We start from the raw sequence: 144,179 nt of genomic DNA, 5'->3' as shown, positions 1-144,179 counted from the left end.
AGCTGTATTCTCAGCAGGTGATAGTCAAGGTACCCCTCCTACAACAGGGAAAGGGGTATTATTCCACACTATTTGTGGTACCGAAGCCGGACGGCTCGGTAAGACCTATTCTAAATCTGAAATCTTTGAACCTGTACATACAAAAATTCAAGTTCAAGATGGAGTCACTCAGAGCAGTGATAGCGAATCTGGAAGAAGGGGACTTTATGGTGTCCCTGGACATCAAGGATGCTTACCTGCATGTCCCAATTTGCCCTTCACATCAAGGGTACCTCAGGTTCGTGGTGCAAAACTGTCATTATCAGTTTCAGACGCTGCCGTTTGGATTGTCCACGGCACCTCGGGTCTTTACCAAGGTAATGGCCGAAATGATGTTTCTTCTGCGAAGAAAAGGCGTATTAATTATCCCTTACTTGGACGATCTCCTGATAAGGGCAAGGTCCAGAGAACAGCTGGGGGACGTAGTAGCACTAACCCAAGTAGTGCTGCAACAGCACGGGTGGATTCTGAATTTTCCAAAATCTCAATTGACCCCGACGACACGTCTGCTGTTCCTGGGAATGATTCTGGACACGGTTCAGAAAAAGGTGTTTCTTCCGGAGGAGAAAGCCAGGGAGTTATCCGAACTTGTCAGGAACCTCCTAAAACCAGGAAAAGTGTCTGTGCATCAATGCACAAGAGTCCTGGGAAAAATGGTGGCTTCTTACGAAGCGATTCCATTCGGCAGATTCCACGCACAAACTTTTCAGTGGGATCTGCTGGACAAATGGTCCGGATCGCATCTGCAGATGCATCAGCGGATAACTTTGTCTTCACGGACAAGGGTGTCTCTTCTGTGGTGGTTGCAGAGTGCTCATCTGTTAGAGGGCCGCAGATTCGGCATACAGGACTGGGTCCTGGTGACCACGGATGCCAGTCTGAGAGGCTGGGGAGCGGTCACACAGGGAAGAAACTTCCAGGGAGTGTGGTCAAGCCTGGAGATGTCTCTTCACATAAATATACTGGAGCTAAGAGCGATTTACAATGCTCTAAGCCTAGCAAAACCCCTGCTTCAGGGTCAGCCGGTGTTGATCCAGTCGGACAACATCACGGCAGTCGCCCACGTAAACAGACAGGGCGGCACAAGAAGCAGGAGGGCAATGGCAGAAGCTGCAAGGATTCTTCGCTGGGCGGAAGATCATGTGATAGCACTGTCAGCAGTGTTCATTCCGGGAGTGGACAACTGGGAAGCGGACTTCCTCAGCAGACACGATCTACACCCGGGAGAGTGGGGACTTCATCCAGAAGTCTTCCACATGATTGTGAACCGTTGGGAAAGACCAAAGGTGGATATGATGGCGTCCCGCCTCAACAAAAAACTGGACAGGTATTGCGCCAGGTCAAGAGACCCTCAGGCAATAGCTGTGGACGCTCTGGTAACACCGTGGGTGTTCCAGTCAGTGTATGTGTTTCCTCCTCTGCCTCTCATACCAAAAGTACTGAGAATTATACGGCAAAGGGGAGTAAGAACGATACTCGTGGCTCCGGATTGGCCAAGAAGAACTTGGTACCCGGAACTTCAGGAGATGCTCACGGAAGATCCGTGGCCTCTACCTCTAAGACGGGACCTGCTTCAGCAGGGACCGTGTCTATTCCAAGACTTACCGCGGCTGCGTTTGACGGCATGGCGGTTGAACGCCGAATTCTAAGGGAAAAAGGCATTCCGGAAGAGGTCATCCCTACCCTGGTAAAAGCCAGGAAGGAGGTGACTGCACAACATTATCACCGCATTTGGAGAAAATATGTTGCGTGGTGTGAGGCCAGGAAGGCCCCGACGGAGGAATTTCAACTGGGTCGATTCCTACATTTCCTGCAAACAGGATTGTCTATGGGCCTCAAATTAGGGTCCATTAAGGTTCAAATTTCGGCCCTGTCGATTTTCTTCCAGAAAGAATTGGCTTCAGTTCCTGAAGTCCAGACTTTTGTAAAAGGAGTACTACATATACAGCCCCCGGTTGTGCCCCCAGTGGCTCCGTGGGATCTTAATGTAGTTTTGGATTTTCTCAAATCCCATTGGTTTGAGCCACTCAAATCGGCGGATTTGAAATATCTTACATGGAAAGTAACCATGCTACTGGCCCTGGCTTCAGCCAGGAGAGTGTCAGAATTGGCGGCTTTATCGTATAAAAGCCCAATTCTGATTTTCCATTCGGACAGGGCAGAACTGCGGACGCGTCCTCAGTTTCTGCCTAAGGTGGTTTCAGCGTTTCACCTGAACCAGCCTATTGTGGTGCCTGCGGCTACTAGCGATTTGGAGGATTCCAAGTTGCTGGACGTTGTCAGGGCATTGAAAATATATATTTCAAGGACGGCTGGAGTCAGAAAATCTGACTCGCTGTTTATACTGTATGCACCCAACAAGCTGGGTGCTCCTGCTTCTAAGCAGACGATTGCTCGTTGGATTTGTAGCACAATTCAACTTGCACATTCTGTGGCAGGCCTGCCACAGCCTAAATCTATCAAGGCCCATTCCACAAGGAAGGTGGGCTCATCTTGGGCGGCTGCCCGAGGGGTCTTGGCATTACAACTCTGCCGAGCAGCTACGTGGTCGGGGGAGAACACGTTTGTAAAATTCTACAAATTTGATACCCTGGCTAAAGAGGACCTGGAGTTCTCTCATTCGGTGCTGCAGAGTCATCCGCACTCTCCCGCCCGTTTGGGAGCTTTGGTATAATCCCCATGGTCCTGACGGAGTCCCAGCATCCACTAGGACGTCAGAGAAAATAAGATTTTACTTACCGATAAATCTATTTCTCGTAGTCCGTAGTGGATGCTGGGCGCCCATCCCAAGTGCGGATTGTCTGCAATACTTGTACATAGTTATTGTTACAAAAAAATCGGGTTGTTATTGTTGTGAGCCGTCTGTTCAGAGGCTCCTACGTTTGTCATACTGTTAACTGGGTTCAGATCACAAGTTGTACGGTGTGATTGGTGTGGCTGGTATGAGTCTTACCCGGGATTCAAAATCCTTCCTTATTGTGTACGCTCGTCCGGGCACAGTATCCTAACTGAGGCTTGGAGGAGGGTCATAGGGGGAGGAGCCAGTGCACACCACCTAGTCCTAAAGCTTTTATTTTTGTGCCCTGTCTCCTGCGGAGCCGCTAATCCCCATGGTCCTGACGGAGTCCCAGCATCCACTACGGACTACGAGAAATAGATTTATCGGTAAGTAAAATCTTATTATCACCTTCAATAAAGGTGCGGATTTGCTAGCATATATACAGTCACTGAGTATGTCCAAAAATGACAATGAGTGATAATAATTCATCCACTTGGATGTGATTACCAGTTCTGTGTACCAATTAAGAAGGCTCCAATGATGTATGGTTCATATGGCAACGGCAACCTGTAATGGAGTCATGGTCCACAGTAGAGAAACAGTTCCGTGTTCCTATTTAAAGATCTTCAGTAGTGTATGATTCATATGGCAACAGCAACCGGCAATGGAGTCCTAGTCTACAACAAGGGAACTGATAAGTTGAAGAATCCTGACTGTTATAAGTAGGCAATGATGGTGCTGGTCAATTGTATCCACTTGGGGTCTTAGAACCTGATGCATTTTGCTGCACCAGGCAGCTTTGATAAAGCTGCCTGGTGCAGTGAAATGCGTCAGGTTCTAAGACCCCAAGTGGATACCATTGACCAGCGCCATCATTGCGTACTTATAACAGTCAAGATTCTTCAACTTAACAGTTCCCTTGCTGTGGACCAGGACTCCATTGCCGGTTGCCGTTGTCGTATGAATCATTACAGACATGTCTTCTGTCACTGCATATGATGCTGTCACCATTGAAAGAATAGTGGAGGATTATATCGGTGACAGCATCCAAGTAGGCATGTCAGGCAGTCCGTATTTATACTGGCAGGAAAAAGAGGCAGTTTGGAGGCCCTTGCAGAAACTGGCTTTATTTTAGCTAAGTTGCCCGCCCTCCAGTGTGCACTCTGAAAGAGTGTTTATTGTAGCCGTTAACCTTGTCAGCGATTGGCGTTAGAGGTTACTTCCGCAAAATGTGGAGATGATGATGTTCATCAAAATGAATTATAAATTCCTCCAGGAAGACCTTTACCAGCAATTGCCTCCTGAAAGTACACAGCGACCTGTGATAGTGGATTCCGGTGGGGATGATTTAATACTCTGTGAGGATGTACACACTGAAAGGGGTGTGGAATCGGAGGACATATTGCCTCTGTAGAGCCAGTTTGTGCAAGGAGAGATTAATTGCTTCTTTTTTGGTGGAGTCCCAAACAAACTAATCATTTCAGCCACAGATGTGTTGCAGACCCTGTCGCTGAAATGATTGTACAACATAAGGGTAGGTGGGGGGGCCCAAGGACAATTCCATCATGCACCTCTTTTTTTCTTTGCATTATGTGCTCTTTGGGGCCTAGGTTTTAAAACTGCCATCCTGTTGCCAGTGCAGTGCCACTCCTAGATGGGCAAGGTGTTTGTGTCGCCCACTTGTGTTGCTTAGCTTAGTCATCCAGCTACCTCCTTGGTGTAACCTTTTGGCCTAAAAACAATATTGTGAGGTGTGAGGTCTTCAGAATAGACTGGAAATGGGTGGAAATGAATGTAATTGAGGTTAATAATACAGTCAGATCAAAAATACCCCCAAATTCTGTGATTTTAGCTGTTTTTATGGGTTTTTTAATAAAAAATCCAGATTCAAAACCAAAACCCGAAAGGGTGGTTTTGGCAAAACCAATCCAGATCCAAAACACAAACGGAGATATAGATCCAAAACACAAAACCCGAAAAGTGTCCACCGCACACCTCTATATCATTTTAACAGTCAAAACTCTGGAGTAAAAAGCCTATGCCTATCTTTTCCGCACATGTCTATTAAAATCTTACCAAGTTTCAAGCAGCATATACTGCTGCACCTGTGTTTAATGCCCACATGAACCCTTTGGCTCATAAATTGTGTGTAAATCTGGCTCTGGTACTAGTAGGCGCCTCCTCAGCCATTTACCCCACCGGACGTCCCTTCAGTGAAGATGGCGCCGATCACCGTGGACCTGTATTGAATCTAAAACCTGTGAGAATCTGAAAGTGGGATGATGACGTTCGGCTTCGATTTGGGATTCGTGTAAGGTGGGAAACCTAAAGCCAGACTTGGATCCCGCCACAGATTTCAAAGTTCGGATGGGTCGGTTCTCCAAGAACCAGACCTGCTCATCTCTAGATTTTACAAACACAAGAGTACACAGATAGTACCCTGGTTACAATAGAAGTCATGGCCTAAGTGCTGTGAGACACAACTAAATAGAATAAGAACTGGATACGTTTTATCCAGAGTCCACCCAACCTTCTCATTAATTTGAGTAGATGAAAGTACCTAAAAATACACTCAGATATACATTATAAGAAATGGGGGAACCTATCTTTTGTAATGATTCTCCTAGTTTTCTCTAGCTAATGATGGGGTGTGTGTGGTATTTTATTATTTACTGGCTTAACACTACAACACTATGCCATTTATTTTATACCTCCTTCCAAACTCACTAAGTGATCTATTTGTTAAAAATGTGAATGAATTATTAATCCATATGAATACTAATTGCAGCAATAAAGATTTTAGCTGCTCCTCAATTCAACAGTATTGCTATGTGGAGGTTTAACTTCCACATTGGGAGTTTAATGGTGCCAGAGGAAGAGTTCCTGAAGTACAGTAACGTTCCTGAAGTACATTAAAATTATATAGGCTAGTTAACAGTAAAAGTATGTATTATTACTTGAAATTTAATATTCTGATTCTCTCTTGTAATAGATATTGCCATACTGAAATAGTGTTGCCCTATACCGGTCACTGGAGAACTTGCTGGACAAACTAGATGATAATGTTTACATAGATCAATGCAGTTGTGCAAGCACATACAGTACCTCCAATCTGTGCTCTTTTCTACCACTCCAGAGAGTCTACACCCTAATGTGAAGTGAAGAGAAATATGAGTGAAATAAAGTGATAAGCACTGTGGGATCCGGTCTGAAGATCGACAGTGTCTAGGTCGACAATGTTTAGGTCGACCACTATAGGTCGACAGTCACTAGGTCGACCTGGATGGAAGGTCGACAGGGTTTCTAGGTCGACATGTGCTAGGTCGACAGGTCTAAAGGTCGACATGAGTTTTTCACATTTTTTTTTTTGGGGGGGGGGGTTTCATACTTAACGATCCACGTGGACTACGATTGCGGTAGCGGAGCGAAGGCACCATGCCCGAAGCATGGCAAGTGAAGCGAGCCATGCGAGGGGACGCGGTGCACTAATTTGGGATCCCGGTCACTCTACGAAGAAAACGACACACAAAAAAAAAATCCTCATGTCGACCTTTAGACCTGTCGACCTAGCACATGTCGACCTAGAAACCCTGTCGACCTTCCATCCATGTCGACCTAGTGACTGTCGACCTATAGTGGTCGACCTAAACATTGTCGACCTAGACACTGTCGATTTGATGAACCACACCCAGCACTGTAATAACATAGATTACAATTTTCACCACAAACCTATTAATTGTCCAAATAATTAGAAACACGATGGTAAGTACTGAGTGTCCTCCAGTATCTGGTAAGACAAGAGATTTAAGTTAGAACTCCTCAAAACATACAATTTGTGGAAATAAAGAGTCTGTGTACTTATACAGACAGGGATCTGCTTTCTCCCGTCATACTGCTGCATTGGATGGTTGATAAGAGTCTTTAGGTAGTGGCACAGGAAAAATATTTATTGCTGATCATCCGTTAATCCCCTGATGCTGAGCAGTGCAAAGTAGTAACACCGTGAAGCAGATAAATAAAGAACAGCTGAATGACAGACAAGTACCTGAAACGTGTCTATCCCGCTGAACTAAGGTTTGTGGTGTGGGGGCAAACCCTCTTTATTATTTATTATTTTGTTTTGATTTTCCCTATTATTGCATTGAGCTTGTTATTATGGTTTGAAAATATTTCACACATATATGCAGCTAGCTTGTATGCTTTACATATCGTGATATTGCTAGTTCTATTTTAATCTAACAATTAAAAGTTATATTTTAATTAATATTGAAAGTGTGCCTCATTTTGGAGTAAATTTATGGGATCTGGTTAGAATCCCAGCAGTTGGGATCCCGGTTGTCAAAATACCAATGCCAGATTCCTGAAACTGAGTAGAATATTGGCGGCGGCATCCTGACAGCCGGTATCCCGATCGGGTGACTGCTGGGCCACCAGAGAGGATGGGGGGTTTGGTTTAGGCTGTGGGGTCGGGGGTTAGGGTCAGGCACCATTGGGGAGGGTTAGCTACTTTTTGTTTAGGCTACAGTAGGGGTGGATTAGGGTTAGGGGGTGAGGGGTAGCATGTGTACCTAACCGGGAGATCTAGCATGCGAAGGAAAATCCCCGAAAACAGCCCTGCTTTCACCCAAAATTATGAATGAATCATATATATCGTTTGGTCATTTGCAAAATTGCTTAATGTGTATGCACAATATCATTTGTCCGGGAATTCCAGGGAGTTAAAGGAAAATCATGATCAACATTTTATCATTTTCATGTCATCTAGCGTGTACCCGGCATAACTATACCTGATCTGCTGTGATTAGGACCCTATTTTCATTTCCCTTTACCTACAATTAATAGCACTGTAATTTTCAGTCAGTCTTTCAAATGCAAAAAGTGACAAGATTTTTGTGTTGCATACTTAATTATATTATTTCAAAAAGATATTTATCTGAACTGGAGTTGATACTGGTCTATACAGTTTATATTGCATATAAACTAAGAAAGCAGCTAAAGGATGTTGAACTAATGTGTTATATACAGGGAATATTTTGTTTCAACTCCTAAGGGGGTGAAAAGGGGCAAAATGTTTTTTCCCTTTGTGCAATGTCCTGACTTACTGACTAGTCAAGCCGAGGCCAATAGAAACATTAAAATTCGGGAAGTATATTCCTTCCATGACGTAAGAACCCACTATGCAGGAATTTTTTGAAATACGACTTCTAAGGGGGTGAAAAGGGGTAAAATGTTTTCTTTGAGTAGGTGACAAAGCACCATGGGCATAATTCAGAATTGATCGTAGCAGCAAATTTGTTAGTAGTTGGGCAAAACCATGTGCACTGCAGGGTGGGCAGATATAACATGTGCAGAGAGAGTTAAATTTGGGTGGTGTGTGTTCAAACTGAAATCTAAATTGCAGTGTAAAAATAAAGCAGCCAGTATTTACCTTGCACAGAAACAAAATAACCCACCCAAATCTAACTCTCTCTGCAAATGATATATCTGCCCCACCTGCAGTGCACATGGTTTTGCCCAACTGCTAACAAATTTGCTGCTGCGATCAACTCTGAATTACCCCCCATGTCCCAAGTGCTGCAGGACTGCAGTGCAGTCCAATATTCAAATAGGGTAGCCACACCAACTGCCAGTGATGTTTGGCTGCATTTGGGTTGGCAGTTGGTGTGGTTCCCCTATTTGAATATTGGACTGCACTGCAGCACCATCTACCTCTCGAGCAGCCACTGCTAAGCACTTAACACTTTGACTAGGTGTTTTCTTTTTGGATACTTCACTTGAATTGTATTTGGATTTTTAATTTTCTCAAACATGGCAATTGAGTATTTGAATGATAAAGGAGAGAAGGTGCCTCACACTATTGTTCCCGTGACAGGGAATGAAGCCTGCTTGTTCTGGATACTGTCTTGTCTCATGTATGACACTAAGCTGATGGCCAGGGAGATGTGTGAGCTATCGTGAGGCATGTGGTGAACAACAGGGAGAAATTTTCCATCATGTACCTTGACAGTGATGGGCATAACCACACCAACTCTGCTAAGTACCTCCTTAACATGCCCAACCCTTTTCTTATGGTGGTTTATGCGAACTGGTGGTCGCTGGGCAACTGTTTAAGTTCATTTTCAAGGATTTCTGCAATGGTGAGCTCTATGAGAGTTTCTGTGCTAAACATTTATTTATTTATCCTGTACCCCAGAAGCATAAAATGATCTAAGCATGTAAGTTAAGATTGGATGAAGGAAATGGAAACAGTAAATATAGAATTTATTTCACCTGGGTGAAACTGGGCCAATTGATGTACCAATAGAAATATATTTTTTGCTCTGGATCACACACAGAGGATATAAAGCAGCAGTGTAAGACAGTACTGGTATTCATCACTGAGTGACGCACCAATAGAAATATATTTTTTGCTCTGGATCACACACAGAGGATATAAAGCAGCAGTGTAAGACAGTACTGGTAGTCATCACTGAGTGACGCACCAATAGAAATATATTTTTTGCTCTGGATCACACACAGAGGATATATAGCAGTAGTGTATGGCAGCCACTGTACTAATAGAGTGACGCACCAATAGAAATATATTTTTTGCTTTGGATCATACACAGAGGATATATAGCAGTAGTGTATGGCAGTAATGGTAGTCGTCACTGAGTGAGAAACCAATAGAAATATATTTTTTGCTTTGGATCACACACAGAGGATATATAACAGTAGTGTACGGCAGCCGCTGTACTAGTAGTCACAGTGACGCACCAATAGAAATAATTTTTTTGCTTTGGATGACACAGAGGATATGGGTGTGGTTCGTTTTATCGACAGTGTCTAGGTCGACAATGTTTAAGTCGGCCACTATAGGTCGACAGTCACTAGGTCGACATGGATGGAAGGTCGACAGGGTTTCTAGGTCGACTTGTGCTAGGTCGACAGGTCTAAAGGTCGACATGAGGATTTTTTTTTTTGGTGTCGTTTTCTTCGTAAAGTGACCGGGATCCCAAATTAGTGCACCGCGTCCCCTCGCATGGCTCACTTCGCTCGCCATGCTTCGGGCATGGTGCCTTTGCTCCGCTACCGCTTCACTCGGCACACTTTACCGTTCCAATCGTAGTCCACATGGATCGTTAAGTATGAAAAAATCCCCCCCAAAAAAATGTGAAAAACTCATGTCGACCTTTAGACCTGTCGACCTAGCACATGTCGACCTATAAACCCTGTCGACCTTCCATCCATGTCGACCTAGTGACTGTCGACCTATAGTGGTCGACCTAAACATTGTCGACCTAGACACTGTCGATCTTCAGACCGGATCCCAGAGGATATATAGCAGTAGTGTATGGCAGTACTGGTAGTCGCCACTGAGTAATGCACCAATAGAAATATATGTTTTGCTCTGGATCACACAGAGAGGATATATAGAAGTAGTGTATGGCAGCCACTGCACTAGTAGTCAGAGTGACGCACCAATAGAAATATATTTTTTGCTTTGGATCACACATGGAGGATATATAGCAGTAGTGTATGGCAGCCGCAGAACCAGTAGTCAAAGTGACTGACTAATAAAAATATATTTTTTTGTTTTGGATCACATACAGAGGATATATAGCAGTAGTGTACAGCAGTACACAGCCCATTAGACAGAGAACAACACCTGGTCCTATACACAGCCACTGCAAGCTATATGCAGTGCACTGTCTACTATGCAGAGCCCTAACACAGTAACAATCACAGCACACCTACACAAGCAGCACCCTAAGTTAAGTCAACTCTCCTGCTGCAACCCCTCTGCTCTCTTCTGCCCCACTTCCTTAACCTGCCTATCTGATTACAGCACAGAATACAGCACAGAACACAGCACAGAAGGAACATGTCCTTAATGTGCACTCTCCAAGTCCATAGTGAAGATCACCGGGACTATATATAGAAACCAAAACCTGCGAGAACCGACAGCAGGATGATGACATTTTGCATCGTTTTCAGATCACAGTTAGGTGCGAAAAACTGATCCGGACTTGGATCCGGACTCAGATTCCCAAGTTCCGGTGGGTTCTGTTCTTTGGGAACCAAACCCGCTCATCCCTACTGATCATACAGTATGACGGCAACAAAGTAACATGTAATAAGTACCACAGTGGTGGGTGTTCAATTAAAAAGAACTAGACTTACAATTATTTTAGTAGAAGAGTATTACAAGTGATTTGTAAAAATTTCAATCCAAAACAACCTATATTTGGTTGAAGACATATACTGGATAATAAGAGTCCCATGCGTTAAAAAGTTGACATGAAATACAAGTAGAAAATGAAGAAATTATATTTATTTTACAAATGGCAGACCAGAATTGCTTGGCAATGTGTGACTAATGCTGGGTACACATGGACAGATAAATCTGCTTATCAATTGGCAGATCGGGCAGTGTGTTGTGCATACACACTGCCTGATCTGTCATGACTGATGTCACAAACTGGGCAGGCCCAGTTACATGCGCCCGCCCAGTTCAGCCGTCAATCACCGCTGGCTGCTGCAGCATGTGTACGGGTGGACGGCTGACCGCCCGTACACACACAACGGTGCACCAATATATCTGTAGATATATTGGTAATCGTGCATGCTGCGGGGCCGATGCAATATGTCTGTGAATGACGGCATCCACAGACATATTGTTGGTACACACAGGCCAGCAATATATTGCTCGTTTGATAGAACGGCAAACATAAGGAAAATTCAAATTGACTGTCAATTTATTTAAAAAAATGCAGTGTCACCTTCCTCAGTATCAAATAGTAATGTCACTGTTAATAGTTTATGTCAATAGTTACCTGATTTGAAAAGAGAATATGAATATACAATCTGTGCCATATGCTATTTGACAAATGCTTGAGGAATAACTGAGGAAACAAGAAGATTAAGGAAGTTTTTCAGCTGCATAATAAATTAAAAACTTCCTGCATTGAAGAAAGGTAAAGTGGGAAACATATGTATGGTGACTTTAAAACACAGGGGGTAATTCCAAGTTGATAGCAGCAGGATTTTTTTTAGCAATTGGGCAAAACCATGTGCACTGCAGGGAAGGCAGATCTAACATGTGCAGTAAGAGTTAGATTTGGGTGGGTTATTTTGTTTCTGTGCAGGGTAAATACTGGCTGCTTTATTTTTACACTGCAATTTAGATTGCAGATTGAACACACCCCACCCAAATCTAACTCTCTCTCTGCACATGTTATATCTGCTTCCCCTGCAGTGCACATGGTTTTGCCCAATTGCTATCAAAAATCCTGCTGCGATCAACTTGGAATTACCCCCACAGTTACTTCAGTGCTTCATTACCCACCAACCACCAAGATTGAGGATATCTTTGCAGCTTGTTGGGAGGGGTCCGCTTTGGAAAAAAAAAAAAAAAAAAAGAAGAGAGAGATTTAGCACAACTTTATTTAGAGATGGAAATTTGTACAAATTCTTAAAAATTCACACAAACATTTATTTCAGTACAGCTATCTTGTCTTCGAAATAGCTTCAGCTACAGGAATACAATAATTACCTGGAACTAAAGATTACCTGGCATTATTGGTATGGGAAAAGATTGTAAAATTAATTTAATACGTTTGAAAAGACTACACAAAAGATTACATATTACAATATTAAAATGAATTGCACCATTGGGTATCAATTCATTATTGCTGAAAAATTATTAAGTCTAAGTCCCCCCCCCCCCCCCCCCAACTGTGTTTCTTGCACCCCAGAGGTGTATGGGGTCTCTAGTCTGGAGCAGTACATTTCCAAGACAAAATAAAGTGTTACAATAGCTCGTGACTGTGGGGTGTCACATTTTTTCATAATCATTTTCCATATTATTGCATTAAGCTTGCTATTGTGGCTTGAACCCGGGCAACGAAGAGGTTCTCCCGGCCAGCCGCAGGAGCTGTGCTGACCGGGAGGTATTCCTGAAATGCAAAAGCATCACCGCTGTGCGATGGTTTTGCACTTCTGTGGGGAGGGGCCGGCACTGACATGCGGGGCGGACTAGCCCTGTGCTGGGCGTCCCCCTGATAGTAGCTGTGCTAAATTTAGCACAGCCTGATCTCAGTGCCTGATCGTAGCTGTGCTCAGCTGTGTCTGAGTGCCTGATCGTAGCTGTGCTAAATTTAGCACAGCTACGATCAACTCGGAATGACCTCATAGTTTTAGCCATCTGATAACAAAGTTGCTGCAATGATCAGGTCTGAATTAGGCCCATAGTTTTGCCCATTAGAGGAAGATTTTGCTTTTGCGATTAATCTTGAATTAGGCCTAATGTCTCAACCCTGCTACATATGCAAAAATACATAGAATGTTAAATTTACTTTTATTTATTAAATAATGAAATATTTCCACAATTACTAGCAATTTTTATGCTCTTTAGAAAATCAACAATTTCCTGAAATGCTTTTCTGGGGCATTCTAGTGGTTTTAATTTTAATTTAACACTATGGGTCTAATTCAGCATGGAACACTGCTGCTGTGGCAGAAGCCGCGCTGCACTTGCGCACACAGTGAGATGCAACGGCATCTCACATCTGCAAATGCCTCTGCCTGATTGACAGGCAGAGGCACTTGCGGGGTGAGAGGGGGCGTCACGGTCCTGACAACGCAGGCTTGTCCGGACTGTTTGCGGGGCAGGCCGCGGTGGCTTCGTTAAGTCCTACGCAGACATTGTGACCCAAAACATGGCGGGTAGCCATATGCCTGAGCAGCTAGGCTGCATAGGCAGAGGGTTAACCTAAACATGCAAAAGCATTGAGCCATACGATGCTTTCGCATGTGTTTGGATCCGGCATGCTAGGCGGACTTGCCCTGTGCTGGGCATCCCCCCGCATGTCAGTGTAATGGTTCGTAGATGTGCGACCTTTCACACATCTACAATCCATGCTGAATTAGCCCCTATATGTCTTCACCCCCATCATTGAGATTTCCTATCAACACTAAAATGATTTCCGTCACAGAAAGTTCAACACTATTTACTTATGTGGCCCAATTTTGTATAGCGCCATAGAGGATTGACAGTATGCCAATTTATCCTGACAGCTTGACATTTTAATTATTATGGGGACATACTGTACTGTAATAGTAATAATTTTTATTTTGGGGATTATAAACTGTCCACTTCAGTGATGACTGATTTCACTCATCTGCCCTGGCTGTGCTATGGGCCTGTATGTCTCATTGCGGAGCCCCATTTCTTATACTTGCTGCCATTTTGCTCCATTTACAACTAGCTTTCTGGTGGTTTCTGTGCATTGATGAATGTCTTATTTTCAAAGCCAGTTGTTATGTATGTAGTTTTGAGTAAAACAGGCTGAACATTTGGAAATTTTAAGTACAGCAGATCATTAGCTCTGCCCACAGCCATGTTTTATACACTTTGCCACATTACAAAATCAATATTACTTATTATTTTATGCAGTATCCACACAAATTAACTGTAGCTAAAATTAGGTAACACTATTTTTTTTATTTGTTTTTAGTTAAGAAATGTATAAGTCATAGTACAGTACATTGAACATAACTAGATATGTGCGGCGGGCACTTTTTGTGTTTTGGTTTTGGATCTGGATCCCTGCTCGTGTTTTGGATCTGGATTGGTTTTGCCAAAACCACCCTTTCGGGTTTTGGTTTGCTTTTGGTTTTGGATCTGGATGATTTTTTTTTTTAAAAACACAAAAACAGCTAAAATCACAGAATGTGGGGGTAATTTTGATCCTATGGTATTATTAACCTCAATAACATTCATTTCCACTCATTTCCAGTCTACTCTGAACACCTCACACCTCACAATATTGTTTTTAGGCCAAAAGGTTGCACCAAGGTCGCTGGATGACTAAGCTAAGCGACACAAGTGGGCGGCACAAACACCAGGCCCATCTAGAAGTGGCACTGCAGTGTCAGACAGGATGGCACTTTTAAAAACTAGGCCCCAAAGAGCACATAATGCAAAGAAGAAAAAGATGTGCAATGAGGTAGCTGGATGACTAAGCTAAGTGACCCAAGTGGGCGGCACAAATAACTGGCACATCTAGGAGTGGCACTGAAGTGTCAGACAGGATGGCAGTTTTAAAAACTAGGCCCCAAAGAGCACATAATGCAAAGAAGAAAAAGAGGTGCAAGATGGAATTGTCCTTAAGCTCTCTCACCCACCCTTATGTTGTATAAACAGGACATGCACACTTTAACAAACCAATCATTTCAGTGACAGGTTCTGCCACACGACTGTGGCTGAAATGATTGGTTGTTTGGGCCCCAACCAAAACAAAAGCAATTATTCTCTCCTTGCACAAACTGGCTGCACAGTGGCAAGATGTCATCCCCATCCTCAGATTCCCCCCCACCCCTTCATTGTTTACATCCTCATCCTCACAGAGAAATAATATTCAAACAAACAAAACCACATCATTTAGGTGTGAATGGACTGCTTATGCTATTACCCAAAGTTTCTGAACTTGACAATGACTTATGATGAATGCGCTACAGGTGACGTATACGGGAGGATTTTCCTAGGTGGTTAACGTCCTTACCCTACTTATTATGGATTAACAAAGGCAACAGATGGCTTGACACCTGTTGACACATGTTGTACGGATTTGTGGAGAAATAATTCCACACCGAAGAGGTGGCTTTTTTGGTAATTTGCCCAGGCATGACAATGGGCTTTTTCATCCCATGGACAACAACTGTCTCCACTGGTGCCTTATTTAAACAAACCACATCACCATCAGAATCCTCATCATCGGGGGCGTGGCCTGGCTGCTGAAGGAGGCAGCTGCGTTCTAGTGGGGCTCCTGAGACCCAGAGCTCCTTTAACCATTTATACCCCCCTTGCAGACTCATCTGGGCACCTCGACATCCCCCCTATCCCTCCTGATCCCCCTGCTGTGCCCCCGCAGGTACCGCGGAATCGGGGAGCAGTTTTAACTGCTCCTGCGGGTTGCGGCATGCGGGGCTCAAAAAGCCGGGGCCTCGATTACCTCCCCGCGCCGACGGCGGCTCCGGGACCCTCCAGTTCAGGCCGCGGGTCTCCTCCGGATCTCTGTATTGCACGCTGCCGCCGGCCGCAGCTAGGAGAAGCTCCCTGCCGCTGATCACACTCCCCTGCGTCCTGAGGATTCACAGACTCGCCGCACGAGACGGGGCCGGCGGGCGCCCGGCTGCCATCTTAACCAGCGGACTGCTCCTGGCTGTCTCTCTCCCGCTGGGCATCTGAAAGTAAGTGTGGTCTCCGGGCTGGTGACCTGCGGTGCCCCAGCGGGGGGGAGGGGGGGTGGTGATTGTAGGGCCATCCGTTAAATTGGAGGTGGTGACCTCGCTGCCACCCGCAAAAGTGCCCCTCACTAGCTCCAGCTGGCTCCCTGCTTTCAGTGCCTACCACAGCCTATCACCCGCTGCCGCTATTTATATATATATATAAAACACCCCTTCTGGCAAGGAAGGTCCACAAAGCACGTGGAGAGGTGTTACGGCCGCACACTTTGCGACGCATAGCGTCCCGTATTTGCACCTCGATTTGATCAAGCCAGATGTCCTGTGGCTTTGAGGCTCCCTAGCTATGTGCCTGCCTGCCTGATGTTGCCCTAAGGCCGCGCGGGGGCTTTGGCGCGGCGACGGTCCACATGCTGTAATAGTGCCGAGGATATGTGAAAGTGTAATACTGCACTGCTTTGTTTGAAGACCGATCTCATGGTGAGAGGGATAAAGAAAAAAAAGGCCAAGACCAAGCCGGACGCGATCTCATCCCCTGCGAACCGACATTCGTCGGACCTACGCCAGTTCTTAAATACTCCAACCTCAATCCCCGCTACTTCCTCCACGGTCCCGGCTTCCCCGAAACTACACGGTATGTTGGACGACATGGCGTCCCCAGGGACTCCACAGCCTCCACAGGCCCCCTCTCTGTCTGCGGAGATAGGCGAGATCTTATCTCATGTAAAATCGCTTCCCACGAAGCAAGATTTTCTGGCCTTGGAGACTCGTTTGCTTTCCACCATCACTCATGAAGTGACAGCGCTCCGGCAAGACATGTCTCAAATTGCGACCCGTGTTGATGTTCTGGAACGCCATGAGACATCTAGCTTGGATTCTCTGACTAAATTCCGGGAGGTGCTGTCACATCAAAGGGATGATATCTCTTTCCTAAAATCACGTATCGAAGATATGGATAATCGCGGCGAAATAATATTAGAGTCCGGGGCCTACCTGAGAGCGTTCAACAGGCTGACCTGGCAAATGCTCTAAATACAATATTTGGAGAACTTATTGACCTGGATCCGAACAAAGTCATCATATTTGATAGAGCCCACCGAGCCCTCCGTCCTCGCGGCTTGCCGTCTGACAGGCCACGCGATGTGATTTGCAGGCTCCACTACTATGCCCAAAAAGAGGAAATAATGAGGTCGGCCCGTCAGCTGGACAGTATTACCTTCCAAGGAGACAAGATCCAGATATTTCCTGATCTCGCATGGTCGACCTTGCAGCAGTGGCGAGTCTTGAAGCCTCTTACAGACTCTCTAAGGAAACTTGAACTGAAATATAGATGGGGCTTCCCTTTTTCCCTTCAGGTTTCTCATGGCGGCAAGGTCGCGAGTCTCTCCAGACCCTCGGAATTACAGGCCTTCTTCACGACCTTGGGTATACCTCCAGTCCCGTTGCCAGACTGGGAAGTTTTTCACCACATACCGGACTTACCTGTTGTGCTCCCCCCAGACGACGCATGGCAACAAGTGCGTTCCCCATGGATGCGGGGAACTATTCCTAGTTCTCGCTCCTCTGAGCATCCCTGAGGGGGAGGTGTCGTCTCATGCCGACAGGAAGTCTCCTGTTACTTATGTCACACATTTGGTTCTTTTCCTTAAATAGGGATACGTGTTGCTTAGATGTGAGATCGAGTTTTTGTAATTTTGTAATGTAATGGTTTCATGGATGAGTAATGGAGTATCGTCGGTATGATATTTTGTTTTTGGTTAAGCCACATTCATCACTTCTGCGATGATACTCATACACATTATTGCTCAGCCTTTATGAAACCTCGATAGATAGTTTTAAGTTTAAATATATATGTATATATAAGTTTGCATATTTCCTGATTTTTGTTTTTCTTTTTTATCTTTCATTTTTTCTATATATGTTTCGCCTGTGCCTATGTGCATTCCTCGGTAATACTTTATATTTGTTTAGCTTATAGTTTGTGGATGGTCACTGTCCTGGGCCCCCCGTAGGACCCCATTATGCTGCATCCCCTGTTTCTTTGGACTGGGAGTCGGCAGGATTCCGCTCCTGTCCTTTTTGCAGCTGTCCTTTTTTTAGGATTGTCATCTCTGTTTAATATCATGATTCCTCACAGTGTGGTTTTCCACGCTGCATCTTCTTTTCTTCCTTTCTCTGCTTTCCTTCTCTTTTTATTTCCTTCCCCTGCTGCTCTTCCTTTCCCCTCATTAGTGTCTGTCGTAGGGATGATTATTCCAATGCCCTTAGGTCTGCCGTACCGATGGGGGTGAATGATCTGCATGTCACTACCCTTAATGTTAAAGGGTTGAATGTTCCTGAGAAAAGGTCTAAACTCCTCAAATGGCTTAGAGATGAGAGAGTTGACGTTGCTTTTATTCAGGAAACGCATTTTAAGATGGGGAATGTGCCGTCCCTAAAATGTCACTACTATCCTCATGTTTTCCTGTCTAATAATTCTGCCGGTAAGACATTAGGAGTGGCTGTATTATTGGCTCGCCACCTGCCTATTCTTAATGTTACCTCTCATAGACTAGCTGAAGGTAGAGGGTTGCTGGTGAAATGCAATATATACGGCCAACGTTTTTCTTTTTTGAACATATATGCCCCAAATGCTAAACAACCCTCCTTTCTGTCCTCAGTTTTGGAAAACGCGGAGCCTCTTTTGGAGGGGGTGGCGGTGATGGGAGGCGACTTAAATTGGACCCTAGATCCCACCCAGGACAATTCTAAAAAGATTTCTTGCAGGTCGGAGAGGGAACATAGGGGGGTGAGGCGCACCCTGCTCGACCACCAGCTGATTGACACATGGAGACTGACACATCCTGCCGAAACAGATTATTCCTTTTTCTCACACCCACACCAGACATATTCTAGAATTGATTACTTGTTTCTGAGTCACCGACACCTACACCTTCTTTCCAATGCATCTATAGGACAAATTGTATGGTCAGATCATGCCCCAGTTAATCTCACATTACGCCTGCCTCCCAGCACACATCGTCAATGGTCCTGGCATTTTAACGACACCTTCTTGCAGGACGCGGACTGCCAGTCTCGAATCGACAACGCCTTAGATTCCTATATTTGTACCAATGACCTAGATTACATTTCTAAAGTCTCAGTCTGGGAAGCACATAAATGTGTTATTAGAGGGGTTTGTGTCCAGATAGGATCTAACCGTAAAAGGCAGATGGAGAAACTCCGGAGAGAATTATTATCTAAGATACAATCTCTCGAGCTTTTACACAAGAAATCCCAAACCCCACAACATTATGCTGATCTTGAAGCTGCTAGGGCTGATCTGAATAAGCTACTCTCTGACAGAGTCAAATTTTCTTATCGGAAGTGCCATAGCAGATACTACCAATGGGGTAACAAACCCGGGAAATTACTGGCCAAAGCCCTTAGAGCAGCCGTGGCCAACCTGTGGCTCTTGAGCCGCATGCGGCTCTTTCTTTTTTCAAATGTGGCTCCCGACACTCAGTCACCTGACCACAACAGATCCTGGAAACTGGTACACTCCAACCAGACACACAGCAGCACTACAGCGACTGAAAACTGAGGGAGCCAGATACTGGGCTGTAGTGACATATGAGGGTGCGCTGGAGTGACACAAGGGGGAGCTGGCTGGAGTGACACAGAAGGATCCTTGAGACATAATGGGGGAGCTGACTGGAGTGATACAGGAGGGTGCTGGCTGGAGTGACACAGTAGGGTGCTGGCAAGAGTGACACAATGGAGAGCTGGCTGGAGTGACAAAGGAGAATCCTGGCAGGAGAGACACAATGGGGAGCTGACTGAAGTGACACATGGGGGAGCTGGCTGGAGTGACACATGGAGGAGCTGAAGTGTATTATGTGAATATGGCTTTTTCAATATATTTTATGTGGATCTGGATTTTAAAATTATTTTATGTGGAAGTGTCTTTTTCAATGTATTTTATGTGGATCTGGCATTTTCATTGTCTTTTAAACCAGGGGTGTGGCCTAGCAGGCACAAGGTCACACCTCATTTTTGCACACGCGCCTTCGGCTTCATGTCGGCTCTTTGACGTACCTAACAAGATTTTTTGGCTCTTTGTCTCTGACTGGTTGGCCACCCCTGCCTTAGAGAGCAACGTGCTCTTACTTTTATCCATACAATTAAAAATAGTCACGGTCAGCCCCAACATGAGACACCTCATATCGCTAAGGCCTTTAGGGCATATTATTCCACTCTATATAACATTGCCGGCCCGACGGGAAGAGCGGACAAGTCGTCCCATCAAACAGCCATAGCTGACTACTTACGGGCCTTAGACTTCTCCAAGCTATCCACGATAGAAGCAGGGGACCTAGATGCCCCTTTCTCTAATGAAGAGGTTATGAAAGTCATTGAATCTTCTCCCAATGGCAAGAGTCCAGGCCCTGATGGGTATACCATTGCTTATTATAAAGCTTACAAGGAGAAACTGGTCCCTCTACTCACGAGAGCCTTCAATACTATATCAGAACACTCGCCCTTCTCCCCGCAATCACTAGAAGCCCATATTGCAGTTTTACCTAAAGAGGGTAAAGACCCCAGTCTTTGCTCCAGTTATCGGCCAATTTCACTATTGAATATAGATATAAAACTTTTTGCCAAACTGATTGCAAATCGCCTTAAACTATTATTGCCTGGTTTGATACATGGAGATCAGACGGGATTTGTTTTAGGCCAAGAAGCAAGAGATATCACCTCTAAAGTGCTCAACATGATTCACTATGCTGGCCAGCTTTCGTCCCCCTCAATCATACTGTCGACCGATGCGGAAAAAGCGTTTGACAGGGTGAACTGGGACTTTTTGTCTGGCATACTGAAGCATCTCGGGCTCGGTAATACCTGTCTTCATAGAATCCTATCTCTTTATACTTCCCCGTCCGCCAAAATTAGGATTAATGGCTCCCTTTCCGATTTCTTTCCTATTTTCAGTGGCACACGACAGGGCTGCCCACTATCCCCTTTACTTTTTGTCCTTTGTATGGAAACATTAGCTCGAAGTATTAGGGCCAATCCGAATATCTCGGGCTTGCTGGTGAAAGGGACTGAATATAAATTGGCTTTATATGCCGACGATTTACTCGCTATAATCTCAAAACCAGTCACCTCTTTGCCAAACCTGATGGTAGAGTTTGAGAAGTTCGGAGCCCTCTCTAACTTCAAAATAAATTATTCCAAATCCATTGCTATGAATTTAACTACCCCTCCTGCTGTAGTCGAGGGTCTGAAACATGCCTTCCCTTTTATGTGGCACGATCACAAATTAAAACATTTGGGGGTGCTATTGTCCAACGATTTATCCAAATTATTCTCCCTGAATTTTAGCCCCTTGCTGGCGAGGCTTCGCCTGGACTTCCAGAAATGGAAGAAATTAAGATTATCATGGTTCGGCAGGATTAATGTTGTCAAAATGAATGCCCTCCCTAGGATATTTTTCTTTCTCCAGACCTTTCCAATACACATCCCACGGCTTTGGTTTTGGGACGTCCAGAGTCTTATTCGTGCATTGTTTGGGGATGCAAAACACCCAGGTTTAGACATGATATTTTATTCAGGAGAAAACATCAAGGGGGGCAACAACTCCCGCATATTTCTAGCTACTATCATGCTGTACACTTAAATAGGATTCTGGAATGGTCACGGGCTAAAGATCGCAAACAATGGGTTCTTCTGGAGGAGGCATGTCTTCCACATTATATTGAAATTGCACCTTGGCTTCCTATCCTCCCGAGGGTTATTCATCCCACGGTCTCCCCCACACTTAAATTATGGGCCACGTTGAGATCTCAGAGCCATATATCCTCCATATGGTCCCCTTTAACCTCGTTTCTCCATAACTCCGAGTTTGTTCCGGGTCTTCATGGGACAGCATTTGCTCCATGGGCAGAAGCCGGAATTTTCAGGGTCGGTCAGCTGGTGAGTTCGGGTAGGGTGCGCTCATTTTCAGATATCCAGTCTCATTGGAACATACCTAGTTCCGAGTTTTGGAGGCTTCTGCAGGTCCATCATTTCATAACATCCTCCAAGAACCTTCCTGACATAACCAGAGACCTCACAGGGTTCGAAAAACTATGCATTTCTCACAGCTCCCCCACGCATACGATCTCACAAATTTATGTGCTTATTATGGAAAACTTTTTTCCACAACCTCCTACCTTCATGGCTTCGTGGGAGACGGATCTGCTAGGGCTACCTATACAGATCAATTGGGATTCCGTATTTAGTAACACCAAGGCGAGCTCTCTATGCTTATCGACATTAGAGACCCTCTATAAACTCATATACAGGTGGTATAGGACTCCTCTTGTTCTTAATAAAATGTTTCCCTCCCTCTCGAATCTGTGCTTGAGATGTAGAAATGCCCCAGGGAGCTTTGTGCATATTTGGTGGGATTGCCCTCTTATAATCCCTTTTTGGGAAGAGGTATTCAGGTGTTGCGAACTTATAGTAGGGAATGTAATCCCGAAAGACCCGGGTTTTTGGCTCCTCAATCACACCTCTGCGGGGGCGCACTCCTATAAACACTCCCTATAAACACCTTAGCAACGCTGCAAAAGCGGTTATTCCAACTCTTTGGAGATCCACCTCACCACCCTCGATTAAATTATGGTTTACAAAGATCGATTACTTTTTAGACATGGAAGACCTGATCTCTTTCTCATCTGGGAAAACCGTTAACTTTATAGCTATCTGGTTTCCCAGGTACGACTTTAAAGAATGTCCTGTGTACCGGTCCTACATGGCTACATAATCCTCCCTATATTCCGTGTAAGGTATCTTTCCAATGGGTCTCAGTTCCCTAACTGTTAAAGTGCCCCCCCTTATTTTTAAAAGTGATCGTCCTTTCTGCGCAGACACTCTCACCTGACTTTACCTTTACTATCTTTCCCCTTCTTTTTCTTCCTTATCTTCCCTCTCTCTTTCTCTCCTTTCCTATTTTTCTGTGCTGTTTTGTTAAAAATGTTCCTTTTTATAAGTTCTGATGTTATAAGTTATGCAGACAACTTATGTCCATACTTTGGGTGCTTTAAACGTATGGTATTGACATATATGCTTTGAGATGTTTTTGTCCCCTTCTTTGGAAATGTATTGCTGTAACGACTTGTCTGCTGCTTCAATTAATAAATAAAAACAGTTTACACAAAAAAGAAACCTCATCATCAACTTCCAGTTACACCCATATCCTTCTCATCCTGGTGTACTTCTACAGTGACATCCTCAATCTCCATATCAGCAACAGGACTGGTGGTGCTCCTCCCAGAACTTGCAGGGGGCGTGAAAATGGTGGTAGGATCCTCCTCTTCCCATACAGTGTTGTGAAGGTCAGGCCTAGACATCGCAACTGCAGACAGTGCCAGCACCCCTGTATTTTCACAACACCCCTGTAATTTTACAGCATACAAGACAGGGCCAGTGTACGCTGATTTTCACTGCACCCTAGAATAATTACAGCATACAAGACAGGGCCAGTGTACATTGATTTTCACTGCACCCTAGAATAATTACAGCATACAAGACATTGCCAGTGTACATTGATTTTCACTGTTCCATGGAATAATTACAGTATACAGTATTACAGTATACAAGACAGTGCCAGTGTACATTGATTTTCACTCCACCCCTGAATTTTATAGCATACAGGGCCAGTGTTATGTTATTTGAACAGCAACACCCCTATATTTTACAGCATACAGAAGTTTGCTTTTCATTTTTAACAACTGCACCCCTGATTTTTTACAACATACAGGGCCAGTGTAATGTTATTTGAACAGCAACACCAAAATATTTTACAGCATACAGCAATGTGCTTTTAATTTTTAACAACTGAACCCCAGAAATTTTATAGCATACAGGGCCAGCAGCAGCCCAATATTTTACAGTATACAGGAGCAGTGTGCGTTTAATTTTTAACAACTGCACCCATTAATTTTTACAACATACAGAGCAAGTGTAATGTTATTTGAACAGCAACACCTCAATATTTTACAGTATACAGCAGTGTGCTTTTAATTTTTAACAACTGCACCCCTGAATTTTTATTGCATACAGGGCCAGCAGCACCCATATATTTTACAGAATACAGGAGCAGTGTGCTTTTACACCCTGTACATTACAGTGACAGCAACACCCATGTACAACTGCAGCATATGAAACACCAGTAACAGCCAAGACAGCACCCCTAACACAGCACAGGTACTCCACAGTGACTGCAGTAGCACCCCTACAGAGCACACACTAACCCCACCCGACACCACCGCCCACAGAGAGAGGCAGAGGTCTGTCTCCCTCACTCTCCAAGTCCGGAGTGAAATGGCGGCGATGCGCAGCTCTTTATATGGGATCCAAAACCCGAGAGATTACGACAGCAGGATGATGTTTTGCCTCGTTCTGGTTTCCAAGTCTAGCGGGATGTCCCGACCCGGACTTGGATCCGGGCTCAGAGTGTGATGTTCGGGGAGGGGGGGGGGGGGGGGTCGGTTCTCAGGGAACTGAACCCACTCATCTCTAAACATAACGCATCATAAATTCACAATTAGGAGGCCCAACATTGTGGAGTACAACAGAACAATTAGTAGGGATGTGCACCGGCCCAAATGGGTTTTGGGTTCTTGTTTTGGATCTGTATCTCTTTCATGTTTTGGATCTGTATTTGTTTGCCAAAATCCCCCTTGCGAGTTTTGGATCTGTATTTTTTTTTCTTCAAATCATAAAAACAGCTAAAATCACAGAATTTGGGGGTGCTTTTATTCCTACAGTATTATTACCCTAAATAACATTAATTTCCACTCATTTCCAGTCCATTTTGACCACCTCAGAGCTCACAATATCGTTTTATTCCAGTGTAGGCCAAAAGGTTGCATTGAGGTGGCTGGATAACTAAGCTAAGCGATACCAGTGAGCGGCACAAATGTGTGGATCTTAAACTTCCAACATGGCACATCTAGGAAACAGAATGGCATTGCAGTGGTAGACATGGTGGCAGTTTAATGAACTATACAAAAGGTGCAAGATGGTCTGGAATTGTCCTTAGGCCCTCCCACCCACTAAGAATAGTAATTAAACACTGACGTTTAATTTCACCAACAGTGTCGCACAATTTATGTATGAGTACAAAATAAAATATATTACTTTGATACAACCTTCACCCACAGCATCACACAATACATGTATGAGTACAAAATAATAATATACTGCGGTCTGGCCGGCAGTGTCACAGTACTTATGAAAATAAAATAAAAATGATATAGTACACTGGGGTACAGCACAAAAAAATATAAAATATATATATTTTTATAATTATATTTTGAAGGTTTTTGTTTTTAGCTTTTAGTATTTTCATTTTACACTAGGACGGAGCCCCTTTATGGATGTACAGATCACCCCTTTCAGATACAGTAGATAGGGCACCCCTGGACTGATATCGCAGACAGAGCATTCCGCCTGGACTGATACAGTTGACAGAGCACCCCTTTCAGATACAGCAGACAGAGCACCCCTTTCAGATACAGCACACAGAGCACCCCACCTGGAATGATACAGCAGAGCACTCCTTTCAGATACAGCAGACAGAGCACTCCTTTCAGAGACAGCAGACAGAGCATCCTTTTCAGATAAAACAGACAGAGCACCTTCCCCACACCAGACAACACAGTACTGAAATGGACACGTCCGTCCAGTACACTATCCACAGCCAGTGTGAAGATGGCACCAATCACCGGGGATCTTTATAGAATCCAAAACCTGGGAGAATCAGACAGCGGGATGATGATATGTTGCCTCGTTTTGAGATCCAAGTAAGGCGTAAAGTCCTGAGCTGGACTCGGATCCGGACTTGGATTGCAGAGTTCAGGTGGGTCCGGGTCTGGGAGAACCGGACTTGCTCATCTCTACCAATTATGCATGTGTGTTATATTAATTGATGGACATTCAGTCATTCAGTCACAAAAAAGAAAAAAAGCAACATGAATTAGCCCAGTTGATGACAAATAAAGTACACAGATTACAATTAAATCAGATTGGAATTTAATAAAATAAGGGGTCTATTTACTAAGCCTTGGATGGAGATAAATTACCAGCCAATCAGCTCCTAATTGCCATGTCACAGGCTGTGTTTGAAAAATGACAGTTAGGAGCTGGTTGGTTGGGACTTTATCTCCGTGTACTTTATCTCCATCCAAGGCTCAGTAAATAGACCCCTAAGAACTTGACAAAATAAGTTTTGGTCACCCCCTCATGACTACACTGAAATTGGAGGGTCATCCTCAACCATCCGCAGAAGATACCAGGATGTGTTACATAAGCATTTTCAAATTTGGGTTTGAACATCTGTAGAAAGAGTTACAATGAAGCTCTCCCAGATTTCAATTTTTTTTTTGTTTTGGCTTCCTTTTCTTGCATTACCTCCACCCAAGCCATCCTCTTTTTTTATACAGTATGTGGTTTCTAAGGTTTGGGCAAGGGTGCCACTGTATTTACAGATGCCAGAGGGACTTATAGTCCTCTCACCAAACTTATTTATTTATTTTACTTTTTTTTCTTTCATAAAATGTCACTTCCCCATCTTCATCACTCACTACCTGCATTCCCCTCTAAGCATTAGACCAGTCGTATCCCAATTGGCTTGGTTTAAACCAAAGTATTTTCCTTTCCCTGAGGAAAACAGTTACCTGCAGACAATGCTAGTGAAGGATGTCTAAATCTGTTTAAAAATGTAAAGATGAACGTATGCAAAACATATAACATGGACTTGAAACTAGCAGCAATTTTTCACCAATTCCAAAGGCATCACCAGATGGAGTGTTCCCATTGTAGGGGTTATTTCCAAGGATTCCTAAGAAAGTTGAGGTTCAACAAAATATTTTAAATGATCTTCACTAACACATCCTTGTAAGTTCCTTCAATTAAAGGGGTTGAGAATGAGTCCCAGTATTCAGCATGCTGATGTTCATTATCCCAACAACAGAATCCCGTGTTCAAAATTCAGACAGATTTGGTTAAGTATTGCAAACCAAACTCACCCTCCTGCATCCTAATCCTAATCATCCCCTTTGGCAGCCTAACCCTAACCAACCCCTTTGGCAACCTAACCCTAACCAACCCCTTTGGCAGCATAACCCTAACTGTCCCCTTCTACAGTCTAAAACTAACCCTCTACTCCCACAGCCTAACCCTAACCCTCCTTCTAGTGTCTAAACCTAACGTTAACGACTATGCTTACCATCAGGATCGGTCAAATTTTTGAGAATTGGGATTCCGCTGCCAGGATTCTGACCATTGGTTTGCTGAGCACCGGGATTTTGACTGCACCCCAATTGATATACTATACCTGGAGATATTTTTAAGATTGCTGAAAATGGGCTTTTTCATATCTCTGCTGTGATATGCTTTCTGCTATACTTTGAATATACACGCCACTTTTTAATGGGTCAACTCAGAAAAGAAAATGGTAAGCGATGAAAGACTGCGGCTCTCCGAGACTTACTTTTTCAATAACGTGTATTAAATCTCATAGCATGTTAAATTTACCAATGTTTAAATGCCACCATGAATTTTCCTCAAGGTGTACATGCATCAACAATACAGAAAATGTCACACACACACACGCACACACTCACTAGAAATGACCCAAGGCCTGTCATAGTGTACAACGTAGGGTTTTGCTTTTCATGGCAAGTGTACTGTTTAACTGAACTGACCGATCTGCTTATTTGCTTTAGAAATACATTCACAGAGAACTGCCGTGATTATTCATACAGTGCAATCTAGGCTGCCTTTAATACTGATGATGTCTACTTCTAATTCATAGTAGTAAGAACACAGTATTATTTATGAATAACTTAGTTTAAATATTCCTCCATATGATTTAGGAGAACACATGTTCTGGGCATTACACAGTGAGGGTCATTCTGAGTTGATCGCACGCTAGCTATTTTTAGCAGCCGTGCAAATGCATAGTCGCCGCCCACGGGGGAGTGTATTTTCACATTGCAAGTGTGCAAACGCCTGTGCAGCCAAGCTCTGCAAAAACATTTTGTGCAGTTTCAGAGTAGGTCTGAACTTACTCAGCCTTTGCGATCACTTCAGTCTTTTTGGTGCCGGAATTGACGTCACACACCCGCCCTCCAAACGCCCGGACATGCCTGCGTTTTCCTTACCACTCCCAGAAAACGGTCAGTTGCCACCCATAAACGCCCTTTTTCTGTCAATCTTCTTGCGATCGGCTGTGCATATGGATTCTTTGTTAAATCCATAGCTCGGCAACGATCCGCATTGTACTCGAATGACGCACGTGCGCATTGCGGTGCATACGCATGCACAGTAGAGACCTGATCGCAGTGCAGCGAAAATTGGCAGCATGCGATCAACTCAGAATGACCCCCAGTATACCAAATTCAGAGGTCACACAACATATTTCAGCGTAGGATGACACATGATTGAGTAAGCAACTAGAAAATCACTGCTGTTACTGGATCCAATAAATATACAGTATATTATATACTGGATTCAAATTCATAAGTACATGTGTTCTTAATTATACTTCAAGACTTGACCATTTCAAATGCTATCAAAATAGAATCAGATAAAAAAATAGTGGTGCACTCAATTTGATTTTTTCTAATGACATAGTTTCTGTCATGTTATGAATGACATTTGATTCTTTACTCCTGTTTCTTGTATAGTGAGTGCAAGAGAATGGCCATCACAATGGAAATATTTATAAAAATATATAATTTACTATTTTAATTCCAAATGGTTGTTATTTCATAGAGCATGCAGCAATGTAATTCACGTTACAGTAAAAAATGGGCTTAGCAGTCTATTAAATTGTTTGGTAAGAAATATCAAAACAGATGGGAACAAAAGTGAACCCCCACAGTGTGCCAGATGTTGTAATTATTGTCAGACAGTTTGGCACATCACTACAAATAATTTCACTCCGACATGTGACTATCCAGTTTTCGTGATCAGAACAGCTAAAGAAAAGCTTTTTCTTGTCGATGTGACTATTGTAGTGCATATGTTTCTGGTTTGATATCAAAATTAATTATAACTTGGGATATTAAAAATAAGCAAGGCAAAATAAACCTTTTACATTAACATACCTGGAAGGCAAATTAAAAGGAAGTTACCATAGTTTGCATAGTTAGAGTCCTACAATACTACTTTGGTTACTGTAAATAACGTGAAAAAAAATACTTTCTTTAGTATTTCAATAGGGGAAGATGTTGAATGGCTCACTGCTCATTACTTATTTCTCAGATCATGTATACCTATGATATTCTACTTGTGTAGAATTATAACACGTCGATATAGGGGAGAAATGGTATCAGTGCACATTATGTGCACTGATACTGCTCCTTCCCCACGTATTACAGCGTTGGTGCATACAAGGTGACATGGGCGACCATATTGGTGCTGCTATCTACAAGATAGCACGTGGATGTGGCAGGCAATGTATGAATGGTCAGCAGTGCTGACCGTTCCGACACCTATAGCTGTCGCTGTCTATACACTACAGCAGGGACAGTCCTGTCCTTGGCTTTGGTGGATGTCGGCTCTGGGATACATGCGAGATCTCACACATGCAAGATCTTGCAAGATCTCCCACATGCTTAGTGAGACGGCTGTGGGGGAGACACACTGGGCCTAATTCAGACATGGTCACACGCAGGCTATTTTTTGCACTGCTGTGACCAGGTAATCGCCGCCCACAGGGGAGGGGGGATTCGCTGTGCAGTGCTGGAAACACTTGTGCAGAGAGCTTCACAAACAAAAATTTGTGCAGTCTCTGCAGAGCTCAGGACTTACTCACCCGCTGCGATGAACCAGGATGGAGTTGACGTCAGGATCCCTCCCTGGAAATGGCCGGGCATGCCTGCGTTTGGATGGACACTCCCTGAAAATGGTCAGTTGACGCCCAGTGCGCCAGTGCGATCGATTTCTTCATTAGATCCGTCGCTCCCTGGTGATGGCTGTAGCCAGGGAGCGGTGCGCCTGCGCATTGCGACCCATGCGCAGGCGCACTTCAGACCTGATCACACCGCTGTGAAAAATGGCAGCGTGCGATCAGGTCTGAATGACCCCCACATCACATCAGCACTAGGCTGATGCACTGCGTGCACTGATGGGCGTTGCTGGAAGGGGAAGTTGTCACGCCCCTCTCTGGCAGCCAAGATGTTATTACATGTCAGCACTTGTTATTTCCGCTTTGCATCCTTAATGTTATGTGCCGGTATCATACATCTACCCCACTGGTCCAATAAAGGAGACTAATGAAAAAAAATTATATACTACCGTTTCAGTATTAATATAAATTTATATTACATTGTAAGTATCTTTACAGAAAACCTATTTTGGGACATTCAAAGGGCTAGCTCTAAAACGTTTTGTGACCTAGGCATCTATACAACTTCAGTGGCACGGCCTAATTCTGCTCCATGGGCCTATTACCTAAACCTAATAATGCTCATGGACCTAGCTACTTGATCTAATCAGTCATGGCCTAGTGCCCAACTAATCACAGTTCAAGGCCTACCTCCTACTTACCATGCTTACAAACCTACCACCCAACTGTGTGCCATGGCCTTAACACTCAACACCTAGGTAGTCTCGGGTGGTAATGAGGACATGGGTGCAAAAGCCCACTTTCTGCCATGGCTAGGGCATCCAGTAGCTTTTTGGCTTGATCCAAAATCTTTTGTCTTTCTTCTACCGCCTCTTCTGGTCTTCTTTCCAACAAGTTCCATCTTCTGTGTGGCATCTACTGTGCATATTTAGGAGCTTATTTTATGCTCCCCTTCTGGCATTGTATTGGCTGTGCACCACTCACACCTGCTAATAAAAGCTGGAGTGAGCAGCAACTCCTGGTTAGTGATTGCTGGTCCGTCTAGTACCAAATTTGAAAAGCTGCAGTAACTCCTTCATCAGCCCAGTCCAAGTGCCGACCACAGATGTGTCCCCAGTTGGTCACATTTCTACATCCATCCAGACTTCAGACAGTCTGTCAGATTTCCAGAATGTCTAGTGTATTGGAGGATGGGTGGTAACCCAAGGTTCTCCCTCTGGAGATACATTGCCCCAGGCAAGTGCCTAGTTTGCCTATGCCCAGGGACAGCCCTAGACATTCAGGGAAGTAAGCAAATGCAGCTGCAAGTGTGGTTTTCTCCGTAATGCAACTGCTGATATTAGCAAGTGAAGCTGCTGCCAAGAAATGAAAATAAAAGCCCACCAGAGTGACTGCAAATCATTCGCAATTGCGTACACATACACAGCTTATATGCGAGATCGCAGCACCACCTTGACACATGTGCAATGCAAATGTTGCACATGCGCAGTCTGCCAATAATCGCTTGGTTGTGTGGAACATTACCTTTGCATACTTCTCTGAATCAGGCCCTCAGTCATTTATTATTGGCCAGTGCTGAAATGAATGGTTATTACAGTCAAACAATCAGGATAAATGCTTCCCATGAATCTGACTGTTTGGCCAGAGATAGCTAGTCTAGCTTTGCTCATTTAGTATTGGTCACTGCTAGTTTGCATGTTGGGGAGTAGCTTTAACATATTTTGTTTTGCTTACAACTCTTTTTTTGGGGTTCTGATTGGCTCAAGAGAGAAGATTGAGGATTAGGGCTTTTATGAGTGGCAAATTCACGACAATGCTTGGATCATGCTGCATGAGGAAATTATTTTTGCCTTTATCATCTTTTTTAATTAAGACAGTAGAGTAAGGAGTGTGTGTTTTGTTGAAATTAAGTTTACATTTAAAAACATGTCAAAAGCGGAAATGTAATACCAACAACTGGTATAAGGGTCATAGTGCCATGTTTATAAACTATTACTGAAGATATCTTCATATACAGCGCACTCACAAAACAGTACAAAATAAACATATCAATTATACCAGGGATGAAACTAGGATTGACACCCGGGGCAAGTCAGTCATTTGGCGCCCCCCATGCCCACACACACACAGTTTGGAACCATGTCAAAAACACAGTAATAAACAGTTTGCAAAGTGACAACCAGCACCGTCAGGGTGCATCCAGCACACATTCCCTAGGAAAATGCATAGGAACACAAGAAAACTAACATGCACCTCAGATAGAGTATTGTCGGGGACTCAGACTGCCCAACTGCTTTAGAACAACAAAGCCCAGTGTGCCAGTCAGGACCTAGAAACAATTATAGAGTAAGAGTACCAACTTTCTGGGGAGGGAGGACACACAATGTGGGTTATCCTGGCTGCAGAGAGGAGACCCTAGGACTGGCTGGTGTTATATACCTGACATAAGCCATGCAATCAATGTATCTCACACACTGTGGGGGGGGGGAGGACTCCAACTGGCCAACTGCTGTAGGACTATGAAGCCCTGCATGTAAGTTGGGACCTAGGACCACACTTTGGGAGGCAGCAGCTGTCCTGTTGTATAGAGACCTCACCTCAGTGTCCAGACTAATTATTGGCTACTGCTGCTTTCTCTTGCCCTGTCCTCCTCTGGTGGGGCTGCCATGCAGGAAGGTGGAGGACCTGAGGAACAGGGCTGGGAGCAAACATCATTTACACAGGCACAGGAGTGTGTGAACGGCCACCCCCGCCCCATTCATAACTAGTTACCAGAGGGGTTGGATTCCCAGGAGTCCACATTGGTGGAAAGGTTCTGGGACCTGGCAGTAGAGTAGGTTGTCCCTTAGAGCCCTGTCCTCCTCTGGTGGAGCTGCATGCGGGAAGGGGGAAGTGATGGGGAGCAGGCCTGGGTTCAGACATCACTTACACAGGCACAGGTGTGTGTAAGCCGCTATGGACCAGCGCTTGGGAAATGAAAGTTCAAAACCAAAGAGTCCATGGTCATCGTTCCTGCCCGCATTCATTAGGATTCTAGTTGCTGTGGAGGGGTAAGTTCCATTGGTAGTGCTGGGGTGCAGGTACCTGCAGCAGGGGTTCTTGTACCCAGCAAAAGGTAGCCCCTTAAGGCTGAGAGGAAGGATGGGAGGCAGAGTACCCATCTCTGCGTCCTCTCAGATTCTGCTCCCGGGGTACATGCCCCCTTAGCCCCCCCCCCCCCCCAGTTGCGGCCATGATTATACAGTGATGTGTGTTGATTACAAGTGACAGCAGCATCATATAAAAGAAATTGCATACATTAGAAAAAAACACCATTACAAATACCTAGTGTCAAAGGAGTATAGTTTAACAATGTTCAAAATCACAATTTTGTGAACAACAAACAAATTTAATCAAATAAAAAATGTAAACGCATGTATGTTAGACTCTGTAATAATATACAATATATTATCTTAAGTCAAGAAAAGATTCTAAGAGCATTTTTCTTATTCTAACTGTTCATCTACTGTAACAAAGTAACTTCACTCAGATATTTGCTAGCTTGTACAGTTACTGCTATAAAATGTACAAATTACAATCATCTAGCTTCCAAGGCCTACTGGAACCTGTAGAACCACATGGAAAAAGTCTGTAGAAAGCCCCACCAACACTGTTATTCATTAAGATTTGTAACAAATAAGGAAGAATAAAATAAATAAAGTTACATGTGATGATGAGCATCTGCTTATGGAGCCATGATCCGAAAGAGAGGTCACGAGCTTTATTATTAACTAATCAGTACCATAACTCTGAACCCACACACCATCTGGTTACATTAGTTTGAAAAAGTCTTAGGGACGTACACCAATCAACCACAACATTAAAACTACTGAGTGATGAAGTGAATAACATTGATTATCTTGTTACAATGGCACCTGTCAAGTGGTGGGATATATTAAGTAAGCAAGTGAGCAGTCAGTTCTTGAAGTTGGAACAACTTAAAATGTAAAAACATAAGTATCTGAGAGACTTGGAGAAGGGCCAAATTGTGATGGCTAGAAGACTGGGTCAGAGCATCCCCAAAATGGCAGGTCTTAAGAAGTGTTCCAAGCATGCAGTGATTAGTACCTACCAGAAGTGGTCCAAGGAAAGACAACCAGTGAAATGGTGACAGGTTCATTGATGCACATGTGGAGCATAGGCTAAAAAGCATGTATATTTGGCACATTAGTGTTATAGCTGGACCATGAAGCAAAGGAAGAAGGTGACCTAGTCTAATTAAACACATTTTCTTTTACATCATGTGGATGTATAGTATGTGCATGATTTACTTGGGAAAGAGCACCAACAGGCAGTTTGATGCTATAGACAATGTGTTCCTTGGAAAGCTTGGGTTCATATATTCATGTGGATGTTACTTTGACATATGCCACCTATCTAAATATTGTTTCAGACCAAGCACACCCCTTCAGGGCAACAATATTCCTTGATGGAAGAGGCCTCTTTCAGCAGGATAATGTACCCTGTCGTACTATGAAAATTGTTCAGGAATGGTTTGAGGAACTTGACAAAGAATCAAATTCCACAGATCTCAATATGATTGATCATCTGTGGACCAGTATGTGTTGGAAATACAATTCTAAATCAAGTAGGCTCCACCTTTCAACTAACAGGATTTGCTGCTAATGTCTTTGTGCCAGATACTACAGGAAACATCCAAAGGTCTTGTGGAGTCCATACCTTGATGATACAGAGCTTTTTTTTGGCAGCACAAGGGTTCCTATAGAATATTATGCTGGTGTTTTTAATGTTATGTCTGATTTGTGTATTTTTTATACTTCTTTTCATGATAAATATGCTCAATTGGAACATTAATATTTTGAATTTAATCAAGTTCTAAAAAACGAGAGTTAGCCTTAGCTGTCAGTTTTGCGTAAAAACTGTGTAGAGGTCTCCTGTACCTCTGCTGTTCTCTCTCAATATCCCTCTGTTCCAGGCAGCAGATCATCAAGAAATTTCTAACTGCTTGCCCTTCCAATCATTCTTTCTTTCAATGTGTAAGAGTATTAGGAGCAAGTTGCGGCTGAGTTTCCATATGGATCTACACATATGCATTTATATGTACTTGCACAGTACATAAGTAAAAAGAAAAAAGAAACCTATGTACATTAGTCCTCAAGAAATTACTAGCCCCTGCGTCGCTTGCTTTTACTACAGTATTTGAAAAAGTTTAAAAATTTTACTTAAGTTTGAAAAATAATTTTTTCAAATAATGGAAACTATCTTTATCCTACTACCGATGGACTAATGGCCTTATGGAGAAGACTGACCAGACTCTAGAACAGTTTCTTACGACATCTGAAATAAGTGGGCATCTCTGCTTCTATTTGTTGAATTTACTCTCTTTAACCACAGACTAAAATCTTTGAGACACCTCTCTCCAGATATTAAAGTAATCCAGATCCTAACCTAAATATAACACAAGGACAGCATTTCTAAAAAAATAAAAATAAAAATGACATTCTGTGAGGATTCTACAAAAGGAGCATGCTGAAAATAGCTGCAAACTGTACCCATATTTTTTCCAGGAAAACAGGTGTTCTCTACAAGGATCCCCAATAAAAATATATATTTGTCAAGATAGGGCGTAAACACATAGGCCCTACAAAGTTTTTCTGCGTTTCCACCTCTTTCTGTAGGTTTGGAGCTTCTTTCGTCTTTTAAAATTCATCCAATATTCAACATGGCCCTCCTCAAGCCATGCATTAATTATATATTTTTCCTATACTACCAATTCCTCGTCTTCTCCTGTTGTAGTAGAAGATTGTCTGATGAAACAAGTCAAGCATCCCTTGGGTTCTACAATCTATAGTTGGAACTTCAAACTTCCATGTTTTGGGCTACTGCCCAAAATAAAGAACTTGGGTTGATTTATGATATCTACAATCCTGATGCAGAGTTGAACAAAAATTGTCTGTAAATGCTTTCAAATTGCATGCATGGAAATTAAGGGATATATTGACCAGTATGCAAAATGGTATGCATCTGTGCTTTTTGCCTGCCTATTGGTATACTTGATTTGCTACCAGTCATCATCATCAATGTAAATGTGCACCAGCCCATACTTGGTGCAAATGTCATGCCTCATTAGTGTTTATTTAAGGTACATGTTTACTATGCAAGGTATTTGTTTTGTGCATTTGCTCTGAGAACTCCACTGCTTTTTGTTACTCTGGTGCTGAACGTTTACCCACCTGACCACTCTGTTTTTTAAAACTCAGCTATTGACAGATTATTCTAGATTCTCCTTCCACTGATCTAGGCTAGGATGTTTGGTCTATTCTTATCTCTCTTACTTCCAGTATCTTTGGTTCGGACACCATTTCCAGGTTCATGTAGGCTTAGGAGTAATGCATCAATGCACACAGAGGAGACAGCATTACTCTCCTACGAATATACTGTGAGGCTGAGACATATGCAGTCCCATCACTATCTGCATCTTTGTTGCTGTAGCATCTGCAACTTTATGCAAATGCTGCTACAAAGCCCTTACTTGGTGTACAGCTGTGCGTCTGAATGTGCCAGGGCAGAAATGCCCATCTTTAGACCAAAAACCACTTGGTGCGTCTTTAGTTGCCAACATTGGTCGCACCATCGAATTTTGCACCAGCCCAATGCTGAGTATAAATACTGAAGATAGCGCTCAATGATTTAAGTTATGACATGCAATTATATATTAACTCTCCCTGCACATGTTATATCTGCCCCCCTGCAGTGCACATGGTTTTGCGCATTAGCTAACAAATTTGCTGCTGCAATCAGATCTGAATTAGGACCTTACACTTCCCATGGAGGCAGCGACTATCCGAACCCAGGACAGCAAAGTTTGCAGCCCAGTGATCAGGTTTGAATCACCCCCAATGTGTCAAGGATTGCAACAGATGCAATGTTAAACAAGATTGGAATAGTGGGTCTGCGCAGTCCTTAGCAAGTGAAACTTACAGATGATATAGGTCTATTCACAGACAGCAAACAGATTGCATATTTCTGGGCCGAGAGGATGAAAGGAAGAAGTCCTGGAAGGTAGCTACCATGCCTTAACCATGGCTTAATGCATTTTGCGGAGCAAGTAAAACTCAGCTTCTGGCTTCCAATGTGAGCATAGAAGCATATTTGCAAACAATCTCTTTCATCTGCACACCTGCAACATACCGTTAAAATAGAGCATCTGATTAGCTAGCTCCTTATCACTTCCAAATCACCCCCCAGTATTGCCCAACACAGTTTGAAACATTTCAGACACTGTGCATCTGAATCAATGCTGCGATCCTGCGCACTAAATATCAGAGTGCATGCGTGGTGCGACACAGAGAAATATTTCTCCACTGCATATGACATCAGGAGTGTGTGCAATTCGGAAACAGGCCCAATGTCACAATTATAAATCTATACATTAGCAGTTGAAACCTTGAAATGGTATAAAACAATATACAGTATTTATATGGGCAAAATGCACTAAAAGAAAAATGCAGTAAAAACCCTGTTTTCAAAGTTCTTACCATATTTACATATGCACTAAGCCCTGCATCCCAGGGCTTTGATGCAGAGAGTAATGCCAGCTTTTGCTGGCGTTACCCTATAGAAGCCTATGTGCTTCTTTCCACACTGTGCTGTGAGAGGGCTCCAATCCAATCGGATCCCTCCCAGCATGCCCCATGGCTGCCACATCACTCATGCACAGAGAGACTCCCCGGGCCAATACCTTGAGGTCCAGTGTCTGGCACGTGTCGCAAAGGACAGCTCTTATCGCAAGAGCTGTCCTTTGCAAAACTAATCACACAATACTAATCGCACAAGTTTGCAATTAGAGATGAGCGGGTTCGGTTCCCTGAGAACCAAACCCCCCGAATTTCAAGCTCCGAGCCTGGTACTGAGCCCGGCTCGGGACTTCCTGACAGATTTGGAAACCAGAACGAGGCAAAACATCATCATCCCGCTGTAGTATTCTCACGGGATTTGGATCCCATAAAAACAGCTGCGCGCCACCGCCATTTTCACTCCGGACTTGGAGAGTGAGGGAGACAGACCTCTGCCTCTCTCTGTGGGTGATGGTGTCAGGTGGGGTTAGTGTGTGCTCTGTAGGGGTGCTGCTGCAGTCACTGTGGTGTACCTGTGCTGTGTTAGGGGTGCTGTCCTGGCTGTCACTGGTCTTTCATGTGCTGCAGCTGTACATGGGTGTTGCTGTCCTGGCTGTCACTGTGTTGTACAGGGTGAATGGGTACTGTCCTCCTGTATGCTGGAAAATATAGGGGTGCTGCTGGCCCTATATGTTATAAAAATTCAGAGGTGCAGTTGTTAAAAATTAAAAGCACACTGCTCCTGTATGCTGTAAAATATTGGGGTGCTGGTGGCCCTGTATGTTGTAAAAATTCAGGGGTGCAGTTAAAATGAAAAGTACTCTGTTGTTTGCTGTCAAATATAGGGATGTTGCTGTTCAAATAACATTACACTGGTCATTTATGCTATAAAAATTCAGGGGTGCATTTGTTAAAAATTAAAAGCACACTGCTCCTGTATGCTGTAAAATATAGTTGTGCTGCTGGCCCTTTATGTTCTAAAAATTCAGAGGTGCAGTTGTTAAAAATTAAAAGCACACTGCTCCTGTATGCTGTAAAATATTGGGGTGCTGCTGGCCCTGTATGTTGTAAAAATTCAGGGGTGCAGTTAAAAATTAAAAGCACACTGCTCTTGTATGCTGTAAAATATTGGGGTGCTGCTGGCCCTGTATGTTGTAAAAATTCAGGGGTGCAGTTGTTAAAAATTAAAAGCACACTGCTGTATGCTGTAAAATATAGGGGTGTTACTGTTCAAATAACATTACACTGGCCCTGTATGCTATAAAAATTCAGGGGTGCAGTGGTTAAAAATTAAAAGCACACTGTTGTATGTTGTAAAATATATGGGTGTTGCTGTTCAAATAACATTACACTGGCCCTGTATGCTATAAAAGTTCAGGGGTGCAGCTGTTAAAAATTAAAAGCACACAGCTGTATGCTGTAAAATATAGGGATGTTGTTCAAATAACATAACACTGACCCTGTATGTTGTAAAAATTCTGGGGTGCAGTTGTTAAAAATTAAAATCACATTGCTGTATGCTGTAAAATATAGGGGTGCTGCCGGCCCTGTATGTTGTAAAAATTCAGAGGTGCAGTTGTTAAAGGTTAAAAGCACACTGCTGTATGCTGTAAAATATAAGGTTGTTGCTGTTCAAATAACATTACACTGGCCCTGTATGTTTTAAAAATTCAGGGGTGCAGTAAAAATCAATGTACACTGGCCCTGTCTTGTATGCTGTAATTATTCTAGTGTGCAGTTAAAATCAATGTACACTGGCCCTGTCTTGTATGCTGTAATTATTCTAGGGAGCAGTGAAAATCTATGTACATATTGGCCATGTCTTGTATGCTGTAAAATTACAGGGGTGGTGTTAAATCAATGTAAACTGGCCCTGTCTTGTGTGCTGTAATAATTCTAGGGTGCAGTGAAAATCAATGTACACTGGCCCTGTCTTGTCTGCTGTAAAATTACAGGGGTGTTGTGAAAATACAGGGGTGCTGGCACTGTCTGTAGTTGCAATGTCTAGGCCTCACCTTCACAACACTGTATGGGAAGAGGAGGCTCCTACCGCTATTTGCATGTCCCCTGCAAGTGCTGGGAAGAGCAATGCCAGTCCAGTTGCTGATATTGAGATTGAGGATGTCACTGTAGAAGCACACCAGGATGAGGAAGATATGGGTGTAGCTGGCGCTGTGGTGGAAGTTGATGATGAGGATTCTGATGGTGATGTGGTTTGTTTGAATAAGGCACCAGTGGAGACAGTTGTTGTCCATGGGATGAAAAAGCCCATTGTCATGCCTGGGCAAAATACCAAAAAAGCCACCTCTTTGGTGTGGATTGTCAATCCATAATAAGTAGGGTTAAGGACGTTAACCACCTTGGAACAACCTCCCTTATACGTCACCTGCAATGAATTCAGCATAAGTCATTGTCAAGTTCAGAAACTTTGGGTAATAGTGTAAGCAGTCCACTGACACCTAAATTATGTGGTTTTGTTTGAATATTATTTCTCTGTGAAGATGAGGATGTAAACACTGAAGGGGTGAGGAATCTGAGGATGAGGACGGCATCTTGCCACTGTAGAGCCAGTTTGTGCAAAGAGAGATTAATTGCTTCTTTATGGTGGGGGTCCAAACAAACCAATCATTTCAGCCACAGATATGTGGCAGACCCTGTCACTGAAATGATGGGTTTGTTAAAGTGTGCATGTCCTGTTTATACAACATAAGGGTGGGAGTATCCAAGGACAAATCCATCTTGCATCTCTTTTTCTTCTTTGCATTATGTACTCTTGGGGCCTAGTTTTTAAAACTGCCATCCTGTCTGCCACTGCAGTGCCACTCCTAGATGGGGCAGGTGTTTGTGCCGCCAACTTGTGTTGCTTAGCTTAGTCATCCAGCTACCTCATTGCCTCTTTTTTTTCCTTTGCATTATGTGCTCTTTGGGGCCTAGTTTTTAAAAGTGCCATCCTGTCTGAGACTGCAGTGCCACTAGATGTGTCAGGTGTTTGTGCCACCCACTTGGGTCGCTTAGCTGAGTTATCCAGTGACCTTGGTGTAACCTTTTGGCTTAAAAACAATATTGTGAGGTGAGAGGTGTTCAGAATAGGCTGAAAATGAGTGGAAATGAATGTTATTGAGGTTAATAATACTGTAGGCTCAAAATTACCCCCACATTCTGTGATTTTAGCTGTTTTAATGTTTTTTTTTAAATCATCCATATCCAAAACCAAAACCCAAAAGGGTGGTTTTGGCAAAACCAATCCAGATCCAAAACAATAACACAAAACCCAAAAAGTGCCCGCCGCACATCTCTAGTGCATATATGACTAGTTTAATTGCAATGTGGATGCAATGTGTGGCGGAATGAGTTCCGCCTTCTTAGTGCAACCCGCCCTATGTAAGAAAATTGCTATTAACAACTAGCTTCCAGTTATTTGAGGTAACATGTATACAATAATTCATTATGTCCGCTTTTAATAAGGTGGCACTAATGTTATTAATACATTATATAACAAAAAATTCATATACAAGAATAAAGTCATTTAGTTGGAGCTCATGTGGAACTTTATCACTAAATGGAGCAAACTGCAGAGGCAATGTAATCCAAGTGTTCAGGCAATCACATATGAAGGAACAATATAACTTTTCTGCAATGTCTCTGTAGATATGACCTCTTTTTGGAGACAGAAACCATGATATTTCCTTCACTGTATGTATTGTGTTCATGTGGTTGTTCTTGGGATTGCTGTTTGCAACTGCAATTATATGCTAATATGGCAGAATCTAATCTAAACATAGGGATGCCCACTGCTGTTGCATTATTTCTCTCCAAAGGCATATAATAGCTGACACATCAGTACCATCATCGCAAATCGGGTCATGGCGCAGATTCTGAGTGCCCCTGAAGACGTGCAGACTGAGATGTTATCCTGGGATGCAGAGCGCTCTCCAGTAGCCAGTAAGATTCCAACTGATAATTATGCATGCCCAGAAAATGCTGTCTGAATGGCCATGACATGCCTGCATTTTTCTGACCACTCCCAGTTAACACCACCAAACGCTATGTACTTGTCACTCACTTTGTGACTACTTCCTCGGTGAACCGCCATCGCATTTCAATCATTGCATATTCACACTGTGGCTCAGATGTATGCGCTTTAAGAATACATTGACCGATTTGCGTACAATAGCCGTTTTGTGACCACATCTGAAATAGGACCATAGTGCATGTGTTTCAACAACTCTGTTATTCTAAACACCTCCTCAAACTCAGGAGGCTATAACATGACACCCATAGAGTGAGAATTGATCCTGTGGCAAGGGCAGCGAGCCCGCAAGGGGATTCTTAGCTCTTGCCCTGCTGCCGGCATTACATGGACAGCCAACATCTCGCCCGCCGGTAATCCATAGCTATCTCCTTATTTTAATAGTCTAAACCCACACAGCACTGACAGCAGCAGCAGTAAAGTCAGCAGAGATTACTTTACTGTAGTTCTCACAGTCCTGCTGTAGGGATCTGGTAGAGATGCAGATGCTGGAATCCTGACACTGATCAGAAAGGTCAGGACACCAAAGCCGGAATCCCGACAGCCAGTATCTCGAACGTGAGAGTACTGCGGGAAAGCAAGGTTTAGGGCCGGGGGGCTTAGATTTAGGCACCACTCTGGGAGGTTAGGGTTAGACTGCGGGAGAGGACAGGTTAGGTTTAGGCTGCAAGGGGGGGGAGAGGGTTAGGCTTAGGCACCATCGAGGAGGTTAGGGTTAGGCACCAAAGGCGGAAATTAGGGTTAGGTTGCAGGATGCGAAGGTTTAGTGTTAGGGGGTAGGGGAGAACTTAGCTAGATAACCCTTGTTTGGGATTTCAATTGTCAGGATGCCCGCATTGCTATACTGAATGCTCACATCCCAACTGCCGGTAAATCATACCCAACCCCTGATGTAGAATTAGCTTGCCTACTCCAATACTATACCCATAATTTCTCTCTTGGATGTGAGCTCCTGCTTCCTCTCAGGCTTTCCTAGACTTTTTTACTGACTGGAGTTCCAATATTAAATCTTTTTATACCTACACACCTTTGGTGAGGCTGCTAAACATCACCCTCTTTCCCCTGCAGACATCTAGAAATTAAGGTTTTCCACTGTAGGCTGGTAAAGAGCTATGTCTCTCTTTTCCTACAGTGCGGACCTGATTTTTAGCAGCCCCTTTATGCCTGTGTACAGGCAATGTAGCACTGTTGGTTACAGTTGATGTAATAATACTGTTGAAGTTAGTTTCCACCCATTAATGTAGTTTAAGTACAGTATGCACTTTACATATGATGGAAAGCAACTGCTTTTGCATACGACTTTCCTTGTGTCATGTGAGGACCATGCAAGGTACAATAGAATGTATGTCAGAGGATCTGTCTCCCCTCATGGACAGTGTGCTTGTAGTGTGCATAATAGGAAGATAGTATATTGCATATACCAAGGCACTTGGTAATCTGGTTTTGAAGATATAACTCTCTAAGGGGGAAATGTAATTGCCTACGAAATGAAGGCATCATCAAGATTCCAGTGGGTCTGTCCAGTGTTTTAAAGTACTAAAAATGTAAAAGGCAAAACCAATCTGGTTTTACCTTTTTAATTATCCATGCTATAGTATTTCTCCTGTAGCAATGATTTGCCATATGCAATTGCAATTATATGCTAATGTGGGCAGAAGCTAACCCATGCAAAAGGACGCCCACTGTGATCACATGTTTACAGATGGCACCGCATGATTACAGACACATCGGTAATATTGTCGAACATCGGGTTGCCATGCACAGTCTGAGTACCTCTGAAGATGAGCAGGGTGAGCTGCTCCTCTGGGAAGCACAACCCTCTTCAGTAGTACCCCTTATTCACATTACACCATGCCGTATCTTTACTTGTTCACTTTACACCATATTGCTCCTCATTCACATTACACTATGCTATATTGCTCTTTTTTCATATTACACCACCCCGTATAGCTAATTATTCATATTACACCACCCTGTATTGCTCCTTATTCACATTACACCACACCGCACAGCAGTGCCCTTTATACACATAATGCACTACCAGATTGCTCCTTATTCCCATTACATCACACCACACTGTATTGCTCCTTATTCACATTACACCACACAGTAGTGGCCATTATACACATTACACCACACAATAATGGCCCTTACACATTATGCCACACAGTAGAAATGCCCTTACACACATAATGCCACACAGTAATGCCCCTTACACATATGCTACACATTACTACACCACAACTTTCCCCCCTGCACCACCTGTTAAGGGTAACACACATATCATGGGAAGCAAGTCAAGCGCCGGGGAGCATGGGAAGCCCTGGTCACTGCTTCCCATGCTCGAGTTCAAGACTATGCCCATGCTGCACCCCTTCAGTGCAGGAACGCACTCCCCCGCTCTATTAGACTCTCCCCTACCTTACAAAGCAGCAAACGGGCACTAAAAACCCACCTATTCATCAAAGCATACCCTTACGATGCATAACCTAGTCCTGAGGATGCTCCTCCATCCCCCTACCTCATGTCTTGAACATCTCAGCTTTGCTTGTATACTGCCATCAGGCTACCTCCCGCTTGCTTCATGTTTTCATGTCATCTGTCGACCCTTCCCACTAGATCGTTAGCTCTTCAGAGCAGGGCCCTCTTTCCTCTTGTTATTTAAGCCCTCTTCTCTACAAATTTCACTCGCAGCTCTCCCCTACTCAGCGACCATCTTTACAGCTTTTTTTCCTGCTGGTAAAGGCTCATCTCCATCTATGGCCACCAGCCCCTAGTAGTACGATGATCACTCCCTCACTAATTACATTGTAGCTGTATTATGTCTTGAGAATGTGTGGTACTCTTTGTTACCTGTACTCTATTTCTGTTATTTATTTACTGTAATGCTAAGTTTGTCTCCCTGTACTGTCCTTTGTACGGTGCTGTGAAACACTTGTGGCGCCTTATAAATAAAATGTAATAATAATAATAATAGAGGATGTCAGTTAGGGTCACATAAAGAGGGGGTGTCAGTAAGATTAACAGAGACAGGGTGTCAGAAAGGGTAACACAGACAGGATGTCAGTTAGAGTAACATAGAGAGAGGATGTCAGTAAGGGTAACTCACACAGAGGATGTCAGTGAATTGCCCTTTCACAGAGTTTCGCCATTATGATGACACCTGTACATATAGAGTTACCTTGCTGGCCGGCCCCTTGCTCTCCCTCCACCAGTGGTCTAGTGTGCTGTGGGTGTCAGTTACCACAGATAGCATCATCTTTCAAGCCTCAGACAGTGTGCAGTGACTGGCGGAGCCTAGCAGTGGCCACAGGCTATGCTGGGAGATATAGTTGTCTATGGTTGTTGACACCTCCATGCAGGGAGGGCTGACATGTGACTGTAATGTCACCAACAAGGCACCTCAACCGGGATCAGTACTAAATGCCGCCGGTCGGAATCCCGGCGGTCGAAATACCGACGCCGGAATCCCGACCACACAATCCCGACAGGGATGGTGAGCGGAACGCAGCCCCTTGCGGGTACGCTTCGCTCGCCACGCTGCGGGCACGGTGCCTCGCTACGCTCGGCACACTATTATATTCTCCCTCTATGGGTGTCGTGGACACCCACGGAGGGAGAATATGTCGGGATTGTGGCGGTCGGGATTCCGGCGTCGGTATTTCGACCGCCGGGATTCCGGCCGGCGGCATCTTGACCGCATCCCCCTCAACCGAGGCCCAAGACATACAGCCGCAGCCCATGGGCACTTTGTAAAATAAAAAAAAGTCAGTGGAGTGGAAGGGGTGGCACCTCTCCAGCCTGGCAGTGCACTGCTATGCATACCCCTGCTTACTGCTTCACACCTGCCCTGCCCATAGGCATTTCAAATACCCTAGGCCTATGCCTAGTTTACCTATTCCTAGGGTCGACTCTGTCTGTCAAATACTACAGAGTAGCTTAAGAAGTGAAATGTATAGAGTTGGGACAAATCTTAGGCCAGACAGTGAGAGTATGGGCAGGCAGAGAAATTATTATTAAACAGTTATTATCTACTGTTATGGCAAAAAAATAGGCCTTGAGTCATTGTACAAATCTGAACAGGCATCTTTATTCACTCTATTTTCATGACTTTTATTGGTTGCAAATATATAGGATAATGGTATTTGTTGGATATGCTCAATTTTATGTTTTTTTTTTTTTTCCTCGAGGTCAATTTCTTTATTCCCACAAAAAAAAATTGTAGATTTGTCTTTTTGTGCGAAAACACAACAGGACACCTGGGCACTGCAGAAATGTGACTTCACTTGCTGAATATAAAACTAACATGGACGCTGGGATTTTTTTTCATAGAAGAGAGAGGCAATTTCCACCATCCACACAGCACACATACAAAATCTTTAAGTTCTGATATTTAATCTCCTATTATAATTTATTATCCTATTATTTAGGTTACTAGTTAACTAATATCTACAAGACATGAAGGTACCTATAAGATTTTTACCATTAAAAATAAAAAAAATATTTTTATGGTATAAGATAACTTATTTTCATTCATACATTTTGCCAGCTTTAGTTTATCCAGGAGCGTCCATAACACTCTTTACAACCAGACGTGAGCAATCAAGTACCGTGTCTATGAAACATTTAAATTTTTAGCACACTAAGGGCCTAATTCTGCAAGGATCGCTCAATTGCAAAACACAAATCGGTCGATAAGCAGTAGCAGTTTTGATAAAATTGGAATGTCAGTCCCAATAGCGATCCTTCCTGAATTAGGGGACTTATTCAGGTTTGTTAGCAAACACCAAAAGTTAGCAACTGGGCAAAACCATGTCGCACTGCAGGTGGGGCAGATGTAACATGTGCAGAGAGATTTGGGTGGGGTGTGTTCAAACTAAAATCTAAATTGCAGTGTAAAAATAAAGTAGCCAGTATTTACTATGCACGGAAACAATATAACCCACCCAACTCTAACTCTCTCTGCACATGTTATATCTGCCCCCCCTGCAGTGTAACATGGTATTGCCCAATTGGTAACTTTTTTTGTTTGCAAACAAACCTTAATAACCCTCTAGGCAAGGGATGGGGAACCTTCGGCCCTCCAGCTGTTGTTGAACTACACATCCCAGCATGCCCTGCAACAGTCTTTGCATGGCCAAATAGCAAAACTGTAGCAAGGCATGCTGGTATGTGTACTTCAACAACAGCTGGAGGGCCGAAGGTTCCCCATCCCTGCTCTAGGTCCTGGGTGCTTTACATGCAGTTATTGCATCATGAGCAAACTATATGTAAAGCAGGAATGTGCAGTCAGGGGAGGCAAAGCCTCACCTGTCATGCTCCCTATCATACTCAGAGTTCTCACTCTAAAAATGATTGGGATAACACAAAGAAGATATTTATAATTTATAAGCATCTTCTTTGTATTAATGCAATCATCTTTATATATAAAACTTACCAGACTTTCAGGGCTTCTGGAACTGCAGGGAGAGACAGAGATGAGGCAGCAGCAGCTCAGCCTCATCTCTCACACTGTCGGACACTGCCTGTACAGATGGGCGGGGCTACACTGTGGTCAATCAGACCGCATAGAACAGAGAAATGTGAGGCATGCCTCACAGTGGGGTGTGTGTGAGCTCTGATGGACAGCTCGGATTGGTCATGTGACCAATCTAGGAAGTGCAGGAAGCCAGGAGCTGAGCATTATGGCAAGGGATTAGGGCTAATGGTGACCCACAGTGCCAGCAGCAGGCTCCCGTGCACAGTGACTGAGGTTAGTAGTTGCCAGAACCTGTAGTGTGTGTGTGTGTGTGTGTGTGTGTGTGTGTGTGTGTGTGTGTGTGTGTGTGTGTGTGTGTGTGTGTGTGCATAGGTGTGCGCAGGACATTTTATTAGGGGGTGCACGATTAGAAGGGCGTGTTTAGCACCACCTATTGGGCATGGCTAACACCACCTATCAGGCGTGTCTATAACCGCATATTGGCACTCAATGCAAACTAAATAATATAGAGAATTGATGCACAGATATGTAAAATCTGTTTAATATATGTTAAATTTGTATATTGTATTACCATAGATTATATCCTAATCTCTCTAAATATATATTGATATTGAATTTGAACTTCTCCTCCAAGAGTAACGCTGTATTCTGAGGCATTGGCGTGGCACGTGATGAGGAGAGAGAGAGCATGGGTGGGAGCATGAGCGGGCATGCGCGTGGCATGACATCATCACGACACCTCACACAGGTTAGAGGATTATGTCAGTGATGCTGCACCCATGTAAATGAATGATTAACCGTCCCGGGTGTCCGGGCAGCCAGACTGAGCGGAGGGGGTGGTGGGCGCAACGGGCAGGAGGACAGGAATGAGCACACTCGGCGATCGCCGATCACTGCAGCAGTAGGTGTGTGTGAGGTGGTGACAGACAATAGGGGGTGCCTGTGTGCACCAGGCACCCACCCTGCGCACGCCTATGTGTGTGTGTGTGTGTGTGTGTGTGTGTGTGTGTGTGTGTGTGTGTGTCAGGCATATGTGTGTCTGGCATCTGTAGTGAGTGTAGGGACAGGACTCTTTGTGTATGTGGCATCTGTAGTGAGTGTGGGGACAGGACTCCGTGTGTGTGTGTGTGTGTGTGTGTGTGTGTGTGGCATCTGTAGTAAGTGTGGGGACAGGACTCTGTGTGTGTGTGTGGCATCTGTAGTGAGTGCGGGTGCAGGACTCTGTGTGTGTGTGGCATCTGTAGTGAGTGTGGGGACAGGTGTGTGTGGCATCTGTAGTGAGTGAGGGGACAGGCGTGTGTGGCATCTGTAGTGAGTGCAGGGACAGGTGTGTGTGTGGCATCTGTAGTGAGTGCAGGGACAGGTGTGTGTGTGGCATCTGTAGTGAGTGCAGGGACAGATGTGTGTGGCATCTGTAGTGAATGCAGGGATAGGTGTGTGTGTATGTGTGTGGTATCTGTAGTGTGTGCGGGGACAGGACTCTGTGTGTGTGGCTACAGTAGTGAGATGTAGTGTACATATATGTTTCTGATCTCCAGCCCCAGGTGCTGCGACTGTATCACTGATGACTGTATTGCCCTGTGTAACCTACTGCACCAGGCCAGCAGTGTTCTACAGGTGAGGGAGCATTGGGGGCACTTCACTCAGAAGTTAGTATCCAACAGTTTACTCACAACACTATGTGTTTGCATGGATGTAGGGCAGGGACATAACAGATAAATTGTGTAGGGAGAGAGATAGGCTCCTGGCACTGAGAGCCATCACCATTTGTGCCTCCCCAGTCTCTGACCTCACCGCATGTCAATGATGTAAAGTGCATTAAAACCAAATAATGTGAACAAACCATAAAAATTGGCTGAAATCTGTCCCTAACAGCCAGTTTCACCGCATAAGGAAGAATTGTTCAAGGAAGGAGGACTACGAAGAACAAGGGACACATCTCAAGAATCAGCTTTCAGCTAAAGGTTATGACCCTAAAATAGTGGAGAAACCATTCAGTAAATATAGAGAGATAGAAAGAATAACGCTTCTAAATGAGAATGAAGAACAACCAGAAGGGACATTGGATATGTCTAACATACCTTTCATCACCAAATACAGTAAACAACATATACAAGTAGAACAAGTTATTAATAAGCATTGGAAACTACTACTTAGAGACCCCATTCTTAAAGATGTGTTAGCCGAAAAACCCAGATTCATCTACAGAAGGGCGGACAATCTAAAAAATCAATTGGTAAAAAGCTGCACTCATGATATTGGGAGGAAGGGAATGATACTCACTAAAGGATTTCACCAGTGCGGAAATTGCGCTATGTGTAGGAATTGTAAGAGCACCACTACTAAGATCATGGATTACACATCCACCAATAAGAAGAATAGCATGAAAATCAATCAGTTCATCACGTGCGGTGTAACAGTAAAAATGTGGTATACCTGCTACAGTGCTCATGTGGCAAGCAATATATAGGTAGAACAACTAGGAAATTAAAGGATTGTCTAACAGAACACATCAGAAATATAAAGAAAGGCCTAATGACACATGGAGTTTCAGCCCATTTTAAAGAAAAACACAACTGTGATCCCTCCAAATTAGTGTTTTTCTGCGGGATCCAGACCATTCACAACAACTGGCGAAAGAATGATACAGAAAAGATGTTGGCGAAGGCAGAAATGAAATGCATCTTTAATGTTGGGACTTTACACCCTGCGGGTCTTAATTTGGATTTTGAGACTAAATGGTTTTTATGAGCCTCCATCTCTGACTACTCTTCTCATTCCCCATCCGTCTAATTATTGTACAGGAAAATCATATTCTTTTGGGCAGTTTTACCATCTCTGTCTATGGGCTGAAATTATGTCTTAATACGGCTTTTTAGGATAATTCTATTTATTTTTATTTATATTTATATGTAAGTATCCTATATTTACGCCTATTAATTTTATAAGCTCCCCTTATAACCAATTCTATAGACTCCTCTTATCTGAATAGAAATTAATCCTAATTGTGTATGATCCATTTTAGGTAGGATATTAACGTTGTGAATTGGTTGGTTATTATAAGATCTATTGGAAACGTATGTTATTAAGATGTGTATTACTTACAATCTTGTTATATCAATGTATTTTAGATAGATTTTTTAGGGGGTGAACTATATATCACAGCGCATGTACTTTATTTGTAGCCCCATATGGTGTAAGCCATCGTATTAGACTGGTAGTGCGTTCCGGTAGTAAATGGAACGCAGCTGCACTTCCGGTGACGTCACGTGATCACTGACACTTCCGGAATCGGACCCGCTCAGAGGAGCGCATGTTGTTCAGCATGCGCTCCACGTTAGACTCCTTAGGCAATCCCCGCCGGTGCATTATCCTTCCATCTTTTCCCACATACTGCTGTGGTCTATGACAAAACAGACCATAGCGATAAACACATACATTGCATCTTAGTCCGGCGGATAAGCACCGGATATCCGCCGGAAGTCCGTGCGTTCCACGGCCTGTGGAACGCAATATTACGTAATACTATTATGAAAATCAGATACATTTATACATATAATGCATTTCTGGTGGTAAAAGAATTATTATTCTGAAGTTACATAGAAGCCAGGACAATTCACATCTATCTTTGTATACCTAAAAGGTATTATAGATTATAATTAACACCGCCCATACAGGAAATGACCTAAGAGGTTTAGAGTATTTAAGGATTCCATTTCAGTCTCCTCTTCATATACCTTGAAAAAGACCATACATCAGGTCGAAACGCGTTGGTGAGGAGCTGAAAGGATACAGGGATTGACCTTTTGGACTGATACCCCGCTGACCAGTAGTGGTAAGAAACCCGGGTTTATTTTTTTCCTCCCATGGTTGGTGATTCCATCTGGTATCGAACCCAGAGATCTTTCGACTTTTATTGTTTAATTTGTGCTTTTTTATTGGAATAAATTGAAAGAACTGTTTTTATCACGAGGATTTTATCACATTTTTTTTTTGTATCGTTTGAACCTATCTGGCTCTGGGAAAAGAAACCATTATGAGCTTTGAACCACTCTTGCTGATGTAAGCAGATAAAGTGAGCATTTCAGATTGTCCAATGTGATGTTTCTAAATGTGAGATTTGAACATTTGGGATAAAGATACCTTTATGTGTGATTTCATAATTGTTTACATGTAAGCCTCCATGTAAGCAGTTTTTTCTATCTAGTTTCACGGAACAGGTGGTCCCATAAATATATTCCTTTGCACCTTTCCCAGACAAATAAGGGTGCCCCCAATAGGTGAAAACCTATTCTAGGTATTCTCAAATTAACCACTTCCTTCTGCTTTACTTTCTGTGGCTCCATTCGGGAAATCACGAGGAGAGATCTGAAGGAACCTGGGAGGATTGGTGAAAGATACCTTGATGTGTTTACCTACACTTTCCCTGATGTAAGCACACATGTGAGCATCTCCCTATTTCTTGTACTGATAATAGTGACGGGAAAAGAAACCTTTATGAGAATTTTCTCTAAGGCTTTATGTAAGAACATTGTGAGCACACAATTGACTGTTTACCACAAGGGTGACCCCATAAGAACTTTAAGAAACGAGCACTACCCATACGGAGGAAGATTGAGGATTTACCCTATGATATATTTATATCCAACCGTGCTAGGATATAAGAACTGAGATCTTCCTCTCTTATCTTTTTATCCCCTCTCATGATCTGAACCGACGGAGACGGCTGGAGAATCTTTCCTCGGTAGAAAGCTTCAGGAAAATCATCCGGAATCATATGAGAACTTATTATTTATATTATATTATTTACGGCATTGTTGATGTATGGAGCGCCACTGAAAGTGTGTACCAAAAATCCTTTTTGTATGTCTAACCCTCTGGAGTGTAATTGGTGATATACTCTTGTCCACACTTACTATAGCTGCTCCTAGGGCGCAGGGAATTTCTCTAATTCCATTTTTATCCATAAGGTTTTACATTTTTATTAATTCTTAATTGTTATAATTTTTAATACATTACATATTCTCTGCAATCTAAGTCTAATGTTGGCCAAGCATATTGATTTGAACTTGCACAAGTTATAAAGGAATAGTAATACATTTTATTTTTACGGTGTTATGGAACTTGACTATTTGGTGTAAATTTACTAAGGTGGAATTTTTTTTTTAGATCTGGTGATGTTAGTCATAGCAACCAACCAGATTCTTTTTAACATTTATCTAGCTACTTCTAGAAGATAAAAAATATAATCTAATTGGTTGCTATGGGCAACATCACCAGTTCTAAGAAACTCCCACATTAGTAAATGTACCCCTTAGTGAGGCTTAGTGAGGCTATACTTATTTTTCATTGTCTGACACAAGCATCTTTCTTCACCAGTAGACACATCTTCTAATCCACTGGAGGAAAGCTCCTACATATTTGTAGATGTTGTATAGTAAAAAAGACAGGAATAATTAAAAATCAGTACCTATTACTACAAGTATGCTAACTGTTGCACTTGAGTCCTAATGCTCCTTAGATTGTCAGCAACAATAGTCAGTAAACAAACATATTCGACTTTTTCTTTGTTAAATATATCTTATAAATAATAATAATAATAATAATAATAATAATAATACTAAAAATAACAACAACAACTAAATTTATAGTATGACTACACACACAGGAGCACATATATACACATATATTGATACTTTAGAGTTATTCAATTATTTTCCTTTCATATCCAAATAGGCTGTATTACATTAGAACCACATATTTCTAGAACTGTTGTCAACACTTGAATTGTATTGGCTGGCTGGTAAGACTGTAATCTAAGTATACTGATGCCCAGGTGCACTGATGTCTAATGCAGAATATTGTCCAGGCTCCACTGCTTTCCAGAACCAAACATACTCACCCAACTCTACATGAAACCCTGTATTCCTTAAAGATCATAATTTACAAATTATCCTAATTTATAAATGAACCTCTGTTTATCCCACACTTGATAAAATTAGATCAAACTTTTTATTTGCCCTTTAAGACAATTTACCAGACCTTCAGTCTCATAAGTTAACAATTTATCCAAATTGTTTGAATGAATGAAACACCTTCCTACTCATGATGTACCTATTTCCAGTTTCCCTTCAGCTACATTATTTTGCTAAAGGAACTGCTACTCTGCTTTAAATATTAATCTATTTACACATACATTTTTCTAAGTCTATTTACACTAAGAAAAACCTATAATAATAATTTGCTAGTGAAAGTGATTTGGTTATTGTCAGTGTGTGAAATATGTGCATTTTATACAGTAAACATGGTAAATATGGAAAGCATATGTGAGTTAATGCGATGTGGGTGAATGTAAGCACTATTGTGGAGATGAGTAAATCGCTTTGGCAAAGTTTGAGAGTCTATGAATTTTCATGATTTGTGGTTGGTGAGTCACTATGCTATCATCTGCTAACCCAAAATAATAAAACTTAAATTATCTTTAAAAAAACAGATCAATTAAAAATCAATATGTGGAAAAAACTACACTATAAACTAATTTTATAATTTTAAAACGTCTTTATAAAGTACTTTCTTAACCTGTAAGTGGAAAACAGTGCTATTATGTTTGGTGTGTCTGCAGCGTCGGACTGACCCACAGGGGCAACACCCGGTGGCCCCACTGACTGAGCGCCCACCCCCTCCTCCAGGGAACGGGTTCCATACTGTGCACATGAATTATACATTATACATATGTTACAATACACTGCACTGGACTATGGTATAGCTACAGTGCATTGCTGTTATTAATCTGGCGCAATATCATGAATGCACTAGCAGTATTTACAATACATATTTATCATGGGGACCAGACCATGCACTCTCTAATGGTTACCTAAGCCTCTATGTTGGCTTAATTGTTTTTAGATAATTCTACAAGTTAAAGTTTTAAGTAGGGTCAATAAACTCAGGATCATTGGAATAAAGGTTTGGCCATAATGAAATTATTATTAACATTTCACATTAACAGGGTATTAGATCTTAAATGCAGTACATAAACAAGGCCACAGCATAAGTTGCAAACAGTAATATTACACCAGTTCTCAGTGCTCCTATACCCATTGTGTGGGTGACAGTGGCAAACTCAGGATTTCTAGAGAGTGGTTTCCAAATGCAGTCCACAATCTCCCACTCTGCAGAACATTGGAGCAAATGCGGAAGTTTGGAGGAGCAGTAGAAGAACCTAGTAACATCCCAGGATATTAATGTAAACATTTGTGTTTTTATCCACTGGATGCTGTATTGATATTTAACACTATACATGGTCTATAGTATAGGCTGTATCAAACATTTTAATAATATAAAAAGGTGGTCAGGAAAAGGTTATACATACCATAAATAAATAAATAATTAAATAAATAAATAAATAAATAGGTAGACATAATAGAACCAGTACTGCACTTTCTAAGCACACATTCTCCCACCTGATGGTAAGGCTCCTGTCTCTTCTTCCTGGTAGCTACTCTCTGGTCCAGTGCACTGAATGAGAACTCAGATCCACACACAGCAAACTTGGTAAAAAAGGCTGCTATCCCTGGACATGTGTCCCTGCACTGGGCACAGAGCCGGCCTTAGCTATAGGCAGGCTAGGCATTTGCCTAGGGCATCCAAGCATGTCTAGGGGCATCCAAGCATGTCCCTGCAGTATCTCATGCTGGGAAGGACAGTCTGCAAACTAACTGTTACTTTCCAAATGTATTCAATCAGTACTTGTATACACTGCTGTTCACATTTGTCAAATAAAATGCACACTCTCCCTTAAAGTTCTTTAAACTCCCTCCAACATGCTTGAATGCCCCTGACTTGTGAGACCTCAGACAGACAGCAGAAGCCCAGTAACTGCAATTCCTGGACCTGTGACATTTTCACTGACTATATAAGGTTATTACTGGATGGATCCTTATGATACCACATGTGTATTTGGAAGACTGCTTCACATAAATCTGACATCACCTAAACTGCTTGTGCACATGGGGGAGAGGGACCCTGCCATCCTGTGTGTGTGTCCCTTATCCTTGTGCAAACCCCAGGTATCTGCAGGGACATAACATGGGCAGTGTTCTCCTCACACTTTATTTCCTAGTCAGTCCATGCCGTAAAATTCCCCTGCCAGGATGGCATACCCTGTGAGGTCACATCAGTATGGGTGCCCCTTTAACGGGTGCGAGCGCAAGCACGCACCCACCCTGCCACCCCATCTCACAAAACGCAGTCATGGATCCAGGGAGCTGCATGGGCGCACACATTGACTGCAAGCACGCCAGCAAGCAAAAGTAACTTTTATAAAAAAAAAGCTACTAGCATTACTAATGTGGGGAATATGTATCAGGTGCATTACTGTGTGGAATTATGTGTATTATGGGCATTACTAATGTGGGGCATATGTGTCAGGTGCATCACTGTGTGGAATTATGTGTATTATGGGTATTACTAATGTGGGGTTATATGTGTCAGGTGCATCACTGTGTGGAATTATGTGTATTATGGGCATTACTAATGTGGGGTTATATGTGTCAGGTGCATCACTGTGTGGAATTATGTGTATTATGGGCATTACTAATGTGGGGTTATATGTGTCAGGTGCATTACTGTGTGGAATTATGTGTATTATGGGCATTACTAATGTGGGGTTATATGTGTCAGGTGCATCACTGTGTGGAATTATGTGTATTATGGGCATTACTAATGTGGGGTTATATGTGTCAGGTGCATTACTGTGTGGAATTATGTGTATTATGGGATTACTAATGTGGGGCATATGTGTCAGGTGCATTACTGTGTAGAATTATGTTTATTATGGGCATTACTAATGTGGGGTTATATGTGTCAGGTGCATCACTGTGTGGAATTATGTGTATTATGGGCATTACTAATGTGGGGCATATGTGTCAGGTGCATTACTGTGTGGAATTATGTGTATTATGGGCATTACTAATGTGGGGAATATGTGTCAGGTGCATTACTGTGTGGAATTATGTGTATTATGGGCATTACTAATGTGGGGAATATGTGTCAGGTGCATTACTGTGTGGAATTATGTGTATTATGGGCATTACTAATGTGGGGTTATATGTGTCAGGTGCATCACTGTGTGGAATTATGTGTATTATGGGCATTACTAATGTGGGGTTATATGTGTCAGGTGCATCACTGTGTGGAATTATGTGTATTATGGGCATTACTAATGTGGGGCATATGTGTCAGGTGCATCACTGTGTGGAATTATGTGTATTATGGGCATTACTAATGTGGGGCATATGTGTCAGGTGCATCACTGTGTGGAATTATGTGTATTATGGGCATTACTAATGTGGGGCATATGTGTCAGGTGCATCACTGTGTGGAATTATGTGTATTATGGGCATTACTAATGTGGGGCATATGTGTCAGGTGCATTACTGTGTGGAATTATGTGTATTATGGGAATTACTAATGTGGGGTTGTATGTGTCAGGTGCATCACTGTGTGGAATTATGTGTATTATGGGCATTACTAATGTGGGGTTATATGTGTCAGGTGCATCACTGTGTGGAATTATGTGTATTATGGGCATTACTAATGTGGGGCATATGTGTCAGGTGCATTACTGTGTGGAATTATGTGTATTATGGGCATTACTAATGTGGGGCATATGTGTCAGGTGCATCACTGTGTGGAATTATGTGTATTATGGGCATTACTAATGTGGGGCATATGTGTCAGGTGCATCACTGTGTGGAATTATGTGTATTATGGGCATTACTAATGTGGGGCATATGTGTCAGGTGCATCACTGTGTGGAATTATGTGTATTATGGGCATTACTAGTGTGGGCCATATGTGTAAGGTGCATTACTGTGTGGCATTATGGGCATTACTAATGTACGGCATATGTGTAAGGCGCATTACTGTGTGGAATTATGTGTATTATGGGCATTACTAATGTATGGCATATGTGTAAGGTGCATTACTTTGTGGAATTATGTGTATTATGGGCATCACTGTGTGCCATTATGCAGGGTTGAACTGGCCAACAGGGTACCCCCCCCCCGGTGGTCCCCACTACCTAAGTGTTTTTGGGTCAGATGCAGAACTAGCTACAGTGCTAGGGGGCACCAGACAAAATTTTGCCTAGGGCATCAAATTGGCTAGGGCCGGCTCTGACTGGGCATGTGTCTCTGCTCTTTCCCTTAAACTGCATGATGTTTTTGGCAGATCTAGTAATTGTATTATATACCATTGCTATTGCTGTCATTATTTAAGCCACTTACTAAGATGAGGGTGGTTTCCGGCCAACCAGAACACCCCCCTCCCCCCATGCATTTGCCTATGGGTGAGTAGACAGAGTCGTATTAGAGGAGAAAGAGACAAGGGAACAGAGCACTGCTGACTTGTAGTTTGCTAGGGAGTAACAAGAGGGAGGTGTGCCCTGCCCATAAGAGCTTACATACTAGGGGAAAGAGAAGAACAATTGAGATGATGTACTGGGAATGCTAAATGATGGAGGGTTGTAGCAGTATCAATTACAGAGGAGGACTGATATGCTTTAATAAAAAGCAATGTTTTAAGGTCACCTTTAAAATTGTGGAAATTAGTAGAGAGTCGGATAGGGTGACACAGTGAGTTCCAGAGGATGAGGACACCTCTAGTAAAATCTAGGAGGCAAGCATGAGAGGAAGTGATCTGGTTGAAGGAGAGACAATGATCAGAGGAGGGGGTGGGTGGGGGGGGGGGACAAGCGGGAGTGCAGACAGAGATGCGGTCTGATATGTAAGAATAGCAGGTTTATATATTGCTAAATGGTGGTCTTGGGTTTTGGTTAAAAAAGTGGTTTATAGATTTGGTTGCTACTGTATGTATACAAAAGCAACAAAAACCTTAATTATTCTCTGACGCTTTAATACCACGGAAAATGGCTGCTAATTCCATATACAAGAAAGAAACAACAATGTTTGAGAAATGTAGAGGCAAATGTATATAGAATAAAGTATTTGTTGAAAACAAGACCTATTTGTTTCATGTTTCACAAACAATACAATTGAACACAAAACATGTGCAAACAGATAAAACAATGCATACAAATAATAAATGTATTTACTGTAATATACAAACTCAGGTCTATGTGTCCAAAAGGATTTAGTATTAATGAAATTCAAGATCACTTATACTGTATATTCATTCTACAGATACCAGGCAATACTGTTAGATCTGCATAAATATTAACTTAGAACAGGTCTTAGGGCCTAATTTAGGCTGGATCACAAATTGTGATCCAACCTGAATTTCTGTGTTTGCCCGGCGGGCGCATGTGTAGGACCCGTCCTGTGCATGCACCTGCATTTACTGCAACACTCCATTTCCAAAGTAAAGATGTACATTGCAGGGGTGGCGGCTTCCGAACGGGTGCGTTGCGGTGACATTATCGGGGTGGCTGTGTGATGTCACACGCAGCCGCTCTGATCAAAAGATGGCGGCGAGCCTCCTGCCATCACAGCCAGGCTGCGCCAGCAGCAGGCTTCCCTAATTTCTGCTACCATGCACTAATTGTGACGTGAACGCAATTAGAGCGGGTCGCAGATGGGGGGGTGGGGGGAGAGGGGGCTAGCATGCGAGGCAAAGGATTGCAAATTCTGCTAAAAAGCAGAATTTGCAATCCTTACTGAATAGGGTCCTTAGTTCCATAACATGCTCCTAATGGTAATATGATGTTTCCAAAATTAGGGATGGAATCTTCCAAATCCAGTTCTCCAGTGTGACTGATATAATAGTGATAGCATTAACATTACATAGGTGTTCAAGTTATCAAGTTATGCTCACCATTAGGATGTGTCTGAATCTCATGGTGAGAGTCTCCCACAGAACCGAGTTTCCAGCCTGCTGCTTTATGATCTCCTTGTTAGAAATCTGGAGTGAAGTTTAAACAATGAAATAATTGTTGTTTCACACACAATGTTGATTTGGAATTTTGGCTGTAAATCAAGTCCCAACTCTACAGTGTGCCTGCTTGTTGCTAGTAGAGACGCCAACTGCTAATTATGTAAACTCATCCAAGGGATCTCCAGACCTAGGAACTGGCTGCTGATATGTGTGTTTCTTTAATTTTTTTGGAGAGTCTCCAGTATTGCTATTAGTATAGGTCTCGTACTATCTACTAGTATTGACCATTAGTATAGGTTATCTTGGTGTAGTTTGTAATGATTAAATTGGCACAAAGGATGTAAAACCTAATACAAGATCACAGTTCAGCCAAAAAAAATACTTTTAAGAATTTCTATGATAGTGGGCATTTGATATAGTGTTGGGTATAACAATTAATTTTTTTTGCCCAGCTCAACAACTTTTGCAGGTTTGAAAGAACATATGCATGTAGGCTTTTTAAAATAATTTGCCATTGCATCTCACTGTTTGCACACGTGCAGTGCAGCTCCTGCATGTACGCACACTGCATGGGGGCTTCAGCATACGAACGCATCGCAGATGAGTCACATGCTGAATTAGGCCCTTAATTTGCTAAGGGCAGTATTCAAATGATATATCATGCCCAATCTCCTTTCTAAAGTGATCCCCGTTATCACGCATATCGCATCCCGTAGTAATCAGGTTTAGCTGCGTAAAGGGTTGGGGGCCTCGATACCCCGGGGGTAGCGAGCTGAAATGATAATGCCACACCTGTCACCAGACACAGAACAGGTGTGGAAGGGGGTGGAAAGAATTGAAAACTGCTCTAAGACTTTATTTCTGCAACTCCCTTGCCAACTCATACCATGATAGTAGCAATGTAGATTTCTGATTTATTATTTATTCTGGGGTTACATTGACCATTGGTTGTCTTAATTTCAAAAATTGATCTTTTTTATTCAATAAACTTTCCAGAATATACAGTGGTTCTACAGCTTGATTCTGTCAGTGATAAATGTGACAAACCTGGCTCTAACAGGAGCAAATAGATGTTGCAATATAGGAGTCTGCCACCAGGTAGAGTCATTACATTCCACAACAGAGACAAGCCTTCAACATAACAGTGTGTTTGTGGTTTCACATGAATAGTTGAGACTGGGAGATGCCGAGGAGCAGATTGAAGAGTAGGTCTACTATGAGAGATAAGAGACTGGGAAAACTGTTATTGTTGAACTGGTGAGGTGACAGAAGCCACTAAGTACCTGATAATGGTGTGCTGAATGACCGGTAAAAAAATGTCAGCTGGGACTGAGACTGAGCACTAGAGACAAAGCGACAGCACTGGGAGATGCACCTAAGATCTGTGGAGGCTGTGAGTGAGTAAAGGTTCTATAAAGGGGAGACATCTTTGCAGCGCTACTGAGATTTGTTTATGAGCTATAGACAACTATTACAATGCTATTAAGATCTGTTATATATATATATATATATATATATATATATATATATATATATTGCGATAGTATATAAGAGATACTGATAATTTCTCTTACATTCTAGAGGATGCTGGGGACTCCGTAAGGACCATGGGGTATAGACGGGCTCCGCAGGAGACATGGGCACTATAAAGAAATTTTAGAATGGGTGTGCACTGGCTCCTCCCTCCTTGCCCCTCCTCCAGACCTCAGTTAGTTCCTGTGCCCAGAGGAGACTGGGTGCATTACAGGGAGCTCTCCTGAGTTTCTCTGAAAAAATAATTTTGTTAGGTTTTTTATTTTCAGGGAGCATTGCTGGCAACAGGCTCCCTGCACCGTGGGACTGAGGGGAGAGAAGCAGACCTACTTAAGTGATAGGCTCTGCTTCTTAGGCTACTGGACACCATTAGCTCCAGAGGGAGTCGGAACGCAGGTCTCCCCTCGCCGTTTGTCCCAGAGCCACGCTGCCGTCCTCCTCACAGAGCCTGAAGAAAGAAGCCGGGTGAGTATAAGAAGAAAGAAGACTTCAAAGGCGACAGAAGACTTCAGATCTTCTCTGAGGTAACGTGCAGCGGTAACGCGCAGCGGTAACGCTGCGCGCCATTGCTCCCACACACAACACACACTGCAGGCACGGATGGGTGCAGCGCGCAGGGGGGGCGCCCTGGGCAGCAATATTACACCTCTAGGACTGGCTAGTACATATATAGGCTGCGGAGGCAGTATATATTAAAATCCCCCGCCAGTATTACAAAATTGAGCGGGACCGAAGCCCGCCGCTGGGGGGGGCGGAGCTTGATCCCACAGCACTAACCAGCGCCATTTTCTCCACCTAGCACTGCAGAGAAGCTGGCTCCCCGGACTCTCCCCTGCTGAACACGGTGACACAGGGCAGAAAAGAGGCGCAGTGAGTGTATTATATACAGATAATTAAATATAAAAGCGCTATTTATCTGGGAATTTTGTTTCCAGTGTGAGTTGGCGCTGAGTGTGTGCTGGCATACTCTCTTTCCAAAGGGCCTTATTGGGGAACTGTCTCCATATAAATATATCCCTGTGTGTGTGGGGGTGTCGGTACGAGTGTGTCGGCATGTCTGAAGCGGAAGGCTCACCTAAGGAGGAGGTGGAGTAGATGGTTGTGGTGTCTCCGTCGGCAACGCCGACACCTGATTGGTTAGACATGTGGAATGTTTTAAATGCAAATGTGACTTTATTACATAAAAAAGATGGACAAAGCAGAGTCAAGGGAAAAAGCAGGGAGTCAATCCATGGCTTTAGCTGTGTCACAGGGCCCTTCAGGGTCCCAAAAACGTCCTCTATCCCTAATAGCAGACACTGATACCGACACAGATTCTGACTAAAGTGTCGACTACGATGATGCAAGGTTACACCCAAGGGTGGCCAAAAGTATTCATTATATGATTATTGCAATAAAAGATGTTTTGCATATCACAGATGACCCCTCTGTCCCTGATACAAGGGTGCACATGTTTAAGGAAAAGAAACCTGAGGTAACCTTTCCCCCATCTCATGAGCTAAACGAGTTATTTGAAAAAGCCTGGGAAACTCCAGATAAAAAACTGCAGATTCCCAAGAGGATTCTTATGGCGTATCCTTTTCCTGCACGGGACAAGGTACGGTGGGAATCCTCACCCAGGGTGGACAAGGCTTTAACGCGCTTGTCCTAGAAGGTGGCGCTACCGTCTCCAGACACGGCAGCCCTCAAGGATCCTGCTGATCGCAGACAGGAAACTACCTTAAAATCTATTTATACACATACGGGTGCTTTACTCAGGCCGGCAATAGCATCGGCATGGGTATGTAGCGCAGTTGCTGCTTGGACAGATACCTTGTCAGCTGACATTGATACCCTAGATAGGGATAACATTTTATTGACCTTAGGTCACATTAAAGACGCAGTCTTATATATGAGAGACGCTCAGAGAGACGTTGGGCTGCTAGGTTCGAGAGCCAACGCCATGGCGATTTCGGCTAGGCGAGCCCTGTGGACCCGCCAATGGACAGGTGATGCCGACTCAAAGAGGCATATGGAGGTTTTACCTTACAATGGTGAGGTTTTATTTGGGGAAGGTCTCGCGGACCTGGTTTCCACAGCTACCGCGGGTAAATCTACTTTTTTGCCTTTTGTTCCCCCACAGCAAAATAAAACTCCACAATATCAGATGCAGTCCTTTCGGTCGCATAAGTCCAGAAGAGGTCGGGGCTCATCGTTCCTCGCCAGAGGTAAGGGTAGAGGGAAAAGAGCGCCTGCTACGGCTAGTTCCCAGGAGCAGAAATCCTCCCCGGCTTCCACTAAATCCACCGCATGACGCTCGGGCTCCACTGAGGGAGTCCACCCCGGTGGGGGCACGTCTTCGACTCTTCAGCCAGGTCTGGGTTCTGTCAGACGTGGATCCTTGGGTACTGGAAATTGTGTCCCAAGGCTACAAACTGGAATTCGAAGAGGTGCCTCCTTGCCGATTTTTCAAGTCGGCCTTGCTAGCTGCTCCCCCAGAGAGGGAAATACTGTTAGCTGCAATTCAAAACCTGTGTCAACAGCAAGATATTATCTAGGTTCCCCTAGTCCAACAGGGGAAAGGGTACTATTCAACCCTGTTCGTGGTCCCGAAACCGGATGGCTCGGTCAGACCCATTTTTAATCTAAAATCCCTAAACCTGTACTTGAAAAAGTTCAAATTCAAGATGGAATCGTTCCGGGCAGTGATCTCCAGCCTGGAAGGGGGGGATTTTATGGTGTCACTAGACATAAAGGATGCATACCTTCATGTCCCCATATATCCTCCTCATCAGGAGTACCTGAGATTCGCTGTACAGGACTGTCATTACCAGTTTCAGACGTTGCCGTTTGGGCTTACCACGGCCCCGAGGATTTTAACCAAGGTGATGGCGGAGATGATGGTGCTCCTGCGCAGGCAGGGAGTCACAATTATCCCGTACTTGGACGATCACCTGATAAAAGCGATATCGAGAGATGAATTGCTGAAAAGCGTGTCGCTCTCCCTGAGAGTGCTACAACAGCACGGTTGGATTCTAAATATGCCAAAGTCTCAATTGATTCCAACGACTCGTCTATCATTCCTAGGCATGATTCTGGACACGGAACAGAAGAGGGTTTTTCTCCCAATGGAAAAGCCCAGGACCTCCAGAACATGGTCAGAGACCTGCTAAAACCAAAAAGAGTGTCTGTTCATCAATGCACTCGAGTTCTGGGAAAAATGGTGGCAGCCTACAAGGCCATCCCCTTCGGCAGGTTCCATGCGAGGACATTTCAGTGGTACCTTCTGGACAAGTGGTCCAGGTCCCATCTACAAATACATCAGAAGATAAGCCTGTCCCCCAGGGCCAGGGTGTCTCTCCTGTGGTGGCTGCAGAGTGCTCACCTTCTAGAAGGTTGCAGGTTTGGCATTCAATACTGGGTTCTGATAACCACGGACGCGAACCTCCGAGGATGGGGAGCAGTCACACAAGGAAGGAATTTTCAGGGACTATGGTCAAGCCAGGAGGCTTGTCTACACATCAACGTATTGGGATTGAGGGCCATATACAACGGCCTATAACAAGCGGAGAATCTTCTTTGCGACCTACCGGTTCTGATTCAATCAGACAACATCACAGCCGTGGCTCATGTAAACCGCCAAGGCGGGACAAGGAGCAGAGTGGCAATGGCGGAAGCCACCAGGATTCTTCGCTGGGCGGAAAATCACGTAAGCGCTCTGTCAGCAGTCTTCATTCCGGGAGTGGACAACTGGGTAGCAGACTTCCTCAGCAGACACGATCTCCATCCAGGAGAGTGGGGACTTCATCAAGAAGTTTTTGCAGAGATAACAAGTCATTGGGGACTTCCTCAAGTAGACATGATGGCGTCACGCCTCAACAAGAAGCTTCGGAGGTATTGTGCCAGGTCAAGGGACCCTCAGGCAGTAGCGGTGGATGCCCTGGTTACACCATGGGTGTTTCAGTCGGTCTATGTGTTCCCTCCTCTTCCTCTCATCTCAAAAAAATTGAGAATCATAAGACGAAAAAGAGTGCAGACAATACTCATTGTTCCAGTTTGGCCTCGAAGGGCCTGGTATTTAGATCTTCAGGGAATGCTCACAGAAGATCCATGGCCTCTTCCTCTCAGGGAGGACCTGTTGCAGCAGGGGCCCTGCGTGTTCCAAGACTTACAGCGGTTACGTTTGACTGCATGGCGGTTGAACACCGAATCCTAGCTGGGAAAGGTATTCCGGAAGAAGTCATCCCTACGCTGATAAAGACTAGGAAGGAGGTGACGGCGAAACATTATCACCGTATCTGGAGGAAGTATGTATCTTGGTGTGAAGCCAAGAATGCGCCTACGGAAGATTTCCATCTGGGCCGTTTTCTCCACTTTCTACAGACAGGAGTGGATATGGGCCTGAAGTTAGGCTCCATTAAGGTACAGATTTCGGCCCTTTCTTTTTTCTTTCAGAAGGAATTGGCTTCTCTCCCAGAAGTTCAGACTTTTGTAAAGGGAGTGCTGCACATCCAGCCTCCTTTTGTGCCCCCAGTGGCACCATGGGACCTTAACAACTCTCACTTGTTTGAACCGCTTCAGACGGTTAACTTAAAATTTCTCACTTGGAAGGTGGTCATGTTGTTGGCCTTGGCATCTGCGAGGCGGGTGTCCGAATTGGCGGCCTTGTCTCACAAGATCCCCTATCTGATTTTCCATATGGATAGAGCGGAGTTGAGGACTCGTCCTCAATTTTTGCCCAAGGTGGTTTCATAATTTCATATGAACCAGCCTATTGGGGTGCCTGTAGCTACGGGTGACTTGGAGGACTCCAAGTCCCTGGATGTAGTCAGGGCCTTAAAAATCTATGTAGCCAGGACGGCTCGGGTTAGGAAAACAGAGGCACTGTTTGTCCTGTATGCAGCCAACAAACTTGGCGCTCCTGCTTCAAAGCAGACTATTGCTCGCTGGATCTGTAACACGATTCAGCAGGCGCATTCTACGGCTGGATTGCTGTTACCTAATTCGGTAAAGGCCCATTCCACTAGGAAGGTGGGCTTTTCTTGGGCGGCTGCCCGAGGCGTCTCGGCTTTACAGCTTTGCCGAGCAGCTACCTGGTCGGGTTCAAACACTTTTTCCAAAGTTCTATAAGTTTGATACCCTGGCTGATGAGGACCTTGCGTTTGCTCAGTCGGTGCTGCAGAGTCGTCCACACTCTCCCGCCCGGTCTGGAGCTTTGGTATAAACCCCATGGTCCTTACGGAGTCCCCAGCATCCTCTAGGACTTAAGAGAAAATAAGATTTTAAACCTACCGGTAAATCTTTTTCTCCTAGTCCGTAGAGGATGCTGGGCGCCCGTACCACTGCGGACTATTTTCTGCAAGGCTTGTATATAGTTATTGCTTACATAAGGGTTATGTTACAGTTGAAATCAGTCTTTGCCTGATACTGTTTTGTTCATACTGTTAACTGGTTGCGTATATTCCAGGTTATACGGTGTGGATGGTGTGGGCTGGTATGAATCTTGCCCTTGGATTAACAAAAATCCTTTCCTCGTACTGTCCGTCTCTTCTGGGCACAGTTCTCTAACTGAGGTCTGGAGGAGGGGCATAGAGGGAGGAGCCAGTGCACACCCATTCTAAAGTTTCTTTATAGTGCCCATGTCTCCTGCGGAGCCCGTCTATACCCCATGGTCCTTGCGGAAGTCCCCAGCATCCTCTACGGACTAGGAGAAAAAGATTTACCGGTAGGTTTAAAATCTTATTTATTAACAGATACTAAGAATCACTGAGAGATATTAAGATCTGCTATATTTTAATTACTGTATAATCCTGATTTGTGCAAGACTGAGCTTACCAGTGTAAAGAATGGCGGCTATTTTGTGAATACTAAGCTGAGTAAAAGAGCACTTTGGAACTGAGTTATTGATACTGTAAAGTGCTGAAGATAATTGTGTTATATTGCAAGTGGAATTGAGTTTATTGTGCCCTATCAATTGAAATCCAAAAGCATTTTATTCCCTGGAAAAAACAGCATTAGATGCCAATCCTATTGCTATTACCTATTGTGGATTACAAATACAGTCATGCAGAGGCGTAACTAGGGTTTTCGGAGCCCAGGGCAAGTTGAAGAGTCCCCCCCCCCAAAAAAAAAAAAAAAAGCCAAAAAAAACTGTGCACTTGAATTATACATCATACATATGGTACCTTATACTGGACTATGGTTTATTTTCTACAGTGCATTGCTGTTATTAATCTGTTATTAATCTGGTACATTATCATGCATGCAGCAGCTGAATATATTTATGAAGGGGCCCAGACGTTGCACTCTCTAATGGTTAGTCAAACAAATGAGGTGGCAGGCCACATTCCCTCTGCGGACTGTCCAAACCCCTAAATATGGGACCTTTCCGCTGCATTCCCCCGGTGGGCCCTACATGCCCCAGTCCGACACTGGGTACAGGGGATGTAGCTGCTAGGTTCCAGTATGAATGGTCGACAATGTTAAGGTCGACACTGATTAGGTCGACCACTATTGGTTGACATTGACATGGTCAACATGGACTAATGGTCGACACATGAAAATGGTCGACACATTAAAGGTCGACATGGTTTTTTTTTTACTTTTTTTGTGTCGTTTTCTGCGTAATGTGAAGGGGAACCCCAATTAGTGCACCGTGTCCTCTCACATGGCTTGCTTTGCTCACCATGCTTTGGTCAAGGTCAATAGTGTTCGACCTAATGAGTGTCAACCTTAACATTGTCGACCATCTGACCGGATACCTAGCTGCTATGGAGCCTGGAGGCTTGGGGTGGCCCCAAAAGCAAACCCACTGCAACCTTTGAAAACATTGTTTCCTTTTATTTTATTTTTAATTACTGTTGCAGGCTGGGTTCGGGGCCCAGCAGTGTACTTACTGGTAGAGAGGAGGGGCATATCTCTTTGAGTAAACACAGGAGTGGTGAATGAGGCAAAAAGGAAATAGATAACATTGATAAGAGAGCTATGTGTGAATAAGAGGCATGAGAAAATCATTTATTAGTAATGTCCTGTTATTGAGAGATGCAATGCTCCAGACAATATAGGTAAAATCTTGCATATACTGTATAGGACTGCTGGCAGTTGTTGTGAGATAATTGTGGGAGGTAAGCTGACCTCTACTATAGGGATACTATCTGTATTTTTAGGGAGATGAATACCCAAAGTGCAATATGGAAAGAGGCACCCTAAAGGAGCCTACTTAACTTATTACAACCTACTTGGCAGCAGTCCTACATACACAAGGTTTTATCTATATTGTCTAGAGCATTGTATCTGCCAATAAAAGGACATTAATAATAATTTCTATTCTCATGTCTCTAATTTACATATATCTCGAATATATGCCTCTTAGTCACATGTATGTCTCTTATACTGTAAATGCAACCTATTTAATTTCTGTCTTATGTACCACTCCCGCGTATACACATAGAGATACCTGACTGATACACATAAGTATAGTTGAGTGCTTGTAGAGTTATTGCCAAAGAAGAAGGATGATCTGCTGGAGATGATGTCTCAGCTGTAAGGTACAGTACCATCTACACTTAGCTTACAGCACCTGAGGTAAAAAGGTTGTAACTTTAGACTTTTTATTGACTATAGCATCCTCAATAAAATGACTGTATGAAGTACAATGTACCATCAATTTCTTAATTTTTCTAGACAGGAAAGAAATGGCAACATGAAAAAAATCAAATGAGCATTCTGAATAATGATGTATCATTATCTTTTATTTATACGTTTCCACAGCACCATCCATATATCATACACATTGGTTAGAAGTGAACATGCAGAAACTTTATAAAAGTACAAAGATGACCAATTAAGACAGTTATACATAAATTTACACATTATAAATATGGCACTGTTCTAAAAATAAATAATGTAAAGTGCCTCTTATGAAAATAAATAATGAAAAGCTAACTTCAATATGCTGAGACAGGCACTAAATGGCATTGACTGGGAAGTTTTATTTCAGGGTAAGGACACTTCAGAAATGTGGGATGCTTTAAAATGGTTACTTGATAGCAATATTCACAAATTCATTTCCATGGGCAATAAAAGCAAAAGTACTAAACACAAACCAATTTGGCTTAATAAGAAAAAAGAAATGGCTAATAAGAGGCGTGCTTTCAATGCATTTAAATCAATTGGAGGGGAGGAGGCATTCCAGTATTACAAGGAATTAAAAGGTGCAAAAAGGTAATAAGAGCAGCTAAAATTGTAAACGAAAAGCAAATCGCTATAGAGAGTAAAGCCAATCCTAAAAAGTTTTTCAAGTACATAAACAGTAAAAGCTTAAAAAAGGAGAACGTAGACCCATTAAAAGATGAACTGGGAGCCTTGATAAACAATGACAAAATAAAAGCAGATATACTGAACAAGTTTTTTTCATCCGTATTCACCAGGGAGGATCAGAAGTTGATAGTAGTGCATAACGACAGTGAAGGTAATGACTTTTGGCTTGATGCTTAAGTGAGAAAGTAGTCCTGGAGAGGCTAAGAAACATAAACATTAATAAATCACCGGGCCCAGATGGTTTTCACCAAATGGTTATTATGGAGCTTAGGGTACAGCTAGCAAAACCCTTATAATTGATTTTCTATAGTTCAATAAAATCGGGTATGGTACCGAGGGATTGGCGTATAGCGGAAGTAGTGCCCTTATTTAAAAAGGGATCTAAAAATCATCCTGGGAACTATAGACCAGTTAGTATAACCTCTAAAGTGGGTAAATTATGGGAAGGAATTTTGAGGGATAGCAAAGAGGATTATCTGCGGAATACTAAGTTTATTAGCAAGAGTCAGCATGGGTTTGTTGGGGATAGATCGTGTCAAACTAACTTAATTAGCTTCTACGAGGAAGTGAGCTATAATCTCGACCAAGGCAATACAGTGGATGTTGTCTTTTTAGATTTTGCAAAAGCCTTTGATACAGTGACTCATATGAGACTGATCATCATATTAAGGGAACTTGGACTAGGAAATACTACACTGCTCAAAAAAATAAAGGGAACACTAAAATAACACATCCTAGATCTGAATGAATGAAATATTCTTATTACATACTTTGTTCTTTACATAATTGAATGTGCTGACAACAAAATCACACAAAAATTATCAATGGAAATCAAATGTATTAACCCATGGAGGTATGGATTTGGAGTCACACTCAAAATTAAAGTGGAAAAACACACTACAGGCTGATCCAACTTTGATGTAATGTCCTTAAAACAAGTCAAAATGAGGCTCAGTAGTGTGTATGGCCTCCACGTGCCTGTATGACCTACCTACAATGCCTGGGCATGCTCCTGATGAGGTGGCGGATGGTCTACTGAGGGATCTCCTCCCAGACCTGGACTAAAGCATCCATCAACTCATGGACAGTCTGTGGTGCAATTTGGTATTGGTGGATGGAGCGAGACATGATGTCCCAGATGTGCTCAATTGGATTCAGGTCTGGGGAACGTGCGGGCCAGTCCATAGCATCAATGCCTTTGTCTTGCAGGAACTGCTGACACACTCCAGCCACATGAGGTCTAGCATTATCTTGCAATAGGAGGAACCCAGGGCCAACTGCACCAGCTTATGGTCTCACAAGGGGTCTGAGGATCTCATCTCGGTACCTAATGGCAGTCAGGCTACCTCTGGCAAGCACATGGAGGGCTGTGTGGCCGCCCAAAGAAATGCCACCCCACACCATTACTGACCCACTGCCAAACCGGTCATGCTGGAGGATGTTGCAGGCAGCAGAACGTTCTCCTTGGCATCTCCAGACTCTGTCACGTCTGTCACATGTGCTCAGCGAGAACCTGCTTTCATCTGTGAAGAGCACAGTGCGCCAGTGGCAAATTTGCCAATCTTGGTGTTCTCTGGCAAATGCCAAACGTCCTGCACGGTGTTGGGCTGTAAGCACAACCCCCACCTGTGGACGTCAGGCCCTCATACCACCCTCATGGAGTCTGTTTCTGATAGTTTGAGTAGACACATGCACATTTGTGGCTTGCTGGAGGTCATTTTGCAGGGCTCAGGCAGTGCTCCTCCTGTTCCTCCTTGCACAAAGGCGGAGGTAGCAGTCCTGCTGCTGGGTTGTTGCCCTCCTACGGCCTCCTCCACGTCTCCTGATGTACTGGCCTGTCTCCTGGTAGCGCCTCCATGCTCTGGACACTACGCTGACAGACACAGCAAACCTTCTTGCCACAGCTCGCATTGATGTGCCATTCTGGATGAGCTGCACTACCTGAGCCACTTGTGTGGGTTGTAGACTCCGTCTCATGCTACCACTAGAGTGAATGCACCGCCAGCTTTCAAAAGTGACCAAAACCTCAGCCAGAAAGCATAGGAGCTGAGAAGTGGTCTGTGGTCACCACCTGCAGAACAACTCCTTTATTGGGGGTGTCTTGCTAATTGCCTATAATTTCCACCTGTTGTCTATTCCATTTGCACAACAGCATGTGAAATTGATTGTCAATCAGTGTTGCTTCCTAAGTGGACAGTTTGATTTCACAGAAGTGTGATTGACTTGGAGTTACATTGTGTTGTTTAAGTGTTCCCTTTATTTTTTTGAGCAGTGTATTTGTACATGCATAGGTAATTGGCTGGATAACAGGGTACAACGAGTAGTGGTCAATGGAATGTTCTCCAGCTGGGCACCAGTAGTCAGTGGAATACCACAAGGGTCTATACTTGGCCCGCTACTGTTCAATATATTTATTAATGATCTAGGAATAGTTCTGGGAAGCACAGTTTCAATCTTTGCAGATGATACCAAACTGTGTAAGGTAATTAGTTCAGAAATCGATGTGGAGTCTCTACAGAATGACTTACTTATACTTGAAACCTGGGCGTCTAAATGAGGATCAAAATAGAAAAATGCTAAGTTTTGCACTTTGGGATTAAAAACAAACTTGCATCCTACACACTTATTGGGGAAAATATAGAGGTAGCAGTAGTGGAAAATGATATGAGTGTGCTCATAGATAATAGGCTTAATAACAGTACACAATGTCAAAATGCAGTTTAGAAGGCTAGTAAAGTCCTTGCATGCATAAAACGGGGTATTGATACAAGGGACGAGGATGTAATCCTGCCTCTGTATAAATCATTGGTACATCCGCATCTGGAATATTGTGTTCAATTTTGAGCACCATGGGGCAGATGTATTAACCTGGAGAAGGCATAAGGAAGTGATAAACCAGTGATATGTGCAAGGTGATAATGCACCAGCCAATCAGCTCCTAACTGTTCATTTACATATTGGAGCTGATTGGTTGGTGCTTTTATCACCTTGCACATATCACTGGTTTATCACTTCCTTATGCCTTCTCCAGGTTAATACATCTGCCCCAATATTATAAAAAAGATATCGGGGAACTCGAAAGAGTGCAAAGGCGTGCTACTAAGCTGATAAAAGAGTTAGAGACACTGGAATACGAGGAAAGGCTTACTAGGTTAAATATGTATTCCCTTGAAAAGAAGAGACTAAGAGGAAACATTATTAATATCTTCAAATATGTAAAGAGTTAGCAGAGGATTTGTTTATTAATAGAAGTCTGTATGGGACATGTGGGCATTCGCTGAGGCTAGAGGAGAGAAAATTCCGTACAAATCATAGGAAAGAGTTCTTCACCGTAAGGGCAATAAGGATTTGGAACTCCTCGCCAGAGAAGATAATAATGGCGGACTCGGTAAATGCATTTAAAAATGGATCAGACAGTTTTCTAGCTGAGAAAATTATCCAAGGCTATAGCATTTAATATATTGACATTATGTATATGGGAGTGATACGAAATATAGTTGTCAATAGGTACGAAACCATTATTTCGGCTGGTGCATTATAATATGCACTGCTTAATACGGAATACAGGTTGAACCCAATGGGCTTTTTGCCTCTTTTCAACCTCATTATCTATTTTACTATGGCCCCCAAACTGGTATAAATATTAACTATTGTTCCAGTATGTATTAATAAATTAATATTGCCGCTAGTACTATTAACAGCAATTATAATGGCATGTTGTAATAATGGCCCTCATTCCGAGTTGATCGGTCGCAAGGCGAATTTAGCAGAGTTACACACGCTAAGCCTACGCCTACTGGGAGTGTATCTTAGCTTCTTAAAATTGCGACCGATGTAATCGCAATATTGCGATTACAAACTACTTTGCAGTTTCTGAGTAACTTCAACCTTACTCTGCCTGTGCGATCAGTTCAGTGCTTGTCGTTCCTGGTTTGACGTCACAAACACACCCAGCGTTCGCTCAGACACTCCCCCGTTTCTCCAGCCACTCCTGCGTTTTTTCCGGAAACGGTAGCGTTTTCAACCACACGCCCATAAAACGCCGTGTTTCCGCCCAGTAACACCCATTTCCTGTCAATCACATTACGATCGCCGGAGCGATGAAAAAGCCATGAGTAAAAATACTATCTTCATTGTTAAATTACTTGGCGCAGTCGCAGTGCGAATATTGCGCATGCGTACTAAGCTGATTTTCATTGCGATGCGATGAAAAATACCGAGCGAACGACTCGGAATGAGGGCCAATGTTCCAACATATTATATAAATAAATATTTCCCCATTATTTTCGATGAAACATTACATCATTCATATATACTAAACTAAAATGTACTTGTTTTTTACTTGCTCCAAAGAAATCCAAGTGAAGAAGTATATTCAAGTATTTATTTTCAGAAGCAAAATAAAAATAAATATATGAATGAACCAAAGCACCTAAAATAACATGACAGTAAGAACATGCAACATTTTTGGTGTGTTCTGCTTCTTAATAGGAGCTAACAGGGTCAGACTGGTCCACAGGGGTACAGGGGAAACCCCTCGTGGGCCCTACTGCTTGAAAGCCATCCTCCTTCTCTAGGGATCAGGTTCCAGACTGTGCACTAATTACACATTACACATATGTTACATTATACTGCTCAGAATCATGGTGTATTTTGTACAGTTAATTATTTACTATATTCTCTATTATATATTCTCTAATGATTAGTTAAACCTCTGTGGTAACTGGCATACAGCCCCTTTCCCCCGGGAGACTGGCCACATACCTAAGCATGGGTCCCGACCACTGCTTTCCCCCTGGTGGTCCATTCATGCCCCAGTTTAACACTGGAAGCAAGTCAGGGGGTATATTTACTAAGGGTCAATTTTGATTGATTTTTATCAATTTCAGATTGCTTAAAAGGGAACTTTATCAATCTTGGGCTTCAAGGGCTGCCTAAAACACACATTTGCTAACATTTAAAAATGTAATATTAAAAAATTATCTCTTAGTAAATGTGTGGTTTAGCCCTGGTGTCACAATCCTGACTGTACTTCTCATGTTCTGTAGCTTACCTCAGCATATCCTGTAAACCTGCATTTGCTTTAGCTCCGCATGCAAACTGCAATCTGCATACCTCCCAACATGACCCTCTCCAGGAGGGACAGAATGCTCTGTTTCTGGACTTCCTTCTTAATTTATGATTGCCATCACCTATGCTGAAACACCTTCCTTATCCATTAACTTGTTCAAAACAGGTGCCGGCAATCATAAATTAAAAGAAAAGTCCAGAAGAAGAGCATTGTGTCCCTCCTGGAGAGGGTCATATTGGGAGGTATGAATCTGTTACTTACTCACAATTAGCCACCTGAGTAGGAATTTCTCTGTGAGTAATCAGCAGGATCCTGTGTGCAGCATTTGATTCTCCACTCTGCTCAGCTTTCTTGTGTTTGGGCCAAAAAGCCAGCATCCTCTGTTCTTTTAAAGTAGTTTAGGCTTCAGTGTTTTCCTGGCCTGGTAGGCCTCAATCCACATCAGAGCCTGAACTGGAGTACTAACATGACAGGATCTGATCACCTGACCATAAGCTATCCAATCCTGCGCCAGACTGAGACTCCTTGAAGCACCTGACTCTATTCACCAAGCACCAAGAGGTATAAGTAGGAAGACCTGAGTTTCAGAAGCTGCTATTTCCTTGAGTCATACAGCTCAGTGTGTGAGCCTAGTAGCTCAGCTCCCCAGAGTTTACTGATATTGCCTTAGAACTTGCAATCCTTTGTGCTGTTGCTCTCCAGTCCGATTGCTCTCCATTCCGGTTGCTCTCCAGTCCAGTTCCTGTCCGGTTGCACTCATGTCTGGTTCCTGTCCAGTTGCTCTCCACTCCAGTTCTCATCCAGAAGTGTCAACAATCTGGTTCCAGCCGAACCCCATTCATAATTAATTCCAGTCGAACCCTGATCAACGTTGATCCTGTTCATTCTCACCAAGTAAGGAGCGTTCTATACTATTGTCTACAGTATCCATCCAGTTCTCAGCCGGTAATCTTCTGCTACTCTCCTCCCTACTGCAGTACACTCACCATCTTGTCATCAACACCAAAGTCCTTGGTGTTCCAATGGTCAGGACATGGATCTCTTTGCCGAGACCCGAGTTCACCTCCCTGTCAGAGATTGCTCTTTACCTCTACATCTCACTGTTTCCCTCAGACCAGCCAATTGTACACATAGTCCTCCAGTTACCAGCACAGACTTCACATAGACTCTTGGTTCACAAAACAAACAGACCTGATCCCTGGAAGCCTAACATAAATTGAGATCGACCAAAATCGACCTTTAGTACATATACCCCCAGGAGTAATACTGTATGTTATGCTGAGGAGACAAACACAGATAAGAGGTTGCTCCTGATATTGTATTAAGTGAGAGGGCTCACAAAAGATTCTTATCATTTCTTACCATGTCAACTTCAGGAATGGTCCACTCCATCCAAAGCAGAGTGACCACCCATAGAGCAAGAATTTTTTTCTATAAATACATAAAATAAATAAACCATTTAATTTTGCATTGCTCAGTCAACCTAGGCTCACTGTTTCATCCGCTGCATACAGTACTTTGCAAAAAATGCTTTCTCTTTATCCAGCTCCTTCCTTTCACTGTAGATCCTGTTGCAATCTTGCTCAACAAACTCATGTGTTTTAATGGCAATCTAGACACACTTCAATAAATTGATGTACACTGCACAATTAAAGATTATTTTACTCTTTGCTGGGTTGTTTTGTGTTACAAAATTAGATTCACTGTTGGCATATTCAAAGTGATGTTTTCTTTTACACAAAAGATTAGCTAAATTAACTTTAGGTTACCAGAATGGCACCTGCTATAATATGCAGAATATGTCCTGGTAAATTTCAAATATTTAGGGGTAAATTTACTAAGGTGGGAGTTATTTAGAACTGGCGAAGGTGCCCGTAGCAACCAATCAGATTTTATATATATATATATATATATATATATTCTATTATATTCTAGAACAGGGGCGGATTGGGATAGAAAACCAGCCCGGGAAATTTATGGATGCAGCCCTATTGGAGGCAGCGTCTATTGAGAGGGTGGAGTCTGTCACGAGAGGCAGAAAACTCACTCCTCATAGTGCCTGATTCTGTTGGATGCATTTGCAGCCTTCCTTGGATCTTTTACAGAAATTGTGTCTGCTACTTTCTGCTAATGCAGCTCCTAGTGTACATCCGTCCGTGTGAATGACAAGGACTGAGACGCCCACTGTCATCCCACTGCAATCATGCTTTGTGCGTCATTAGACACTGCCATCGGTCACACCACTGACACTTTCACCAGTCCTATGCTAGGTGCAGATCATCCATCTGAGTATGGCCTCCAATGTGAACAATTCAGTGTCTCACTAAGTACCCACTATTGGCAACATGCCCCTGTCACTCCTATAATACTATGTTACTGCTGATTAGACAACCTAGGCTCATATAACTGCCTAGGAACGCCCAACAGCAATAGTGGCAGTGTATGTTGTGCTGTGTATACAGGGGGCTTTGTGTCAGTGTGTGAGGTGCTATGTACAGTGGGCTGTGTGTCAGTGTGTGATGTGCTGTGTGTACAGGGAGTTGTGTGTCAGTGAGTGAGATGCTGGGTACAGGGATATGTGTGTCAGTGTGTGTGGGGCTGTGTACAGGGGTGGGGGTTGTATGTGTGTGAGGTACTGGGTACAGGGATCTGTGTCAGTGTGTGAGGTGCTAATGAGGGACTGGGTGCAGGGGGCAGTGTGTCAGTGATTGTGGTGCTAGGTGTTAACGGGGCTGTGTGTGTGTCAGTGTGTGGGGTGCTGGGTGAACAGGAGGCTGTGTGTGCGTGTCAGTGTGTGTTGTGCTGGGTCTACAGGTGTGTGTGTGTGTGTGTGTGTGTGTGTGTGTGTGTCAGTGTGTGTGGTGCTGGGTACAGGGAGCTGTGTGTGAGGGTCTGGGTACAGGGGGCAATGTGTCAGTGTGTGTGGTGCTGGGTACAGGGGGCAGTGTGTGAGGTACTGGGTGCAGGGGGCAGTGTGTGAGGTGCTGGGTACAGAGGGCAGTGTGTGAGGTGCTGGGTACAGGGGGCAGTGTGCGAGGTTCTGGGTACAGGGGGCAGTGTGTGAGGTGCTGGGTACAGGGGTGCAGTGTGTGTGGTGCTGGGTACAGGGGGCAGTGTGTGAGATGCTAGTGAGAGGCTGGGTGCAGGGGGCTGGGTGTCAGTGTGTGTAGTGCTGGGTACAGGGAGCTGTGTGTGAGGGTCTGGGTACAGGGGGCAATGTGTCAGTGTGTGTGGTGCTGGGTACAGGGGGCAGTGTGTCAGTGTGTGTGGTGCTGGGTACAGGGGGCAGTGTGTGTGGTGCTGGGTACAGGGGGCAATGTGTGAGGTGCTGGGTGCAGGGGGCAGCGTGTGAGGTGCTGGGTACAGAGGGCAGTGTGTGAGGTGCTGGGTACAGGGGGCAGTGTGTGAGGTGCTGGGTGCAGGGGGCAGCGTGTGAGGTGCTGGGTACAGAGGGCAGTGTGTGAGGTGCTGGGTACAGGGGGCAGTGTGTGAGGTGCTGGGTACAGGGGGCAGTGTGTGAGGTGCTGGGTACAGGGGGCAGTGTGTGAGGTGCTGGGTACAGGGGTGCAGTGTGTGAGGTGCTGGGTACAGGAGGCAGTGTGTGTGGTGCTGGGTACAGGGGGTAGTGTGTGAGATGCTAGTGAGAGGCTGGGTGCAGGGGGCTGGGTGTCAGTGTGTGTGGTGCTGGGTACAGGGGTCAGTGTGTGAGATGTTAGTGAGAGGCTGGGTGTCTGTGTGTGTGTGTGTGTGTGTGTGTGTGTGTGTGTGTGTGTGTGTGTGTCAGTGTGTGTATAGGGGACTGTGTGTCAGTGTGAGTGTGGGGTTGGAGAGAGTTAGGGTAGTAATAGAGGGGCTGACTCCCACCAGCAATGCTGGCCAGCCCCCCTCCCGCCTCCCAAGATCCGGCTTACTTGCACTGGTGTCCGGGTGAGCTGAGGTCAGCAGCAGGCCAGCAGCAGTCTGTATGGTCCTTGGCCATCATTTCCGCAGCAGGAGCAGAGATAGTCACTGAAGCCACGGCTATGAGAAGTTTACTGGATACTGCCCACTATGCAAATATCCCACCCACAGCAAGCGCAGTGAGAGGTCGCCGGCCTGGATATGTGTGATGCGGCTTAGTTTCTCACTGCGCTGGCTGCGACTGGGATATTTGCATAGTGGGCGGTATCCAGCAACTTCTCAAAGCCGCAGCTCCAGCGAGTCCAGCTGCTGCGACAGCAGTACATAGATAAATTGGCCTCGCTTTGTGGGGGAGGTGGGGGTGGGAGAGCACATCCACCATGGAGATAACGGAGCTCATCCTCAGCCCACCGGCAAACCGTCCCAGCATACCAATCCGCCGCTTTTCTAGAAGCAGCTAGATAAAAGTTAAGTAGAATCTGATTGGTTACTACGAGCAACATCACCAGTTTTAAAAAAAACTCCCACTTTAGTAATTTTACCCCTAAATGTTCACACCGTGCAGAAAGTGGTCAATTTCTACTTATGTGACAAAGAACAGCAATCAAATGTAGTATTATCTACAGTCTCTAGAACATATTCTGCATTGGTAATCTATTAACAAGAATACAAATTTGTAATTTTTTTTAAATTATTACAAATGTAGTATGTAGTGTACTTATCATAATCATATAAATAGTTATATATACAAAACATTCTTTTAAGTCTTGATATAATTCATACATTAATATGATTTCATATTTAGCAGCCATCCACTATACATTACCTTAACAATGATAATACGATGTACTATATGTTTCAATGTTCCAGAGAGCTCCCTTACAACTTCCCAATCAATGATGCTAAAGAATATATGTGAAAATATATTAAATCATTTGCGGAGAGTAAATATTTTAAAAATAAAACATACAGTAAAACACTATTTCTTATTATTGACCTTACAGCAAGTGATGCATACGTGAAATTTGTATTACATTAAAATAAACTGAATAAAATTCTCAAATCGCCATGTTCAGGAGTAAAACGATGAGACTAAATGCAATTCTCACTTTTCATCCTGTGGATTCTGCAGCACCTACTGTATTTGAAGGCTTCCTCTGTATTGCTCCCTCTTATTCTGTCTGAACTTAAATTCTTTTGTTAAATAATTTAGAAAGATACAGGCTGCCAGTCAGAACAGGATTAAAGGTGTACTTGACTTCTTTCTTGTGTCTTCCACTGACCCGCCACTATCAATTTCCTTTTACAAAACAAGAAACAAAAAGCTATATTTCATATAAATCATGCAGCTCTAAAGATCTAGAACTTATATTTAGTTTTTGTTTTTTCAGTCAAAATGTATTTCACTTGCTCAATAGCTACATAAAACATTGCTATATTTTATTTCATATTCAATTCCAAGTACATTGAACATAAGATGCTGTTTCTGTGAAGCTAAATTATAAAGAAATAAAAAAATGACAAATTCTGCTCTGTGTTGAAAACAATGAACAGACTACTGACACTGAGGGTGGTATCCTATTGGTATCCGGACTCCAGGTCGACAACAGAAAGGTCGACACACATTAGGTCGACGCCAATTGGTCGACACACCTTAGGTCGACATGGACAAAAGGTCAACATGGACAAAAGGTCGACAGGAACAAGGTCGACATGGAAAAAGGTCGACATGGGTTTTACACGATTTTTTTCTTTTTTGGAACCTTTTCATACTTAACGATCCATGTGGACTACGATTGGAACGGTAATCTGTGCCGAGCGAAGCGGTAGCGGAGCGAAGGCACCATGCCCGAAGCATGGCGAGCGAAGCGAGCCATGCGAGGGGACGCGGTGCACTAATTGGGGTTCCCGGTCACTAAACGAAGAAAACGACACCAAAAAAACATAAAAAACTGATGTCGACCTTTTTCCATGCCGACCTTGTTCCTGTCGACCTTTTGTCCATGTCGACCTTTTGTCCATGTCGACCTAAGGTGTGTCGACAAGTTGGCGTCGACCTAAGGTGCGTCGACCTTTTTGTTGTCGACCCTGAGTCCCAGACCCATCCTATTAGAGGAGATAAAACATTGTGGCATTTTTGCACTTTTTCCAATATTTTACCAATTTTTTTTTACAGGCTATCCAATTAGAATCGTCCATAAAAAAACAGCTTTCCTCCCTAAAACACACAGGTTCAGTGAAACCTGTGTTTTCGTGAGAAACAGCCCCATTTTTGCTTGAAAAAGGGATGTTTTCGCTGATTTGGTTTCACCTGCTCGAGGCTCAGCGCCGAGGCCACTGGCGGGGAAGCTGGAGCAGCGCCACATCCTCCCTCTTCCCCTGCCCCTGGTGGTGGTCACATGATGGGGGAGCGGTCATGTACCCCGGGGAGCCGGAGATCAATGCTACCCTATCTGCACCAGGAGCTGTCAGGAGCAAGCACCCAGTGCAGTAACAATAACCCTGATAAACCAGAGCTCGTTCCAGCTTATCGGGGCTGATAGGATAGCCCCTGGCGATATCATTACCCGTGGTAATGTACCACATGTAATTGGACATCCCGATTAACACTAAACAAAATACTTATTTTTAATGTTCTTGGTCAATTTTTCCTAATAATTGTTTCACAAGATGAAACTAAATAATTAGAATATACTAGGGCTGCAACTGATTTGTATTTTTGGGGGGTGGGGGGCTGAGGGGGCATGTGCCCTTGGCACTGGATTTGAGGAGGTGCCGAGATGGTTGGAGACAAAAAGTAGAATTAGTTGTAAGCATACTGTGATGTGGGTAGGCTAGTTACTGGGCTCCATGCCTGCACCACTGAACTAATAAGCAGCAGAGGGACTGTGATCACCTGGCAAAATAAAGGTTTTTTTCATACGTCCTAGAGGATGCTGGGGTCACATCAAGAACCATGGGGTATAGACGAGATCCGCAGGAGACATGGGCACTTTAAGACTTTCAAAGGGTGTGAACTGGCTCCTCCCTCTATGCCCCTCCTCCAGACTCCAGTTTAGAATCTGTGCCCAGTGAGACTGGATGCACTCTGAGGAACTCTACTGAGTTTCTCTGAAAAAGACTTATGTTAGGTTTTTATTTTCAGGGAGTACTGCTGGCAACAGTCTCCCTGCTTTGTGGGACTTAGGGGAGAGAAGTCAGACCTACTTCTGTGAGTTTAAAGGCTCTGCTTCTTTGGCTACAGGACACCATTAGCTCCTGAGGGTCTGATCGCTAGGTACGCCTAGATGCTCGTTCCCAGAGCCCGCCGTCACCCCCTTGCAGAGCCAGAAGTCAGAAGACAGGTGAGTAGAAGAAGAAAAGAAGACTTCAATGACGGCTTCTGAGGTACCGCAGCGATCGCACACTGCGCACCTTGCTCCCACACACAGTGGCACTACAGGGTGCAGGGCGCAGGGGGGGGGGGGGCGCCCTGGGCAGCATATATGACCTCTATAAGTAACTGGAAAGAGCGACATAGTGCCAGGGCACTGTCCGGACCCCCGCCAGTATAAAAATGTATTTGAAAAAAGCAGGTCTGAAGCGCACCATTGCAGGGGCGGAGCTTAGCCCTCACAGCACACAGCCCGACGCCATTGTCTCTACACAAGGCTGCAGAGACGCTGGTCCTTCCTCACACTGCTGCATAAGTATCAGGGTGAAAAATGGGGGGGGGGCAGTTATTTTGGTGCATTATATGTTAATTATAAAAGCGCTGCAGGTCTGGGGCATTTTCAGTGGTGTTTCAGACCGGGATTGAGTGCTGGGGTGTGAGCTGGCAATAACTCCCTTTGTGTCCCTCTGACAGGCTTTACTGTGGGTCTGTCCCCTATAGGCCCAGTGTGTCTGTGTGTGTTGGGTGCACATGTGTCGGCATGTTTGAGGCGGAGTGCTCTTACCAGGAGGAGACTATGTTAGGGACAAAACGGCTGTGGGAGTGCACTGCCGACACCTGATTGGGTGAATGTTTTGGGTGCTTTGAATGCTAATGTGGCTCTGATAAATAAGAGATTGGATAAATCTGAGTCTCAGAACCAGGCATGGAAGAAATCCGTAGAGGATGTGTTGTTACAAGTCCAGACCCCCTCGGGGTCACAAAAACGTTCATTTGCCCAGCTGGCAGACACGGATACCGACACGGACACTGACTCAATGGTCGGCTATAGTGATGCCAGATTAGATCCAAAACTGGCAAAGAGCATTCAGTACATGATTGTGGCAATAAAAGACGTATTACATATCACTGAGGACCCTACTGTTCCTGATACTAGGGTCTGTATGTATAAAGGAAAGAAACCTGAGGTAACATTTCCTCCCTCTCATGAACTGAACACGCTTTGTGAAAAGGTTTGGGAAAATCCTGACAAAAAGTTTCAGATTCCCAAAAGGATTCCAGTGGCGTAACCGTTTCCCTCTGGGGATAGGGAAAAATGGGAGTCAACCCCCATTGTGGACAAAGCTCTATCACGGCTGTCCAAAAAGGTGGCTCTTCCGTCCCCTGACACGGCAGCCCTAAAGTATCCTGCGGATCGTAGGCAGGAAAATACATTGAAATCCATTTATGTCTCCACGGGTACGCTACTCCAGCCATTGCATCTACGTGGGTGAGTAGCGCTATCGAAAAATGGGCAGATAACTTGTCATCTGAAATAGATACCCTGGATAGGGATAGCATTCTCTTGACACTAGGTTATATCAGGGACGCTGCAGTCTACCTAAAGGAAGCTGCGAGGGATATTAGCCTCTTGGGATCAAGGGCCAATGCCATGGCAGTCTCAGCTAGGAGAGCATTGTGGATTCATCAATGGAATGCTGATGCTGACTCTAAGAAAGCTATGGAGTCTCTACTGTATAAAGGTGGTGTATTGTTTGGTGACGGCCTCGCTGATTTGGTATCTACGGCTACCGCGGGTAAGTCATCATTTTTACCTTATGTGCCTGCACCACAAAAGAAAGCACACCACTATCAGATGCAGTCCTTTCGGCCCAATAAATACTGAAAAGGCCGAGGGTCTTCTTTCCTTGCTACTAGAGGAAAGGGAAAAGGTAAACGATCACCGGCCGTGGCCGGTTCCCAGGAGCAGAAGTACTCCCCGGCTTCTGCCAAATCCACCGCATGACGCTGGGGCTCCTCTGTGGGAGTCAGCACCGGTGGGGGCACATCTCTAGCCTCTTCAGTCAGTTCTGGGCTCGTTCGGCCCTGGACCCATGGGTTTTAGAAATAGTGTCCATGGGGTACAAACTGGAGTTTCAAGACGTTCCCCCTCACCAATTTTTCAAATCGGCCTTACCAGCTTCTCTTCCAGACAGGGAGGTGGTATGCGCCGCAATACAAAAATTGTGTCACAATCAAGTCATTGTCAGGGTTCCCCCGTCGCAACAGGAAGAAGGCTTTTATTCGAGCCTGTTCATGGTCCTGAAGCCAGACGGCTCAGTCAGACCAATCCTGAACCTCAAATCCCTAAATTTCTACCTAAGAAAATTAAATTCAAGATGGAATCTCTCCGGGCAGTGATCTCCAGTCTGGAGGAGGGGGATTTTATGGTGTCGGTAGACATAAAGGATGCCTACTTACATGTTCCCATTATCCTCCACATCAGGCTTACCTGAGGTTTGCATTTGAGCTTATGCTAAAAGATTTTGAGTTCTTGAGTTCCACATGAGGCCTGAGTTGAACATGTGAGCTGGTTAGCCAGTCTGAGTCCAAATGAAGTCTAATTTAGATTGATTCCAGTGTTCCAAGCGTTCTTAGGTTCTGAGAGATATTCTCTTTAACAGATAAGTAGAGACTAGTGGCAAGTCAGAAGATGTGATAGAGGTCCTGATGGAATACGATGGATTGTTTGAGGTCCGAGCAGGGTGCTGCTATCTAGATTTGCATATATGTTGCATTTTGAAAGTGTCTGGCATTGCTTAGTGAAGCATCCAGGGAGTAAATCCTAAATTGACTATACATTTACATCTTTTACATCTAATTTTTACAAAATTAGACTACAATGAAAACTGAGATCCACTGACTCAATCTCAACTAAAAGAAAGCAAAAAAGCGACTAAGACTAAAACTAAATGAAAAATCAGATTCAGAACCAAACAAACACCTTTACGATGCCCCGAACACCGACGGCCAGCTCCAGGCACTGCAAGTCACCGTAGAAGAGGTGGAGGCACTGCTAAAAAGGGCCAAACCAATGAAAGCTCCGGGTCCTGATAGAGTGTCACCATCTGCCCTGAGAGCATGTGCAAGTCAACTCGCCCTCATATTCATCAAGATCTTCAACAAATCGCTGGAGCTACAGAAAGTCCCTTCCTGCCTCAAAAGGTCCACTGTCGTCCCGGTCCCCAAGAAATCCTCTATCACAAACCTGTACGACTACAGGCCGATAACACTGACATCTGTGGTCATCAAAACGTTTGAGTGTCTGGTTTTGAATCACCTGAAAACTGCGACTCGCCCCCAACTGGTCCCCCTACGTGTTCGCCTATCAATCAAATCAGTGTGTCGAGGATGCAGTCAACCTGGGCCTACACTACATTCTACAGCACCTAGACATTCCCAGTACCTACGTGAGGGTCCTGTTTGTCGATTTAAACTCTGCCTTCAATACAATTGTCCCCAGCATCCTCCACCCCAAATTACTTTGCCTAGGGGTCCCAGAAGCTACCTGTTCCTGGATAGTAGACTTCCTGACAGATAGGACACATGTGGTGAAAGCGGGGGAATTCACCTCTCAAGCACGGTCCTTTAGTACAGGGGCCTCTCAGGGCTGAGTCCTCTCATCCCTGCTCTTCTCCCTGTACACAAATGACTACACTTTAGAGGCGCAATCAGTAAAGATCATCAAATTTGCAGATGACACCACCATCATTGGCCTCCTTAAGGACGGGGATGAATTGGCCTATAGATGGGAAGTATACCAGTTGGCCCAGTGGTGCAGCCACAACAACCTTGAGCTCAACCCCTTCAAAACTGTTGAGATGATAGTGGACTTCAGGAAGAAGTCAGCTAGTGCACCTCCGCTAAAGATTGCTGACAGTGTGGTATCTCTAGTGGACTCCTTCAAGTTCCTAGGGACCACAATTTCCAGGAACCTTAAATGGGGGTCCAACGCTGATGCCACTGTCGTAAAAGTGCAGCAGAGGTTGTTCTTCCTCAGGCAACTAAGGAAGTTCAACATCCCACAGAAGCTTCTTTTCCTCTTCTACTCCGCGATTTTGGAGTCGGTACTGTACACCTCGATACTGGCTCCTCCAGCGCAGGGACAGATGCAGGCTCCAAAAGGTGGTCAGAACCACAGAGAAGATCATTGGGGCCAAACTTCCCTCAGTCCAGGACCTGTACCTGTCCAGAGCTAATAAACGGGCAACGAAGATAGTAAAGTACCAGCTACACCCCGGCCACAGCATATTTAACTTGCTACCATCATGCAGGCATTACAGAGCATTCCCCGCCAGGTCCACCAGAAGCCTTAAAAGTTTCTTTCCCCAAGCAATCTGTCTGCGGACCTCCTGAACATTGACTGACTAGACGTACAAGTAACTCACTTGTAACTCACTACAGTATACCTATCTGTATGACTTTACTTGGCCACCCCACCCCCCCCCCCCTTCACCTGCTTATCTGTTACCTACTTGGCTGTTGTATAGCAAATCGAAGACAAATTCCTAGTATATGCAAATATACCTGGCAAATAAAGCTGATTCTGATTCTGACATATATCTTAAATGCATTTGTATTGGAGACCACATAAATTCATGTTAGAGTTATCAGAGAACCGAGCCCACCCGAACTTCTGGGATCAATAGGATCCCAAAACGAGACAAAATATGATCATTCCACTGTCAGCTCTCGCAAGTTTTGGATTTAGGCGCCAATTTCAAAGTCTAATTAAAATCGATGGGCTGACCACTGATTGGCTGAGAGAGCAGTTCTCAAGGGTCTCAGACAAAACAGGCTCCCTGCATTCTTGTCCACCCAGAAGCTGCTGCTGCGTCCACCCAGAGGCTGTTGCTGCGCTGACAGGCACAGAGAGAGAGCCATGTACACTGCAATGTTCAAACCAACATCATCCTCACAGACACCACTGGGGATATTTAATATTGTGGGGACCTTCCTGCCTGTTGTCACAGTTAGTACACTATTGGTGTATCCAACACACACTGTATCCAACCTGCACTTTATCTGACACACATTGTATTCAACCCACACTGTATTTGACTGACACTTTATCCAACCCTAGAACCGTAGCTAGACTATTTTTGCTATATATATTTCTCCGGGAGTGTCCACAGGTTATCCACAGGATAACATTGGAATATGATGAAGCAACAGTGGATTTGCACCAATCAGTCAAATTTTTTCAGCCTCCCAGCATGCAACAGGCCCGTCCATATATCCCTGCCTCCTGGCTCAGGCAAATCAGTTTTTTGTTTGGTGTGGCAGAAGCTGGACTATGGTCTGAGTGCTTCTGTTTTTTAGCAGCCCTAAGCTTTCTTATTTTATTTTTAGTCTTACTATTTTTCCTTGAGTGATCTTTCTAAAAAGGCATCTTATACGTACCTTAGAAAGAGTCGCTCCAACAACTCTCCGCCCGGTCGCGACAATGCTTACCCATGAGTACAGTACTGTTTCAGCGGGCGTCTGTGTCTGATATACTAGCAGGTCCAGCAGATGTTACCAGGCTGTGGCCGGAGCATGGGGAGAAGGTAAGGCATCGGTTCTGCTTAGAAGGGGAATACGGACACAGCCGCACTGTTTTGGTAGGAGACTACCAAACAGTTGCTGACATGGCTGCTACCTCGGGTGCACCAGCGCTAGGCCTTAGGGATCATAGGCTCCAGGAATAGTATGAGGCTGCGATCCCTAGGGTTGATGTCAGCAGTGGGGAGTCAGGCACTCTCCTGGTCACCCCTCCCCCCAGTTCATGACCACTTTCCTCCGAGTCTCCCGCCATGAACTGTTTTCCCGCTTCCGTCTCAGACGCTATACACGAGGGGGACCCAGTTACAGCATAAGCGGCTGTGTGACTGGTGCATCTGTGTTCACTGAGCATCTGTGTTCACTATAGGTTCATGGAGCAGCAGTCTAAACTAGTAGCATCTGGATCCACCCAGCGTTTTTGCAAACGTATTGATCGGTCCTGGAAGTGAGGTGTGTCTCCCTGTATCCCACTCTACTGAGTATGGGTAATACAGTACTAAGTCTCTATCTAACTATTTGGGTACGAATAGATAAGCACCTATTGCATATGAGTCTATATACTATTACTGTTGTTTCTTTCGCTATGTGTCTGAGTATGGTAAATCTATTTAAACATGAGTCAGTAATATGTTCTCCTACATACTTGAAATGTAGTTGTAGTTGATGATGTGCTCATATTGCTTATTATACTAATATATAACATGTGACTGACTGCTAGTGTGATTGCTGACTTTACTATATATTCTGTCAGTTTTTTCTATTCCGTTCCTCAATGCTGGTTCATGGGTAGGGTCGGATTGTATGTCACTTTAAAAAACTTAAAGTGATTACAGTCACAAATTGTGTAGTACACTGTGGAAGTGTTGATTATTTATCATGTCTAAGAGCAGCAAAGATGAGGAAGATACACACACAGCAACACCAATACTCATATCATGTTTGTCTTGCAAAGCTGTGTTATCCTATGTCAAAGTCAGAAAAATATCTCTCTACACACTGCCATATTTGCACCTCATTCTGGTCCGCGCTGCGCATGCGTGCGCTCTCCCGTGCGTGCGCATACTCACAGTCGCGGGCACCCGCAGGCGCACGGTATGCGTATTTACGGTAGAGTTTATGTGATCGTAGCGTGCGACTCAATCGTTACATATTTTCAGTAATAATGTATTTTGTAGATCATGGTCCCTTTGATAGATTCTGAAAGTTTAGTTAATATAGCATGTTCCTGAACAGAGAGATCCCTCTTTGTATTGTACGAAGAGTCTAACAGGGGTCATACAGTGGTGTTTGGTACCCATCGGAAGAGTATTTAAATAGCAATATTCCGGTGTTGGTTTAGAGCGGATTAATCGCTCATGCGAATAGTTATGGACATAAGAAGTTTATGTCCATTTACTATTATTTGTTCTTATTTAGTCATGCGGCGGGAAACTCAGTATCCCACCCACCTGAACAGTTGGAAGCAGTCACAGCCCACCTGTATGAATCAACCTATGACCTTTTGTTATAATGCGAAGCCGAATTCCTGTGTCCAATGAACAATGAGATTGTAGGGACCATTGAATTGTATTGTGTGTGGGGCATAAATAGGCAGGCCGACCATATCCAGTTCACTCTCTTCAACGGTTCTCATTGCTGATAATCGGGAGCTGGATATCGAGGCACATGCGATCGTTTCCCCTTGTGCGTAAGTGTTTCTCCGCAATCATATTGATCTTCTTGTTATTCCGAGCCAATCTCTCTCAATTTCTCTCTCTCTCTCTCTCCTTCTCTTTCTCTCTCATTTTCCCTTAAATTGTATTGTATTGTATTTCCTGTGTAGTTATCTGGTTAGGTAGTCTATGTTATATTGTAGTGTATGACTTGTATTGTGTTTAACTCTTTTGCTAGTATAGCATACATAATATATATATTAGGCGTTGGACCCTGAGCACGGTATCTGTGTGTTTCTTATAGTATTAAGTATTCTCAGAGCGTCGGTGACGCTCGAACAGCTTTAAAGGTAATAAGGTTATACTGTGTTGCATTTACACTCTAACATTACACTAAGGTTTTACTGCACAATACACTGTTTATGGTTTAGATACAAAGGTTTAATGTAGTGAGCGTCAGCGCCGCTGGTGATCTCCTCGTGGTCCCGAGCGTCCGCTACGCTATAGCGAATCATTACGTTAGTCAACAGCCAATAACGTGCCTGCCTGTGATCTCTTGGCCGTGAGTGAACGTGACGCTTGAGCGTCTCGATCACGGCAAAGCGATTGTTACGCAACTAGCGTACCCTTACGGTACTTCATACGTAGATAGCGTACAGTGTTCTTAGACCTCATAAAGGGTATTATATACGATAAATATTTAGCTTTATCAATTGGCGGCTCGCCCGTCCTTCACATATCTGCACTAGGTAGATACAGCAGACATTATCCATCAGCAAAGGGCGGGAGGTTGTATTCCTCGTGGTGCTGTCGGGATAAGCGTCTGCTTCTCTTAGTAAAGGGTGCTGAAGGAATCCGGGAACCGGAGGTAAGAACAAAACAATAGTGTCTTTTTAAAACTGTTTATTTTTCTGTCTTGCGTACACACGCACGCACACATATATATCTGCATTTCCTTTTCATTGGTGTATTTTCGTATGTCACTCTCCTGTTTGCCAGTTCTATAGTTGATAAACGTGCTTAGAGAGATTTGTCACTATTTTATAGTTTAAGAGTAAAGGTAACATAGTTAAAGTATAGACAAACACACAGTTTTGCCTGGGAGATAAGGCGAAGTCAGTGTGGTGTGCGGTAGATGATCAAGGATCATCTACATTGATAAACATATAAATTGTGTTACGGTGGATCTTTATTTTGCGTACACGTGTCTCTAACAAGGACTGAGATTTGTGCACGCAAACCAAAGGCCGACGCACGCAGCGTATACCACGCAGCGGAGCGTCCGGGTACGCCCGCGTAACTCAAATCACAAGTTTTTTTTTTCTCTCCTCTCAACGCGATAAGTAGCGCCACGCGGTAAATAACGCCAGGCGATAAATCGCGCAAATCTATTTTTTTACATTCCAAATTTAAATTAACAGATCCTTCTCCTAATTGGTAACACATCTGGTCTAAAGAAAAAAATTTCTGCGCAGAAATAGAAATAGAAACAAAAGTGTATATGCGGTGAATGAGTGTTTGTTTTTACAATTTTAAAGGTTGAACCACAAGAAAAGTCGAGTACTCGTGAGGTACATGCGTGTAAGTGACGTACACGGTGGCTAGGGAGGCATCCCTGGTTAAATATACAATTTGAGCATTAGAGTGTAGCAGACCAGGAGGTCATACTGTAACAGACCAGGAGGTCATAACAGACCAGCAGGTTCAGGTACAGCAGACAAGGAAGTCCGCTATACAGTCCACAGGCACAACACCAAGAAAGGGTTGGTGCAACACCCATATAGGCCCTATATAGCTCTGGCTGAAGGAATTTGCAGCCGAAATTTTCGATTCCGTTGGTCGCTCAGTACATAAGATTAGTTGCTTGTGTACTAAACGATTGTACCGCACGTAATTGTGTGCATTAGTAAACCTGACCGGTACTATTTATGTACGAAGGTCATAAACGCTATTTGTACATTCTAACGTGATTTGTGTAATTTTTTTTATTTTAAGGGAAGTTCGCTGCTCACTCAGGAACTATCCAGCAACCAATAGTTACTGGAAAGAGTAAGTGTTCTTCGGATCACCCTCACAGGTTCCAGTAAACAGAGGTTCAGGTCGCAGGGGCCCTAGGTCGAGTACGCCAGCACCATATCGGTGTGATCAGGTCGTATTGGTCGGCGTGGGCGAGTGAGTGGGGTACTCGGTAAACCGCCACCGTCAGCCTATTTTGGACATTTGGTTTGCGTAAGGGTTGGCTGGATAAAGCAACACTTTCGAACTATGGGGGCCACTTGTTCAGGTAGGGGGCGATCAACCTCGGTTCGGGTTGATTCAGTGAACCGACCAATTGGGTCGGCAAGGTATGTAATGTGTGAGAAATACGGAAGTCACACAGAAGCTTTATGTGATGAATGGGAGAGAATGACAGTACATGACGGGGAGAAATTCCCAAGAGTAGGTAGCTTCAGCTCAGAAGTGTTACAAAATTTAAGGAGGAGGATATGTCTCATTAAATCAACAAAGAGACGAATCAAACATTACGATTATTTGCAGTTGTGGCAACAGGAAGGTGACATACAGAGAGGATTGGCTCAAGCGGCGGGATCTGGCCCTATCAGGAAACTGATCGCCACGGCCCCACCGCCACCATATATATCAGGAGAAAAATTGGTTGCGGAGAATGACGCATTAAGGTGTAACAAACAACAAACTCTTAGCAACTGTGTAAATGTTAAAGATAATGTTAACCAATTAACCAATGCAAGTATTAACCCGTGCAAGTTGTACCCTGTTTTGAACTTCCCTCAGGAGTGTGATCAAGAGGACGAATCGGCAACAATTTCAGCGCTCTCTCTAGCAGCCACCATAGCAGAGACCACAGTAGGCACAGCTCCACCCCCGAGATTAGTAACGAAAGCCCCTAGCGGAGGGATAGGTGAGGTCGTATCAACAGGTAAGTACGGCACCATACACTATGCTGAAACTGTTTCACCACAGCCTATAGAATCTACACAGAATGAGGTTGTTAGAGTTAATCCCGTTAGAGTAATAGCAGTGCCAAATGGGAAAACAGACACATCAGGAGCCACTCCCATTAGAAACATTGCCATGTACACCCCATTTTCCCGAATGGAATTAAGGACCATAGTGTCTGAATTCCCTGACCCTAGAAAAGACTTAGTTGCCAGTCAAAAATACATCAGAGACTTAGGTAACACTGTAGAGCCCAACAATAAAGACTGGCAGATATTGCTGAGAGCATGTTTACCCTCCAATGTTGACGCAACTCAATTTTTAGCTGATTGCGGATTAGATCAGGATGTACCTCTTACAGATGTGTACAACAAAGATAATGTAAAAAGAATAAGCTTACAGTTAAAAGAGTATTTCCCAGCGGTAGTCAGATGGAACAAGATATTCTCCATTAAACAGAAGGAGTCAGAGACAGCTGCAGAGTATTTTCACAGAGCATTATCAGAAATGGCAAAATACACAGGCATAGAGGACATTAAAACAAACACAAACCATCGAGAAGTAGCAGTATCGGTACTGATGGATGGTTTAAAAGAGTCATTGAAGACTAGGGTACAGACCACACAACCATGTTGGCGAGGTCTGTCTGTGGCTACTTTGAGAGAGGCTGCTATTGATCACGATAGGAACATCACCAGACACAGGGAACAACAAGGTGATAAATTAATGGCCGTAAGTATACAGGCCCTGACCACAAGGCAGCCTTTGTTTGTGTCACCAAACCCTGTGGGTAAGTCAAGTGTGGTTACTTGTTATTCTTGTCATAAACAGGGACACATGGCACGAGATTGTAGAGTAAAGAATTCACGAAACTCATACCAACCCCCTAGACAACGACACGACACACGACATTGGGATCAGGGTCCGCAGAAACGGAGTTATGAGCCACATGCAGGGGAAACAAAAAGATACCCCCCGAACAGAGACTGGCACGCCTCTGGTAGTTCCCAATTAACTCCGTCACAAGTAGTTGCTGCCAGCGGGATTCAGGGAGGTCACCATACCCAATAGGGGTGTGGCCATACCTGTAATCTGCAGCCAGTAAAATTGATTGCAAGCCTTGGAAGTGAACCCGAAATTGCAATCAATGTAGCTGGTAAATCATTAAACTTTCTTGTAGATACGGGGGCGGCCAAATCAGTGATCAATTCGACAGTGGGCATGAGGACCACTGGTAGGACAATTCCAGCCGTGGGAGTAACAGGAGTAGTCCAGCATTACCCTGTTAGCAAACCAGCAGAGATTACAATAGGGCCTTTACATACCAAGCATTCCTTTTTGCTGGCTGCATCGGCACCGACCAATCTCCTGGGTAGAGACTTACTGTGTAAAATGGGGTGCGTCATTTATTGTACTCCTGAAGGTGTATTCTTGGACATACCTGAGAATCACGCTCAGGAAGTGCGAGACATGTTAGACTCCCCATCAAAATTAATGTCACATACCATTATGACAAATAGGACTCCCTCCCAAGTAGAAGAAATGACATCTCAGATACCAGAGTCACTTTGGACTAAAGATGGACAGGACACTGGATTAATGGCAAACGTAGCTCCGGTAGTTGTACAAGTAAAAGATGGTAGGATAGCTCCAAAAATCCCACAGTACCCTCTGAAGCCAGAAGTGGAGTTAGGAGTTTACCCAGTAATAGAGCGCTTGCTACAACAGGGCATTCTGGTAAGAACGTCCAGCACTGCTAATAGTCCCATCTTCCCTGTGAAAAAGAGTGGGGGGAGGGGTTACAGGCTAGTGCAGGATCTAAGGGGGATTAACAAAATAGTTGAGAGTCAGTTCCCCGTAGTGCCAAATCCAGCTGTCATCCTAATGCAAATCCCTCCCACTGCGAAATTTTTCACTGTTATTGACCTCTGCTCCGCTTTCTTTTCGGTACCTCTGCACCCTGACAGTCAATATTTGTTTGCATTTACATACAGAGGAGTCCAATACACATGGACTCGATTACCACAAGGATTCATAGATAGCCCAAGTATATTTTCTCAGGCTTTGCATGATTGTTTACAGTCTTTCCAACCAGTGAGTGGATCAGTATTAATACAGTACGTGGATGATCTACTACTGTGTTCTGATTCATTGGAGGCATCCCTGAAGGATACGAAACAGCTCCTGTTTCATCTTTCAGACACAGGACACAAGGTTTCCAAAGACAAGTTGCAATTATGCCAAACTAAGGTAAAATATTTGGGACACTGTTTAACACAAGGACTGAGACACCTGACCGCTGATAGAATTCAAGCAATTAGAGACATGACTCTGCCACAAACCCAGCAACAGATCAGAACATTTTTAGGAATGTGTGGGTATTGCCGTAATTGGATCCCAGGGTTTTCCATTTTAGCGTTACCTTTGCAGGAGATGGTCTCCTCAAACAAACCTGATCGGATTTCGCATACAGACGAGTCTGAGGCAGCATTTGAGAAACTTAAACAGTGCCTAACGCAGGCACCAGCATTAGGTATGCCGGACTATGGGAAACCCTTTGAACTATACGGAACAGAAAGTGCTGGTTGCGCGGCAGGCGTACTAACCCAAAAGCACGGTGATGCCAGCAGGCCAGTAGCATATTACAGCGCTCAGCTAGACACGGTAGCGCGATCCCTCCCCACATGCTTGCGAAGCGTTGCTGCGATAGCATTGCTAGTAACGAAAAGCGAAGACGTCGTGCTAGGTCACAACCTCACAATTCATACACCACATGCAGTGTCAGCCTTGTTAAATTCTGCCCAAACCAGGCACGTCTCATCAGCGCGGTTTACAAGATGGGAATTGGCACTAATGGCCCCCGTAAACATCACCATAAGGAGATGCAGTGCATTAAATCCTGCAACATATCTCCCAGGTGTGCCTGGACAGGCACAAAGGGTGGAGGATGAGAGTGGTGGGGAAGGAGAATTTAACACAAAGGAAGACACTCATGATTGTATGGAATATTTGACCCAAAATTTTACCGCAAGGCCTGACATCAGTGACAACCCACTGGAAGATGTAGAACTTACATTCTACACGGACGGTAGTTGTCATAGACAGTCAGACTCGGGAGACTTGTGTACTGGATACGCAGTCGTAGATGACCAAGGCACCATAGAAGCGGAACCGCTAGGCCCACCTCACTCAGCCCAGGTTGCTGAACTGGTCGCCCTAACCAGAGCATGTGAATTGGCTAAGGGCAAATCAGCCAATATCTACACCGATTCTAGATACGCATTCGGGGTAGTCCATGATTTCGGAGCCCTATGGCGCCTCAGAAATTTCATGACGGCAGCTGGTACACCGGTAGCGCATGCAGCTCACATAAAAAGGCTTCTAACAGCGATACAGGAACCCGACAGGGTGGCTGTTATCAAATGTAAAGCACATACATATAGCCAAGACCCAGTATCACTTGGTAACAGCCGAGCAGACGAAGCTGCTAAATTAGCAGCTGGGACCCCCAGACAGACAGACACCACACAACTGATGGTATTTAATACCATCAACACACAGAAGCTGTGTGAAATGCAAAATTTGTGTTCCACACAGGAAAAGGCAGTCTGGAAGGCAAAGGGATATGGCCAGGAGTCCTCTGGACTCTGGACGGATGGACATGGTAAACCAGTGGCCCCCAGAGCATATCTTCCATGTTTGGCTGAAGCAGCTCACGGGCTGACTCATCTAGGCAAGGAAGGGATGTGCAAGTTGGTAAGAGCATATTGGTGCGCCCCAGGATTCTCCTCTCATGCGAGTAAAAGAGCCATGTCATGCCTTACCTGTTTGAGAAAGAATATTGGAAAGGCAATACCTACAGAACCATCCCATATCCCACCTGCCGGCGGCCCTTTCCAGGTAATACAGATTGACTTCATTCAATTACCCCCTTGTCGAAATTTGAAATATGTACTTGTTTGTATAGATGTTTTTTCAAATTGGGTCGAAGCATTTCCGGCGGCCACAAATACCGCTATGTTTACTGCTAAGAAAATTGTGCAGGAATTTGTATGTAGATATGGTATCCCTAGAATTATCGAAAGTGATAGGGGTACCCATTTTACAGGTGATGTCTTTCAAGGAATGTGTAAATTGATGGGAATTGATAGCAAGCTGCACACTCCATACCGTCCACAAGCGAGTGCGAAAGTGGAAAGAGTGAACAGCACTATTAAAAATAAACTGAGTAAAGTGATGGCAGAGACAGGATTGACATGGCCAGAAGCTTTACCCATTGTACTGTACAGCATCAGAACCACTCCCAGGTCCCCTCTTAATCTGTCTCCCTTTGAAATCTTGTTTGGCCGACAACCGCATGTCATGATTAACCCTCAGGATGATTTGAAATGTAACAATGAAGTGACTGTAAAATACTTGATTAACATGAGTAAACAGTTAAGGAATCAAAATGATAATCTGAAGTTAGTGATTCCTGATTTACCAGATAGTAATTGTCATGACATTGAACCTGGGGATTATGTAATGATACGGAATTTTCTACGCTCAGGTTGCCTTATTGACAGATGGGAAGGACCATACCAGGTCTTATTGACTAGCACTACAGCATTGAAGGTTGCTGAGAGAGAGACTTGGGTTCATTCGTCCCACTGTAAAAAGGTTGCTGATCCAGAGAGGTCCCGTGATAAGGAACAGACGGTAGAGGTTGTATCACTGGAGTGTCTGTTCCAGGAAGATTGAGGCGGCACCTGAGCATTGAAAATCACAAGACCAAAAGCAGTTGTCGATCCCCTGTTCCCTTTTATTGTTTTTCTCCAACTCCCCATCCCCTCTCCCTCAAATTATTTTCTTTTCCCCCTTCTCATTCTTCTCCGTTTCCTCCTACAAGATGGATTTGCCCCAAGAGACTGTGATCCGGATTTTCCTGTTGACCATGATGTTGACCAGAGCAGTCTGTTCCGGCGAGAGTACCATGGAGGTCGAGAGAGGTTCTGGAATGGGTTCTGATGATAAAGATGGAGGCGTAGTTTTCCAAGAACAACTTAACCAACAAGTAAAGGCGAGTATCAGAAAACGATCCGATAACATTGACCATAGAAGGAATTGTGAAGGATTGTTAGCTAAAGAAAACTGTATCTGTCGGCTCTGTAACAATGTCATTGAGGATGGGTGCATTAAGAAATGCCAATCCAGTTTTAATATCCATATGGACCGGCATCCATTGAGTGACTATCACTCCTTAGTGGGTAGTGTGTTAAATAAAACAGATTGTTGGGTATGCTCTCAAGTACCTCAAGGTCACAGCAAATCAGGGCTAGTACCATTTCCTTTAACGATAGGGGAGGTACTTGAGTTAAGTGGTGGGAGACCGGTGGACAGAAGGTTTAATATCTCCAGTCCTCCTAGTTTGAAGCTCCACCAATACCATGTGGATAGGTCCCTATTATGTTTCAACATCTCCAATCCCCGAAAGCCGGGAAATTGGGAAGTGTCATGGAGTAATCAAACCATGACCTTTTCACATAGAGCAGATAGAATGCCTACAGATACAGAGCTTGTACGCCACATAGCCAGTAGAGGAAAATCTTTCCGGTATAGGTATACCTTAGGAAATAGGATTACTAGAGTTGGAGAGGTATCACCAGGATACTGTGCACATATCGTACAACCTGATACGTGTACTAAGCAGATGGAAGAATTAGGGTTAGGAGATTTCACATGGAAGGTGTGTAATATGTAGTGATGAGCGGATTCGGTTTTACTCGGTTTTACTCGGTTTTACTCGGTTCTCAAAACGGCATCTTATTGGCTCACGGATGTCACGTGTTTTGGATAGCCAATAAGATGCCGTTTTGAGAACCGAGTAAAACCGAGTAAAACCGAGTAAAACCGAACCTCGCTCATCACTAGTAATATGGTTATGTCCTACTCCGTCCCATATGTTCTCCCCGATGATGCATATTTCATATGCGGGAGAAAGGCGTATAAGTGGCTTGCCCCAAACTCTGAAGGATTGTGTTATATTGGAAAAGTACTGCCTGAAGTAATGACTGTATCACATGACAAAATGAAAGACATACACCGTGGTGCCCAAGCTCCTTATACTCACACCCATTACGAGCACGTTGTTAAGAGGCACCTGATAGAGAAGACAGAGCATCCGGCCTCTGATCTGATAAGTGAATCCACCGGGATTCAATTCTTAATCGCGCTAGATTTCACCCGCACCGCTAGAGGAGTGCTGAATTATAAATACATATCGGCGCTCGCAAATTTGTTAGATAATATCACTGAAATGTATGATGACACATTTAGGTATACTGGAAGGGAACTTCAAGCTTACAAAACAGAACTGGTACAGCATAGAATGGTTCTCAATTACCTCACAGCAGTGACAGGCGGATATTGTGTCACACTGGCAACACAATACGGCGTGAAATGTTGCACATATATTACGAATAGCACCGAGGATCCGGTCGAGGTCATAGACCAAAAGATGGACGATATTCTCCAATTGAAGTGGGAATTTCGCAGGAGACACAATCTCACTCTTGCTGCTGTAGGTAATGAGCTGACTGGTTGGGTGTCATGGTTGAACCCGCGAAATTGGTTTTCTGGTTTAGGAGAATGGGCTCAAGGAGTCATAATGGATGTTGGGAAGTTTCTCCTATGTATCTTAGGTGTTGTCATATCGATTGGATTGATATTTAGATGCGGTCAGGCTTTAATGAAGTGCAAACATCGTACAAGGGTAATGAGTTTGAGGAGTGAGGAAACTGTAATTCCAATGGACTTGATTTACGACCCAACGGTAGAAACAATGATGTAATGAAAATGCGATTATACGGTCCGTTTCTTTCACCTGTTTTTCCGTTTTCTCCAAGGTAAAAAGACCCACTTGGACGAGGAATTTGATGAGCCGATATACAGACAACAGAGGGATTAAAGAAGAAGTTTTGACAACCTGATACACAGATTTTTGATGAACTATGCCATGGATCCCCAGTTTCCCTAGAAATTTTAAAATTACGCTAGCCCAACACTTTTGTAAATCTATGGACATTGACAGCTTTTGCTCGCACCTTATGGGCAAAAGCACAAAGAAGACTGCATTCAACAGACACCAAACAAGACCTCAATCGACGAATGTACATTTACCTGACATAGAATACCACCGCATTTAACGTAATTATGTCTTTTCTTCATTTCTACAACCCTCAGGTAATGACACACATAGTCGATAGGGAATACAGGCACAGATATCAGCAATCACATATCTCCCCCATTCATGTATCATCAACTAAAATGTGCTCCCCCATTTTGTTACAACCAAAGCCGAAAAGAGCTCGGTAAAGTTTGACAGCCCATCCACAGACCCGTACCACGGGATAAGAAGGAATTCAAATGTATACTTCGCAATACCTCGAAGCTTGATTTAAAACACGTACGGCACGATGATACATGACCCCCAAGCACGGATTCATACACACATGCTTCTGCTATCCCACTAGGTCATACCCTTTTCCTACCTTCTCCTCTCCTCCCCTACCCAACCATGTAAATGTATTAACCCCTGACATATATTTTTCTCTTTTGAAATGTTTTAAAAGGTGGCAGTTATTATTGTCTGCCAAAGGGTGGACTGTCAAAGTCAGAAAAATATCTCTATACACACTGCCATATTTGCACCTCATTCTGGTCCGCGCTGCGCATGCGTGCGCTCTCCCGTGCGTGCGCATACTCACAGTCGCGGGCACCCGCAGGCGCACGGTATGCGTATTTACGGTAGAGTTTATGTGATCGTAGCGTGCGACTCAATCGTTACATATTTTCAGTAATAATGTATTTTGTAGATCATGGTCCCTTTGATAGATTCTGAAAGTTTAGTTAATATAGCATGTTCCTGAACAGAGAGATCCCTCTTTGTATTGTACGAAGGGTCTAACAGGGGTCATACAGTGGTGTTTGGTACCCATCGGAAGAGTATTTAAATAGCAATATTCCGGTGTTGGTTTAGAGCGGATTAATCGCTCATGCGAATAGTTATGGACATAAGAAGTTTATGTCCATTTACTATTATTTGTTCTTATTTAGTCATGCGGCGGGAAACTCAGTATCCCACCCACCTGAACAGTTGGAAGCAGTCACAGCCCACCTGTATGAATCAACCTATGACCTTTTGTTATAATGCGAAGCCGAATTCCTGTGTCCAATGAACAATGAGATTGTAGGGACCATTGAATTGTATTGTGTGTGGGGCATAAATAGGCAGGCCGACCATATCCAGTTCACTCTCTTCAACGGTTCTCATTGCTGATAATCGGGAGCTGGATATCGAGGCGCATGCGATCGTTTCCCCTTGTGCGTAAGTGTTTCTCCGCAATCGTATTGATCTTCTTGTTATTCCGAGCCAATCTCTCTCAATTTCTCTCTCTCTCTCTCTCTCTCCTTCTCTTTCTCTCTCATTTTCCCTTAAATTGTATTGTATTGTATTTCCTGTGTAGTTATCTGGTTAGGTAGTCTATGTTATATTGTAGTGTATGACTTGTATTGTGTTTAACTCTTTTGCAAGTATAGCATTCATAATATATATATATTAGGCGTTGGACCCTGAGCACGGTATCTGTGTGTTTCTTATAGTATTAAGTATTCTCAGAGCGTCGGTGACGCTCGAACAGCTTTAAAGGTAATAAGGTTATACTGTGTTGCATTTACACTCTAACATTACACTAAGGTTTTACTGCACAATACACTGTTTATGGTTTAGATACAAAGGTTTAATGTAGTGAGCGTCAGCGCCGCTGGTGATCTCCTCGTGGTCCCGAGTGTCCGCTACGCTATAGCGAATCATTACGTTAGTCAACAGCCAATAACGTGCCTGCCTGTGATCTCTTGGCCGTGAGTGAACGTGACGCTTGAGCGTCTCGATCACGGCAAAGCGATTGTTACGCAACTAGCGTACCCTTACGGTACTTCATACGTAGATAGCGTACAGTGTTCTTAGACCTCATAAAGGGTATTATATACGATAAATATTTAGCTTTATCACCTAGCAGGATCTGGTTCAGGATGGTTTGTGTGCAAATTGTTTTAACTTTCACCATGGTCTCTTGAAAAATACAAGGCAGATTCAGGTACAGGTTGATCCACCTTGGGCTATGTTTGCACAGACATTATCCAGTATAGCTGAATGAATAATTCCTCCAACTCCTGTACCAGGGATAGATTACATGATTAACCCTTACATGCAGCTTCCCACCTGCGGTTTATCACTTCCAACAGCAGCCTCTCAAAAGAAACAGGCTGATAAGCCAGTGGTAAGTAAATCTTCATCCTCACAGGCTACACGTTTCAGATGAGGATTTATCGGAGGATGAAAGCTCAATAAATTCTACTTCGGCATACAAAGAGGAGGAGGAAGGACTCAGCTCAGTGGATATAGCTGAGTTAATGAAAGCAATGAAAGGCATTCTATCCTTAGAAAATTCAGCAGAGCCTGTATTAAAAACCAAAGCACCTTTGTTTAAATGTCCCAAAACAGTTAATACTGAGTCTCCAGGGTCAGATCAGCTGACAGAAATCACGGAAGAGGCTTGAGCTATGCCCAATAAGAAGTTTAGAATTCCTAAGAAATGTAATTCCAATTCTCCTCTTCCAGCTGGGGATTGTTTAAAAATGGAGGTGGCTCCTAACGTAGATACGCATGTGATTCGATTAGTGCAAAAATCTACATTACCTTTGCCTTCAACATCATTAAATGATGTCATGGATAGGAGAGTCGATGGTTTTTTAAAAACCATTTTTTCCCTGTCTGGAGCAGTCATAAGGCCAGCCATGGCTTCAGCTTGGATGGCAAAGGCAGTGGCTGCCTGGGCTGATATATTGGAAGGGGATTTTTCAATAGAATTTAGAGAGCAAAAATCCCATATAGCACATATAAAACAGGCTGCAATGTTCTTGGAAGAAGCAGCATTGGTTTTGGGTACTATTGCTTCCAGGGCGTCAGCTTAAACAATAGCTGGTCGCTGAACAGTTTGGCTACATACGTGGAAAGCTGATTAAGAATCTAAGAGGGGTTTGGAATCTTTGCCTTTTTCTGGAGATATTCTTTTTGGTAAAGAATTTACAGATAGCAGAAGCAGACTCCAAGAAGGTTATGTTTCCTTCCACATACAATTTAAAACCTAAAGTTCCGGCTCTTCGGCCCTTTTGGTCTCAAGGAAAAGCTAAAAGTGATGGCAGGCAGTCCCAATACAACAAGTCTGGTAAAACTAAAAAGCATTGGGCTACCAGAGGACCGGTTGGTAAAACAGAAAATAAGCCATCAGACTGATGGTGCGGGCCTCCACCTGGGGGATCCCAAGGTGGGGGGCCGACTTTTTCAGTTTTCACAGATCTGGCAGCAGTCTACAACAGATGCCTGGGTGCATTAAGCGGTATCTCTAGGTTATGCTTTTGCCTTCAAGAAGCAGGATGAAGGCTTTGCAAGAAGCAGTTCAGAAATTACTTCAGTCAGGAGTAGTCATTCCAGTTCCTCCTGCACAACGAGGACAGGGTTTTTACTCCAACCTGTTTCTAGGTCAGAATCCAAATGGGTAATTTTGGCCCATTCTCAATCTCAAAGTGCTGAACAAATACATTAGGGTACCTCGGTTTCATATGGAGACTTTACGTTCCATCATTTTGGCCATGGAGCCAGGGGATTATATGGTATCCCTGGATATACAGGATGCTTTCCTACTTGTTCCTATAGCGCTGACCCATCAGTGTTATCTCAGGTTCGCTATCCTCCAACATTTTCAGTTCCAGGCCCTACCTTTTGGGTTAGCCACAGCCCAAAGAGTATTTACCAAGATTATAGTGGTAATGGAAGCTTATCTCCGCCAGCAGGGGATAAGAATTTTTCCATACCTCAACAATCATTTAATCCTGTCACTGTCACAGGAATTGCTCCTATGTCATCTGCAACAGACAATAACGTGTATGCAAAGGCACAGGTGGTTCATAAATTGGGCAAAATCGTCTCTTGTTCCGTCACAGCAGATGACTCACTTGGAGGCTGTACTGTATTCAACTCTTCAGAGAGTAACTTTACCTCTGAACAAGATATCCAAGGATCAGTCAAGGATTCAGGACTTGCTACACAGTCAAAAGGTATCCATTCATGCAGCAATGCGTGTGGTGGGATTGATGGTGCCAACATTCGACATGGTAGAGTATGCACAGTTCCACTCGAGGCCTCTGCAGCATCTGATTCTTGCCAAATGGAATGGGTTGCATCAGACAATAAAAGCACAGTGGGGGTTGCCAGAGATAGATCTCATGGCGTCCCATTAGAACAACAAAGTTCTCACATATGGGTCAAGAACAAAGGATCCTAGAGCGATCTTTGTGGATGCCCTGTCGGTGAGATGGGACTTTCATCTGGGTTATGTTTTTCCTCCAATCACCCTATTGCCCAGGGTGGCGAGAAAGATTCTCCATTCCTGCTCCCTCAATGTCCAGAACTACTGATGCAGGGTCCTTGTTATCACAGACATCTGGAATGACTGTCTTTGACGGTGTGGCTCTTGAAACCTCTATCCTGAAGTCAAGAGGATTCTCACAACAGGTAATTCAAACAATGCTCAGAGCAAGGAAACCTTCCTCAGCTCGCATTTATCACCGCATATGGCAAACCTATATTCATTGGTGTAGTGAACGGAAAATGGACCCTGATTCTTTCAGAGTTTCCAGGATCTTAGCATTCCTTCAGGCAGGAATGGATAAAGGTTTGAAGGTGGCTTCCTTGAGAGTGCAAGTGTCAGCATTGACTGTATGGTTCCAAAAGAAAATTGCCAACTTACAGGATGTGCGTACTTTTTTCCAGGGAATGCTGTGCATTCAGCCTTCTTTTGTTCCTCTTACAGTGCATTGGGACTTAAATTTAGTCCTAAAGGCCCTTCAAGTTGCCACATTTGAACCACTTAATAAAGTGGATTTTAAATGTTTGACAGCTGAAGTTCTCTTCCTACTGGCAATGACGTCAGCTAGAAGAGTGTCAGATTTAGGGGCGTTGTCATGTCATTCCCCATCTCTGATTTTTTATCCAGATAAAGCAGTTCTCATAACTAGATCTGGGTATCTTCCTAAGGTGGTGTCTAAATTCCACCTTAACGAAAAAATTGTAGTCCTCCTTTCCAGTTACTGGGCCTTTCTGCGGCAGATGCATCGCTGTACATGGCCAATGCTTAAGGATCTACATGGATCATACCAATGCCATCAGAAAGACAAATTCTCTCTTCATTCTCTACGGATTTAACAAGCGAGGATGGCCTGCTGAAAAGCAGACACTGGCAAGGTGGCTTCGGATGATAATTTCAGAAGCATATTCTCAGGGTGGTCTTCAGTTTGCCGGTGGTTGGGCTCCTGACGACCAGCATACCGGCGCCGGAATACCAACCGCCGGCATACCGACAGCTTTTCTCCCTCTTGGGGGTCCACGACCCCCCTGAAGGGACAATAGATAGCGTGGTGCACGTTGCGCGCCACTGCACCCACAGCATGGCGAGCCCAGCGAGCACGTAAGGGGCTAATTTGCTCTCACCCAGCTGTCAGTATGCCGGCGGTCGGGATACCGGCACCGGAATGCTGGTCGTCGGGAGCATGGCTGCCGATGGATCTCCTGATTTTATTTTTCAAACCCTGCACATTCCATGACACCACTTTCAACATATAATATAGAGTTTATAAGAAAACATGATATATAAAAATACAGTAAAAATAAGAAAGCCCAGCATACCCACAGGTGCCTTAAGTATCATACTGTAGAGCTCAGAGGCTTTACTTAACATGAACAAATGAAGCAGCACAGACAAAAAATAAAATACTAAAGTAATTACAACTATACACCCAACTGACAACATGTAACAAATCAAACATGATATACTATACCTAACAAATACACCAGCATTTTACTACAGTATAGTGAACTTTGAGGTTATGGTCTCTCCAACCACTGAAGGAAAAGCCTCTAGAAGCTGTTGGTACATCAAAACCACAGTCATTCAGTAGAAAATATATAACATCCAAAATAATGGAACACAGGATGGGAACCTGTTCCCGGTCTTCTCTGGAGAGTCATCTCTCACAGGAGCCTGAAGATCCAGCCAAGTAGATGCTTCCTGAGGAGAGTCAAATAAGTGGGTCTTACCATCGGTGACAACCTATGGCCTGGCAGCAAACATATGACCTATGGGAGCTAAAGGTCTTGAAACCACACTTAATTTTAACAAAGTTGGAGTGAGACTTCTGCTCTTCAAAAAATAAATCCAGTAAGATAGAAATCCTCTATTATATTCTAAAGGACCCTTTGTCCTTGCCAGATGAAGAACAGTATATTCGACAAGAAAATGCAGGTGTTTGGCAATAAATGTTACGGGAGGAGGGGGGAAAGGGAAGATAACAGGAAGAAATCCAGTGAGCCCTCTCAATTGCAAATTGGCGCGTAAACACAGCCAAAGATTTCAACCAGCCAGGACTTCAAGAATTCCTCACTAGCCTGATGTTGTTATGTTGGAGGCAACCTTTCTCATACGTCCTAGAGGATCCTGGGGATGACATCAAGTAAGTGACGGCTGAGGTGCGGTGTGGCTGGCGGGAGCGCAGTGCGCCATTGCTGCCCACACACACAGGCACTGCAGGGTGCATGGCGCAGGGGGGGGGGGTGCCCTGGGCAGCAAGAAAAATACCTCAAACGGGCAAAAAGGGGGCACAGCCCTACCCCCGCCAGTATAAATATTGTCATGGGGACTGAGGGGGCAGAAGCAGAACCAACTTCCTCAGTTTCATGGCTCTGATTCTGGCTGACAGGACACCATTAGCTCCTTAAGGGAACTGAACGCTAGCCTTGTCTAGATGCTCACTCCCACAGCACGCTGTCACCCCCCCTCACAGAGCCAGAAGTCAGAAGACAGGTCTAGAGTTTCAAGACGTTCCCCCATGCCGATTTTTCAAATTGACCTTGCCAGCTTCTCCGCCAGAGAGAGAAGCAGTAACAGCGGCAATCCAAAAATTATGTCAAGACCAGGTTATAGTCCTGGTACCATTGTCACAACAAGGGCGGGGTTTTTTTTCAAGCCTCTTTGTTGTTCCGAAGCCGGACGGCTCGGTCAGACCGATCCTAAATCTGAAAAATCTGAATTTCTTCCTGAAAAGGTTCAAGTTCAAGATGGAATCGCTTCGGGCGGTGATTGCCAGTCTGGAGGAGGGGGACTACTTAGTGTCGGTGGACATAAAGGATGCTTACCTGCATGTTCCCATTTATCCGCCTCACCAGGCTTATTTGAGGCTCGCGATTCAGAATTGCCATTACCAATTCCAGACGTTACCTTTCGGTCTCTCCACGGTGCCGAGGGTATTCACCAAGGTGATGGCGGAGATGATGGTCCTCCTTCGTCAGAAAGGAGTCAATATAATCCCTTATCTGGATGACCTCCTGATAAAGGCGAGATCCAGGGAGCAGTTATTACAAAACATATCACTCTCCCTGTCAATACTCCAACAACACGGGTGGATCATAAATTACCCAAAGTCACAGCTGGAACCGACGACAAGGTTGTCTTTCCTCGGGATGATTCTGGACACAGAAGTTCAGAGAGTATTTCTTCCACTGGAAAAGGCTCCGGAAATCCAGAAAATGGTAAAACAGATATTGAAACCATCAAGTGTGTCGATCCATCAGTGCATTTGGTTGTTGGGGAAGATGGTGGCGGCCTACAAGGCCATACAGTTTGGCAGGTTCCATGCCAGAGTATTCCAATGGGACCTCTTGGACAAGTGGTCGGGGTCACACTTACACATGCACAGAAAGATAATCCTGTCGTCAAAAACCAGGATTTCGCTCCTGCACCTGCTAGAGGGACACAGGTTCGGGATTCAGGACTGGGTCCTAGTAACCACGGATGCAAGTCTCCGAGGCTGGGGAGCAGTCTCTCAGGGAGAAAACTGCCAGGGACGTTGGTCACAACAGGAAGCCTTCCTTCACATAAACGTTTTGGAGCTAAGAGCCATTTACAACGGCCTTCAACAAGCGGTACATCCTCTTCACGACCGTCCCGTGCAGATCCAGGCGGACAATGTAACAGCAGTCGCATACATAAACAGGCAGGGCGGAACAAAAAGCAGAGCGGCAATGGCGGAGGCGACAAAAATCGTCCGCTGGGCAGAAAATTGGCGCCCCCCCAAAACCAAATGGTTTTTTTAGGTGTGGGAGACATAATTGTATTACATGTAAACACGTAATAGAGCTTAAAACACAGAGGGAAGCCAGGGAGAATAAAAAATATGAAATAAAAAGTTTTATAAACTGCAATACCACATATGTTATATACATTCTTAGTTGCACTTGCAACCTCATGTATGTGGGGAGAACAACTCGAAAATTAAGAACTAGGTTCTTGGAACATCGCAGAAATGTTCAGAATCATGTAATGACACATAGTGTGTCCAGACACTTTTCCGAACACCACAGCAGCGGCCCCACAGGTCTTAAAATTGTGGGAGTAGAAACTATACAAACAACGAAAAGAGGAGGGGATAGGTTTAAAAAAAACCTGTGCAAACAGGAGGTGTACTGGATGTATAAGGTGGGGTCTATATATATCTCAATGAAGCTGTGGAATTAAATTCTGTTATTTGACATCCCCACCTACCATTCCCCTCCCAGCATTATTATATACTGCTCCCTCATTCACTTATATTTGAGATTTAGGTGTTTATATATGTCATTTTGCCCTACATAGAGAAATTGGCTCACATTATAGTTATGCTGAGAATAGAAAAAGACCAAAAGTCAAGATTTTTGAATTAGTCAAATGGGTTAATGGTAAATAATAACAGTGAAACATCTGGGCCAACCTTTATATGTATGTAAAATTTACTAAATGTAGATTCCAGTATATTTCAGCTATTGTGAATTAAATTATTAGAAAATTGTTTTGGTTATCGGATTGGTTGCCATAACAACTGGATTGATATGGAAATGTATTTTATATAAGAGATTTATTCTCATATGAATGGGTTTAGAAGAAATGTTGTATATTGTATAAGATTTGCTTAGTGATATTTCACTAGCTATTGTGGTATGTAAAAGAAAGCCCAGTGACTGATATATTAATGTTATTTGTCTAGGTGCACATGTGCACATGCACACATATGTCCTGTTAGAGGAGATACGCTTACATCACTGGATAGTGCGGCACATGCACGGCGCCGTGGACACATGACCGACGTCATCACATTGTGGTGACGTCGGGAATGTAGTCTCCGGAGGTGGCCCGCATGCGCTGTATGCGGGTGATTGGTGACTGCAGTGTCCCGGGTGGACCCCACGCGGCGTGCGGTGGATATGGTGGGGCGGTGCCGCGCTGTTGGCACTGTCGCGTGGGGGATGACACGAGCCACAGTGCCGATGATGCCACATATAGTGGGGATTACTAAGCCCACTTGGATGCTGGTGCTGCATCATGTGACTAAACACATGACCGGATTAAAAATATCAGATGATTGGGTGAACCAACGAGATGTGTGGATCAGCGGTTACTAAGCAACTGCTTTAAACAAACTGGTGAAAGCTGATCCACCCATCTCAAAAAGGGAAGAAATTTGGTAATAATCCTTTGAATATATTTGGAAATTTTGAATAAAACAGTGAGTAGATGCATAGTATATTAATAGGTCTGCCTCCCTCATTTTTACTAAGTATTTTTACTAAGTATTTTTTAAACAATTAATGTCAACTGGATTGATTGCATTGCAACAGGTGCTAACAATAGCACCACTTAACATGGTATATAAACCCAAGCCAGATATACCAGAATTACCTTTGACAAAGCTGCAATTTGCGGACCAGCAGCAAAACATGAAAGGAGGGGGTCTGGGACTCCAGGTCGACAACAAAAAGGTCAACACACCTTAGGTCGACGCCAATTGGTCGATACACCTTAGGTCGACATGGACAAAAGGTCGACATGGACAAAAGGTCGACAGGAACAAGGTCGACATGGAAAAAGGTCGACATGAGTTTTTTATGTTTTTTTTGGTGTCGTTTTCTTCGTAGAGTGACCGGGAACCCCAATTAGTGCACTGCGTCCCTCACATGGCTCTCTTCGCTCGCCATGCTTCGGGCATGGTGCCTTCGCTTCGCTCGGCACAGATTACCGTTCCAATCGTAGTCCACATGGATCGTTAAGTATGAAAAAGTTCCAAAAAAGAAAAAAAATTTGAAAACATCTTGTCGACCTTTTTTCATGTCGACCTTGTTCCTGTCGACATTTTGTCCATGTCGACATTTTGTCCATGTCGACCTAAGGTGTGTCGACCAATTGGCATCGACCTAAGGTGTTTCGACCTTTTTGTTGTCGACCTGGAGTCCGGATACCGTAAGGAGGACCCCACCAGCACCTTACAAAGACTCCAAGGATTTTTACAAGAATCGTCCGAACCAGCACTGCACTTTTTTCCAAATAGGAAGGAATGGAAGGAGGCTTGTGAAACAATTTTCCAGCAGATTCATATCCATCACCATGCCAAAATACAAGTGGACACCTCTGCTAATGGTGGACTGGTAAATATCATTGCTCATTTTACAACAGCCTACCTGAGGAGAATAGAGCTTAAATTTAAGTGCAAAGCCCTTATAGGACCGGACTTTTATATTTGATCCTAGGAGCAGAGGTGCATAATACATTAATTATTTATGTGTTTACATTTTTATTATTTTTTTTATATATTGCTATAATCATGGTGTATCAACAAAACCTATTTTTACAGCTAAAGCAATCCATCCATATATACTTTTTAAATACTGCATAGCACTGCTAGATTGTGTTTATACACTGCTCAAAAAAATAAAGGGAACACTAAAATAACACATCCTAGATCTGAATGAATGAAATATTCTTATTAAATACTTTGTTCTTTACATAGTTGAATGTGCTGACAACAAAATCACACAAAAATTATCAATGGAAATCAAATGTATTAACCTATGGAGGTCTGGATTTGGAGTCACACTCAAAATTAAAGTGGAAAAACACACTACAGGCAATGTAATGTCCTTAAAACAAGTCAAAATGAGGCTCAGTAGTGTGTGTGGCCTCCACGTGCCTGTTTGACCTCCCTACAATGCCTGGGCATGCTCCTGATGAGGTGGCGGATGATCTCCTGAGGGATCTCCTCCCAGACCTGGACTAAAGCACCTGTCAACTCCTTGACAGTCTGTGGTGCAACGTGGCGTTGGTGGATGGAGCGAGACATGATGTCCCAGATGTGCTCAATTGGATTCATGTCTGGGGAACGGGCGGGCCAGTCCATAGCATCAATGCCTTTGTCTTGCAGGAACTGCTGACACACTCCAGCCACATGAGGTCTAGCATTGTCTTGCATTAGGAGGAACCCAGTGCCAACCACACCAGCATATGGTCTCACAAGGGGTCTGAGGATCTCATCTCGGTACCTAATGGCAGTCAGGCTACCTCTGGCGAGCACATGGAGGGCTGTGCGGCCCCCCAAAGAAATGCCACCCCACACCATTACTGACCCACTGCCACACCATTACTGACCCACTGCCACCCCACACCATTACTGACCCACTGGCTTGCTGGAGGTCATTTTGCAGGGCTCTGGCAGTGCTCCTCCTGTTCCTCCTTGCACAAAGGCAGAGGTAGCGGTACTGCTGCTGGGTTGTTGCCCTCCTACAGCCTCCTCCATGTCTCCTGATGCACTGGCCTGTCTCCTGGTAGCGCCTCCATGCTCTGGACACTACGCTGACAGACACAGCAAACCTTCTTGCCACAGCTCGCATTGATGTGCCATCCTTGATGAGCTGCACTCCCTGAGCCACTTGTGTTGGTTGTAGGGAGGTCATACAGGCACGTGGAGGCCACACACACTACTGAGCCTCATTTTGGCTTGTTTTAAGGACATTACATCAAAGTTGGATCAGCCTGTAGTGTGTTTTTCCACTTTAATTTTGAGTGTGACACCAAATCCAGACCTCCATGGGTTAATAAATTTGATTTCCATTGATAATTTTTGTGTGATTTTGTTGTCAGCACATTCAACTATGTAAAGAACAAAGTATTTAATAAGAATATTTCATTCATTCAGATCTAGGATGTGTTATTTTAGTGTTCCCTTTATTTTTTTGAGCAGTGTATATGTTTATGTTCTAGGAGTGACTCTCCTTGTAGCAGCTGCTATTAGTGGATTACTCATCTCCAGCGCCCAACCCACTTGTTTCTTTTTTTGACAGCAGACAGAGAGAGCACCCCTTTTTCAGATACAGCTGACAGAGAGAGCACATTTTTCAGATACAGCAGACATAGAGCACCCCTTTTTCTGATACAGCAGACAGAGAGCACCCTTTTTCAGATACAGCAGACAGAGAGAAAGCACCCCTTTCAGATACAGCTGACAGAGGGAGAGCACCCCTTTCAAATATAGCAGACAAACTACCCCTTTTTCAGATACAGCACACAGGGCACTCCCACCTGCCGCACTCCATGGCACGCAGCACTGAGATGGACACTCCAGTACACTCTCCAATGTCGGAGTGAAGATGACACTGATGCACAGGGACTTATATTGAATCCAAAACCTGTGAGAACACGACAGAGGGATATTAACGTTTTGCCTCAATGGTGTAATCGTGGCGGGCGGGAAAACCCAAGCCGGGTTCAGATTGCAATGTTCGGGGAGGTTCAGTTCCCAGGGAACCGAACCCGCTCATCTCTACTTCTAACACAACAAATAACATACTCAAATGGCATAGGAGTGTTTTTTATTGAAAATTCAAGAAGTGAACTACAGTAAAAGCAAATGTGTATTTTTTATATAAACAGCACAAATAAAGTATTTGTATGTGTTAATCCACCTTTTCAGAATGGCAAAAAGCAGGATTTTATTGGGTAGATTTGTTAAAGGGTGGTTTGTCAAAGTTTATAATGGCTATACCAGTCTGTTACCTTTTTAAAACTATTGGTCAAAGTCGCCAATGATCTATGGCTTTGACAAACCACCCTTTAGTAAATCTACTCTTAGGTATATAGCAGGAGGGAGCCTGCAGTCACATCTTTATTAGGTCAACATATAGAGTGCTCCATTAAAGTAACCAAGCGATGCTTTGGTCCCAAATAATACATTTTAGCTAGGAATCCAGTAAGAGGGCACTCGCCATTTTTAAAATAAAAGCAGTCTCTTTATTCAAGCATAGTTATCATAGTATAGTCAATGTTTCGACCCTGCAGTGTCATTGTCAAGACAGAATACACGGACATCAATCAGCACAGTGCAGCAGTCAGAGGTATACTCCTATGTGTATGTATAAATGGCAAATTGTCAGATTTGAGCAAATCAATAAAATGACCATTTTATTCTGCCTTGCCCAAGGCATACAGATTACACTATGTAAGTGTTATATATCTATCATGTTTATCTGTTTTCTTTATGAACTGTATATTTTAATCATTATTGTTCTTGTTATTCTATAGTGTTTTGGGATCTCACTGATGTCATTCAATGGTTAGTGGCAGGAAATGGGTGTGAGGGAAGTGATTCAGCCAAGCTGTAAACTGTGTTAAGGATGGTGAAGAAAAAAATTGAGTGCTGAATCTTGTGTACAGCTAGGTACACACTATACAATTATCTGGCAGATAATCTGCCAGATCTAGCTGGTTGGAATGAAAATTTGGTAATGGATGAGAGCAAATGACAATCGTCCATTTACTCCCAAACACTGGAAAACAGACAAAAACTGTCGGTCTTCCAAGTTGGTTAAATTTGTTGTAACTAATTTCTAATACCCCTTTCACACCAGAAATGCAGGGCCTAAACCCGGGAATTCTGCCACGGGCTCATGCAGGGACATTCCCGGCTTGGGCCCGTTTATACCAGCATTTGGAGCCGAGACATCCTGGGTCTGCACCTTTCATACTGAACCCGGGATGGCCCTGCATTTTCTGAGAATGGGCGTCTCAGAAAAAACACAAGACCAGGAAGTGCCCTGAATAGCCAATTAGTATCAGGAGAGGCAACCCGGTAAGGTGGGACATGTCCCTGCACCATTCACACACTGTCCAGGTTCCAGGGAAGATCCCGGGACCAACCCTGGTCGATTGCAGGGTTGAAATGCGCGGACATAAATCCCGGGATTTTGTTCCTGTACCCTTTCACACTGAGAAATTTCCCAGGTTAATGCGAGTTCATGTGTTTTAATCCGGGAAATTTTGGGCTGTGTGAAAGGGGTATTAGAAAGACAGGTTTTGTTCGTTTTCCAGTGTTTGGGAGCAAATGGTCGATTGTCATTTGCTCTCATCCATTACCAAATTTTAATTCCAACCAACCAGATCAGATTATCTGCCAGATAATTGTATAGTGTGTACCTAACTTTACTCCTTACAGTAAACTCCACGTCATTGAAGGATAGCATCTTTCTTGATAAGTTTTAAAGACATCTGAATAAAGATATATACAAGTCATATTTGTATGGGATTTAAATGAAAAAATACAGATTGATAAAGATAATAGACCAACCCAAAATGTGCCAAAATGAGATTAGCACAAGGGGGAGATAATCCTTGCATTGAAAAGGTTAAATAAACATTACATTTTTTCGTATATCTCTAGAATGTGGAATTGATTTTATTTTAGTTCAGTTCCACAGTTCGTCACATTTATGTAAATATTTTTAAGTTAGGTACACACTTAGATCCTTTACTGGAGAGAATTTTTTTGAATATTTTTGTTAACACTGAGCAGCCCATAATGCATTTGATGTTTTTTTTTTTAACATTGATACTTTCCTGTATGTGGTTAATCTTAGGCACTAGCCATTTGTAAAGAGGGAAAGAGATACACACACCATTGTCTGTGACATCTGTATTACATTTATTAAGCAATTGGGGTACTCAGGTAGAAGGTTCCTCAGTCATCACTCTATTCATAATCTAAACAAGGCTGATAAGGAAGAGAAATAAGATTTAAGACAGCAGTTGTTTCAGTGATGCACTGTTATATATAATGTCTATAAATAGTCCACACTAAGAAAGTGTTCACTAACCTCCTATATTAGCATAACTGGACATTTATTTTATCATTCAGTTTTTAGATCTTTCAGCACTGAAGATTCACACTTGCTTCAGTCCCTGTCTAGGTAATTGAATACCCATCTGATTCTCTCATATTATCAACCTCCCTATCATTAATATAGAGTCTGATTTAGATCAGACCAAATGTAATAGGGTGAGAGTTTCAGAAAGTGAGATATTTGGTAAGGTTTTGCAGTATTTTTTAAAGTGGCAATCATTTACACAGCAAGATGAACATGGTTTTGCAGTGTAAATGATTGCCACTTTAAAAAAAACCTGAAAAACCTTACGAAATCTGTCACTTACTGAAACTCTCACTCTATTACATTTGGCCCATGGACAGAGGTACAATAGCAGCTGGGACTTTCATCACAGTCATAACTGAAAATTGATACTAATGCCGCAGCCAATATATTTCCTACTAAGGCACCCACAGACTGTGGCTCTAATCCGCTGTGGTGCAATGAAAGTCACACTATTGAAAGTAAATGGGCCACCCCATCGGACATTAGTGCAACCCTAGGGATGTGAAAAATGTGCTACGGTACACGGCTACATGGCTGCCAGTGCCAGTGGAACTGTGTCTTTAATTGCATCTCCTGATACTGGAATGGCCCAGACACACCGGCCAAAGAAAGCTACATCCCAGTCACAGCTCAGGAACACCTATCAACATTGCATGGCTATAAATGCAATTCATGCACATACACATTAGCAGATTTGATATATTTTTCCACCTGACCTCTGACTCAGGCCTAGAGTGAATTGGGAGCTGGGTAACATTTTGTATTCAAGCAAACAATGGTAGTTGCTCGGTCATTCCTGGAGATAATTATGTATCAGGTGCTGGAAAGGGGGAGGGGTCACAGGCAAACAACAGACAGAGAGGGGGGGTTGCAAATACCAACCCTAAATTTCCCTTCAGCACACTAAAAATTACCTGTAACCATTCCTGAACTTAACTGGTAATAGAAATTCAGAGAATTAGTCACACATGTTTGCAAACACATGTTTAGCTGCTGAGCACCTTCACGGTTTCTCTGATATCAACAGTCCTAACACTGCATAATAGCAGTGCCCACTTAGGGCCATGTAATTTGTCACAGCAGGCCTCATGATAAAGGCTATTACTAAAACATATCCAGACCGAGAGCTAGGTATGGTTACAGGTAATTTTTAGTGTGCTGAGGGGAAATTTAGGGTGGGGATTTGCAAACCCCCCCCCCCCTCTCTGTGTGTTGTTTAACATTTTGTTTTCACATTTCCGGGAATGAGCAGAGTTGGGTCAATGACAATGAATTTATTTTTCCATATGGGGTTGGTGGGGATACCAACAGCCAAATTCTGTTTCCTAAATTTTGGGATTATTTTTGCAGCCATGTGCTAATGAAGGTAAATGTTTGTTGGAAAAGTTTGGAAAATGTGTTACTCTCTATTCAAGAGTACAAAGTGAATGATAGAAATGAGGAAAGAAGACAACGGTCCTTATTTAGGTTTGTAGGAAAAACAAAAAAGCAAGCAACTAGGCAAAACCATGCTGCACTGCAGGTGTGGCAGGTGTAGAGTAACATGTGCATAGAGATTTAGATTTGGGTGCGGTTTGTTAAGACTGTAATCTAAATTGCAGTGTAAACAAATAAATATTAAGCAGACAGTATTTACTCTGCACAGAAACAATATAACCTACCCAAATCTAAATCCTTCTACACATGTTACATATGCCGCACCTGCAGTGCAACATGGTTTTGCCCATTAGTGTGCTTTATTGGTTTGCTATCAAAACCTAAATAACCCCCATGGTTTGCTAATATATATATATATATATATATATATATATAAGGTGAGCACCATAAACTCAATTATGCAGATTATACAAACACACATATCACTTTACTGTTATTTGTAAAAGATTCTGGCAAGATGTTTGATATTTATTTTTTCACAATAATATAATGACAGATGTAGGTCTGGCTATATATCTACATAACTGAATGGAAACCATCATGCTAAAGTTAAAACAGATAATAGCTCGGAAATGTAAATGGAAATCTTAGAGCCTGAATGCAGAGGGGCCAATTTTATAATTTAAACAGGCAAAACATTGTTTACTGATACAAATACATATTTATATCATCACCCGATTCAAAAAATGTAGAATATGTGTAGAGTTTACTAAAAAGTTTATATTGCCAAACGTGGATGAGATTCTGTGGTACATACATATATTTTTGTATTCTCCTTTCTAATTCTTGAAAAACAAAGATGATTGAGGTTGGAAATCTAAGGCATAGGTGATTTTGGTCATCATATTACCGTACATTGGTGGTCATTCCGAGTTGTTCGCTCGCTGCCGATTTCCGCAGTGCAGCGATCAAGTGAAAAAATGGCAAAAATGCACATGCGCATGGTACGCAGCGCGCATGCGCTAAGTACTTTCACACAAAACTTTGTAGATTTACACAAGCTCGAGCAACGTTTTTTCATCGCTCGAGTGTTCGTAGTGTGATTGACAGGAAGTGGATGTTTCTGGGCGGAAACTGTCCGTTTTCAGGGAGTGTGCTGAAAAACGCAGGCGTGCAGGTAAAAACGCAGGAGTGGCTGGAGAAACGGGGGAGTGGCTGGCCGAACGCAGGGCGTGTTTGTGACGTCAAACCAGGAACTAAACGGACTGAGGTGATCGCAGTGTAGGAGTAAGTCTCGAGCTACTCAGAAACTGCAGCAAATTATTTAGTAGAGGTTCTGCTAATCTTTTGTTCGCTATTCTGCTAAGCTCAGATACACTCCCAGAGGGCGGCGGCCTAGCGTTTTCAATGCTGCTAAAAGCAGCTAGCGAGCGATCAACTCGGAATGAGGGCCATGGATCATAAAAATAACAGACTGATAAAGTTAGCATGAAAGCCTATAAACCCCAAAGTTAGAATAGGTTGCATGTAAAATGTAAATAACATTGTGGATTCCATTTTTGGATAGTGGTTTGGTGTTATATTGACCAGCCTTTAGCCATGTGAGGTAGAGATTGGACATGTCTTCAGGGTTATAGTGGGTGGTTGGCTTGTTTTCTGCCTCTTTGTTTCCTGAATTTCCCTCCCTCCCTGGTAGTTTGGTATGTAATTTTGTCAGCTTTGTAAGTGGCGTTCATGAAAGATGGGCATTACAGTAGCCATCTTAGTGCACTGGTGAGGTCTGCTACCCTAAATACACTGGTTAGCCTGATTTCTCCCTACTGGGGACACCAGTTCCACCTGGCATGGTGGGCTTTGTGTGTGTTATTAGTATGAGAGTTGGATACCTCTCATTTCTTCTTCTACAGTTAAAATTAATTTGTGTTCAGTCAGGTGGCTTCACTGATTACCTGGCTATTCTTTCTACTGCCCCATACTATTTAAATTAAATAATAAACCTGATCAATTATTTTTTAATGACACGTAGATCTTGTTTTAGGATGTCCAATGCACAATTTTTCTGCATGAAGGATACCTGATGTGTTACATCATGGGGACTTAATCAAATTATGTTGTGCTCAAGATAGTACCTTAGTTTGTAGCAACATGGAACATTGACTGATAACACCTACCAGGGCCAAGCCAATTTTAGTACAAGGTTGGGAACAAAATCACTTTTAGTCACTTTGTCACTTTTGTTGAACAGCTGAAAATTATATCACACTATTGGGTGGTATTGACTCTCTTTGTGTGTGTGTAAATAAAAAAAAAAAATATTTATATATATATATATATATATATATATATATATATATATATATATATAGTGTAAGAGGCGCCTTAAAGTGTATCACAGTTGTGGTGTTTTTGAATCTGTGATCAATAGAGTACTGATGTGAAAAACTAATAATGAAATAAATCTCACAAACTAAACTTTGGTTTCATTGTCAATGAACACCATTTTGTTCATCATATACAGTATATATAGAGAAATTAGACAAAAGACAGAAAACATTGTGTGTACTGTATAATCACTGCATGTACCAATAGTATTACTGAGATCAAATTAGGAGAAGCATAGTCCCAAAAGCAAACTTAAAAAAGGGTCCTTCAATTCAGGTACCTTTTTTTTATAAAAACATAATTTTAATTCCACAGTAAAAGACACATAGCTGGTAACACATAGGAGTTTACAAACATACAAGAGATAAAAAATATTTGGGATTATCTGTCCTTGGGGAAGTCCAAGGCAATAAGTCCCAATGTGTTTCATCTCAGATTGGAGACTTCATCAAGGAGTAAAGGATTGGAGAAGATTATGCACTGCCTGGGAGTTTAATTTGTAAAATGATAATCAAAATACTAACAATGTGGTTAAAATGTCCTTAGCTATCAAATGTGTTGCTGGTGCACCAAAGAGTTAGTAATATATAGTATACATGGGTCTTATTATAAATGACAATACTATATGCTATTTTTCAATCCGATGAACAGATATATCTCCATGTGATTTGTCATTCATGTCAGATTCAAATGGAATAAGTAAAACTCTGCAATAATACTAATGGTATTGTTTTTCACCATTTATGTGGCATGCTCATAATTATCTGACTATATTCTAAGAGATTCATCAGTGTCAGAATCACATTGTCTTGAAATGATTCCATTGAATACTTACTGACAATACAACTTAATTTTGCCCTAATATTATATTGAAATACTTGATTGCTTATATATAGCATACTAACAACAATTTGGACTGCATACTTAACTGATTTTCAACTATGCTAGTTACTTTGTTTCAAATATATTATTATTATTATTATTAATATTATTATTGTTGTTGTTGTTATAATTATTATTATTATTATTATTATTATTATTACTACTGCCATTCTTTGAACGCACTTACATTACAGACTGTATACTCACAGTTTTGGTTATGGATGCCTGTATAAATAATTATTTGTGTATATGTATTATCCTAATACTGATACTTACTAAGTAAAAAAAATGAGGATCATTTTCTCATATCGACAGTGAGGAGATCACAATAGGGGTGCCCTTTCCTCATGTAGATAAGCACCTCCAAACACAGCCAGGAAACAGCAGACCAGCCCAGAGTTTTCAAGCAATCTACCCGTGGCTAGTTTTATTGTGCAGTACATAAAACAAAACATAAAAATAAATCATAGCCTATCTTGGCACTAACTAAACATCTTAAATTCCTTCTCTCAGAGTGGTAGGTCCTAATTCTCCTACCACAAACACAGCACTTATAGTCAGTAAATCACAGTGCCTCATAACAGTCCTGCTGCCTGTTTTCCCAAGTACTGAGACCCTGGACCCTGATCCAAACCCTGACCAGGGATGTGCAGTGAGGTAAATGGTTCAGGAGGCACTGCAAGTACCAGTGCCAGATTTACACAATATATGTGAAAAAGGGTTCATGTGGGCATAATACAAAGCTGCAGCAATATGTGCTGCTGGAAATTTTGTGAGTTTTAATCAGAGATGTGCGGAAAAGGTAGGCAGGTGAGGCATTGCCTCACCTTTCATAGACTTTACTCCATACAGTAGTTTTGTCTATAAAAATGCATATAATCTCAAAACTCTGGCATATACATTAGTTTGACAGGAAAGCCCTGCCTCAGCATAAAGCATGTTAGTGGCCTTGACACACCTCTTACAGGAGCAAGCACTAATTAGCCTGTTCTCTCTCTTCTCTGCTAAGTCCATACCCCAGGAGCTCTTATCAGCTTTTACCTAAAGCCCAAAAGCTTTTAGCAGAGCAACCACAAACATATTCCTGGGGTTTTAAAATACATAGGCCAGAAACCTGGGACAAACATATCTCCTACTTATCAAGAGTGAAGAAACAGCGATTGGACTGAATGTGGTAAACATTCAGTCCAAGCACTGTTTCTTCACTCTTGATTTACCTTGCACTTGTTTAAAGAGTGTCTATCTTTATTAAACAGCTGCCAATAGTGAATCAGTTCACTAGAGTGCCGGATTCTTTTTACTTCCTTAGTAAATTCCTCTTATATCTCCTAATTATCACACTAAATGTTTAATTACCATCTTATTATAACTTTCCCAAGAGCTCCAACCATAAGAAATACACTGAGAGGGTTTAAATGCAAAAATATTTTTTTTACATATTTTTTCACCATGATACTACCTAATTATATGAGTGTAACTTAATAATTCATTAGCCCCAGCACCACATTTTTTCCATCATATACTTTTCTAAAGCATTGTATTATCTTTTCTACAAAGTTTGTAAACAGAAAAATGGTAAAATGCAGGTGCACACTCTAAGCACTAAGAACATTAGTAATCAGTACAATTATAATAAAGTCTGCAATTTAACAAGGAGTAACATTAAGGTTCTTAGTATAATTTTTGGCCATTTTATATATTTTTTCTGTTTGGCACTACAACTCTCAGCATGGGACCACCTCCTCTTATGTTTAGAAGTAGGATGTGTAGTCCAGCCCCCTTCCCCATACAATTTGAACAATATGTTTTAAAAGATATATAAGTTGATATTCTTAAAATAATATTATGCTTTCTTGTGTGTGTGTGTGTGTGTGTGTGTGTGTGTGTGTGTGTGTGTGTGTGTGTGCGTGTGTGTATATCATGGAATGTCAAACTGTATATCAAGAATGCCTGATACAATCTTCATCTGAATTATATATATATATATATAAATCAATTACATAGTTAATTTAGATTAGAAAAGGAATAATATTTTGGGTAAATGGTTAACTACATTTACAAGTAGTATCTTACTGAGATTAGTTATCAAATGGTTATTAGCTAATTTCCCTTATTATAAGCCCCTCATTGATTCTCATTTGACATTCACAACCATCAACCATCATAAGACAGACACAGGAGATTGACTATTTTTTTTTACCAATGGCTACAATATTTTTATTACACTAACAGGGTCAAATGATGTTAACAGGATCCATGCCCAGAATTTCTTCTTGACAATATACCTTAAGTCTTAGCTACAGTTTTATATCCTTCTACCACCACAGCGTCTTCTATTTTCTAACCTCCACAAATTGAAAGTATTGCTCGCAGCAATTACTTTACATACATTTATTTTCAATGACATCCTGTAAAATGAGATGAAATGTCTAACAAAACCCTACCTAGATTATCAATGATGAAAATGTTTACAGAATACTTTACAAATAGACTGTATTATAGCTGATTACTTTCTATGGACAAGCCTTAGCCCTATATCAATTATTTGAAGGATTTAACATATATTTTTAGATTAATTCTGTGTTGCTTAAGATTGCCAGTATTGTCATTTACAAAATGTTGAAGATGCCAAGAGCTAATATGTTCTGTTGATATAACTAAATCCAGTACAGTAGATCCTAAATGTTTTGCCAAATAATAAGTGGTGGTTACCAAAAGAATGTGATGATCATATTACATTCTATCTTTTGCATACATATACAGTAGGTTGGCTTTTTTTTTGTCATGAAATTAATCAGATGATGTTAAAGCTGCACTAACACTACATTCAATTAATGTGCTCCTTGCCCTAGTTGTAACCTTAGGAACTGCTGAGTGCAGCCTTTTTTTCCAGAGCTCTGTTGGTTCTGCAACACAGTACTGGCAAATTAATGCCAAAGTACACTTTAAAGTAGGAATGAGCTGCATTGTTCGGATTCTGTTCTATTTGTCAAATTATTTCACAAAAATTACCAAGAGAGGTAGACAAGAATTCTCCTAGAGTGGGGCACTCAAAAGTGTAATAATACATGTGCAACAATATAGGATCAAGAGAGAAATATGATAAGACTTAACTTTTATTAAAGATCAAACATTAAAAATACTTGGAGATATTATCTCTTATTCTAAAAAGGCGAAATATAGACACAATACATATAGTACAACATACAACAATTTAAAAGGTACAGGTAATTTGCATACTCCAGCGGGCCTTGGCCCTTTCTATAATCGAGAATAAATATATGAATAAGACTCTAATAACAGTAAGTCAAGACCTTAAAGCATGTTTCGTGGTTCTGCTGCCTCGTATGTGCTATAGCATTATATACGTGGTGAGAGACCCTTACTTGTGCCAGTCTCTAGAGTCACAGACAGTGCCAGAGCATCCACAGAGAGTGTCTCATTCGCTTCTGCTTTTGGTTGATGACACTAGGTCAGCGCAGCCAATGAGAGAGTTACTGACACTCTACCTGCTCTGGTGGTGAAAAACTAGGATGAACTGATAAAAAATAGCAATTCTCTCTTGGATTAGAGAGATATAGAGAGTATGGAAGGCAAGACTGTACAGCAAATTTCGTGTTTCTGCTGCCACGCATGTGCTATTGCATTATATGCGTGTTGAGAGACCATTACTCATGCTAGTCTATGGAAATACAGACTGTGCCAGAACAATGCGCAGTGTGTCTCATTCGCCTCCAATACTGGCTGATGGTACTACGATCAGTGCAGCCAGTTTGGGGGTTACTGACACTCTGCTGTTCTGGTGTTGAAAGAGATGGAAGGCACTTTTAAATTAGGTTAAATTAAATACAGGAAAAGGGGAATAACACATAAGCTCACTTTTCCATATATGTACTGCGTCAATCACAGCTTCCCAACTTCACCTTAATATATATTCTAAGGAAAGTTCATCCCTTTAACTGGTGCCCTCTAGTGCCGCTTAATAGCTGGTCTCTAAAGAAGGATATACTGTATGACTAAGTCTCATTTATTTGCAACATATGTTGCCATATAAAGCACGCAATCCACAATAAAGATCAGTGTATATTTTAGAGATAATACATTTCTCTCAGCAACCACCATAGGGAAATCTGGATTTTTGTATTCTATGTCAAATATGAGTAATTAATCTTACTTAAAACCTTTTACAAAATTGAATACTGATTCTAATATAACATACTAACAGTATTATTCCGTCAACCTCTTATCTTATACTTCTAATTTCTTATTGCTATATAAACAATTGTTATCATTCTGCCAGGGAAACAACAATAGATTTTTTTTTGTATGTCCTGACTGGGTGGTCTTCTGTTTGCCGGCGGTCGGGCTCCCGGCGTTCAGTATACCGGCGCCGGGAGCCCGACAGCCGGCATACCGACACTTATTTTCCCTCGTGGGGGTCCACGACCCCCATAGAGGGAGAATAAAATAGTGTGGCGCGCGTAGCGCGCCACCGTGCCTGTAGCGTGGCGAGCGCAGCGAGCCCGCAAGGGGCTCATTTGCGTTTGCCAAGCTGTCGGTAAGCCGGCGGTCGGGCTCCCGGCGCCGGGATGCTGGTCGCCGGGAGCCCGACCGCCGGCCAGCCGTAGTGAACCCGTCCTGACTATGAAGCATGGGAAGTACACGTGCAGTGCCAGACAATCTGTTGCCCCTAGCAACAGTACTGACTCGTGTTTATATTAAATATCCCTAAACACAGGAAATATGCAGAATTAATTCCTCTAAACATATGATTATATGAAAGAGCACGGTTATTCACTTTTTGTGCTTGATCAGAACCTTTTTCATAGAACAATGATTTTATCAAAGAGGATGCTGACAATTACATCCAACGTGCCTCCTGTCTTAGTATCTCCAGATTCTCACTGCTGTATTTTACAGATAGAGTTATTCAGTAAAAAAGACATAGTGAATTATACACATCTTAACTGTGAGATATTTTTAGGCACACAAATACACCCTCATAAGGCCTTTCGCCCTTGGCAACTGTTATCATAGTAACCAATATTATTACTTCATAAACCTGGATATACAGGGGTCATGCTCAGTACAACGTAAATTGAAGTACAGCACCGGGCCATCAGGCGCCTTTAGCTAGAGGCTCCACAGTTAAAGAGTGTCCTACGTCATAAAACCTGTACCGGGGGGCAGCCTGCCGTGCGCACTCAGCGGGGCGCCCGCTACACTCCTTCCTTTAACGTACGTTTCGCCTGGTGGCTTGTTCACAAAGGGGGGAACAGGGAGCGTAGCGGGCGCCCCGCTGAGTGCGCACGGTGGGCTGCCCCCCGGTACAGATTTTATGACGTAGGACACTCTTTAACTGTGCCTATTTGTGTGCCTAAAAATGTCTCACAGTTAAAATATGTATAATTCACTATGTCTTTTTTACTGAATAACTCTATCTGTAAAATACAGCAGTGAGAATCTGGAGATACTAAGACAGGAGGCACGTTGGATGTAATTGTCAGCATCCTCTTTGATAAAATCATTGTTCTATGAAAAAGGTTCTGATCAAGCACAAAAAGTGAATAACCGTGCTCTTTCATATAATCATATGTTTAGAGGAATTAATTCTGCATATTTCCTGTGTTTAGGGATATTTAATATAAACACGAGTCAGTACTGTTGCTAGGGGCAACAGATTGTCTGGCACTGCACGTGTACTTCCCATGCTTCATAGTCAGGACATACAAAAAATCTATTGTTGTTTCCCTGGCAGAATGATAACAATTGTTTATATAGCAATAAGAAATTAGAAGTATAAGATAAGAGGTTGACGGAATAATACTGTTAGTATGTTATATTAGAATCAGTATTCAATTTTGTAAAAGGTTTTAAGTAAGATTAATTACTCATATTTGCACATAGAATACAAAAATCCAGATTTCCCTATGGTGGTTGCTGAGAGAAATGTATTATCTCTAAAATATACACTGATCTTTATTGTGGATTGCGTGCTTTATATGGCAACATATGTTGCAAATAAATGAGACTTAGTCATACAGTATATCCTTCTTTAGAGACCAGCTATTAAGCGGCACTAGAGGGCACTAGTTAAAGGGATGAACTTTCCTTAGAATATATATTAAGGTGAAGTTGGGAAGCTGTGATTGACGCAGTACATATATGGAAAAGTGAGCTTATGTGTTATTCCCCTTTTCCTGTATTCAATTTAACCTAATTTAAAAGTGCCTTCCATCTCTTTCAACACCAGAACAGCAGAGTGTCAGTAACCCCCAAACTGGCTGCACTGATCGTAGTACCATCAGCCAGTATTGGAGGCGAATGAGACACACTGCGCATTGTTCTGGCACAGTCTGTATTTCCATAGACTAGCATGAGTAATGGTCTCTCAACACGCATATAATGCAATAGCACATGCGTGGCAGCAGAACCACGAAATTTGCTGTACAGTCTTGCTTTCCATACTCTCTATATCTCTCTAATCCAAGAGAGAATTGCTATTTTTTATCAGTTCATCCTAGTTTTTCAACACCAGAGCAGGTAGAGTGTCAGTAACTCTCTCATTGGCTGCGCTGACCTAGTGTCATCAACCAAAAGCAGAAGCGAATGAGACACTCTCTGTGGATGCTCTGGCACTGTCTGTGACTCTAGAGACTGGCAAGAGTAAGGGTCTCTCACCACATATATAATGCTATAGCACATACGAGGCAGCAGAACCACGAAACATCCTTTAAGGTCTTGACTTACTGTTATTAGAGTCTTATTCATATATTTATTCTCCATTATAGAAAGGGCCAAGGCCCGCTGGAGTATGCAAATTACCTGTACCTTTTAAATTGTTGTATGTTGTACTATATGTATTGTGTCTATATTTCGCCTTTTTAGAATAAGAGAGAATATCTCCAAGTATTTTTAATGTTTGATCTTTAATAAAAGTTAAGTCTTATCATATTTCTCTCTTGATCCTATATTGTTGCACATGTATTATTACACTTTTGAGTGCCCCACTCTAGGAGAGTTCTTGTCTACCTCTCTTGGTAATTTTTGTGAAATAGCTTAACCTAACTCTCAGGGAGCACCCCCTGTGTCACAAACAGATATATAAGCACAGATGTGCATGTTACAATAAACAGGGGTATAAGTGTTACTTATATATTGACTGTCCTTTTATTTCTACCTATTTTGTTCTGGGTTAATTTTTAGGTCTGTGCGGACAATACTTTTTTCCTATTTGTCAAATTGTCACAAGTTCAGATCTATCTCATTGGTTATCTTAAACACGGGAGAGCCGGATAGCCAATAAGATGAAATTTTCAGGTTAGAATGCAACTGAATTAGAACAGAACCCTTCATCTCTACTTTAAAGTAGTGGTGAATGTGGGCTGTGTGGGTGATTGAGGGTCAAAAACAAATCACAAAACATGATTCCTTAATTTAAACTCGCATCACTCTCACCTCTGCACAGCCGATACTCTGGGTTTTAGTTAGGACTGTGAGAGGAATTGATGGGCTGAGGGAAACATTTCTGAATGAAGCAGCACTGTGGCTCTTGCTAAGGGAAGGAGCATTTTAGTAAGCAGTAGACCATCAACAAAATTATTATATTCTCTATTACAACACTTCATTAATATATTATAGGTTAACAGGCAAAATGCAGCAATATCAAAATTCAAGTCCATAGGCTTGAGCAGACATGAATAAATGTAATACTATTTGCTTAAAAAGAAATAAGATACTAAAGTGAGAAGGTAAACTATCATTTAATCATTATGGGTAGCCAGGGTGTCCACTGTACTGCAGTAGATTAGAAATTAAGTTTGTCAATTTATAAGAATCATAAGTGCAATACTATGGTAGCATCACATATTAAAATTGTAAGATTTCACAACCATTGCCTCTTGACTTTGCTTGTGATTAGGTTAATAAATAGAGTACTAAAATTTATGGACACAGGCAAATCATACAATGAACTACCTGTATTAACTTTTATCATAATCTCCATATTCCCCATATTAGGACCTTCAGTCCTGAAAAAGTTCACGGCATTCCAAAACACTAAAACATATCTTTAACTCTAAAATCATATGACCTTAATGCTTGAAATGAACAAACAGTATATAGCATGGTTAAAATGTATTCAATAACCACCAATTCCAAAAAGCATACTGAAAATATGAAACATAATCAGTTTATTAAGTTCCTCAGTCTCTTAAAAAGCTAAAGGGACCCTAAAACTCCTCTTAAACCACATCTCTTGTGACTTTGATACTGCAAAGCATCCAAAACAGTATATAGTTTCAAATTATTTAATAATCACACATTTCACAAAGCACTGGGAAATGTTTAAGATAGGTGTCAAATAAAGCAGCACATGCAGTGGCGTCACAAGGGGGGTGCGGGGGGTGCGGCCCGCTCCCGGGTGTCACCCGCCGAGGGGTGACACCAAAATGCCGGTTCCTGCTTAGAGACAGGAGCTGAGTGCTGCACTGTTATATTAAGTGCAGCAGTCGGCTCCTGTCACTGTGTACGAGCCAGCACTGCAGGCACAGCACTCCCCAGGAGTGAGCCTGCACCTCCTAACCCCCCAAGTTGAAAAAAAAAACGGGTGTCGGGACACGAAGCCCCGCCCCTTTTGGGAAGCCACGCCCTTTCAAGTCATTCAAGCTGATAAACAAGGGATGTCAGTCCACGAAGCCCCGCCCCTTCCCCCGAAGCCCCGCCCCATATTTTGCCGCCGCACCGGGTGTCTAAGAGGTGAGTGACGCCTCTGAGCACATGTACAGGCAAAAATCAAAGCAAACACTTTATGACATACATTCTATGAACTGGAAAAAGTCAGGATGTTAAAATAAGCAGTCAATTAAAAAATTGACATGGGTCAGATAGGTAAGTCAGCATGTGGAAATCGAGCATAATGTTCAGAGCGGTTTGCAAGAAACAATAAAAACAAGGGTAACCAGCAGGAAATGTAATAAAGACAATAGCACAAAGGCTAGGAAACAAAAACCTATCATATGTTTCTAAGGGGTGGAGTATGGTGTGCCGGTGGTCGGGCTCCCGGCGACCAGCATACCGGCGTCGGGAGCCCGACCACCAGCTTACCGACAGTGTGGCGAGCGCAAATGAGCCCCTTGCGGGCACGGTGGCGCGCTATTTTAATCTCCCTCCAGGGGGGTCGTGGACCCCCACGAGGGAGAATAAGTGTCGGTATGCTGGCTGTCGGGATACTGGCACCGGTATACTGTGCGCCGGGATCCCGACAGCCAGCAAACTGAAGACCACCCGTTTCTAAGGGATGCCATGCTTAAAACCTATACAGGTGCAGAGAACCAAATGAAGAGCACACCATTTCAAAGTACCTGGCAAGGTGTGAACAAAATTGCAGAAAGATAGGCTATGAGCAGCATAAATTGGCCATGAGAGGTGTTAAGAAAATGTCAGATGGATTGATGTCCAAATTTTGAAATCATAAACTGTGACATCAGGTTAAAAGCAGTCAGTGCACAATATCTGAAGACTGAACATATTCCAAGTGCAAGTTTCACTGAGTCAAAACTGAAAACCAAACTACTGAAAAATGCTTCTGGGATCCAGGGCAATAATCTAACATGATAGTAGAAAAAACGAATTAGCAATAAATAAAAATAGAATAGGAACTAGTAAAAAGCTCTCAAATTTAATTACCTTGTGCAAATTTGCAAAGAAAATTCAAGCATATCTGATAATAACAGTCATCCAAAGTTCAGTCTCAAAACAGCATCAGATGTATACCCAGAGAAGGAGGATGAACATACGTACTGTAGTATGCAGTACTGTATATTTACAAGCAAATTCATTTTAAGAATAAATACTGTATGTAATGAATGTGCAGAGTATTAATATGAAATTTTCATCACATATGACAAGGTATTTTGAAATACTGCAAACTTGCATATATATGCAAGATTCCAGCACTCCAAAACAGTTTAATATCAGCTAGCAGCAGGGTGTTAGTAACTAAAGGAATTACCTAACGCATTTCTTCTAAACACCAGTGGTTAATTTGTCTTCACCAGGGGGTCTAATTAACCAGTGGAGTTATGACAAAATGCTTCAGAGACATTCTTCTATTATTACCACCCCGCTGCTGGCTGATCTTAATCTATTAGAATATTGAATATTCACTTGGATACAGTTTGCTGCATATGGACACAAGTTTGTTGCTTATCCTACTGTATGTGAGGATATTAGATATTATTCACTTAAACTAGTTTATATCTTGCTCTGTATATGCTTTACGTTAAAAAATTAGATTTTATTATGAACATACTACACTTCATAAACTATCCCATGATACTGTTTTCGAAAAAGTCTCAGAAAATATTTTCTTATACTGACTTATATAAATATACTTTACTCTTGCAATTTCCAAAATGGTGAAATCATAGTTTTTTGTGCTAAATCTGGTTTATTGGTTGAATGTTTTGCTCAAGCTTTCAATTCCCTGTGTTACAATCATATTGCTATTTTTGCAATGCATAAATATTAGTTAGATCATAGTGATATAAAACAGTAAACATTTGTGAGAAAATAAAACAATTTCTTTCTATTTCACAAGAAGAATGCATTTGTAAAACCATTTGAGCCGTTATAGATAGTGATAATAGATAGAGTGAACTGATTAAATACCTTGACTGATTCAAAATATAGTCAGTTCCCTGGAATCTTTGGATTACTGTTACAACATTGTTAGCATCCTGTATAATTTCTTTTTGGAATGAATGTCATGTGTACATGAATTTATTAAAGATACAATTCACATCAAAGACTTTGTTATTGTATTTTAAACAATAAAATTGTATTTTCCTTATTTTTGTAATCTGCAACTTATATTTTCTTTTTGAAATCAAATTTATGCATAGTATATAATTTAAGTCAGGCCTCTAAGGTAAATTATGAGCTACAACCTGCAATAAACTAGTAGCATATCCTCTGTAGAAAATTATTTTGTAAACTATGTGTGTCAATGTCAAAGCAAATGCAAAATTTGCAAATCAGAAAAAAACTTAAATACATATGGTGCTCAAGAATATAACTTTTGTATTTTTGCCTGTCAATGCTTCTTGTTTGGACCAATGAAAAACACAACACAAGTACTACTTCCAATAATTATTATGCTCATATACAGTAGTGGAAGGCATTTGTGCATGTATGTAGAAAAGGACACATGGAAGACCTAGTTCTAGCTACACTTCTGGCTGTAATTGTGTATTTTCCTAGCAGAAGAAACACTGTATCAGTACACTATTTTTAATAGCAATAATACATTGAACAAGGAGGAGTTATTGGAATCAGAGGTAATGGGATGAATTTATGATATCTGATTGGTTATTTTAAGAAACTATTTCTGTAACTTTCATTCATCCTCATTGTTTAGTCTGTTACAAACATAGCTATTCTGCTGGCTTACTTCTCTCATCTCTACAACTGTGTGTCTATTCCAATATATATAAAAAGTTTCTGTAAGATAGCTTGTACAGTATTTAAATTAATTCAGTAAGTTGCATATTTTGAAACACTGATAATCATTATCAAGTATCACTAAATCATTAACTATAGTTTGGTCTGGTATGAACAAAAGTAGTACATTTGTTAATTATTGCAAGGTTATCCAAAATAGTTTAACTTTTCCATATAGAAGTTTATTTTTCTGCATTTTTCAATTTACTTAATTTAAATATAGATTTTTACCTCCCACACTTTTTACATAATTGTCAATGTGATTTAGCAATAAGTATATTTCTTATAATGACAAAAATATTATATTTTACATATTTTACAATAATATTTTACATTCTTGGTAAATATATGACTGTAATCAACATTCAATTGTAAATCAACCCGTAAATATAATTCTATCTTTCTATATTGTAGATGGTAAGTTTAATAATAAAAAAGTTCTCCTAGTGTGATATATATGTCCAATTTATTTATTTATACCATAATAATACTTTAGAGAATAGTTGAAATATTATATTAGCATGTTACCTGTCTAAATAAAGGCACATGATGGTTACACTTATTTTAGAATTTTAAAGGTTTCTTGGATTTAGAATGATATTTTTATCTTAAAATAGAGAAATATTCTAATAAAACAGGGAAGATGTGATGAGTCTCCATTGGTTGCAGCAACTTCAGTTTTTCAAGATCCACAAATCATATATTTTGAGAACTGTCACTAAACAGTGAAATATTCTCTGACAGCTAGCAGAGTCCTCATATTACATATTTATAATATGCAGTAAACCTCAGAGCGCAATACTGTATGAACAATAAAAAAGCAAAGCTTTGGAAATCTGTGGAAGCTGTGGCTTCAGTCAAACTAACCATATAATCAAACAAATGTGGAAACCCACTTATGCGATTAATTAAACCCTCCCTTATTTTAGAGTCAGCAAAGAGGCAGTTATTGTACAATAATGTGAAACCAAACAAACTTATTAATTCAATGTGGTATAATTGCTAGTGGTGAATAATAAAAATAGAAGACAGTAGTTTGTCATTTTAAGCACAGTAAACAACAACACATTTAATTTAATTGCATAATATTATGGTACAAAAATATTCATGGAGAATTTGACTTATGAAGACATATATAAATACGAGGGGTGTGCAATAAGTTTCTGGATGCACAAAAAGTATTATATTAACAAACAAAATGAACATATTTTTTCAAAGTATTCACCAGAGGAGCCTATGCAAAGTTGCATGCACCAAAACCACTTGGTGAAACAGCTAGATCAGTTCAAAGCAGACATGTCTTCTACATGCTGTATGAAAGTCTCCACTGCAACTTCTGGTGACTGAAAACAAACCCCATGCATCTTGCGCTTGATTTGTGGGTACACAAAGAAGTCACAGTGACCATTTCTGGATGTCCAAGCTCCTGGATGCATTCATGGGCCAGAAAATCCCAGACTTTCCTGGACTTGAGAGCAGGTGCATTGTCGTGATGGAGTGCTAATTCGTAGAGGGCACCTGGAAATTGCTTCCAGCACTTGGGTCAGGCAGTGGTTGGCATATAAATCCCCAGTGTTGATGCGATGCTGCACTAGTGGTATGATAGCTATTATGACCTGTTTTGGCCACAAAAACAGCATCCATTTACTTGGTCATGCTGCGTTCACGTCAGAACTTCTGTGGATGCTCACCTCCAAATGGACTTCACTGGGCCAACTGTTGTTTAGTCTTGGGGTTGAAACTGTAGACCCAGGATTCATTGCCATTGTTTATCTCCCAGACAGAGTTTAATCGACTGGCCTCAAGCCTGAACAGCTGATTGTGGCACTAAGTTGCCAGAGCCTCCTTCTGCTCTTGATTAAGCTGATGGAGCATCCAGCATGCAGAAACCTTGCTCAGGCCAAGCTTTAGTGGAGAATCAAGTGGATGGATCCTGATGAGATGCCTATCTCTTTTTCTCATTGTGCCATGATCATACTGGCATCCACCTCAGCAGCAATGTTGTACTCAGTAATGGTGAACATAGTTTGGCCTCAGCGCACCTCATCTTCCACGGACCATGTCCCGTTCCGAAGTTTTGCAAACCACTCAAACTCAGTGGTTCAGAACATCGCTTCCTCCCAAAAAGCATCTCGCAGTCAGTGAATAATATCCTGCTGTCACAAACCACTCTTGTACTCATAGAAGATCATAGCTCTCCAGTGGCCTCTGTTGAACTTCATAAAAAGTTTGTGAAAATAATAGTTCAGTGATCACCAGTAATAGAACATTCACTTTGGCTTCTTGTCAAACCAAATAAATGTAGGTGGGATGGATGCATAACTTGCAATTATTCTCCCTTGAAAAAGTACTACTTTCATATTATCTGTATCTAAAGAATTTCTAAACTGCTAATCTATCTTTGTTTTACTGCATATCTTATTCAATGTTGTTGTGACAATTAGTTTATTGCATACACTACACACATACACACACACACACACACACACACACTAAATAAATGAGGTTAAGAACAGCACCGCAATATATTGTGTAACTTTCTGAAGTATTATGCTTGGTAGAGTAATCTTTGGTGCATTTTTTAAGGTACTAAAGAAGTATCTCCATACAGCTTGTCCAGGTTAAAATAATGGGCTATTGGGCCTAATTCAGACCTGATCACTGCAATGGCAGTGATTGCAGCCTGAAGCCCTATGTGGTGTGTGCACACGCAGTGGCTGTGCTGCATCTGCGCACACAGTGAGATGTAGTGCGATTGCCTCTGCCTGATTGACAGGCATAGGTGGTCACATGGCAGGAGGGGGCATGCCAGCGGCATTTAAATGCAGTTGGGGGGTACGGTTTGGACAATGCAGGCGTGTCCGGACCATTGCTGGTCTGGGCCGCTGCAGCTGCGTGACATCACATGCAGGCACTGTGACTCAAAACATGACAGGTAGTTGCCTGCATCCGCAGCAAGGCTGCATAGGCAGGGAGCTACTCGCCAGGTGCGAAAGCATCACTGTGGTACGATTCTTAAACACCTTTGCGGAATGGGGGGTAGGGCTTGACATGCGGGGCAGACTAGCCCTTTGCTGGGCGTTCTCCGGTATGTCAGAGATTGTGATTGTATATGTGCTATTTTTAGCACATTTATGATCAGCTCTGAATCACCCCCACTGTCAGCATAGATTAACAGAATATAATAAACAGCCTAGTCCCCATTCAGGGCATATCATTTTGCACAAATGGCCTGATTCATTAAGGATTGCAAATGCAAAGCTGCTCACAGCAGCTTTGCTTTTGCAGTCCTTAGTAATGCAAATGCAGGAGGTGCATACCACCTCCTCCCTGCATTTGCGACGCAATCAGCCTTGCTGTCACAGTGCGGTTTACAGGGCCAAGCAAACTGCATCTTGTGACGCCATTCTTGGCCTTGCCTCTCCCAGAAAATGGGGGCGAAATTCCCCCATTTTCCCGAATGCCACCCTCCCCCATCCCGCCCTGTGAACGCCTTTGCCTGTCAATAAGGCAGAGGTGTTCGCATATCTGCCCCGCGACCGCAGGACCCGTTCTGCACATGCGCTGAATGGGTCCTGTGCATGTGCAGTTTCCCCATCATCTGGAAACTGCACATAGGATTACAAAAGCAATCCAAAATGAATCAGGCCCTGAGTCTTAAAGTCCAGCAAGATACTTGAAGGTATTGCAATTCACTTTCTGGCCTGGCTGCCTCAGCCACACTTCCTGAAGACAGCCCATAAATGTGGTCATATCCTTCTTAATGTTGTGTGGGAGGATCCCACTAGCACAGCACAGATTAAGTTGCTCACCACATGCCATCTTGACTCATTCTACCACAGATATAATAGGTTTAATCACACAGACTTCTAAAACATGTTATAAATAGTGTGAGAGGATGCTTAAAAAGCAAATGAAAAATAAAAGTAACTGACAAAGGGGAAGATAATATCATAAATGTGTAAAAGGGAAGATTATTGAAACTTCCAGATTAGATCTCTAGGTCCATTAGGCTTAAATGAGAGCATGGAATGATACAATAACTAAAGCCTATTGATGTTTCTAATCACCTTTAGTGTTTTTAATATGCTATTTTGCTTAACTGGATAATTTTTGAGAGGGGCATTTCCTGTCAGTGGGCATGCAACCGCTGTCATGGGGGAAAATTGCATCAGCTCTGATACCATTTCTCCCCATAATGACTTTTAATACATTTCCTCTCAATCTCATGTTTTATATTAGGCAGGAATTGAGTTTGATACCATTAATAAACTTGTATAACAGATTGGCTTATTATATATATTTAATTGTCTTTAGATTCCTTTACACAATTATATATTTATATCAGCTACAGTATTTTGAATTAGTTAAATTTCAGGGGTTGGTTCCCCTAATAGGGTTACTAATTAAGTAGATACATTTCTCCATCCAGCCTGTTCTAAGAACTCAAATGATCCATGTTATGAATTATTCTATTTATTATACAGTTCAATCCATTGTGTATTTAACATTTACTTTTATGAGTAGGCAGTGTGACATCAATTTGGAAATTATTTTTGTCTCACCACAATGAACACATTAAAATAGGCAGAGATAAGATACCCTATGCAAACCATTGATGCAACAAAGCTGCTGGTGAGTATTTCACCTACCTTCACCCGCACTCAAGCTACTGCCAGTCTTCAAGTAACTTGCCTGTTAATGGCTATGTTACTCTAGGTACACCCATTACTATTCAGATGTATGTGGGTTATTGTCACTGCAGTGGTCAATTCAAAACACATAATATAATGGGTACGTAAAGCTTGGATTATCAAAATTTACTAATATATGTGAGTTATAAACACCATGACACTTGGTTATAGCAGTAGCTAAGCATAATAGTAATTCAAATGTGTAGTTTATTTAATCATTGCAGTACTTGGTTTCAACAACTAATGCCTGGATTAGCAGGTAAATTATAATCTATAATAGCTCATGGTTATTGATATATGTGAGTCAGTAGTGCAGAATTTCGTTTGTAGCTCAAATTCAAAACAGCAGTATGTTTATTGTTCTTCCTGAAATCATTTAGGGGGTCATTCCGACCCGATCGCTCGTTGCAGTTTATCGCAGCGCAGCGATCGGGTCAGAACTGTGCATGCGCCGGCGCCGCAGTGAGCCGGCACATGCCAGATGGCCAAAGGCCGTCGTTGCCTAGCGATCGCCTCTGAGGCAAAGGCGGTCGCTGAGCGGGAGTGGGCTGGACTGCGGCATTAATCCACCACTTAGGGAGCATGGTCCGGCCAACGCAGGCATGGCCGGATCATTGGGGGCGGCAGGCCGCGGTGGCTGCGTAATGTCACACGCAGCCGCTGCGACCCGGGGCAGCAAAGAGGTTCTCCCGTCCAGCCGCAGGAGCTGCGCTGGCCGGGAGTAACTCCTGAGATGCGAAAGTATCGCTGCTTTGTGATGCTTTTGCATTGTTGTGGGGGAAGCGGCACTGACATGCGGGCGGACTAGCCCTGTGCTGGGCGTCCACCCGCATGTCTGAGTGCCTGATCGCAGCTGTGCTAAATTTAGCACAGCCACGATCAACTCGGAATGTCCCCCTTAGTGTGCTAGACAGACCACATTTATTGAGACCTCTCCATTACTAATGACTACTGTCACAATTTAGAAATGCGGCTGCAAATGTTGTATTGAGGTTGAAGCTTCTATTAGGAATACTTTCCTGCCCGGTGTTCAGGCTACACAATTATTTCAGTTGCATACACAGTAGAAATTATGTTTTCTGCTCATGCAGCCGCTGGTGGTCTCCATGTCTGGGGCTTGCCAGTTGGGATGGTGGGCAGGTTTGGATGTTCAGATGGGGAATTTAGGTATACCCTACATAGCACCACACATCATAATACAGTCAGCATACCCCAAATAGCACAACACATCACCACTATCACCATACAATCAGCATACCCCACATAGCAGCACACACCACCATACAGTCAACATACCCCACATAACACCACATGAACAGAAAGCACACCCCACATAGCACCACACATCCACCATACAGCCATCATAACCCACATAGCACCACATAACAGGTGTCTGCATTGTGTCGCAGTAATACCCATGGTGCCTTGTGTGAATTTTTAAATGCTCTCCCGAATCCAAAACATACTAGATCCAACACCAGGAAGATTACATTTTGCCTAATTTTTTGATCTGAACGTGGCGGGCAGACCAAAGCAGGCCTTTGATCCACTCATAATCGCTAACTACGAGTCGATTCAATTTCCTACAAAAACTGAACCTGCTCATTTCTAGTGCTATGTGACCAATGCTGGATGTCTGGTGACATGTGGTGTTATACGGGGTATGCTGGCTGTATGGTGACATGTGGTGCTATGTGGGTTATGATGGCTGTATGGTGGATGTGTGGTGCTATGTGGGGTGTGCTTTCTGTACATGTGGTGTTATGTGGGGTATGTTGACTGTATGGTGGTGTGTGCTGCTATGTGGGGTATGCTGATTGTATGGTGATAGTGGTGATGTGTTGTGCTATTTGGGGTATGCTGACTGTATTATGATGTGTGGTGCTATGTAGGGTATACCTAAATTCCCCATCTGAACATCCAAATATGTACGAGCTGTGGCTTGAGTTTTCCTGACAGTCTCAGATTCCAAATTGAGGCAACACTTCATCCTGACATTGGATTCTTGCAGGTTTTGGATTCTATATGAGTACCCCATTGTAGTGACTTGGCACCATTTCACTCCAGACATGCTGCTGTTTGCTGTGCTGTACTCTGCTTATGTTCACAAGCCTGTGTCCATCCACAACTGAGTCCTGCTGTGTTTATCCACAAGCCTGTATCCATCCATAACTGTCCTGCTGTGTGTATCCATAAGTCTGTGTCCATCCACAACTGTGTCCTGCTGTGTGTATACACAAGCCTATGGGGGTCATTCCGAGTTGTTCGCTCGCAAGCCGTTTTTAGCAGCTTTGCACACGCTAAGCCTACGCCTACTGGGAGTGAATCTTAGCATAGTAAAATTGCGAACGAAAGATTCGCAATATTGCGAAAAGACATCTCTGTGCAGTTTCTGAGTAGCTCCAGACTTACTCGGCATCTGCGATCAGTTCTGAGCTTGTCGTTCCTGGTTTGACGTAACAAACACACCCAGCGTTCGCCCAGCCACTCCTCCGTTTCTCCAGCCACTCCCGCGTTTTTCCCAGAAACGGTAGCGTTTTTTCCCACACGCCCACAAAACGGCCTGTTTCAGCCCAGAAACACCCACTTCCTGTCAATCACATTACGATCGCCTGAACGAAGAAAAAGCCGTGAGTAAAATACCTAACTTCATAGCAAATTTACTTGGCGCAGTCGCAGTGCGAACATTGCGCATGCGCACTAAGCGGAAAATCACTGCGATGCGATTAAATTTACAGAGCGAACAACTCGGAATGACCCCCTATGTCCATTCACAACTGTGTCCTGCTGTCTGTATCAACAAGTCTGTGTCCATCCACAACTGTGTCCGGCTGTGTATATTCACAAGCCTGTGCACATCCACAATTATGTCCTGCTGTCTGTTTCGACAAGCTTGTGTCCATCCACAAGCCTCTGCTCTGCTGTGTGTATCCACAAGCCTGTGTCCATCCACAACTGTGTCCTTCCACAAGTGCTTTTTCCATCCACAAGTGCTGTGTCTATCCACAAAAGCAGCACAAGTTAAAGTTAAAAAGTAAAAAGTTACCTTTGTGCAAAAATGTATGTTTTAAGTTTGTACAACCTGTGTGAGTTGTACCCCAGTGTGCTTTGTTCACGTACATACATGAGCCCTGTCACTCTATTTAGTGTGAGCTGAGCTGCGAGTTAAAAAAAGAAAAAAGATTCTACTGTTTGTACTGTTTTGTGCGCTGTGCCCTAGTGCACTTTTTTCACATGCATATTTAAGCCCCGTGACTCAAAACAATGTGAACAGAGCTGCAAGTAAAAAAAAAGAGATACAAATATATTTTATTCTTTGTACAGTTTGGTGTGCTGTACCCTACTTTTTCAACGTGCATATATAAGCCTTGTGAATCCACACAGGGTGAGCCAAGCTGCAAAGTGAAAAATATAATATTCTTCTATTGTTTGTACTGTTGTTGTGCAATATACTCCTGTGTATTTATTATTCATGTACATATAAAAAGCCCTTTGAATTGCTGCAATTTCAGTTGAGCTGCAAATTGAATAATATATTGTTCTATTGTTTGTACTGGCCTGGCACACTGTACCCCAGTGCATTTATTATTAAGGTTAATAATACTGCAGGAACAAAAATAAGGCTGAAATTAGTTGATTTTAGCTTTTTTTGTCAATTTTTAAAAAAAATATGAAACCAAAACAAGTCACAGCAGTTTCACAAAACCAAAACCAGATGACAAATGAAATCCAAAACCAGAAAAAATGGTACGGTGCACTGTCACTGCTGTGTGGCAATGTTTCATAGATGTGTTATAAACTTCTGTGAGTTTGTGCCGCTGCTCTGTCTAATCATACAGCTCGCTTCAGCTTTTGGCCTAAACTGGATGAAAACAATATTGTGAACTGTGAGGTGGGTAAAATTGACTGCAGATAACTCAAAATTAATGATATACAGGTTAATAATACTGTAGGAACAAAAAAATACCCAGCATATATGAATTAGCACCAAAACCAGCAAAAATGGTCTGGCACACAACTCTAATATATACACTGGCTAGCTTCACTAATTTGAGATATTAGAGGATATATATATATATATATATATATATATACACTAGCTGTTCTACCTGTTCTTCGCACAGGAGTTTCTGATTTTCACGGTTGTAAATATAAATAAGTGTTAAAAATTTGGTAAGTCTATAGAGATGGAAATTTGAGACGTCTTAAGGTATGTAATTATTAATCCATGGTTCTTAACGTTACCCGAGGAGCACCCGTAGTAGATACGGTAAAAAGGGACAGGACCATATTTTGATCCGATTGTCCATTTGGGCGTTATCATTCACATCGCTAATGATGTTATTATGTCAACCCCATTTTTATACCCTTAAGGGAGATTTATTAAAATTCTAATTACATAGTTTTCCTATTAACCACCTGAAGAATACCTACTGTATGTTAAATTTCAGCTTCCTAACATACCAAGAAGTAAGAGAATTAGTGATGAGTCAGCCAGTCAGTGAGTGAGTGAAAGATATGGTAAAAAGTGACAGGACCATTTTTGTAGTTAAAAAAATTCTACACACTGGAGATGCAACCCAAATTGTGATCTGATTGTCTGTTTGGCTGTTATCGTTCACGCAACGCAAGTCACGCATTAGTGATGATGTCATTATGTCAACCCCATTTTCATCCCCTTTATTAAAATTCTAATTATGGAGTTTTCCTATTTCCCACCTGAAGAATACTAATGTTAAATTTCAACTTCCTAACATTTCGGGAAGTAAGATAATTAGTGATGAGTCAGTGAGTGAGTGAGTGAGTGTCATGACTGTGGTTTTGTGAACCCGGTGTTAGTGAAGTCTGTGTGGGCAACTGGAGGACTATGTGAATATTAGGCTGGTCTGTAGGAATCAGTGAGAAGAAGGAGCAATCCCTGACCGGGGATCGAACCCGGGCCTCAGCAGAGGAAGCCGTACCCTGACCACTGGATCACCAGGGACTTTGACAGCAGGATGATGAATGTATAGGTGAGACTGTACTGGATATAGTGTCGCAGGAGTAGGTGCTTATGTACTCAAGGTTACTGGCAAGATAGTAAGATGGACTGGTTACTGGTGAGACTGGGATGCAACTGTAATGCGGGCTGGTACCGGATATAACTGGAAACGCAAAGGAAAGTAGAACGATGACTGTGGCTATAACTCTAGTACGAGGCTGAAGAACCCTGCGGCTGTGACGGTAGAATACTGCAACTGTGGTTTTCAGTTGAGACTGTGGAATACCGTACTGTGCCTTTAAGATGAAACACTGCAGCTGTGTCTTTAAGTTGAGACTGTGGAATACTGTACTGTGCCTTTAAGTTGAGAATCGTGGAAATACTGGATATCAATGGCAACACAAATGTAATCCAACCTGGGTAACAAAGGAACAGAGTTTTTACAGGAACTGAAGTACAACGGTTACCTTTAGGGAGCTCAGCTTCAAAGCTCACACAGAGCTATGTGTGACACGAGGAACTGGCCCAGTTTCCAACTCAGTCTCCCGACTTATACTTCCTGGCCCTTGGTGATTGGTGAGCAGTGTCAGGTGATTCAGAGAGTCTCAGGCTGGCAGAGGATTGGACAGCTCTGGGTCAGGTGAACAGTCACTGTCATGTGAGTACTCTAGACTAGGCTGTGATGTGGAGTGAGGCCTAGCAGGCCGAGAGAACACTGAAGCCTGAACTTCTGCAAACAGAGGATGCTGGCTTTTAGGCCTAAACTTCAGATTGCTGAATTCAGACTCACACAGAAGATCACCACCACTACCTTCCAGGCAGAGAACTCAGGAAACTCATGGTATTGGCAAGCTGTTTATCCCAGTGAGCAGAAAGATGCAGGATCCAGGACAGAGATGGCAGAGGTAAGTCACCAAATATGAAAACTACAGTCAGGATCGTGACAGTGAGTGAGAGACATGGTAAAAAGTGTCAGGACCATTTTTGTAGTTAAATAAATTCTACACACTGGAGGTGCAATCCAAATGTTGATCCGATTGTCTGTGTGGGCGTTATCGTTTGTGATCATTAATGATTTAATTATGTCAACCCACATTTAATCTCCTTAGGGGAGGTTTATTAAAATTCTAATTACGTAGTTTTTCTATTTCCCACCTGAAGAATACCTATGTTAAATTTCATAACATTTCTAACATATCAGGAAGTAAAACAATTAGTGATGAGTCAGTGAGTGATTGAGGGCTTTCTCATTTATATATATAAGAGGAGGGACATTCAGCTTTTCCGATTCTGCTGCCAAGTCTGTTGTAGTGAGAAATACATTAAAATATATACAGTAGCAGGGTGTGTAGCTCCAGAAGAAATGTACTACACTCTAAGCAAGCAGAAAAAAGATGAAACAGACTTTCTCTTACACAGCATAACCTTATCTGACTGCCACCATGATCGCATGGTCCCCAGAGGGTTTTGCATGAGGAGTGTACTCAATGTAGGAAGGGGAAATGTTGAATTTTGTTATAGGTGGGCAGCCATACTCAACAAGTGCTCATTCAACCAAATACTCTTAGTAGTGGAAGAATCCACTAGAGAATTAGCTGACTCTAGTTCTAAAAAACTTCTGGTGAGCGATACCAGTGTGGACTGGATTGAAAAGCTCAACGCAAACATTGATGTATATAAAAAGAACTGATTAAGTTCAAAAAGAATAAATTGGCCATTGTAATCAAAGATTATCAAGACAAAAAACAACATTTAACAGCTCCCCTGGCCGTGAAACTGACACACATAAGTCATCTACCTCTCAAACAAAACCTTTAGGGCTAACTGCATGTGCCCAATATGCAGGTGGACGAGAATGTGGATGAACTAAATAAGACAGAAAAAAAATGCTTCTCAATAAAGGACTATCATATGTATCCATAACCAAGTTCAATTATTTAAATTGGAAGATTGACATGCGGAAACTCCATAGAAATTTGAAATAAAAAAAATATATTGTGATAATCTACCAATGAGCATAAGTGAACCAAGAACACATCCTTTCAAAGCTGCCTCCACTTGACCCCCAAACTTTGACTTCATCAATTAAGACCTACTCAATACTCTTGGAGACCTCAATTTCTCAAGAAATGGGGAAAGATGAAAAGGTACATTCTGATTTGTCTAAACAGGAACTTGAGGCATTAAAGCATTTAAGTGCATGTGACTCAGTGGTGATAAGGTCTGCGGACAAGGGAGGGGGGGCAATTGTCCTTCAGGACAAGAACATATATAAAGTAGAGATCTATCTTCAACTAGGCGATGAGATGGTGTACAAAAAATTGGTAGGAGATCCTACTAGAGATTATAAGAAATAAATAGATCAGGGCTGGCCAGTCTTTGAGATCTACCAGCAGTTCACATTTTCCAGACCACCTAGCTGGTGCACAGGTGTAGTCATTACTAATTAAGATGTGCTGCATTCATTCCTATCTGACAATTCTACAGATCTCCAGGAGGCCTGGAAAACATGACCATTGGTAGATCTCGAGGACCGGTTTGGCCAGCCCTGAAATAGATGATATTTTAGTACAGGCTTGTAAGGATTTGATAGCAGCACATGTAAAGCACTTATAACAAAATTTCTAATCATGCCGTTATTGTATACCCTGCCTAAAATCCACAAAAATAGGACAAACCCTCCAGGATGTCCTATTATTTCTGCACAAGACTCTTTATTTTCTATTATTTCAAAATATCTGGATTACTTTTTACAGCCAGTCATACAATCACAGGAATGTTTTCTGAAAGACACAACTGATTTGCAATTAGAATTGCAGGCATTAGTGAATTTATCTGATGATTGTTTGATGTGCTGTATCGATGTGGTCAGCCTATATACAAGTATACCCCATGATAAAGACATTATGTAGGTAAAACTGTTGAATGAGGATAATTCAGAATTAAATTCCCTCAGATTAATTTTTTCTTGTTGTTGCTTGAAAAGACCCTTAATAGCAATTTTTTTTAACAAGTTTCTATCTCCAACTGCAGGTTTGTGCAATGGGGTCACATGTGGCCCCATGATTTGCCAATGCATATATGTTTGCAGTAGATCAGAAACAGTATTTTCAAAATCCAGTGTACAGTACCAGGGTGTTGATCTATACAAGATATATAGATAACATCCTGGAATATTGGACAGGCAATGAATAGGAATTTGAGGAGTGTATGTCTGAAATAAACTCCATGGATGCCACCATCAAATTTACTTCTGTATGCAGTAAAGATAAAATCAATTACCTAGATGTGTGCATAGAAAGAACAGCACAGGGGCAGCAAACTAGCATGAATTCCAAGCCTATGTATATGAACACTGTGCTACATACCAGTATTCAACATCATCCGCAGGCAATGAAGAGAGAACTACCATTCTCTAATTTCTTTAACAATCAGAAGACTAACAAGTAATGACAATTTGTTACATGAGCACAGGGATACTATGTTTAATAGGTTTTTGGAAAGGGGGTACAAATGCCATGATCTGGAGATTGCAAGAGATACTGCATTAAATACACATAGGGAGGAATGTTTAAAAGTTAAGGTAAAGGCTACAAAACCGGCATTCCCCTTTGTTAGCCAATTTACAACAGCAATTACTAGAATCACAAAAATAATCAAAAGCACTATGGTCCATAATCAAGACGAATAAAAAATATACCTTCTTTAAACAAATCCCGTTTGTTAAATTACTTTAGAAGATGCAAAAATATAAAAGACTGGTTAGTCAAAAATGATGTCCCCTCTCAACCTAGTCCTAGTAGGAGCAATTTTCTATATTTTTTTATGTTTTCAAATGCACCGGGTGCACTACGTCTAGGTATTTAGAGACTGAATCATATTTTACACATCTGTGTTCTGGTAAAAAAAATCCCCATCAAACATGTGCTGACATGCTCAAGCAAGTTTGCAGTGTATATTGTAAAATGCCCGTGTGGGCTAACTTACATGGGCAAGACCGTCTGCACATTTAAAGAAAGCTACCCAGCATTCCATAGCTATTCAATTAGCATTAGAGGTTAAACCAATAGAACAACCGGTTGCAAGACATTTTGTCTCAGCCAGACATTCTTCGGCTACCCTAAGGTAAAAAAAAAATGTGGATCATGTCCTCCCTCTAAAGAGAGGAGGAAACAGATCCAAAAGACTGATCCAACTGGAAACACAGTGGATATTTAAATTGAACACAGTGGCCCTGATGGGTTTAAGTGAGAATGTTAATTTATCGTGTTTTTGACAAAATGGGGTAGTGCAAATATAGACTGAATTAATCTCTACATCCATAATTCATTTTTTTGTGAGACATATAAAATCGGATTTTAATACCTACCGGTAAATCCTTTTCTCTTAGTCCTTAGCGGATGCTGGGGTCACTTCAAGAACCATGGGGTTAAGACGGGATCCGCAGGAGACATGGGCACTTTAAGACTTTCAAAGGGTGTGACCTGGCTCCTCCCTCTATGCCCCTCCTCCAGACTACTGTTTAAGGAAACTGTGCCCAGGGAGATTGACATTTCAAGTAAAAGGATTTATTGTTAAACCACAGTGAGCATCTTACCAGCTCACACCTCAAGCATGCCGCAGAACATGGCATTCGATAGAACACAAGCCAACGGCATGAAGGATTTTCAGCACTATGCTGACAAAACCTTAACACAACCCGTGTGAAACCACAACCAATAACTGCAGATACAGTACGCACTGGGACGGGCGCCCAGCATCCTCTACAGACTAAGAGAAAAGGATTTACCGGTAGGTATTAAAATCCTATTTTCACATACGTCCTAGAGGATGCTGGGGTCACTTCAAGAACCATGGGGTTTATACCAAAGCTCTAGAACGGGCGGGAGAGTGCGGATGACTCTGCAGCACCGATTGACCAAACGTAAGGTCTTCAACGGCCAAGGTGTCAAACTTGTAGAACTTTGCAAATGTGTTTGACCCCGACCAAGTAGCTGCTCGGCAAATTTGCAATGCCGAGACCCCCCGGACAGCCGCCCAGGATGAGCCCACCTTCCTAGTAGAATGGGCTTTCACCGATACTGGTAACGGCAATCCAGGCGTGAAATG

This window comes from Pseudophryne corroboree, chromosome 5, assembly GCF_028390025.1.
Source record: "Pseudophryne corroboree isolate aPseCor3 chromosome 5, aPseCor3.hap2, whole genome shotgun sequence".
Lineage (NCBI taxonomy): Eukaryota > Metazoa > Chordata > Amphibia > Anura > Myobatrachidae > Pseudophryne > Pseudophryne corroboree.
This window is presented reverse-complemented; position numbering follows the sequence as displayed.